We start from the raw sequence: 141,981 nt of genomic DNA on the forward strand, positions 1-141,981 counted from the left end.
AGGGATCCTTATGGAAAATTCAATGAGGAGAGTCTCAGGAGAGGTTGGAAGACAAGAAACATAGGGGCAGCTTTAAGGTGGTTGTTTGGTGGCAGAAAAGAGAGATAATGACATTGAAAAAAAAAGCAGTGAAATAAGAAAAAGGTAGAGAGAAGAAAAGCATCTTTTGAGGTTAAGACCTTTGCAGGGAAGAAGGAGCTGAGTTCAAAGATCATTGGGATTTTGGCTGGAGCAAAGATAATGGGGAGGAATAAGCAAATTAGAAGTGTGTGTTTGGGGGATATTGCCCCAGCAGTAGGGTGAGGTGTGTAACCAGTGAGACAAGAAAGAAAGAAATAAAAAGAAAGATGTGGCAAAAGGAAAGAAAAGTTTGCTGGAAACAGTGCTGAGAAAAATAGCACCCTTAAAACAGTTCTTAAAATGGTCAGCAAGGCAGAAATGAGAAGCCAAAAGGAGGAAAAGAGAAAAACACTAACAGCTATGCTGAAATGCATGCAGGGAAGAGAGGGCCCCGATTCCCCCATTTCTTCTTAGATTGCTGTTTGTGTACGTAGTGAAGAGCTCTTATTTTTCCATTCACATCTTTCTGCACCTTTACATGTAGCTTTTCTATGTTTACCTGTATATATGTGACTTACAGATGGTGTTACCCCATTTTGCGTCACCCTTGGGAGTTTTCAGAGAAGTTACAGCCTCAGCAGAACACAGTTGTCAAAAACATCTGATGCTTTGCAGTGTGAGCAATCTGATGGGAAGTAACTGATGGACATTTCCGACAGCCTGATTCTCAACAGTTGGAGGGGTTTCTTGTTTACTTCTGAATATACCTCAGCATTTGATGTTTGACTGCTACAGAGTCGATTCTTTCATTAAGAGCTGTTGAGGGTTTACAAACCATGTGCCTAGGTTTAATGTGCCATGGCTATGCAACATTCCCAGTGAAGATCTCCACTGTGCCGCATCCTACTCAGGCAAGGACTGTGAGTGGCTTCTAGGGAAAGGTTACCATTTCACCTCTTTCCCCAGGTCTTTGTCTGCAGGAATATGGAAAGATTGGATAGATGGAGGATGTGTTTATTTTGGGAAATACTGTCTCTTCTTCTGTCTCTGAGAGGGAATACAGTTGGCGATGTGTTATTGTTAAACTATATATGTGCTCTCTGGAGAGTCTTGTACACAATGTACTGTATCTGTTTGTAAAAGGAATAAACAGGTACATGCTGTTACAAAGCCAGGATTTGTAACAAGACCTCAGCTCTTCAATGACAAGGAAAGTGCAAGTCACATTTGTGCACGACTTTGCAGCAGCTTCTCACGCAATATTACACAGACAGGAAAAACAGCCCCTGAAGAAACAGATGAAGATGCGTTCCTCAGGGATTACTGTGTGATGAGACTTCAGGAGCAGTGTGCAGCATGGGTAGCCAGCATCCCGAGAGCAATAACAGTCCTCTTGCCCAAGGCACTGCTGTCACAAATGGGCAGCCTGCCTCTGTAAAACTGGGGGGAGAGAGAAAGTTAAAGGCAAACCTTGACATTTGGAAATTAGTCAGCCACCCTGTCTCACTCCTGCTTGCCTGCCTGTTTGGCAGCAGAGCAGGCTGGTGAAAATGTTTCTCTGATCACAGACGGTTTGGAAGCAAACTGACGGATCTACAACTGGAGCATGTGTCAGCATTACCTTCAATCAAAACGCTTCACTAAAGGATTCATGTTAGTAGCAAAAAAATAAAGGCTTGGCTTAACATTTTGTCCCTCTCATCCTTGTCTTGCTCCTTCCCCTGGAGGAACCTCATGCATACCCCAGTGAAGGGGAGGCAGTTTCAAACAAGCTTCTCACAAAAGAGCCAGACTCCCCTCCCAAGACTTGTACCTGCCTCCCCCCAGTTCAGTCCCATCCCACAGTTCTCCAAGGCACCCAGCTGAGGTTCGGGATAAATCAATTCCAATCCCAAAATCTGTTTTATGTCCTTATACAGTCCAAACACGAACTTGAGGCTCTTTCTTCTCTAAGTTGTTGCCCATCTCTATGTCAAATGCTGCCTTTGCAAAAATTCTCACCCCAGTTCATCACCTTTCCCTTCTCCCTCCCTGTCCCACTGTTTCCTCTCTGCTGTACCACATGTGGCTCAGGCTCTTATTGTCAGCTCAGCCTCCTTCCCCGCACAGGTCACAAGTCCTCAGGGTGGAGGAAGCTGCTGCTGAGGGATGAGGAAGAGACAAGAAGCAGTGAACCCCTTGCAGATGTGAGCTGGAGAGGGCTCTTCTCAGCTCTCTGCTTGTTCTCAGATGTGCTTCTTGTCAGTCTTGCAGCTCTTGGGAGAAAGTGGCGGAAGGGCTTTTTTTGTCTCAGTTTGGCAGGCAACCAGACAGTCAGGTAGGGGAGAGGGGTGCATAGCTACCAGTTAAGAAACAAATATGTAAAGTCACTGGAATGAAGTTGCACAAAGCCAGAGTGTGATTGTGAGAGACAGACTTCAGGCAGCTTCGCTGTACGGTAACCTTCACCATGTTGGAAAACAGTTTTTTGCCATTGTTGTAATAGAAGTGTTGGCTTTGACAAACACGTCTTTCAACTGCTTGTTTCTTCTTCCTCTGACAGAGCTCCCTTTCAATAATTCAAATAAATTCTCCTTGGGAGCTGCGTTTCTGTACTGGAATAATTAAGATCTGAGATTATTCCCCTAAACTGTCAGACAGTGTGGCATCAATCATGTCTGTCAGCAAGACTTATCTCTGCCATAGCAGCAGGAATATTGGCTCAGAAGTGGTCTGCGAACACAAGAGAAGCAACATAGGTAGGGAGACACACCACTTTTTACTAGACCGAATGATAGTCCTGAAGAAAGGCCTTTGTATCAAAAGGTGCTCATTTTCTCCAATGGGGTGTGCTGGTCTAATAAAAGGCAGGATTTCTTCTTCCTACTAGCCTTGCATTGCTTACGTTACCTGTGCTTTGATCAGGGTCTGTGGTTCACTTCAAACACTTCCCCAGGACATTTGCTTGTTTTAATCACCACTGGCTGTCTCTGTTGCTATCAAAGGAGCTCCTTTTGCTAGCTTTTGGTATGGGGAATGCATCACCCTGTAATCAAAGCGATGTTTAACTTATCCCTGAGCATCTGGAAAGAAACCTTGAAGAGCAGTTACTGGCTAAATGTAAAATACATATTTATTAACAGCTGTGCAGGCTGAGGGGGGTGTGTGTGTGTGTGTTTATATATGTATGTATATAGTTTGTCATGCTGTATTTGTGTTGCTAGAATGTGAAGGCAGCTGCTCTTTTATATTACAGATTCACGGCATACTATATTTACCTTTTAAGTAGAGATGTAAAATAAAAAACAAACAATGCACAGGAAAAATAGTTTGAATTTCTTATTATATAATACCATTCAACTGAGTGTCTTGGAACATCACAAAAACACACTTTAATACTTACAGTGATCATGTGATTATCATTGTAATTATTAGTAGTGGACTGACAAATGGCTCTGTAAAAATATTTGAAATTTTAAATATTAAAGAGGAAGAAGCAAGTGGAAGGCGAGTGCCTTTCTGTTCTCACTGGGGTCAGCTCAGCAGCCTCTTCCAGAATTCCTGCAGACCTCATTCACCCCTGATTCTCGTCCACCTTCTCTGGGTTGTGATGGAGCTACAGAAAAGCAGGCTGAAATTACTCAGAGCTGATCAACAGGTATGTCTTATGAATATATACTCACACAGAACAGGATTACATGCATGAAAAAAAAATCTTCTACTGTTTTGAGATCTCTGTTGTCTCAAATAATGACTTCACTGATGATGTCGCTACACGTGGGTAATAATACAGGCCAACCTATGTATCACCCAAGTTTTAGTTTAGAATGTTCCATCTTTTGCCTAAGCAGGGGATGTTTGTTGGTGGCAGTTGCACCTTAGATTGAAATATTGGTAATTATGGCTTCCACTGAAGAAATGGTTGAACATATTGCCCTACCCAACAAGCCACGAAGTGAGCCATCCAGGATTAGTAACAATTTCTGAGAAGACAAGGAAGACAAGGGAACGCCCTTCAGCATGCAAGAGGTAATAGAGGGGACCAGTGCCCTCAATGGGGCTGGGGCTGGACCGTCTCCGTGGGCTGGAGGAAGGCTGCACAGCCACGTGGCTGCTCCTGGATGTGTGCCTGGGACAGGCACCACGGAGAACCTACAGTCTCATTGAACCCCTGGGCAAGATGATGACAGGAGAGATGAAGGGCTCTCCAGGCAAGCATGCGTGGCCTATTTCAGTGTATTTATAGCATAGCTTTTCTTTGTTCTGCTTCGTGTCCTTGAGGGATGCGGGTCAATTAAGTCTGAGTATCAGAGTTAGCATTGCTACCCACAGCCATCATATGAACAGAAACGGCCGTCAGCAAGGCCAGAAATAACCTGACGCCCAGAAGCAGGCAGGACAGTGAGTAGAGTGGGGATCTGTTGTACAAACTGGTATTTTGCCGAAAGAATGATGCCCCCATCTCCTCCGGCATTCATGTCTGCAGTACCTCTCCAGCCCCTAGCCGGGAGTGCTGCTGTCACTTTAGCAGGCAAAGTCCCCAGAGACAGCATTTCCCTCATCCAGCTTGACCCACCTGAAGGGTGGGTGTCAGGTCTAACCTTGCCAGCTGCCTGGAGCGGCACAAGCGGGGCGGGGGGCAGCTGGTCCCCACGGCCAGAGGCGTCTGTCCCACAGCAGGATGAGCCATGCTCTCAGGGTAACATGAATCTCATCCTCCACCTCGTGCTTCTGCACAGATCACGAATGGAGACTCAGTTTTACCAAATCAGAAAAAAAAACCCAACGCAGCAGCATTCAAACTGGAGACGTTCCAATTATTAGGAGCAAATAGAAATCACTGCACTCTCCTCATGCAAAACATTTGTGGTGCTGCTAAATGAGCCGCTGCAAACTTTGTAATGCTCCACTGATTTTTTGTTACTCAGCAACTACTATGGTGGTTCAGCAGTGAATAGGCTAAACTGCATTTTCCTAGCAGAAAAATAATGAAACAAAATGAGAAGATCGGGAGATAGAAAGGGACCAATGGCACTGGTGGCACAGCAGGAAGGAAATGAGGAGCGAATGGAAGTTTGGCAGTCTGGAAAGGTCAGGTTGCAGGCAGAGCTCCTGGAAAGGGATCGGGGGTCACCAGCCTATTAGGAGATCAAGGGAAGGCAAGTTTTGAAGCCAAGTGGAATAATTTAAAAGAAGGCTACTGAGAGGGAGAGATGAGGACAGCATACTACTAGGACAGAGATCTGCCTGGTTTGGGACAAAGTAGTTTGGTGGGACTGTCATAATCTTAATATTCCCATTAGCTGAACAGTTACAGAAGATGCCAACACATACTTTGAAGATACACGATTTCTGCTGGCAGTTAAAGCTGGTTGAATCTTAGGGGCAATATCTCAAATTAAAAGAAAATAAAAAAAAAAGAATGGCTGGCCAAATCCCTTCTGCTCTGCCTCTGCAGACAGGAGAGCTCATCTCCATCGCTGCTGTCAGGTAAGGGAGCATTCATGCACAGCCGAGTGCTGCTCCCTGCAAGCACTGCTCCTGCTCGGAGGTGCCTCTCTAGAAATCCATGTGCGCTCATCCATGGAAGTAAAGCATCACGTGCGCTGGTACGGTGCCATATACAGCTGTCTACAAAACTAAGGGAATTATTTTACTTTCTCCACCTGCCTTAACCTATTTTTCCTCTTCCTCAAATTCTCCTTAGCATTTTTTTTCCCATCTGTTTTGCTGCACTTCTATTTTGTAGTCTTCCCTCAGTATCCATTACTGGCTGCTGTTAAAGTCAAGGTGGACCAGGTTCTTTGTTAGGCTGATGTGATATGGCCTATTTTTATGTTCTTCCTTGGGTAACGGCCTGCTAAAAATTAAATCATTTCATAAAAGGACAAATCAAATAATCAGATGGGGTTGCTTTTTCTTCAGGTAACATAACAGCATGTATGTTACATTTCATTTGAATTAAGGCTATAATCATATACACATTGCTGAAACTGTTACGTTTCATAAAGTGACCTTATTTTCTGCATATTTTGCTTTGCGTGTGGAGTTTTTTCTTTCTATTAAATTGCATATCCATGGAGGATTTAGGGGCACTCAGCCAGTCAATCCAATTTGGAATTGGATGGTGGCTGTAGTGGGCTAAGTCCCTTATCTGTCCCCTTCAGCTGTTTTAGTTCTCTGCTATTGACGGAAACATAAAATTAAAAGTGGAATCAACTCAGAGGCAAGAGCCCAGCAAGAGACTTAGGAGGGAAAAGTTGAGGAGGGAGATTCTGACTAATCTCTCTGCAGCTGGGGGAATGTGCGGACAGATTCGGTTTTAAATATGCGTGCAGTAGATGGGATCTTTCACAAATATTGCCATTTCCTTTCTCCTTGTGGGTATCAAAGCAAGTATAAGAAGAAAACTTAAATCAGATTGGTAATAGTTGGGGTTTTTTTGGAGAAGTGGGATTTATGGAATTCTGTTTTCCCACGTGGTGTGTACTGGGAAATGATGAAGCTCGAGGAATGAATAGGAGGCCTGAAAGTGGATTAGCCATTCCTACAGGATGATAGCAGATGCATAAAGAGGAACTAGCTAGTGTATATACTTGATTCTGTGCGTACTTCATGTTATGTACATACTATGGTGAAAAAGCACCTCAAGCTATTGAAATCAGTGGTTACAATGGTGCAAAATCGACATAAATAAGAACTGGAATTTGATGGACCAGACTGTTTGGTGTGTCTGTAGGATTCATAGTTGTCTTTGTACCTTCTGACTCTGGACCAGAGAGGGCCTTCCATTTCTTTTAGGTTAGTACTTCCTGGTAGGCTAAATGGTGAGAGCTTCCTATGTCCCTTGATGACCTAGATTGCTGGAGGTGCACAGGAGTTGGGTGGTGCTGCTTTCTTCATGCAAACTTCTCCACTGTGCTTCTGTTCGGGGACTGGCAGTAGGCAATGCACACTGATGAATAAAATCTCTTATGTGAGGGGTTCTCCCCAGGGAGGATCCTCTTCTTCTTGTATAAAAGAGATGTGAAAAACAAAACCTCATGGTCAGCATTGTACCCCATCAGCTGGCTGGACCTTCCCCTGCAGCAAGGGCAGGAAAAGGGCGATCCTTTAGTGCCTGAGGGACAGCAGGCAAATCTTCCTTCTCTTCAATGAGGGTTTCTGGCCATAGCCAGTACAGAGGAGTGACGGGATAAACCCCACCTCTTTGTGTAGGAATGATGTTCTTCAGATCACTTCCCTCTTGTCCGTGGGGGAGACAAAGGTGCTCCTGGGGCTGGGCTTGGTGTGAGGTGGGGAACAAGCAGAGCATTGGAAGGAGGAGGTCTCTGTTTGTGAGAGGAGTGGTGGGAGAAGGGCAGAAAGGCTGCAATGGGTGTCAGGAGGGGAGGATGAAGGAGCAAGGGAGTTTCTCTGGAACAAGGAGAGAGTGAAGAGCAGCGAGGCAAAGCAACACAAGGAAGGGGGAAGCAGAATCTCTGTACTTATTTAAGAATATTATAAGATAAGGTGGGTTTTTTTGTTTGTTTGGGGTTTTTTTTGTTTTGTTTTTGGTTTTTTTTATGGTTGGACTTGATGATCTTACAGGTCTTTTCCAACCTTAGTGATTCTGTGATACTCCAATAGATGAAAGGAAAATGTAGCAAAGGGAAAGAGAGGACAAAGGCAGAAATAAGTCTTTTTTCAAATCAGAAAACGTAATGCTAAACGAAACAATAAAATACATTGCTGGTGCAAGTGCGATTGGTTTGGCTGACATCTATTTTCTCCCTCCTACTGGGCAGCTCAATGAGCTGCTGAAGAGAAGGGCACATAAATCTCAGGTAGGTGAGGTGTTGTGTTGATGAAAAAAGGCATATAAACTTGGCATCTTGTGGGCTTGCCTCCCTACCTGATTGATGCTGATGTCTCAGGCGACAGACGTTGCTCTTCGGATCTGGTACAAATTCTCAGTGGCGCTGCAAGGAGCCACTCCTCCCCACTCATGTCCTTGTGTAGGCACAGGCATCTCTGAATCAAGATGCTGATGCTAAAAACTAACTGTCCTGAGCTGGATTAATTCTTGTGGCTGTGTGAAAGCTACCATGAGTGCAGGAGAGGCGATGAGAATGGGCAGCTGGGGTGGTGGCAGAAAGGACCTCCCTGTACAGCAGTGACACAGATTTATGCTAGATCACAGTGCTCATCTCATCACCAACTGGCAGGACACAAGTCCCCATGCTCATAAGAAGCCTCTTCTGTCTTGATTCTCTGGTGCGTAACGATGTAGGATTTCTTGTTTACTTAACAGAAACCAAGCTGAAAAGAGAAGGGGAAGCCCAAGGCAGCCCCCGTTTCTGCAACCTGTCAATCTGGCCTCACTCACGATGATCATCTCCTACATTTCTCCCCAGTGATCCTGTTTTCTTGGGTCCTACCCCTTGTTTCTCCATGCAGCTTCCAAGTCTCTTGATTTTCGATGCTCCTGGGCAACATTGCAAAAAAGAGAGGAAGCTTTGGTCAAACCCACTAGAACTCCATGTGAATTTTGTCCCAGTACCTACAGCCAAGGCAAGTTTCACAGGTCTCCTCGTCTTTCAAATACACATTCAGGGCACAGTTTCTGAAGACCTTGTGGGAAGTTCTGATCTCGAGCTACTTTTAGAATAGAAAAGCAAAGTCCATCTCTTAGGGTATTTGTAGATCCTTCATGGCTCAGGGAAATTTCCTCACTAGTTGTCTTTTGCTAAACAATGATAGCACTTTTTATCTTTTCTTATGTATAGTAGAGCTGTAGAAAAGCTACTTGGGCCTCCCTGCTGGATAAAAGACCTTTCTCAGTGAATCACAAATGGATCGGCATCCTAACCCGGTTCACAGAATACTGCCTGCCCTTTCAGGGACAAAAATTCTCTACCCCCTTTTTGCAAGGATTTTCTTTACATGTGGAGAGATTGCCACATGGTGGCAATTTACCTCTGCTTTACAATTGTATATACAAGTACCTAACCCAGTCTAGCTTCTTTTCCAAATGTCTGTTTTCTTTCAGCCCATCCTGTCCTCTTAGGAAATGCTGGCACTTCGATGTTAAGATTACTGGCTCGCTCTTTGTTTTTGTTGGGGGTGTTTGTCCCTCTTCTCTCTTCCCTCCACCCCCCAATGCTTAGGATGCCATTACTTTTTCCTACCTCCTTGCAGTCTTCCTACCAAAAAGAGGTTTGGATTTTATATAATCCTTGGCTAGTTTCTTAAAAAGCCAGATAAACTTCTTTTCCTTACAGGCATGAATGGGATGACCATGGGAACAGCTGGATAGAGCAGGGAACCACAGCAGGACAGGTGCAGAGGGTTGAGACAGTCTGTGCTCAGGACAGCTTCCTACGACCCTCTCCTCAAGTGGGCACGGAGAACAAATTGAGAAGCCATAATCCAATCTCTGCCATAATACCATTGAAACCAAATCAGCTCTGTGAGAAGTTTACACACTTACTTTAAAAAAAAGGGCAACAAACACGACAAGAGCTCTCTGTAATAATCGTACGGTGAAGATGCTGACCATGATCCCATGGTCAATAGTGTTCTGAAACGGGTCCAAAGCAGGGCACAATTTCGTGCACTCCTTTACACGCAGCTGCTAAGTGTCCAGCGCTCTCATCCCCTCACCTCTCAAAAAAGCAAGCACCCTTCTGAGGACACTGCCTGCAGGTTGAACTGTAGCAGTGAAGGAAAGGATCTCACTCCACTGCAGGAAGAGCAACAAAGAGAGGGCTCCTTGCACAGCAGAAAAGCCAAGACGTCCCTGGAGTAATTCCAGAGGCTTGCAGGCTGAGGTATTTTTACAACATCATAGAAACATGAGATTTTATTTTTCAAGAGTCCTGATTGTAGGTTAGTGCCTTTTGTGCTTTCTTTTCAATATAAATTTGTTAAGAAGTGTTGAAACCGACCTCTTACTGAAATTTGTCCATGCCGACCTACCACCTTTTGTTGGCATCTATGTTTAAAGCAGTATTTTCCTCTGTATCGAATTTCATTCATAGATTGCTGAAATAGATTTAGAAGTGTGAGTATTTGTCAAGCAATGTTCAGGATCAAGCATCATTTTTTGCCATTTAGCCATCATAACAAGCATGTACTCAGCAGACAGTCTGAATAAAATTCCGTTGTATAGAACTGTCCTCTGTTGTGAATTATATTTTTTATGGCAGATTTACTCCTCTGACAGAAAATTCAATACTTAGCTGCATTTCTATTACAGATACGGTCTTCTGCTAGCCAACAGATAAGCTTTTTATCACAGCCATGCTTCTGTGGCACTCTTCTGGGCTCCTGCCAAGCTCTGCCTTCATTCCTTTCATGAACAGATCAATGTGCAAACATCTGAAAACCCTAAATAACATAATAGCTATTTGAATGCATGCTCCAAAAAAAACCCAGAACCAAACTGATTTCAAAACTGCTACACCTACATAATGTACCTAATGCGAATCTACAACACAAGGGAAGAAGGGAAAGGGGTAGCACAGAGCTAACATTTCCAAAGCTGCCCTGCCCCACAGACCATATATATCAGCTTTTCTTCTAAGCCACGGTGGAAGCCTACCCTCTCAGGCCTCTTTGCCACATCACCCCTCAAACAGAACATGCAACAGCAGCATCAGCTGGAGCTGGTAATGTTGGGAAGAAGAGTCTGGGTAAAGAATGTGATGAAGAACAAGCAGAGAGGAGAGATTACAGTGTGGTGTGTTGTTTGTTATGCATAAGAGCAATGCCAAGGTGTGTGTGGGGTGTGCGTATCAAAACACACAGCCACTGGTTAGTACTCCAGTCTAAAATTCAGAGATGACCAGCAGCTGCAGCTGTGTTGTTCGCAGTGGTTGCTGAGGGCATCTTCTGCTAATAATTGAGCACCATGCATTTATAACGAGGCAGCGAGACTCTTCACCTTACACGGCCACACAACCTGCTGGCATTATCCCCAGTGTGTTTTGTCTTCTCTGCTCTTGTGAACTCTCTCTCTGTCCTGCTTTTTGCAATAGAATAAGCACCTGTGGAGAGAAGATCCTTTTTTTTCTCCATTACCCTTCAAACGAGAGGATGTGTGCTTGGAGTGATGCCTGTTAGTGGGAGCGATGCTGGAATACCAGCATCAAAAAATTCCCCATGGGGAAACAGCAGTGGTAAAAGAAGAAACCTGAAGAAGTGAAGTGACCTTGGTGGGCAGCTGTTGAAGGAAAAAATGAGGAAAGAAGTAGGGAAAACTAATTGGAAAGAGGTTAATGTGCAAGGGCAATATAAAATATAAAAAGGTACAAGAAAAGGAATGGGAAAACAACCAAAAAAAGCAAAAAGGAACAACAAACAGAAGGAGAAAGCATAAGCAATAAAACAAGAGAGGCAAAAAGATGAATCAAATCTCTCTCCTTACTGAGGGGTTGTACTGCAACCTGCCTTATCTTTTTTTAATATAAATTTATAAATAAACTTCATTAGCTTTTTTCCTGTCGGGCGGATATAAAAGATGCTAGTAAGTTCTTACAGAGGGTAAATAGTTTAAGGGGATGATACTAGTGATACTGAAGTATTAAAATAAAGATCAAAGCCAGGACTGCCAGAATAGGGTTTCTAGGTTATCCATACACCATTACAGCTCTAACAGATTAAAGACTCATTTGAACATAAAAAGAGGAAAAATCATAGGGATCATCTCCATTATAAAAATGCCTTGATTACAAAACATAGTGAAGGCCCAATTCTATCCGGCTCAGACCGAACAGTGCTTTATGAATATCTCCATTAAAATTAGTGGGATCGACTTGGTGTGACCTGTTCCTCAGCAAGAGTAAGGGTGTCCAAAGTCAGTATGCTCAAGCTCAGTGGCATTTTTCAACGCTTAGATCGGTTTCTGCTCTGGCCTCTGGAGCAGTAAGGATGACAGTGGTGTTTTGACTGTTCACCTCCATCACCAGCAGTGCACTTACAGTTACACAGATGAATATTTGTCATAAGGAGGAAAATCTGTGCTCTGCAATCTAAACCCATCAGAGCATTGAGTATTGTTACAGTAGGTACTAGTTCCACCAGCAGTCTCTGGTGCCATGGGGATCAAGGTTTCTGCCTTCAACCTCTACAATTCCTTGGAAACAAGAGCTGTTCTGGGATCAGTAGGATGGGTAAACAGGCACACTGGACCATGCAGCTCTCCCTGCTGTCAAAGCTGTAGCTCTCCTGGACATAAACATTTCAGACAAACTTCTAAAGTAGGTGAAATAAGACCCTGAATGAAGTGAAAGTCACACCACGGTACAGAGAAGATCAGTTGACTTTTTCATCTCTGTTTCAAATGTCATCTATTATGGCGATATGCTCTCAGGCCAAATCAGGTTTGTGGAGAGAAGTAAAGTTCAATTTGAAAGAGAGTAGTTGTACTTCAGAGATGGTGTCTTTCTTTCCATTTCCCGCTATAGTCAAGGGCAAACAATTCTAGGATTTTACATAAACTCTAGAGTAGCGTTCAAAATGGAAATATAAAATCCAGTGTATTAGAACTCTGGAAGTTGTAAGCCCCGTCCAAAAAGCAGCTATAAAGTGGAGCTGGTTGGGTTTGGTTTTCATACCTTTACATTTCCACCACTTCCTGTCTGATATGTCCAGTTTTGCTCAGATGTCTCAGACCTGATGCTGCCATTACACATGTTACGATCACTGGCACCTTACACACAGGACAGGTAAAGAAAGCAAGCAAAAGTTCAGGAAAAAGCTACCATGCCTTCTTAATTACCTTCAGGATAATGGCTTCCAACACAGACTTGAAATTTGTGACTTGGATTCACTTATAGGTCTGCAAGAAATCTTCAGCACACATCCACTCCCACTGCCGAAAGAGGGCAGAGTATGGAGGCTATGAAGATAACAGCATTTCACCCACAGCTTTTTCTTGTGATGTAGTAGCATAAGTTAGCTGTGAAATCAATGGTGTTTCAGAACATTTCTTGCACTGCTGAGGTTTCTGGCCGGAGGTAGCCCAAACACGCCGTCAGTCTATAAACCCTCAATCTCGGCACAGAGGTCACATAAAAGAAAAAGATGCCTAGCCAGAAGACCGGCAGGTTTATGTGGGTCAGGGCTGTTTCTTTTATGTGCCAGAGGACAAACCTGCCCCCTTCCACCTTGAACTGGGGAACTACAGAGCTTCAAATCCCTCAGGACTTTTTTCCCCCTCAGCTTGTCTTGCAAGTGTCTAGGCATGATAGAAGAAGGAAAACTGCAGAGAGGGAAGACTGAAAAAACAGCAACCTTTAATGTATTCCTACTCTCTATCCCCATTCCTCCTTTTTTATACATCAACAGTTTTAATAATCTAGGAAAAGCGAAACCTGAAACTAGAAAATCCTCTCCTACCTAGTGTCAAAAAATGCTCATCATGTACTAAGAAACATTATGATGAGAGGCAATGCATTGAATATGTTTTCTCTTTTCTTTTTTTCATTTGACACCAGTTAGTTCTGCATTTTTTAAATAGCTGCTCTGAAACAACCAGCTCGCATTTTAAAAGAAACAAAAAATTAGGATCTGCTTATGGACTGAAGTTAATACAGAAGTGACTTTTAAACTAGATGGATGACTGAAAAAAAAAAAAAGCAGTGAAGTCACTCTTCTGTATAATATCTTCACTATGAAAATAAACCACTGTTACATCCACGTTAAGCATATGTAAACAAAACAGATGGGGAATTTCCCACTGCTGGTTTCTTTCTTCTAAGGATGGTTATTTTCAGTTCATAAACTCTCAGCTGTCATCCCTGATTTATCTTCGCAGCAAATTTCTGTTGGGGTTACACGGCTATGAGCTTGGGCGACGCGGCACGTCTCCCTGCTCGCTACGCTCTTCCACCCCTGCCAGCCACAGCATTTGCAACCGGGGTTCGCGCTTCTCTTTTAACCCCTTTTTCATTCTTCCCTCTAACAGTGCCTGACATTTTGAGCATCGCGGCTGTGCTCCAGCATGGTGAGATCTGTATGAAGGAGAAGCACACTCTTGTTTTGTTGGAAAGCGTCCTCCTTCCTCCTTTCCTCGGGGAGGGGAGAAAGGGCTACCAGGGGTAACGAAACCCCGCCTGCGTTCAGTCCGCTGCCCAAACAATGGCTTTATTTAAAGATATAAAGACATCGCTATATAGAGATCCTTTAAAAAATGTTTTCGCCGTCCCCAGCCGCAGAGAGAGCGATCACTTATTTGCTGGAAAGCGCTCCTCCCGCCCCTTCCTACTCCTGCCCTCCCTCCTCCCCCCGCCTCCCCTCCCCATATATTATTACTCTATGCCACCAACGTGAAAACAGCCCCACCGCGCTCCCTGCCCGAGCCACGGCCGTGAGGGAGCCTCTCCCTCGCCCCAAGCCGGGCGGCTCCTCCGGCCCCGGCCCCGGCCCCGGCCCCGGCCCCGGCCCCGGCCCCGGCCGCGCGGAGCTGTCTATCCCCGGCGGGTGCTGAACGGCCCGGCGCGGCAGCGGGCGCCGGAGCCCTCCCGGCCTCGCCCCGCCGCCCGCAGGCGAGGTAGGCGGCGAAGGGCGCCGCGGAGGATGGGGGGAGCCGGCGGCGGCGACCCCGCGCCGCCCGCCTGAGCCCGCCCGAGCCCGCCCGCGCCCCGCACACAAAGCCGCGCCGCGGCCATGGAAGAGGAGCTGAAGTGCCCGGTGTGCGGCTCGCTCTTCCGGGAGCCCATCATCCTGCCCTGCTCGCACAATGTCTGCCTGCCCTGCGCCCGCACCATCGCCGTGCAGACCCCGGAGAGCGAGCAGCACCTGCCGCCCCTGCTCCACCCGCGGGGCCCCGCGCCGCCCGCCGCCGCGCCGGGGCCGGCAGCGGCCGCGGGCTCCGCCGCCTGCCCGGACTCGGAGTGCGCGGCGGGCGGCGGCGGCGGGGACCACGCGGACAAGCTGAGCCTGCACAGCGAGACCGACAGCGGCTACGGCTCCTACACCCCCAGCCTGAAGTCCCCCAACGGCGTGCGGGTGCTGCCGCTGGTGCCGGCGCCCCCGGGAGCGGCGGCGGCGGCTCCGCGGGGCGCCGGTCCCGCCAGCTCCTCCCTCACCTGCCCGCAGTGCCACCGGAGCGCCTCCCTGGACCAGCGCGGCCTCCGCGGCTTCCAGCGCAACCGGCTGCTGGAGGCCATCGTGCAGCGCTACCAGCAGGGCCGCGCCGCCGCCGCCGCCGCCGCCAAGTGCCAGCTCTGCGACCGCAGCCCGCCCGAGCCGGCCGCGGTGCTGTGCGAGCAGTGCGAGGTGCTGTACTGCGCCGCCTGCCAGCTCCGCTGCCACCCGGCCCGCGGGCCCTTCGCCAAGCACCGCCTGGCGCCGCCGCCCGGACACCCGGGCGCCCCCGGCGGCGGCGGCGACGGCGGCGGCGGGAAGGGGGCGGGCGGCGGCCGCAAGCTGCCGACGTGCGCCGAGCACGACCTGGAGAACTACAGCATGTACTGCGTGAGCTGCCGCAGCCCCGTCTGCTACCAGTGCCTGGAGGAGGGCAAGCACGGCAAGCACGACGTGAAGGCCCTGGGCGCCATGTGGAAGCAGCACAAGGTGAGTCCCCTCGGCCGGCCGGAGGCGCTGAGGCGGTGCTCGGCGCTGGGACTTGGTCATCCCCATGCCCTGACTTCGGGCTGGAGCTTGTGGGACATGAGGACACTTCACGTCCATCATCCTCCCAGACTTTTCTCCCCTTGGCAGAGTGCTCTCAGGTCTCCCGTCCTTCCTGACTGCCCAGCGACTCCGCAGCCTCTGCTCAGGGTTAGAAAACCCACAGGCTCCCTCCCATACTGGCCTCGCCTTATCTCAGCCAGCAAATCCCAGGCTAAACCAGGCCCCCAGAGACACCTGGGATTAGTGAGTCTGTCTCACTAACTTGTTTGCCTTTCGCAGCGTCTTTGGCCGTCCCATCCTCTAGCGGGTGGCAGCAGCTGCATGTGAGGAGCAGGAGTAGACAGGATGGTCATTCCTTCCTTTCACCGCCACCCTTTCATCTGGGGCTCCGTGGGAGCTGCCACAGCCATTTCCCGCCACGTCTTCCTCCCTGCCATTGTGTCGATGAGGGAAAGTGGCCCAGAGCCACCCAAATATTTTAAGCAGGAAAGTGTGATAGAGAGGATCACGGGACATCATGTTGTCTCTTGGGCCTCAAAGAGGCCTCCCCTCGCTCTCAGTTCCCAAAGAGGCCAGAAGGAATGGCTGGAGGGACCTTCATGACATAAAAATGAGTAAGGAAAAGTAGGATGGATGGGGCCTGGGGACAAGTAAAGCTTTTTCTAATTCACATAATGTCGTGGCCTGGTTCATGCTTCCCTGCAAGCGGTGCTCCGAAGCCCTCCCTGGAGCCCCCATGAGAAGACTTCAGAGCCAGGCGCTTTGCAGCACAGGCAGTTTGCTGAGTTCTCTTAGAGCTGTTGGGTTACTTGGCCCTGCTCTCCTTGTTAAAAATAAGACTTTGCAACCATTGTGGCCAGCAGGAGTAGGGAAGCGATCGTGCCCCTGTCCTCGGCACTGGTGAGGCCACACCTCGAATACTGTATTCAGTTTTGGGCCCCTCACTACAAGAAGGACATTGAGGTGCTGGAGCGTGTCCAGAGAAGGGCGACGAAGCTGGTGAGGGGTCTGGAGCACAAGTCTTATGAGGAGCGGCTGAGGGAACTGGGGTTGTTCAGTCTGGAGAAGAAGAAGCTGAGGGGAGACCTCATCGCTCTCTACAATTACCTGAAAGGAGGTTGCAGAGAGGTGGGTGTTGGTCTCTTCTCCCAAGTGACTAGTGACAGGACTAGAGGAAATGGCCTCAAGTTGTGGCAGGGGAGGTTTAGGCTGGATATTAGGAAAAATTTCTTTACTGAGAGAGTGGTGAAGCATTGGAACAGGCTGTCCAGGGAAGTGGTGGAGTCACCCTCACTGGAGGTGTTCAAGGAACATGTGCACATGGCATTGTGGGACATGGTTTAGTGGGTATGGTGGTGTTGGCTTTATGGTTGGACTTGGTGATTTTACAGGTCTTTTCCAACCTTAACGATTCTGTGATTCTGTTTGAATAAAGAGCAAGACATGACCCTGGAAATTGAAAAAGTGTATGAAGTTAGCTCATTCTTGCCAAGAGTGGTGGACTCTGGAAAAATGATTAGTTAAAACACGTGAATGTACAGAGGCAGCTTTAATACCCGCGTGCTGCGAGCAGTCCTTTGGAGCTTCCTGCTGTACTGGGGGGAAAGGACTTCTCCCACAGCTGTGCGAAGAGCGCTTGGCTAGCTCTGCTGGCTGCAGGATTCCCTTCTTCTCACTCTCTGCTACAGTTAGCAGTAAAGGAAGCACAGAGAGATCCTTTCAGACACTGCAGGGGAGGACAAAATCAAGACGGGTCTCATCATCCCTTAGCCATGGAGTGGTTGAGCACAAGCTAGGCTAAGACATTTGGCAAGGAAAAAAATGGACTTTCGATTTTAAGATTCAAAAAAATGCCACTTGGGGTGATCTGCATAGTTTGTCCATCTGAGAAAGACAAACTTCTTCAATACGTATTTCAGTTTGAATACTCTCTGCCAAGGGCTCAGCCATCTCCTCCCGAACGTGGTGGGTGTTTGTGCAGAGGAGATGTTCTTTTGGCTCAGAAGGAGCAGATCACAAATTCTCAGCTATTGCTACTCGTGCTAATGGCAGGATCCACTTCTGAACAGAGTTATTTTAATGAACAGGGACTGAACTCACTATGCAAGTGTGGCTGATGTTTTGGAGTGTGGGAGACCAGCTTGTGCTGTGTTGTGGTCTACCTTGCGTTAAAACTGTTTGATGCCTTTTGAACACTGTGATAAACTCCGGTGCAATTGAAGTGCACAGTCAGTCATTTTCTTTTTTTCCTACTGTCAAATATTGTCAAAAGAAAGAACAATACCTTGGTGGTTTGTATTTTTACTGCATTTTTTTCTGGGAGTAAGGTATCACAGAATGTGATTTTCTCTTGATTTACAGACTCAATGTGAAAATTCTAGTGAAAGAAAAAAATATTCAAAATTAACACATCTGTGGACTCTAAATTTGTGTTCCTGTGAATATTATTTTTCCCATTACAGTGTGATGGCAGAAAATAAAGATAATGGAACCATATAGCCAGACAGTCCAAATCATCAGATCTCATTCATTCAGATAAATTGTTTTGGAATTAGATACTTCTGCTTAGAAATAGTTCTCAGATACAGCAATCTCTGCAAGTTTACTACCTGTAGTTGCTTTGGCCAAACCATAAATTACTTACATTGAGTGGTATGCCAAACGTAATTCAAGTTTTTTGTGTTCTCTCCAGATGCTCCAGGCGTAGCTGGTAGAGGCAGGTGGAAGGGCTTGTCTGTTCTTAGCCCAGTAAATTTGACAGACTGACAGTTGCTCACCATCAGCTGATAAGCACCTGCTTATCTCCTTCTGAGGCCAGAGGCTCCTATTCTTCACCTCAGAAGGGCTGCCAGAGCCATTTCCCCACCTCCCACAGTTTCATCCCACACCAGCAAACCTGAACTCGTTTCTCTACTGGCTTCTAGAATTGCTTTTCCAGAGGCCCTGCCTGCCTTCAGCTTCAGAATGCATTCCCATTCTGCTTCTGTATCAGCCTTTCATTCAACCTATTTGACTGCTCCTTTGTCTGGGCCTTATATAGCGATTTAGTGGCAAATAGAGTATATAACCTTGTCCGTACAGTACTTCAAACCATGCGATGAAACGTGCATTTACCCTCAGCTATACTGCTGGCATGAAAGCTGTACAAGACTGGTTGGCCCCTGTTAACGGTGCGGGTTTCCCCTTTACGCTGCTGTATGTAACTTCTTCAGAGAAATTAAAAACTGTGTACAATAAAAACAGGGGCCTAATGGCATAAATCAGTGTAAATCCACTGACTTAACTGGACTTTATTATATTCACTTGCATGAACTGTGCATCTAGACGAACAGTTTAAGTAAAACTGTGTAAGACTACTGCCAAAGTTAAGTCCTTTTAGGTCTTCGTAACAAGAAGAGTAACACTGTTGTGAGACTTAAGTTGGTAGGCCTTTTGGCCTCCTAATACAAGGAATGATGGTGGACACATTTCAGCTCTGCCCATTCTGAATGGTTACATATATATACATACACCCCGCCCCCCCCCCAAAATGCTGGGAAAAAAGCACCACAGCTGGATAGGTCTGTGATGGGCAAGCAGGCAGGCGGTCGAAGGCAAATATCAGAGCCTGAACGCCTGCTTTTATTTGCCAGCCTAAAGACTTGTGTTCCCAAAAACATGAGGGCTGTTTCAGAATTCAGCACCAGGGTAAGCTTATCGAATCAATAGTTAATCTGCTGCTAAAGAGAGATGGAGGGAAAACAAATTAAATGAGCATGAACTGTTCGGTTGAAAAAGGATGTTGGCATTATCTGGTTCATTTTCTAAAATTAAAGGAAGCATCAGTCTTCCATGCCCATCTGGGGTTAATTACTCACCCTCATTATCTCTCTGTTCCTGTGTTTGTTAGAAGTGGGAACTTGGTATCCATGTCCAGCGTCTGCATTTTCTGTTGCAAGACCAGGTATTCAAGTAAAGATAACGCCAGGTAGCATGCCATTTGTCAGGAGTTATTAATCGTCGCAGCCAATGGAGCTTGTAACATTTCAGTTTGGCTTCCAGTAAATATTTCTGCAGCACGAAAGATTGCTCTGAGTGTACAGGGCATTTTTTATGGCTTGGTTGGTTTACTGAGGGCTTAGTCATGTAGCTCCATTTGATTTTAATGGGATGTGCATGACTAAATTCCACTGCTTTGTGAGGTATCTTTTACAAATGCTTGGAAAAACAAGGCTATTATCTCTAAAGCGGGTTTCACAAATGGAGATCTGGTCTTCTCCTCGGCTTCACACTGCAGTTGCATTAATGCAACCACAGGTTTTAATGAATGTGGCAATTCGCTTACGAGCCCTTTGAACAACGATGTTGTTGAGTTTCTGTTGCAGCTCTTTGCAATGGGAGCATGCCGGGAGCCGGGCATGACTGTGCTAATTGCCATCGTATATATGCTGGTTACAATTTGTCTGCAGTGATTCAGTTTTCTATGGCTGCTGTGATGCCCACATACAGCTTTTGGCTCTTCTCTGGTGAAATGCACTTTGAGATTATTTGAGAGCTAGGGCAGATGTTGGAAAAGTGGAAGTTTTGCTTTTGTCGGGACCAGCCACTGGTTCTGGTTTGAAAGAAAGGAGCCCTTGCCTCCCTGGGACAATTTGGTCGGGCCAGTCCATGGCAGAGCATACCATGCTTTTGCCACCTATTTCTTTCTCACTTCCTCCCCAGCCTCTTGGTCATATGCTGCTTCCACCTTGTCCTGCGTCAGCTTGACAAACCAAAGGCTCAGACGTGCCTTTGTGGATGGAGTGCAAAGTGCAATCAAAAAGGGTGGGCTTTAAACTCTGGCAGCCACGATCAGCCCATGGAGATCTGATCTGAAATTCTGATTGTCTGATCTGGCAGAAAATAGGGACCCTTCCAAGGACTTAGAGTTTGGTTCTGTGACCACAAGTACTGTTCATGTCAAACATCATCGCTTTAAATTTTTGTGAAGTGACAGAAGTTTGTGTAAGAGAATATTAAATATTCAAATATTGAGAAACATACACAGTAATGTGTCTTCCCATTACATTTGCTACAAATGAGTTGTGGTAAAACATTTCATTTTCAAATTTAGCACTGATGTAATACCTACAACTGGGCTAAAAGGAAGAAGTTTGTGTGAATATGAGGAAAAAAACCTAGGGTGGCTTCTTTCTCTATAATTCAGTCCTAGCTCCCAGTCAGGGTTTGCTCCCCCTTCCCGCAGAGCCGTGTGGGGTTAGGCAGTGCCTCTGCCTGAGTAAGGCTACCTGCCTCCGAGCTGGGCTGTGAAGTGCCCAGAAGGAGCTGCCAGGGTCTGCTCTTCCCTCTCCCGTGCGAATGAGCGAGCACAAGGGGAGGATGAGCAGGAGACATTCAGGGAGGCTGTAAGCTCAAAACTTTGGCAGCCTGAGGAAGTGAGCTGTGCCCTTTTCAGGGATGCAGTAATTTTCTTCCCTCCAGGAGCAAGAGGGAAGCAGAGATACTGAATTTCAGTTAGGTGTCCTCCTGGAGGCTCATAACCCTTGTGCCTTCCAGTACATACAAGGCTCTGTCTCAAGGCACACCCTAGTCCTAAGGAATCAAGAAGAGGAATTAACCTTCTGAAAGCCTGACGTTAGCAAAGGTACTTCATTTTCAATTTGCTGATGTCAGTTGTTGTATCTGTTTGGCAAGGATAATTAACTGGGCATTGGCAATCTGGTGGTTGCCAAGCCCGCCTGAGGGGTAGACCCTGCAGGACACTGACAACGGGACCTATCTGGTCACTCTGCATTATGTCTGCATGGAGAAGTAATGCTGGATCATGTCTGCACGGAGAGTTAATGCTGGATCCAGCCTTGCCATGGGCTGACAAGCAGAGCAATATGGTTTCTGTAATCCCAGCCAGGCTTCCAGGGAAACTGCGCCGGGGCTGCTCTGCTCAGACCACGGTGGTTCTGGGTCTGCTGGGGGCAGAACTGCCGTTTCCTTCCCATCCTGGAAATCCACCAAGAAGCCTCTGGTTTGGTTTAGGTGCCAGCTGAGGAAAGGGGAGGTTAGGTCTTCAGTGTGGACTTAGAAAAAACATATTCCATATGTCTCTCCAGTCAAAAGTCAGAGGAAGGTTTTTTTCCAACTGTTCCAGAAAGATTCACCCTTCTGTTGGGTTGGAGCATGGTAAACTGGAGCCCCAAAGGGACAGTACTATGAAGTCTGAAAATGCAGATTTGTCTTTGAAGTCCTAGTGTATCTCAGGTTTGGTAGGATCTACCACATTTATAAAGAATTCAGGCTTTGATGGGGAAAAAAAGTGCCATTTTGGAAAGCATGTGGGGATTTTTCAGCATGACAGATGCTACTGTGTAAGTGTAAGACTATTATCTCCTTATAGATGTGAGTAGCAGTCTTATAACAAGGTATTTTGACTTACCGAGTCACTGCAATAAAGTGGAATGTGCAGACACAATACTTGACTGCCCCCACATGCATATTTCACCTTTATTAAATCTTATTACAATTAAAATCTTAACTATTCTTTTCTAGCACAAACACTCTGTGCGTGTGAGAATACATGCGACAGCAAGTAAGCCTTTTAGCACATTATTAATCATCAAACCCAAGGATTAGTAAGAAACACATTTGCATTTTATCTCTAATTTTTTCTTTTTTTTTTTCCCCCTCCTTTTTTTCCTTGCAGGCACAGCTGTCTCAGGCTTTAAATGGTGTTTCAGATAAAGCAAAGGAAGCTAAAGAATTTTTGGTTCAGCTGAAAAATTTATTGCAGCAGATCCAGGTAACTGTAGAATATTAGCTGTTTTGATAATACAGTAGTCAATAGAACTGAGTGAATAATTTATTTGGTGACTTTGTTTCCTGTGCTGTTCTCATCTTTCCTGGAATCATCTAACCTTTCTTGAATGGATTTGCTAGGTAAAATTATTCATCAAATAGTGCCTGCAAGCCCCTCTTAGCTTCTAGATTGTTTGCTGTTTATTGCAAGAAGCTGATACTCAGTACTGGACATCTGAGCTGTGTTGATTAGTATTTGATTGAATCCATCGGTCATGCTTCTGGGATCCGTCCTGACTGCAACTGCTTCAATTGGGCATTTAGGATAAGTTCTCATCTTAACACATTCAGAATTTACTACTTGTTTTTCGTCTCACATTTTCTAAAAATGTACTTGTTTCTGGACAAAATCCAGTCCACCTGTTTATTAGAGTATTTGTACGAAGTCAAAAAAAAGAAGAAGAAATAAATGCTGCTAAATCAATGTGGTCATTTATTGAAGCAGAAGATATTTTCATGCCTATAATTTCCCAGCTTTAATAGTCAGAAGAGGGCTCATGGTGAGTGCAGTAATTGAGGACACAAAACCAAAATGAAACAAGTCTGTTTTCAACCAAATTTAGACTCGTCAGTGCTGGAGGTCAGATGATCCTCAAGGTCCTTCTCACCCTGCAGAGTGTGGCTGGAAACATGCTGCTGTAGTTTGAGCTTCATGATGCCCAGGAGGGGACACTTGTTATCCGCAGCAGTGGTGCTCTGTGGCGGTGGGTTTTCTGTGGGGTGTACATCATCTGCTCTGTGATATGCCCACTCTGCTCCTTGCTCATCTTTCATCACAAGCAAGTCCTGTGTCTGTTACTAACAGAAAGCCAAAGCAGAAGCTCGAAAATCTGTATTTAGTTTAGGATTTCATCATTAAAATATTCCACTTAACACTCCAGATGATGAATTCATACCACAAATGCTGCCCAAGCCCTCAGGTTGCTAGAGGGCAATGTAACTACCCACCCTCACAGTCTTCCACGGCCACATGGGGAAGAGAAGAAACCCAAACTGGGAAACCGGTAAAAAAAAAGCACATCTAACTGAAAGAAACCAGTGCGAAGCCCCCGACTGGCACCTATCACTGTTTTGGTCACAGTGTGAGGTTTGTCTCAGCTGACTTTACCTATCTAAAAGTTAAGTAGCTCATCTAACCTGGTCATTAGGGCTTCTTTCATTGTCCAAGGAGAAGGACAGGCACCTCTAGAGAGCAGTTCTCCCTATAGGTATGAACAGCTATTTTAGGGTGGGATAATTAATCCAAGAGAGTAGTCTATCACCAATCTCTTCTTGAGTCACCTAGCTCCATTAAAAATGTATTTTTCCCTCCTGAAACCTGAAGATGGCCTATTACGACTATTTATGACTATGCTGTAAAATCCTTTAATGTGTTTCAATAAAATCACTGCCAAATTGCTCTGCATAATGGAGCTGCTACAATTAGATCAAAAGACCAAGCCATTTCTTTGATGCTGCTCATTGCTTAAAATGCTAGAGAAGAACACAGAAGAGGAAATTGTATCCAGCAATCACCCTCTCACATTTAGGCATTTCTGGGCACAACCTGAATCTGAACCTCATGTGTTGAGCCAGTCTCCAGCATGAGTCTGAGTGAGGACATCAAATTTCAGGAAACCGAAACAGAAGGACTAATCAGCTGCATGTGTATTCATAAGTAAAACAAGGCTAGGGCATAACTATGAGTGCCAGAAGATGATCACTCATGGAGTTTAACCCTTAATGAGTTCCCTGGCCTAGTTTTGTCCTGTGACAAATCGCACTCTTCCCAGGTGATGCCTGAGCAGCATTTGATGATAGCACATACCGGGGAATACTCCTGGTAGGCAGGTTGGGTACAGCCACGCTATTTTAGGGGAAACGGTTTAGATTCGTCATGAACTGATCTGTGCCTTCTGGCATCTGGACCAAAAAAATAGTTCTTGGATTGTTATTTGAGGGGAGAATAGATGTAGCCTTTGTGCGTAGATTTATATCCAGAACCATGTATCTCAGAGCAGGTTATTTCTAATAGAGGTCTTATGATTGTTGCCCCCCCCGCCCGCCCCCCACCATACAGACATTTACCCCTCAGCAAAAAATGTCTTTAAAATGTACATTTACATAAAGGAGTGAGCAATAGGTACATTTTATTATCCTGTCTTAATGCACAGCAGACCAGACAGCCATCTGCACTCTTTATCTCCTCTCTGAGCTTGCCAGAGCTACCAGGAGCTGTGCTTTTGTCTTGCCTGGGGCAATTTGCAAATTCATAATCTACTTTTCTTTTCCCTGCTTTGCAGATCTGTTGTTTCCCCCTCTTTTTTCCTTCCCTTCTCCTTCTGAGGTCACTTTTAAATCCCTTGGTGTCTTCTTTTCAGAAACTGCCTGTTCCTCATTGCCCATGTTGCTTCCTTGCTCCTTCTTGTTGCTTTCAGTATCTGATATTCACATTTTCCCATCTGCTGTAACAATTTCATCCTTTCTCACTTGAAAGAGGCGTATCGCCAAACACCCCGTTTGATGTGTGAACAGAAAATGAGGAGAGAAATGATGCACTACAGCCATTGACTGATTCAGGCCCTGTACACAAACCAGCACTTCAAGAGTAGCCGGATGGAAATGGGTTGGGTGTGATATAAGCCGAGGAGGGAGAGATGCAAACAGGAAGAGTCTAAGACAAACCTGTGAAGAGTAACTGAGCCGTCTGGTGTCTCTCCCCTCACCCATCTTGCTGGCAAGTCTAGGACTGCGATGGGGGCCTCTCAGGGAAGAGTGACCCTGCATCCCTCAGCTGGAGAACGGGATGCATGGATCGCAGTGAGGGAAGGGAATACACATCTGAAAATTTTGTTCTCAAAAGAATGAAGATTAAGCAATGAACAGAAGAGAAAAGCATAAACAAAAGAGCTAAGAGATAGTAATGAGTTAGGGGTGTGCAATGGCTTTCCATGGAGGTGCTTCTCCTTCAGCACATGTTTACAATCTTCTCACATTTAATGCTGCCTTTTTTTTTTTTTTTGTAACTTGGGGGGTTGGGAGGAAAGCTGATAGGACAACTGAACATCTCCTGGAAAAAGGAGATTGAAAGCTTTCTCCTTCTTCTAGTCTGATGAGCAGGGGAAGCGAGGGAAACCCTCCCTTTGCATGGGTGCTACAGCATCTGTTCCATGGCCAGAGAAAGCCATCCCCAGGAGAAGGGGTAGCTCGGGACCTTGTAGTACCATTTACTCAGATTTCTACAGCTGCAGTGGGATTCTGTGGTAGCCAGATTTGTTCCCCATCGATAGGACAGTGGTTTATGTAAGGCTAAGTGATACACAAAATCTCAGGGATTTGTACCTGATTGATTTCCTTGTAATAAGCCTGTAGACCAGATTCTGGTCCATAATTCTCTTCTAATTGCCATGGTGTAGAGCCAGGGATTTCAAAGTTGCTACAGTGGGATAACTAAAACAGAATGGAGCAGAACCCTTTTATAGGTATGTATGCACTGTGTATGTTAGGTTTAGCTTTTACATTATGTTGTACTACATCTGTTGTCCAGAAAGTGCCAGTAAATCAGGGTTTTAAATAAGCCCATTTTGTGGCATAGCATCTTACTGTTTCGTTTTATAGCATGCAGCTATTACCGGTACAGCTATAATGAAATCAGAAAGGCAACAGAAATGCCAAAGTCTTGAAAGGAAATCTTTTCTGAATGGAAAACCAGGTAAGAATGAACAATAGCTTAAGGTGTAAAATACGCTTTCTCTGATGAGTATGACTCTCACCTTCTTCTAGGAGAACGGGTTGGATTATGAAGCCTGTCTTGTCGCTCAGTGTGATGCCTTGGTTGATGCATTAACGCGACAAAAGGCAAAACTGCTCACAAAGGTGACAAAAGAACGTGAGCACAAGCTGAAGGTGAGCACAACTCTCATCAGCTGAGCATGGGTGTTGATACCTGGCGTTACTGTGCATTTTGTTAAGTTCCCAGCCCTTTACACCATGAAAACTCCTAATGACCAAACCTTAAAGTCCTTCAGCAGGTTTCAGTTCAGCAGTCTAGTGGAACTGTGCTTGTACACTTAAAATGAGGCACATACATAGTTCAGCAGTTTATTGAATCAGGCCATCAGTCTTTCTTTATTTATCTGATGGTTTGGGGCTGTCTTTTGAGAGGTGCTTGTCAGTGAAGCCTCTGTGGTTTGGATTCTGGGACCTTCCAGAAGCAAGAAAGCTCTTCTGCCCAAGTAAAATTTTGAGATTTTGGTGTCTCTTCAAACCTTTGAAATTCAGGCAAGCCACCCCCAGAAATCCATGTGCTTACTCAAAAGATATTAAAGAAATGCAGTAAACGGGGGTGGGAGAAGAAAGTTATAAATGGTTGAACAAAGTGGCAGTCAAGAAATGTTTAAATAGACACATTTCTTGAAACGTTGAACTGCATATGTGATTTTGAGGTATTATAGTGCCAGTAACATTAATAGTATCTAGGACAGAAGGAAAAATTGAAGTGAAAAATCTTAACATGACAAACAATGAATAAAACCTACTTGAAATCAGCATTTTAAAAAACCCCTTGCTTAACAAGAACGAACACTTAGGATATACTGCTAACAACACAGCTAATCCTGCAGCTTATTCCTGTTAGGCTTTTGTACCTCAGGAGTTGTGCTGTTGAACACAGGGCTATCAGGCCTAGGCTACAGCCATGGGGCAGCAGAATCAAGTCCAAAATCTGGAAAAATGAGATGCATTTTTTAAATTTCTTAATCCCAGCAATGCGTTCTTAAGCAGAGCAGGATCAATAGTGAATTGTGAAGAGAAGGGTAGAGTGTAATCTGCAAGAAACCACTCCTGCAGTTATCCTCTATAATATTTGCTTTTTGTGATTGTAAATGTGAATACTGCAAATGCAGAAACATGTCCTGTGCTCTTTCTGCCCTGAGCAAGCCTGATACTTGAGCAATTAATCTGCTCTGAAAATTGAGATTCCCTGTGCACAACATTTTGCCAAGCTAATTATCAGTATTTACAATACAGAGCAAGTGAGTGTAGCTGATGGAGATACGGCAATGGCCATATGGCAGCTAAATTAAGCATAGCTTTAACACACTCTTCCATTCGTTGTCTCTTCTGAAATAATCTTATACAATTCACTGTAAGCTGAGGCAGTCATCAGAACTGTACTGATGCTTGTTTTCCAGGTTGTTTGGGACCAGATAAATCACTGTACACTGAAGCTACGCCAGTCAACGGGGCTTATGGAGTACTGCCTAGAAGTTATCAAAGAAAATGATCCCTCTGGGTTTTTACAGGTATTTTTCTTTCCCATGTTCTGGGGGAAAAAAAGAAAAATACGTTAAATCTAAAAATGGACAGCTTTGCTATTTAGCTTCTTCCACCTCCAAGGCAGGTTCACCTTAACTCCCAATAGTACTGCCTAAAAGCTCAGATAGCCTGGTGACTGCATGAATGTCCCAGGGAAGGGATGGCTTTGAACAGCCGCACTCTGACCGAGGCATGGAGTTAGCGGTCACACCACTTCCCTGACTGCTGACGTCTTTCCTCTTGCCAGCCCTTCCTTCTGGGCCAAAAGAGATATGCTATGCAGTTAACGATAACTTTCTGCAGAATATTATTTTATTCTCATCTGAGAAACCCAACACAGGGCCTCACAGAGCTCTCTGATCAATTTGGAAAGGTCTGTGACTCAGCAGAGTAGTACTCCCCTTTCTGCTTCTCCCTTTTGCATTACTCTTTGCCATGTGAAAGAGTCCTTTCAACACCTCCCCTGTGAGGAAGTCCAGCCTTAAGGGCTTGTGTGTAGCTCTGCTTCACTGGGGGTGTTGCACCTCAGAGGGCTACGAGACCTGTCTTCTAGCTGGAGGATCCAGCTACCCCCTCTTTGCAAAATACGGCCTAGCCAACAATTGCAGTAATTTGCAGGATATTGTTTCTTAGGTGCAAGCAGTGAAAGTGTCTATCGATGAGATAAAACATAACAGTTTTGTTATCCAATTAATTGTTTTGCCTAATTAATTCTATTATTTTTATTAATTATTTTATTTTGCCCTGTTAGTTTTGTTGCCTTGTTAATTGCCTAAGAAGAAAGGCACATCAAATGAAACGATCTGCACGTGGCTGTCAGCTGAACAGGGCACGCTGCACACATGAATGCATGAGTGTCAGGGGGCTATCACAGCAACCCTAAAAAACAGCATGAAAATTAGCCAACTTAAACCTATTAGCACTCCAGATTGATTGTTGCTGTCACATCTGGTCTCAAGCAAGAGTGGGGAATGTGTGGTGTGTATTAATCTCAAGACTACACAAATTTTAGCAGGGTGTCGGTTGGATACTGCAGGAAAAATGAAACCTTTAGATCTTATGTACATGCCAGCTAGATACATGCTTTGTTTTTGTTTCAGCTTACTTTTCCTGTAACCTTTGTGGCGTCACTCTTTGCAGTCACCTTTTACAAAAAAACACTTTTGTTTTTGCCTTTTCCTGGTTTATCTAATGGTGATTTCAAGGCAACCGGCAAACACTGAGACATTGCATTGCTTAGAGCAACTACTTCTGCAGCCAAGACATTGAAACACAGCCAAGGGATCCAGCATCCCAGTAAGTGACTCCAAGGTTGTAGGAAGGCTCTAAGATGCTTCTCCACTTACTTCCTGCAAAGACTGATTAGGACCTGTTGATGCAGGGGCTCAGGCAGGAATGTTTTCCAGTAACAGTAATGAGGAAAGGTATCTGAACTCCTGCAATAAAGAAAAACTCTCTGACCTATCCAGAAGAAAAATCTGCTCCCTGTGATTTACACAAAGCTCACTGGAAAGGACTCCAGATATCCAAATGGCAGCTTCACTGAACTCAAGGACAGTTGAGTTCGTTGATTTCCACAGAGCCAGGATTTAACTTCCAGACGAGCCCGTTGCAATCATCTTTTGGTCTAATTGTCTGTGGGCTGAGCTAGAGCAAAGCTTTAAAAATGAAATTCAGTTTCAATGTAATGATAGAAAATCTGTCATATTTTTTGGAAATCTATCTGACAACTTATCACCCTCACTGTGGGAAACATACACCTTCCATCCCATTTGATTTTTTAATTCCTTTCAGCTTTCATCCACTGAATCATCTCTGCTGAATGGAGAGACCCTCGAATATTTAAGCCTGTCTTTGTGCAACCGCTTTTTAAACAGGAGAGCAAAACTAGACTGTGCATATCAGAGAACAGAGTGCAGAAGTATATGTAGCATTCAGAGGCATGACACATAACATAATCTTAACCAGCTTTATAAATGCGATTTTTACTTTCCTACCCTAAGATGAGATTTGTTTTGAAAAGATGAGATGAAAGGATGCAACATAAATGGAACTTACCCCAAAACGACCAGATCCCGTCTCAGCTGTCGTGCTGTTGTATTCCCAGTTTCATTGTGCTTTATCTATTTCACAGGCATTCTGTCACTTTTAATGCGTACATCTGCCATTTCATTATAAGCCTGATTGATACTCTCTTTCAGATTTCGGATGCTTTAATCAAGCGTGTTCAGGTATCTCAGGAACAGTGGGTCAAAGGAGCCTTGGAGCCAAAAGTGTCTGCTGAGTTTGACTTGACTCTGGATAGCGAACCTTTACTGCAGTCGATTCACCAGCTGGATTTTATTCAGATGAAATGTAGGGGTGAGCTTTTATGATTTTCTTTTTTCTGTTTTTCATGCACGTATTGAAACAGTGCTGTGAAGAAGGGGAACATGGAGGGAGGAAAGAGCAATGACTTGAAATTGCTGGATAGTTTTAAAAGGTTTTCAAGCAAATTCAGATTACTGGGTGTTTCCTAGAAAGGTATACTCGCCTCACATGCAGTGACCTGAACAAGCTCAGACAGAGATACCAGGTGCAGTTAAAGATTTGAAAAGATAAAATCTTCAGAGTAGGGCTATCTATCAGCTTTGAAGATTAAAAAGATGTTAGCTGCATGAAACTTTATTCCATTTTACAGCATTCCTAGATTTAAATGGTTAATTCAAAATACCAGTTATCCCTACCTTGTCAGGAACAGCTGAAGTAGTAAATAAATATTCACACACATGCACATATGCTTGAATAAGGAAAAAACCTCACCTTTGACTTATATCTGGACTGTGTTGTGAACAGTGCCCAGCTTAAAAAAAAATGATGAGACAGAGATTCACAAGGGGAAAGTAACTACATGGCTATAAGCTTCCTTGATTCTAGGTATCTGAACGATCCCAAGGGACACACTAAAGGGAAAGGAGGTTAAAAAAAGCATTTAAAAGCAGAACCTGGTGAACAGTAGATGCCACTGGCAAAAAAAATATTAACATCATGTACTTGTAATGAGCTTGGTTTATATGGAGCAGGATGAGAACTGCATCAGAATTAGATAGATCCATAGACCCGCTAGATTTGAAGGCCATTGTGGTCCCTGTGAATGATGCCATTAACTTCCCTCAGTGGTGATTCAAGCCTTAATTATACATGTGAGTGACAGGGTAGAGGCTGCCAGAAGTCAATGAATGAGTTAAGCATAATTGTGTTGTGATGCTGGAAGTGCTTTTTTTTTACTCCAAACAAGCATCAAGATTTCTGTTCAGTTTATCTGTCCTCTCTGGGCCTAATTCTGAACCTAAGTGACCCAAGATGAAGTAATTAGGGTGGATAATTTGGCAGATAAATATGTGGAGAAACAAGGATAAACAGTTAAAGGCCAAAGTCTTCTCAACAAGAATGGTTTGCATCTTGGCATAAATGGGCTGCATTAAAGTTACTCAAAAAACACCTGTGAAATGCTCTTTTGGAATGTTAACAGCCAGAAAAGTGGAGTCAAGAGAGAAAGAGTATCACTGATAAAACTTCTCTGAATACTGTCTGCAGCTCTCTGTTTAAATCAGTTTATACTTAATGCTGGCCATACTTATTGTTAAGTATATTTAATGCTAATCTTCCACCACTCTCCTTCCCAAACATATAAAGAATTTAGTTAAACTATCCACTTAGATTGCTAATTAACCACAGGTCACTTGAGGTGAGAGCAGCTTAGGTATTTGGCTTTTGGACATTTGTCTGGCTTTAAGCTTGAAGTCTTAGAAACTTTAATTGAGCCGGATTCACTGGAGCTTTATGAAAGATAGTGCTGTCTGCTGATGCTCTCATTCATCATACGATCGCAGTGAAGCTCTGGTACTGAGCTAGACACAGCCTGAGGAGCAGAGAAGAGGACAGGACTGCTTCTGCCCAAACCTGCGCAGAGATTACGAACACCCTTGGGCTTTGCTCCCCAGGGGCATCTTAACAGTTCGACCTCAGGAAGGGCTTTTCCTGTCTTGGCCTTGACCAGGGAGTACCTGCTGTATGTCCCATCAGCTTGGTCAGCACAACTGGTGTGACGATGTACACACCATGCAAAGAATGGTGGAAATGCCATTTATCCTGGCCACCATTCCTTCATAAGGGACTTCATTATTCCTCCTCATACCTCTGTATGCCCAAGCGGTACAAGCCACCGACTGGTCCCAAGCCAATATTCATAGGTATTGAGCATTGTTTAGTATATAGAGGTGTATTTATATTTTCAGGTTATGACTGCAAATCGATTTGCATTTGAACTGCTCAGTGTAACACTTTGGCTTTTTTTTTCTGAAATTTACCTCATGACCTCAACCAGCTCTGCATTATCTTCTCATGCACAGTGGTCTTGCATCTAGAAATACAGGTACCACAGAGTAAGCAACTCAGCATTTCAGCAGCGAGCACCCAGAACTACTGGGAACATCACTTTGCTGACTGTGAGGAGAAGCGGGTATTGCAGGGCAATGTTTTGCTATTTGTCATCATCAGGACTTGTATATTTCTGAGCCTCCAATTTCACAAAGAGAAAACTATGTGTCTCTTCACATTTGCTCCTCTTTCTCCAATCCTACCTAGCCCAGTGCACCAACAAGTCATCAATCTTTGCCAAATGTTGGTGTTGAGGGGAGTGTTATTAAGTCACTCTAGTGGTTGATCTGACAAGAGTAGATGCATTAAAGACATCAGAGACAATCTGTAAAGGGAGTTTTGGGGAAACCTAGGAGAACAGGGCCAGCATGGCTTTTCCAACTGCAAGTTGTTTTCTTCCAAAAGCTTTGCAATGTAAGGTCTGTACTATTGTTATTGATGCTTAGTGCATGACTGAATTTCTTTTTTTTTTTTTTTTTTTCCCAAACTCTGGCCTCATTCAACCTCAGTGAGCTTGCAAGGGTCATTTAGAGTGAAAGCATGCTTGTAAGTAAACATTGATTCACTGTGTTAGACAAAGAAGAATGAAAATGAGAACAAATCACATTACATTTGCTTTGATGACTTGTTCATGTACCTTACTGGTGGACTCATATCTAAAGCTAATCTCAATAAATAAAGATCAGGGGATGTTTCTTCCCTTTACAGAAAGAAAAAACAATTTGGTAATAAATTAAGTGTGCAGAAATGTGATAGGTGCAGAAGTAATGCTTAAGCAGTCACGTTGACCAAAGGGTCTCACTGATAGTCCTATGCCAAAGACCTACACTCCCCAGGCTAGCTGACCTGTTGAGACACATGCACAGCTCTAGTAATTGCTGGCATTTTATGCTTTCCCAGATCCCTTTCCTCTGTCCACATTTTCTTCTCTCTATTGCTTTTTCTGAGTGCCTCAGCACAAAATTCCTGTCCTCTTTGATGTCTGGCTCAATGTATATGTCACATTTCCTCAGTTCCAGCTATGGGCACAGGCAAATATGTGTTCCAGGTTTGTTTTGATCAAACAGCTGGAACTGTCATGCAGTCTTAAAGATTGGTACAAAATAGGAGAAAATATAGCTACTCTCTACTTTTCTGTACCTCCTCTGAATACTCACTCATATACCCCTTCTCCTTGCCAGGAGTGACTCCTTCCCTCTTCTGCAAACCAGTCCATGAAGATTCCCCAGACACATCTCCTGCTGCAAATCTTCTCTGCTTCTCCAGCCATGAGCTGCACAGCCCTGATAATGAAAGTAACCATTTCATCATAGGCTTTATCCTTGGTTCTGTCTGCTCTGCGTCATGGACCCAGGTCTTTGCTTGTGGTTTTTCCTTCTGTCTCAATAGCACTGTTTGTAGGGCACTTGCTACAGCAGTGACTCAGAGTATTACAGGGCTGTACTACAGTTTTGGAGGAGGTCAAAGTTTTCATGTTTCTGAGGGTCCCGTTCTTCCACTGCATTTAGTCCTTTAAAAATGAATCTAGGAAGGTGGAGGGCATCATTGCACAACTTGCTTGTCAAGAGGACAAATAACAGACATCTTAGAGCAGCCCGACTCTACCCTGAGAGGAGATCAGCTGTGACATACACTGAGCAGTGTGTTTTTGAAACTGCTGGATTGACATGAGACATCAGTATCACATTTTTTTAGCTAAGTGTGACCTGCATGAAGCACTTTTAAAATAGCAGGACATCATTCAGACTCATTAATAGGTCTTGCTGTGCCAATGCAGTATCATGTCTCCCTCTATATTTTTAATCTTTTCCTTCAAAAACTCTCTAGAGGACTTTAAGTTGAACAAGAAGTGGGACAGGACTGTAATTTAACATCTGAGTCTTCTTTTTTTTCTGACACTTAGCCTATATATTTCTTTTCTTAGTTCTGTCCCATTGCTCTTCACTATGAAGTATATCCCAGTGTCCCGATTATTCAACTAGCTTCACCCTTTCCTATGACTTTTACAACAAGTGTTCACCTTTTCTCCTCCCAGAGTGAATCCGAGATCAAGGCAAATCTCTGCCCATCCGCATCCAGGGGAGGAGGCAGGAGGGCAGGCGCAGCGAGTGTCATCCAGCAAAGCTGCACAGCTGCTTGGTGGCAGCTTCTTTCCTCTCCTTCAGCCACTGTAGGTTGTGCAGTTCAGGACACAGGCTGGCTTAAAGGGAACAGGAGGCTGGTAAGGGTTACTCACAAAAACTTAAATGTCCAGTGACACAGTAAAGAAGCCCAGGCACTTCCCCATAATATACGTGACTCTCACACCTAGGGCCAAAATTCACACTGCCCCGGGAAGTGGGAACAACAGCACTTTACCGTATGAAAACATATTCTAATCCTAGATGGCATTCCTGTTTCCATAATTAAAAGGGACTCGTAAAACACTTACCCTCCCCAAAAATTTCTGCTCTTTTTTTTCAGTGTTGTGCATTACGTGAACAGTGCCTGAAAGCCTCCCGTCGGTGGTCCTAGGAGATTTTTGCAGGGGGCTGGAGAGGTTTAGTGGTTTGTTCAGAGGTGAGGGGGTGTTGTCTATTTTGCACTTTATAAACTTCAGGAATTAGGTTTTCATCTAGTTTTGCCAGGGGGAGACTCAGAAGTGGGGAGGACCCAGCAAATACCTCCTGAGAGGGTTAACCAGTTAGCTAAAGTGGCAGGAGTGTGGATGGCTGCTGATACAGCCTTATCTTCTCCCAGGCTCATCAATCACTGGAAATACACAGGCTAACAAACACAGACAAAACCCTAAACTTAAATTGGTTCACTTAAAAAAGCCCATTACCTCTGAACTCATCGTTTTCAGGTTTTTCACTCTTGTAATGTCACATTTCTGTTACTTCTCCAGACACAGTGTCTCCTAAAGTCTGAACTTCCCATGTGAAAAAACAACCACGTTTTTATTTATGACACCCTCCAAATCATCCTTAAATATCAAAGACTAGGAACAAGGCTTTTTTTTCTCTTTTCACAGAAAAACCTTCAAGAGCTAATTTATAAAGCTCTCTTGTTTCAGACCACAGTCATTCTTCTGGGCTGCCAACCATCTGCATTCAGTGCGGCGATGGATAATGCCAGCGGAAAGCTGCAGTAGCTTCTGCACTGTTTATCACAAGTGTGATGTTGACTTTCGTGTTACTTCCAAAGTGAGGGTGAAGCCTTAGCCCCATCACACAGTAGCGTCCATTTTCCCACAGACTGCTTGGTACACAAAACGCAAACAGTCCTCTTCTATCCGGAGAGGTAAAATAGGATGAAAGGAACAGCTCAAGGGCTTAGCACTCACACAGGCGGAGGGAGGAAAATAAACTAGAGGCTCAAAGCAGAGTAGATAAAAGAAGAGCAAACTGACATTGTTAAGAGCTAAGTCAATGAATGCTCAGAGCACGCAGCTCCTTGTAAGACACGGTCGAGCTCTGCAGAAATGATCCTGAACGGTGAAATTCAGCCTTGGGCAGAAGACCAGGCAGGGTCTATGCATCACTTACATCCCACTTAACCTACACGATTTCAACAGTGTGTAAGATACATGCTAGCTCTCTCCAGAAGACTGAATTTTCACTTTATAATTTCCAGCAAAGAGTGAACGGTGAGAGTTTAGTTGTGTTTAGCAGAGAAGGCGTGGTGGAGGCCTCTTTTCCACAGAGGCATGGCTGAAAGTTTTACTCTGTTTATTTTTATTTTTAAGATGCTGGTCTGGTCAACAGTCTCTGGGTGTTCCTCCTGAGCGAGTCACTAAAAAGGCGTGTTGGTAGATAACTTCGCACCTGTAATTTCCAAGAGGAGAGAGCCACAAGCAGTCTCCTGTGGTGCAGAAGTTCCTTTTGCTACCTGAACCAAGGGATTTAGATAAAATTTGCAAATGGAACAATTTTCTTCAACAGTTTCTTTTAAGTATGGCTGCCATAAGGGTAACATAGCCAAGGTGGTTTTGATGAAAAACTGTGTGGGGGGTGGTGGTGTGTTAGATTAGATTTTAAAATAGAAAACCCTGTTGTGAAGAATTGTTTTCCTGCTGTCGGTGGAGTTCAGGCTCTATCTCGCCACTGTGCTGGGAGGAGTGGCTGCCGGTTAATAAGCCAATTCTTCATTAACGAGCCAGGCTTCCTGGCAGCACTGCGTCTCCCATGCTGCCCCGTGGCCCAAGACACCCCCTGGCACCACCGCTCCCTCTCTCCCTTTGGGGACAGTGGGGGCAAAGTGCTCTGGTGCGAGAAAAAACTCTCCATGACCCTTGGGAAGGAAACCAGATGTGAGGTCCCCAGACTATAGTTCTTATGAGGCACCAGAAGAATGTCCAGATATGTTTCTGTTTACGTATTTCAGCCAAATGATTCGTCTAACCGAGTGACGACATTTTGTTATATCATTTTTACTGCCTTTCAAGGAAGGGAATGGACCCTCTTCCTTGCAAATATCGACTCCCCTGCGAGGGAGGGAGGTGAGCAGTCGCCATACTGCTCGCGGCACAGACTGATGGGGTAGGGCAGAGTTACACTAATCTGTACCCAGTTCCTGTTACAGTGCCACCCGTCCCATTACTGCAGCTGGAGAAGTGTTGCACCAGAAACAACAGTGTGACATTGGCCTGGAGGATGCCACCTTTGAGCCACAACCCGGTGGAGGGTTATATCTTGGAACTTGATGATGGAGATGGTGGCCAATTCCGAGTGAGAATTTCATTCAGCATTTATTTGTGTTTCTTTGTATGTGAGTTTCCTGAGGGTATGGATTTGTGTCTGTCTGAGGGTGGGGAGAGGGGCTAGGGAAGATACGGGTTGTCAAAACATCCCTGCTTCCATCGCGTGGATGTAGAAAGCAGTGAAGATGTTGCTTATTAGAAGGACCCCCAGCCTGGGTAGGAGGTTTGGTTGAACTTATTCTCGGGGCTCTGGCAAAGGGGGCTTTGAGGTCCTCCTGGAGTGTACCAGAGCAGAAAATCCCATATTAGCCTACAGGAGCTGAAAGTGGTTCATTCCACAACACGGAGAGTTCTTTGAAGCCCCTACTCTTGTCTGTCCACAGCACCCCATTTCAACAGCTGAGATTTGTGGTCCAGAAATGCAACGCAATTTTTCCTGTTTTTCTGAGTAAAAATGGGATCCTGCATAAAAATACGGGATTTCTAAATCTTTTCTCTGGGAGCGGATGAGTCCAGGCTAGTGGAAGCTTTCCACAGACACACTGTGATGGGGTTAGTAAGTATGGGAAGGCATCCCGAGTGCTGTCCTTCCAGACCCTCAGGGTGATGCCCCAACTGCTTGCTCCTGGCTGCAGATGCAGGGTACTTACAGGCTCCCATCCCTTCTCGCCACATCCTGATAAAAAAACTACAGAAATAATTCAATCAGCTTTCTGCCAGCCATGTCCTGCTGGAAGCTGTGGCCCTTCCTTCTCAGGCAAGCTTCATCCTCCTGTTGCTCCAAGACCAGGCTGGCCCAGTGCATTCCCTAGAGACTAGTGCCTTGAAAGCATCTGGAGATCATTGTGGAGTACAGCTGCTCTCTTCACAAGTGGGAAATTTTGCCAAAAACATGTAATGGCATTTCTTCAGGAGCTGCAAACTGGCTTCTCGGTGGAAACCTAAAGGTTTCTCAAGCTGAGAATGGCCTGGCACGGGTCCACATAAGGAACTGCCTCCCTGTGCCAAACCGCTTCACCCATAGCCAGCAAAGGCACCTGATTTGGACACCCCTCATTAGAAGAGACAGCAATATTGGCAGGGCATTTTGAAGAAGTCATTGCGTTTCTGGAAGGTCTCCTCAGTTCTTTGGTCCAAGTATCATTTCACATGGGTTTGAAGAGGCTGGTCTCCATTACTGAAAGTGTGAAAAGGTACCTTTGTGAACGGCTGCTGGGAGCTGCCGATATAGTTAATATTAGTAGGTAAGTGATGAATGAAGAGTTAGGAACAAGGTGTTATGAATTCCAGTGTCTTGGATAAAACTTTTCAAGTGCTATTCACATCTAAATAAATACTTGTGAATAAACAAAGGTTTCGGGCTGCTGCGTATCCAGGCCCATTTGTGTGGGGGGTTTTGTAACTGGCAAAGGTTTTATGACTGCCAGTGCTGCCATGTCGAGATTTTGGATTGAAAAAGATAGAAAACCATCTCAATCATTAAAAATCTAGGGTGACAACTTCTCAGGGGACTGCTTGGCTTGCTGTGGTAGAAACACCCTCAGTTTTACCCATTGAAAGATAAACTGCAGGCTTCTCAGCAATGCCATTTCAGTAAAAGTTTGCTGACCCTTTTCATGAAGGATTATGTATCTGAAAGCAATGACACTGACTGCGCTTTATCAGTATTCGATGGGTGGATTTAAAGAACAGTTTTTGTCTCCCATCGTAGCAGAGAGCATCAATCTGAATAAATACAAGCAGTGAACAGTGGTAAAAATATGAAATGGATTAGAAAATCTGGGAGTTGTCCTAAAAATACAACTTTTTGCACAGACAGTGCATGTTATAACATGGAGATAAATTAAGCTATTCTATTAAAACTCTTCTTTCTCTCCATGAAGGATCATCAGCTAAGTCAGGACCCAAGAGATTTTGTTATTTGTAGCAGCCACCATGGCAGCAAAGTGAACAAACACATGGCCCCCCGTAAACTTAAGTAATCCCTTTCTTATTCATCACATACTTAATTCACTTTAGGTTCGTATCAAAGAGCCTTAACCAACAGAACTACTCTTAGGCATATACTTAAGTGTCTTAACTGAACTGGGGCCTTAGTGGTCTGCTTAGTCACAGCCTTAAGCTCTTTAGGGCCTCTGCTACCATAAATCTATGGATTTCACAGAATCTGAGAAATTGGAGGTGGAAAGGAATTGTGGCTTTCAACCCACTGCCAAGACAGAATTTTCTCCTTTTCTGTCATTTTCTGTTCAGTTTTCCAACATGAGGTTTCTAGGCTTCTTTCAGTTCATCATAGACAGTATAAACTGACTGATCCTCTTCATTAGTCTGCCTAGATGTTCCTCCTCCTGAAATATTTCACATTACACAAGTGCTTGCTGTTTAATAAATCTTTGCAGACTTTTATGATGTCTCTGTTGTCTAGTTGCTGTTTCATCATGTGATGCATGTGATCCTAATCTTTAGGAGATCAGTTTCTTCTGGCTCTGTGTTTGCAGGTTTCGAAATTATATTTTAACACAGGCATGAGACAACCTTTCCAACAGAATAACTCTGTGCTTACTTGGTTTTTTTATTCTTCCACGCCCCTCTTTTTTGGTCCTACATAAATATAAAAACAGTGATGGTGGGTCAGACACTGGGACTACTATCCAAAATAGTGTTTTGGAGTAGATGTTCAGGAAAAGAGGATAAAAATTAAGATCTTTCTGTGTTGCCCTTTATTGCTGTACCCTTTCAGCTTCATCTTCACCTTAGTGACTCCACTGCTAACCATCCTTGATGTCTCCACTGCTGTGGCTGTCCGTGTTGTAACAGCAGAACTTCTACATCCTGGGAAGCAATGAGAAGCTGTTCACTTGTGGCTTATATTCAGAAGTCTTAACATGTGATCACAAGGCACAGAGAAACAGTTAAACTATGTCCCTCTTTCTCTTTCTCCTTTTTTTTTTTTGGAATGTTTAGGAAGTATATGTTGGCAAGGAGACTCTCTGCACCATCGATGGCCTTCATTTCAACAGTACCTATAATGCAAGAGTCAAAGCTTTCAACTCATCAGGAGTTGGTCCCTACAGCAAGACAGTCATTTTACAGACATCAGATGGTGAGTTGGGTTTTTGTCAGTTTCTAAGTGAAAAGCTGCAGGTCTCAGTCGCAGGACACTTGCATCCCTTTATATGCACTAGTATCTTTGGCACTTACTGGCATGGAGATTTTGGATCATCTGAGCGGAGAGGGTAGAAACTGAGCGTGCACAGGGACTGAGCTCTCCTTCTAGCACTTTTGGGGATTTTCCATTATCAGTAACACTTCAGGTTTCAAATCATGCAATTTTATTTGGCTGTAGAATTCCGGGTCTAACTAAGATTCTTATTTGCTTTAGCATGCAGAAACAGTTATGCAACACACAGGATAGCTTTGTGCCATGCTGTCTCCACTTCTCCATATGTCTTTAGAATTTGCCTTTTTCTTCACTACTGCTTCAATTTCACAGCAAGGTTTGATAATACAGAGATGGGAATTCACACTTGTTCCTCTGTAATTATACTTGACATCCATACGGGCATTACAAGAAGTTCATCTTCCTTAATGATATTGTAATGAATCGAGAAGTGCATGCTATTACCACTTCCACTTCTATGCTGTGTTGCCAAAATAGGCCAGTATAAGATATTTATACTTTAAGAGCTTTCTCTGTTTTTTTTTTTTTTCCCCTTTGATAAACTAGTGAAGTCAGTCCTAACCAGCACAGACACAGTGGAACTCCATTTCCATTAAAGGCAATCCTGAACCAGTTCACCTATGTGAGCAGTTTCCATACCATGGAGAAGCCTTTGTCTTCTCAATGACCTTCTTGCTACTGTGTGAGAACAGAAAGTCGCTGCCCTTAGCAGCTTATATTCAGAGGAACAAACACAGATAATATAAGGCACTTCTGAGCTGAAAAACAGCAGGGTACCAACTCAAAGCAATCTTGTGTAGCTGCCTACAGTACTGAGGGAAGATTGTCTTTATTACCTGAAAGTGCAGAGGGGTCTTTAGGAAGGCAGAATCTCATCTTCCTAATTGAAGTAATGCAGACGACACTTGAACACAGCCCATTCTGCCATAATCCTGCCTTTCTTTTTCCCCTTCCACAGTGGCGTGGTTCACCTTTGATGCCTCCTCAGCTCACAGAGACATAGTGCTGTCGAATGACAACCAGACTGCCACCTGCAACAGCTATGATGACCGGGTTGTTCTTGGCACAGCAGCCTTCTCCAAGGGCGTGCATTACTGGGAACTGCATGTGGACCGGTATGACAACCATCCGGATCCAGCCTTTGGTATTGCCAGGATTAACGTCGTCAAGGACATGATGCTAGGCAAGGATGACAAGGCATGGGCCATGTACGTTGACAACAACCGCAGCTGGTTCATGCATTCCAATTCTCACACCAATCGGTAAGCACCACTTGCATGCTTTTCTCATTACTGATTGTTTTTTCTGCTTTGCATCAGAGGAAGGGGTCTCAGCAAGCCATCTAGTCCATCTCCCTGCTAAACGTAGTTATTTTGTTCCTTCTTAAAAATCACTAGTGATAGTGATTGCACCTTAGCAATCTGTGTTGGTGTTTGTTATCCTCACTGTTAGCAGCTTTTTCCTGAGACCTAGCCTAAATACCCCCCGCTGTGATTTAAGCCCGTTATTGCACGTCCCACCCACGGCCTCAGCAGGCAGGAGCGCAGCGCACTGGGATGCAGGATTTCTCTCTCATTGCTGGAGGAGTGCAGGGAGAAAGGTGGTTGATTCTCTTCCTTAGGAAGAATGTCAGCTGCAGGGTTGCACAATAATTAGGCAAAGCACTGGTGATCGCCTGTCCAAAATGCAGGTGTTTATTGCCAGTCCTGAAAGCCGATTAAAGCTAATGCTGTAGGTCACGCCTAGGGTGATCTGGACACAAGGGACTGTTTGGCAGTGAGGGCTAAGTGACAGCTTCCACCCAACTGAGCCATTGTACTGAAGAGCTTTGAAAAGTGTCTCGACTAGTACAACCAACTTACTTACACAAAGGAGGATTTCAGAATGCTCCTGAGCCATCATTACTAAACCCCTCTTTCTCCCACCACTCAGAGGCTCTGTGTGCTCTATGCAACAGAGCGGTGGGGAGACATGTTCTAACTGAAGCTACCTGCAGGGATGCATCACACAGAGACAATGTGTCTCAGCATAGATCCAGTGTTGTGCAGACAGGGTTGCGTGGCTTTCATTGCTCATGATAGTTACCTCTGCCTAGTGCTGGCTGTGTTCCTTGACGCGATGCTGGACTGTTTAGGGGAGACATGGTCAACTTCGCTTGAAGCTCTCTGGGGTATCACCAGAGCAGAACTGCACTGCTCTCTCTCCGTGTCCCATGAGAGGGTCAGCCCTAGTTGAAGGTCAGCTGGGTACTAGGGGAACTGAGACCCTCGAGAAGATCTCCGCTGAAGAGTGTGATGCAGGATCCTAAGTCCCTTGCTTATTTTGGAAAATAGTGTATTTGTATACCTACTCTATCACAACAGGAGATTGATGTACGAATAAAGTAACTAACTGACCAAGGATACGTAGCCGGTCTGTGACAGAGCATGAATCAATTTTCATTTAGTTTTCTACTGACTGTCCCAGCAGGTCTTCCACACTCACTAGCTCAGGTGTTGGGTTTGTTATACCAAATGATTAAAAGAAAGGCTTGCAGTGCTTTTTAAAATGCTCAAATGCAGGTATTATCTCCTTAAAGAGATACGTTCATGCTGACATGCACTGTATCCTAAAGTTCGTGGCAATGTCTCCTGTTGAATAGTCATTTATACTCTAAAGCATACTTGTATTTTAAGTAAATATACTGCAATTGCTGAGAATTTTTGTCTGAAGCATAGTTTGATTTTGCAGTTCATTACAGACACGTGGAAGAACCTTGTAGCTGGATCAAAAGCTATCTGAAGTCAATTGGAGTATTTTTCATGGCTCCAAAGACCTTAGATCATGTCCTAAGACAATATAGAGTAAAATAACATCAGTATAATAAATGTATCAAAAGGTTCTCTGTCCCTTTAACATCTTGATTCAATTTAGGGCAGAAGTAGTGTTAAGATGTATTAATTTTAATGCTCCGTGAAACAGCTTATGTTTTCTGGAAAAAAGCTGGCAACCATTCTGTGTACTACTGTTCCAGAAACCTATTTTATGGATTTGGTCCTTGGCATGCTCCTCCCGGCAAGCAACACATGAGCTAAGCAAAAGCTTTTTTCTGGGAAGCACAAACAATGGCAACACTTGGGATTTTCAATCATCCTCTTAAAAAGGAGAACAAAGCGCTTTCCGTTGATGATAGTTTCCCAGTTTTTACTAGATAAAACACGAAGGCTTTGCAGGCACATCCAAGGCATGGATAAATGCATGGAATATCTGTTCAAGTGAAGTACACTCATAAAGGGCATGTAGTCTTATGAAATCACATGCGCTTCAGTGAAATTAGGTCTAGGCATTATATTTTTAACCGTGACTGTCAAGTAGGTCAGTTTTTTAACTCGTTAGCTGTAATAGTCTTGTGGAAACAGTTATTGCTGCCTAGTTGTTTTTCCCCACTGGAGACAAGTGCATGACAGTGTAGTATCACAGTCCAAAGGAAATTTATTGCCAGCTTTTAGCTTCTCGGATGTTATTGTGATGGAGGTTACATCTTAGTAATCATTTCATGCTTCCTAATCTTCATGAGAATAAATTAGGTCAATAAATAAATGGCTAGCTTCAAGGATAAGCTGAGGTGGAGCTTGAAAGACCTATTCAGGGAACCTGTTACGTTTAGAGTACTTTCCTGTTCCTCTCACTCACAGCATGCAAAATTGGACCTGTCTACATCCTTAAAAACTAGCATGACTTCTGTAATGCCAGAAGAATAGGCATGAACAGAAGACTCTAAAGCTATCAAAACCAGAGGGAACCTTTGGGAATAGGTTGAGCAAACTGGTTAAGAAAACACTTTAGGGCAGAGATATAGCTTTGTGAGGTTCCTTTCAGCCTCATTGTTCCTGGAAATAATCAGAGACGTCGTATACCCGTTGCTAAAAGGCACGGGCATTCATTGCAATAGATCCATTCCTTGGCAAAGTTCCCAAGAGCAGGAGTACCTGGTGCTATAGGTGATACTTGAGCCACTACATGGTTATGTAAAGAAAGAGACAGAAATCGCACTGAAACGTTTTATACTGAAAGACGGTGGGAAGTCAAAGCCTAGAGAATTTGGAGTGTAATCTTAAAGCCCCCTGAGATACACAGAGTCTCTTCACTGTCTTCAGAGATCTCAAGACCAGGTTTTCTGACTGAAAAATACTGTCCTTGACAACAGACATGGTAAAGTTGTGAAGTTACTGTGAAGCTCATGATTAAAATACTCTTAACAGAGAGTTAAACTAATTCTTCAGTTTATTAAAGTGTTCATAAATTGTTAAGCTTTGTTTTTCAGTAATAGCGAAACTTATTACTATTCTTAATTCCTCAAACCAATCCATGCAGTCCTATTCTGCACATTGTCCAAGCTGCTGCTGAAAGCATCTTAGAATAACAGCCTCCACTGCCACAGGCAATGCCATTTTTCATGGTAGCCTAATTCCCCTATCTGTACCCTGACCTTCCAGGCGTCCGCACAGCAATTCGACACTCGGGACTTAGCGTTGCACACAGAAATAAAAACGTGCAGGACTGTGAGAAAAGAGGTGTGAGACGTGGGATTTACTTGAAATAATGAAAGAGTGGTGCATATCTTCAAAACTAGATTATCATTTAATGAATGCTAAGTATATATTGAAGAAGTATTGTAACAAACAGTTGTCTTTTTCTTTTACATGGCCTGCAGATTACTAGGGGTCTATGGTATAACTGTCTTTAAGTAGTTTAAAAAATACATCGTGGTAAAGCAGCAGCTTTTTTACATGCTGCCACAGAAGTGTACCAGGAGAGAGCAACATCAGTTTGAGTCTCTTGAGATAGCTGGCTTCTTTCATTGCAACTAAGGCATTTATTAGAAAAATTATCCTGTAATACTGTCTAAATGATGTACGGAAGAGTGAGGAAATGCCTTTCATAAGTTTGCGTATGAAACTTTGACTCTCCCACCTCTCCTCCTAAAGGAAGCGAACATGACAGTAGTCCAAAAAGCACTAGAGTCCTTAAAGTACTGTTCCCAAGGAAATCATGGGATGCTCCAGAAGAGCAGCTGTTCAGCCTCAGAAAACAGTCCAGCCTCCCTGGCAGCAGCACTGCAAAGTGCCCCTGCTTGCCTTTGCCCTGGCTTCGTCCTGCCAGAGCTGGTTGCTCACTGTGGGGAGGTGGCAGCCGAGGAACGGGGCAATATACCTGCTGAAGTCCTGCAGGACTTGGGGCTGCAAGGAAGGGAGAGGGTCCCCATCCCTCTGCTCTGCCCCTGCACTCCTGTGGCTCCTGGAGGGGCCTCAGCTGGGTCCTGCACTCGCCTCCTCTGGGCTCTGCAGGCAGCATCTCTCTCCTCTTCAGCAGGGCTGTCCCTGGGGGCTGCAGAGGAGTCACTCAATGTCACTGTGCAGCACACAGCTAATTAGCCCACAAGAAGCAAATTAGCTTATCATATAGGAAAAAGCATAATAATCTCAAAAAGGCAAAGTTGCTCTTTCTGTTTCCCTAAGAGAATCAATGTCATTTAAAAGGATGCCATAAAATCTATTTTAAAACACTGGAGGATATGAAACGTGGAGCCCTACAATCAAAGCTGTTCCTAAACACAGAAAAAATAATGTCATCTATTTGTAAATAGGCCTAGATCATAGTACTCTTGCTTCCCACAATCTCATCATGAGTTTTATGATTGAGTGCTTTTAATAAAAACAGTCTAGATGCTGAGATACTGAGGACAGGTAAGCGTCTTAACTTTTGTTGGAAAATAATTGACTTTATGGTTTTGGAGAAGAGCTCAAAGAGAAACCTATTAATGCTTATAGCACCAGAAAGCAAAGAAAAGGAACCTGGGAACAGTGAAGTTTGAAATCTAACACATCTCAGACCCAATTCGTGATTGTCAGCTATACTATTATTGTTTGAAGGCTTTAAATGGAGAAGTCAGAATAGTATTCTACACTACTATGCCACAGATAAAACTCGTTCACCTTCAGAGCAAATGCCATTTGCCACATTTAGTCTAAAGGAAACCAGTTTATGACACCTAGTGGACAAGATGAAAATTTCTTACCCTGCACTATGCTCTTCCTAATCATATTTTCATAACCCCCCCCTCTTTTTTTCTGATGTTTTGCCTACCTATTGTGATAAATTTTATGTTAAAATTGCATTTATCTTGTGAATGTTGTGTGCCTGAGGGGAGTGCGTGGGAGAAAAGACAGCTGCTTCCTTTCCTACTGCAAATTATTTGAAATCTGATTTACCCTAAACAAATTGTGTCAGGCTGTAAATCCATCACAGAGCCCCCATGATATTAGCAGAGTAACAGTGCCTGTGGCCAATCTGCATATCTAGTAGATTTTTTTGCTCAGTGCTCTTTAAAGTAATGCTGGGTTTGACTAACCCCCAAATCAAAGTGCATTAATGTCAAATCGCTCAAGCGTGTAATGGCTGGCTGAGTCTGTCCTGGCAAGCTCTGATACCACGGTAGCTCTCAGCAGCTGCTCCTGACACAACCAATTATCGCTGGTATTAATAACCGTGTCTGCACATTTGAAAGAGCTGCCAGTCCCATAGCTGAGCACCTTGTCAGTCAAGGAGCTGCACTTATCCCTAACCAGCCCCACCTTTCCTTCCTCCCCAAAACCACTCTCTGTTGTACCTCTGCTGGCTCCCTAGCCTCTGGAAAGCTGGGTCCCCTTTGGGGATGACAAGGTGAGTACTCAAACTGGAAGTCCGAGTCCCGAGCTGTTAGCAGGCATAATGATTAGAAATGAACGCCTAGGAAACCAGCTTTCTGCTTTTTCATTCCTTGCTGTGATTCGCTTCACTATAGCAGGGATGCTCTGAGGAGCCGTGTCTCCAGGACTCCTGTCCCGCACGTTCAGTACTGACCTGACCTGCTCACCTCCCCACCTCTCATCAGCCAAGGAGATCTGTTAGCTCTGGACCCCATTTTCAGCTCTTAGATTGCAGTTGGAGGAGAGATGGACCTAATTTCTCTTTAGGATCCCCCCATTAAGCTCCCATGAATGTGGTACGTATGCTTCAGATAAAGGTGTGGATCAATCGTTGCCAAATGCCGCAAGAATAATCGTTTCACCGTGTTGCTCCACTCTCCATTTGCTTAGTAAGACTGCCTTGTCCTAGCAAGAGCAGCGGTGGTCTACCACTCTGCCTTTACCAAGTGTGGTCCCGTTGTACCTTAGGACTGAAGGAGGAGTTTCTAAAGGTGCCACCGTTGGTGTTCTCCTGGATCTGAAAAAGCACAACCTGACCTTTTACATAAATGGGCAGCAGCAAGGGCCTCCAGCGTTTGAAAACATCGAGGGTGTCTTCATGCCTGCGTTGAGCCTCAACCGAAACGTCCAGGTAAGTTTTCTGCAGTTCAGTTCCCACTTACCCTTCTCATTTAAAGGAGAATGTATGCTACCGGCCATTGCTGCTGGGGCTGATAACGTCACCTGCAGGTAGTCAGTATGGGTAGGGGCTCTTTCCTTCTCAGACTGACGCCTAGGCTACTAAGATTTTTTGGAAAACTGCATTTGACCTTCTGCCCTGCCTCACAGATGTGAGGAGTAATGCTGTAAGAACAAGTACCTGCACGCACTAATTCCTACACTGACTTCGCTGCAATGCTCCCCTTGGAGAGCAGTGGTGCTAAGGCTTCCTCTGCCAGTTTAACTAAAAAACCTCAGTATCCTAATTTCTCTTAGATGTTATGTTTGGAGATTATTAACATTGGCAAGAGACAGAAATGTGAGCAGCACAGTGGTAAGGAGAGCAAAGACAACGTAGGTCAGAGAATTAGTGCAACAAAGAAGTCCCAGTCAGCACATCATTCCTGCTCTTTCTGAATTTTGGAGATTGCTCTCTGTTCTCAAGAGGATCTCCTCTTGGAGGAACCCTCTTTAGATATAATGCATTTTTACCTCAAGACCACTGCGTATGGCTAGAACCAGGACATAGTATAAGGGAGAACCTATGGAAACACCCAGGAGCCTGAGGACTGAAGGAGGTCAGCTTAGGTCAGGCAGGACCAATGCAGCCAGGGTGGAACATTCATCATTTAAAACACCCAAACTGAAACCAGAAACCTCACATGGCCTTATTAGTCCATGAACATTTAGCATTCGTTACTGGTGGCATCCAAATCTTTCAAGAAGGTTTCATAGCTTTATTGTATTTGATGCACCAATGTGGAAGACACAGGCACTTCTCTGGACACCTCACTGCTATATTCAATGCAGATTTTTACTCACAACCTACCTTCAGTTTTAGCTACCTACATCCTTTAGGTACCTGGCTTACATTTCTTACCACAACTGAGTTAAGGCAGAGCGTGGCCAACAGGGGGGCAGGAGGAACTCTGAGACTAAGCTAGTCTTTGCTGTTGAATGGTGCTCTGGCATGTCTGTGTGCGAACCCTGACCTTGTAGAGATGTCAGGTTATAGAAGGAGCACTAAAATGTCCTGTGCTCTGTCCTGCCAGGACAGCAAAGATAAAAGGATTTTCTTACCTTTAGTGCATGGGCTCCACTGTGTGATCCCTGTCCTGAAGTACTCGGGGTCCCTCACACAAAGAGGCCATCCACCTTGTGTCTAGCAAGCAGCACTGCTGGAGACCTACAACTGGTGGCTGGATTTGGGAAGAGATGCGGACACCTGGCTTCTAGACCCCAAGGAGTTCAGAAGGGAAGGGGGAAAGAGGCTTGTTTGTTTCAGGGGCTCAATATCATCTCCATTCCAATATTCTTGATTACTTAAACCTGGACCTGAAGTCCTACAGCCCTTCCCCTGTCATTTACTTGCTCTTGGTCTTTGTGAACACTTTCTGCTGAGGATGTCCCAGTTTTGAATCTACATATTATTTCTTCCTTGTGCAGGTGACCCTGCACACAGGACTGGAGGTGCCACAATGTGTAAAACAGCCCAAGTTGCCCAACAACTAATGAAGCGCCTGCCCGACCCCGTACTGGATTCTGTAAGCTTTCTCAGTGTGATCTGGCACTTTTCAGTAAGTCAGTAAAAAAACATTCTCTTCCCTGACTTAAAACATTGTACAGCACATTGCTCACCGAATAATCCACTGGTTACAGCTACCCCCTTCCATTTTTAATTTAACAGCCACAGCAAGCATACGCACTGAACTGGCACTTGATTGCAGATGGGTACCTGAACATATCTACACTGCATTGCATACAGATGTACACACACGTGCACACACGCACATGTACATTTATAAAGCAAAAGGTTAAATGAGTGTATTTGCTCCCTGATGGCTGGATTTGTGCTTAAAAGATACTACGGATACCGGAAAAAATGGGTAAGACTGAGGGACAACGGCTGTTGGAGCAATTTAGCAGTAGGTGAACTGGATTCCCTTGAAACCTGAAGTCCTTAAATCAAGAAAGCGTATGTTTTGACAGCTGAAGTGGAGGCTGTGTGCTCAAGAATTCCTGGTTGTCCATTACATTCAGGGGCTCAACTGACCATTAATTATTCCTTCTGGCTCTAGACTGCAGTAAGCTATGGGACAACATTCCCCTAGAATTCAGTGGCAGAATTTATCTTGTTATCTTCAATGAGAGTAAGATTGGTTTCCAAACACTGCCGTGTAACAGTTGTGTTCATTTTAGCTAACACCATGATACACGCAGAATTCAGATATGAGAAGTAGAGAGAAAAATATCCTTGATACATTTTAGTGTTTGTTATTTAGGTGTGATTGCGGAGACTATCGCATACAGAAGATCTGATTGTGGTTATCAGCACAACTCTTGAAAAATGGTGCAGGGGAGATCCCTTTGAATTGAATTGATACGAGATTTATTTAAATATGGCACATGCAAAGTATCTCATGTAGAGAAATTCTGCTTTCCAGCCTTGATCCTGATAAGCCCTGGGCAGCTGTAGTTCCAATGTAGCTTTGAGATCAGAAGCCTTAATTTTCTATTAGATTAGCGTGAGCTAATTAATGTCTTGATCCTAATGAAGCACTTCAGCGATAGAGACTCATAGCATTAATGTGAAATCCATCCCTAAGAATTTTTCTGGATTGGGACATAAATCTTTTGCAAGACTTACCTGTGTCTGGCACCTCACTTGAAAACAAGCAGCCATTTCAGGTGCTGCCCATGACAACTGGAGTCTGACTGACAGGGAACTTTTCCCACAGCCACGGCACTGTCACCTGCATGCTGTTGTCAGAAAACACACCGATTTGTGTGTGTGCTTCTTTTCCTCTGAACCCAGTTAACGTATGCAAGTGTGTGTGTGTACAGCAGCAATGCGTAAGGACAAGATGCAGCAGACTGTGTGAGCCCATGACATCTGGGACTCTGTCACTCTAATCCTATGTAAGTGTGGTGCTATCAAACAAGAAAAGCATAAACTCTTAAATCCCATCTATGTACTATGTCCTTTTTTAAAATCCTGCTGCTTATACAAATTTTCCTCTCCAAGCATACATATACGCACACGCATACTGTTATCAGACGTGTAATTATTAAACCTGAAAACAAATATTCTAACCAAAATCCAGCTTACTGCCTTGCATTAAACCACAGCCATAGGACAAACAGCCCAGGTCTGCCTTCGGGCAGCCTGCCAGCCCCCAAGCATCCCGCTGCAGGTCCACTTCTGGTCTCTGGCTGGAGCACATCACCCAGGCAGTGCTGGGCGATGGCAAGGCTTCCCTCTGGCAGAGCAGCCAAGATCCTCCCTGGGGTCGTCCCACCTGGGGAGGCAGTCCAGAACTAAACAGTCCTGGGCTATTGGACAGACAAAAAGCAGTCTGCCATCATGCTGCCTGTAACCAACCAAGCATCCCATAGCCCACCTCTCCTGCAGAACAGCAGTGCACCTTCAGTGATATTAAGACTGAACCAGGAAATAAAACCAACAACGGGCAAAAGTAACATAAGCTTTTAAGTGGGAAAGCAACAGTACTTTCTTCAAAGTCTGGAATGGATTGTATTAGTAAACTTGTAGACATTGGAATAACTGTGCTACGCTCATCTTGGTTTCTTACAGAATAGCAGAGACCAACTGTGTTACAATTTTCGGTTTTGTTTAATACTCTATGAACTCGTGCAGGATTTTCTAATTAGCGGGTCTATTTTAACCTACCTCAGCTAGAATGCTACCGGACCCCAAATTTCCTCTTGAGTGTGCTCTTCTACAAACCTAACAAACCTAACAGTTGTAATCGTAGCATTGGCTTTGAGTATTGCCAGTCAGAGCAGTGTATGGGAATACTGTAGATAAGTAAGTTGCACATAGTTTTTTATATTGGGAAACATCCCATGATAATTTTAAATATAGAAGGCACTCCACTTTCACTTGTATTAAAAATAAAAGGGTATTGTTTGTTTTGGGACTGAACCTTTGTCTTTACTCCCAACTTCTGTGAAGGAAACTCACATGAATTTACATCTTTCCAATCTTCAACCATTGCCAGATGTTTAAAATTAATTCTGAATGGGTTTTAGAAGTGTTTGCAGTACTTGGTTTTGGTTTTCATAGTTGCTTTGTTATCGGTTCCTGGCATATTATACCTTGGGGAGAACACAGTGAATGATACAGGTTACTAATTTCTAATGGAAATATGGACAGTAGGTAGGGACATGCTTCAGAGCTGTAGAGAAACTCGTTTGTTATCTCTACACATTCTAACATTCATAAAAGTCGGGTACAGACCAGCTACCATTACAGCCTCCTTTTAACCTAGTGGAAATGCAAATAAAAGGAATACAGTTAGAAGTAGGTAACCTGCGTTAGTAAGACTAATTTAGATACCCAAGTGGACCACTTTGGATGCTCTTGCTTCCTTTTGATTCCTTGGGGTATTTGTGCCTCTGTGTGTCTCTGGGACTCCAAGCTCCCCTGGCACCTGGACCCGCACAGAGCTGCCATTCATGGGACTCTTCTGCTCCTCGAGGCCAGGCTGCTCCTTCTAGGCAGAAGAGCAGAGTCTTTTGCTCTGGGATGAATCCCATCCACCATGGTACAGAGCCCACACAAGGTAGCTGTAACTTGACTTAATGTTTAAAAAAAAACAAAACAAAAAACCCCAAAAAACCACAAACAAACCAACCCTCCTCTAATAAACATAACAAAACTTGCCTTCTGCATACACCAATTTGGAACCTCTGCACAGCTGCTAAATATATAGAGCAGGCAAACTTTCTGTCCTGCAGAGCAACAAGGGACTCTTAGTTTTCATCTACCACTGCGAACCTTCTTCCTGGCTCTTTCCTCTGCAAATTTCCCTGTTAAGCTTAGTGCGAACAAACAGAAGTGTGCCATCAGGAGCGTTGTCAGACTTCCCAAGGTGTGCAATGCTGCACAATTTCCACTGCCGCCTTTTCCCTCATGAACTCAAAAAGAGCTCACAAGAAGATCTCTTAGTAAGACTTAATGTCAACATGAGCACAGGCCTAGTTGACAATCCCTTATTACTTCTGCTGTGGAAGGGTATGCGCTATAAAATAAATGTCAGCGAGGACAGTAACATACTGTGATGTATCATGAATTTGGAAAGCAATTTGGCTTCTAAAAACATAGAAAAAATAGGCAAACAGCATTGTCACCTCCTATACTTGCCTAGTCAGTTTAGATGCATAGAGGAAAAATATATTGGACTGAACAAAATAAATACAATTAAAAAAGCATGAGCTTACATATATCAGAGTTTAAGAGGAAAAGTATTAAATGTAATTTATTATATGCATAATGTTCCATCGTGTTGTAAATAATGCCATGAGAGTGTATTGCCGTAGTTTGTTCTTGGCTGGTGATAGAGTTCTGTCGTAGTGCTGTGTAAGCTTTTTTTTTTTTTCCTTCCCAAAGTGTAGTTAGTAAAGATGGAAGAGAGCACACAACACTCTGGTTTCCGAGTTGTTCTAGAGCAAGAAGAAATGTGAGATGCAGCCTTTTTTTCTTTCTTTCTTACGTAATGATATATCTAAACAAGGTAAGAGAGAGATGAGATCAAGGCTAAGCTGCCACTACCACCGCATGAAAAACACCGTGTTTGTGACTGCCAACAAGAGGTGGTGCATTTTTGGACCACAATTCAGATTACCCGTTCCTGTGAGAAGGGATGTAATGTACCAACAATCTGGTAACAGCTTTCTGGTGCCATCTAGTACATCCTTTGCTCACAAACAAATGAGGAAAGAGAGTTGTTAGACCTAACCTCAGGCCTTACCAGCTTTGCAGCATTGTGCTGCAATAGCAAAGTCAAGAATTCAACTTTGAACCAGGCAAGATAACATGAATACCCCAAGCATCTTGGCTAGATCAACTTTGGAAGGGAGATTACAGTTTCAAGTCCTTCAACAGGTTATTGTAACAAATCAACCACATTGCAAACGTAAAGGGCATTTGCCACTGAAAATTAGCAAACAAAGATGGAGAGTCTTTTTTTAAAAAAAAAAAAATTATTATTTTTTAAAAAAAAGTGAGCTGCTTCTAGTTTTTACTGACAACATTTCTGGCGATTCCTCTGCCCAGCACTACTGAACACGGCACACACACAACCGGCTGGAGCGGCAGCCTGAAGCACAAATCCATCTTAAATAAGACGCACTTGGTCTCCTTACATGCAGAAGCCCACATGCAAGCCACAGAGACTAGATGTGCGGGGCTCCTGCATCTTTGCACAATACAGGAGATAGACATGCGTTTTACTGACAGAGGCACTCAGCAGCATTTTCCCCTTCTGTTAAGCGACTTTTTTGTTACATTTGTTATTGCAAACAGATCCAAGCAGAATTAACTACAAAGTATTTTTTATGCTAATTGGAGGATTTCTAACATTTTCTCATGAAGCAGTAGATAGAAACACTCCTGGATCCCGATGGCATTCCTTCATCCTCCACCTTCCTTAAATGTTGTCAGTAAAAACACTAACCTTTTTAGGTAGCATGGTGAGAAGACATTATGTGATGAATATTAAAAATAAATGCATGAGGTAAACCTGCTGTTATTTCTGATTGTTATATGAAGCATGAATAACACTAATTTAAATGTTGGCAACCAAAAAAGTACAAAGGAATAAGATAACGGTGTTCACTTCTGGTTAAATGAAAGACAAGAAGTTGTTTCTGTGTTTTCTTCTTAACCACAACATTTTTTTCTTTATCGTCATTTCCCATAGCTGATATGAATTTGGAGCTGGTGAAATATACATCTCTGCTGTATGTGTCTGTCACCAGATCAAGAGGAAAATACAAACTTTTTATAATTTTGTACCTGTAGCAAATGTTTGTATTTTTTGAATTGGAAACAAACTGCTTTTTGTCTTTTGGTCCGACTAAAACTTTGTCTATTATTATTATTACCCTTTTGGAAAACCTGACATATGAGTTTATGCTGTTTTACAGTTTCTAAATAAAGTCTTAAAACATTGCCAACAAATTCAGCATCAGTACTCTATTTATTATTACAAATTATTATAAAAAATATTGTCATAATGTAGATGAGGCACTTGTGCAGGATGCACGCCTAACTCTAACTGGTGATACCTGCTTTCTTACCACAGTCAAGAATAACCTGGTAGCTGGAGAAAGCCAAGAGTCTTCCCTCAGAGAAACCATCTGGGCCTCAACTTCAGACACACCCTGGATTCAGTGGCATGAAACATCTCTCTTTCTCAGCACCACTCCGTTGGCTCTGGCTCATGTTGGTCATAGAGTACCTGGGGGTGTGTTATTTAGCTCCAACCCGTCTCAGACACTTTGGGCTATTTCCCAGTCTTCAGACATTTCTGACACTGGAGTAAGCAGAGCCTGGAAATAACGGCCACACCAGTAGGATCCAATTGGAAAGGCCTTTGGGTAAGAGTAAAAGTCAGACTGGGCAGAAAGCTTGTCAGGGCAGGAAAGACAGAACTTTGTGAGATGGTTTAAAATGACGTATCATCTTGGAGACGCACACCTCTATCAAGCAGATGCCTTGTGAGGGACTGAGCAATGCTACAGAGGCAGCACACTCAGCCCCTGCAAAAAGGCACTCATCGAAGCTATGTGACCTTCACAAATGTCTGTTAATAAAGCAGAATAAAGCATGCTCACACACTAACAGCAGCGCCAGGGTAAGAAACAGAAACCAGGCCAAAACAACCAGGAGTAAGTACAGCCAAGAGTGTGGAGACACCATCCATCGTGGCCTTTTTACAACAACTTGGCATCAACTCCTTCACGGCAAAGCGTTTGACCGGGAGGAAAGATAATCACAATGGTTTTAGCATATGGGGAAACAGGAATAAAGCTAACTGTCACAGGAAAAGCCATGCAAAAGAGTGCAGGTAAGGAGAAATCCTCGCATTCTTCCTTTATCCCCCATTCCTCTATTTGACTGCAGGTAAGAGGGCAAAATAAGACGCCCCCTGCTCTCCCTTGCCCATATCAATCAGTTATTCAGTCAACACTGCTTTCATGTATCAGTACATGCTCCAAAAGCAACACAGCTTGCTGCCTGAACATACACTTACATACTCTATTAATTATTCTGTTAATTACTAACACACACCAGTCCAGAGAAACAGTAGGTGCCTAACAGGTTCTCAGCAGTTTTGTTTGCCAAATGTTGGTTGTTACCATTTTTGTTAACGCATCTAGTAACAAAATAGGACTGAAGGTACCATGTTTACCTGAGAACAGCATCCTTCAATGATGTAGCATGGCTAGCTCAAATCACCTTGGGGACTTGATGTAAAAAAGCAACCTATCACCATATAACAGAAACCTTTCATAATGCATACACACCAATGTTAAACAAGGGAGAAAATGCAAAAATTTTAATAAGCTTTTGGGTCTTTTTCCCCAAGCTTCCATGCTCCACTGTCAGCTTGGCATTTCAGTTTTCAATTTTTTATTTTAAGAACAGAATTTTTTTCAACTCTTCTTTAACAGAGCTTACAAGCTTGAGACCAGGACTGCAAAATTAGCCACTCCATTCTGACCAAGTTTCACTCCTAAATAGCTTTTGCGAACTGTGGAGGTGGAAAGTGAACCCTTTAAATTACCAAAGCTGACTGAGGACACAAACGCCCACAGCACATTATACCCAAAACCAGCTGAACAAAACTTTGTCTAGAAGTGAGCAGTGAAAAACCAAGCTCAAGGATTAACCAGGAATTTAAAAATACAGGTTATCTCACAACATCCAAAGCACACTTATTGCCTCAACAAGTCTCAATGCTCTGTACTCAGTTCTGCTTAGTGATTACACCTTCACACGCAAACATGATTTGACATTTCTTTAAGTCTTAACCAGATAGGATTGTTAACTCCAGTTTGAATCTGCAACCAATACTGAGTAAGAAGAAATTGAATGACGCAATTATGAAATACAGTAACGGCATTTAGCAACCCAACTCTGCACAGCCCTCCTCTTCCCACATGGCTCCAGAAACACTCCCTTCCACTTTTTACTCGGCTCTCATTCCCTCCAGGCCCTCTCCCTCCTCTTAGTCACAGAATCACAGAATCACTAAGGTTGGAAAAGACCTGTAAGGTCATCAAGTCCAACCATCAACTAACACCACCATGCCCATTAAACCATATCCCACAATGCCTCGTCCACACGTTCCTTGAACACCTCCAGGGATGGCGACTCCACCACTTCCCTGGGCAGCTTATTCCAGTGTCTCACCGGAGAGTCCTCTCTGTGCTGGCAGGCCACTCCTCTAGGACCTGAAAGTAAGGTGGAAGGTGTGGGGGAAGGAGTATGCCAGAAAGCATCCCTTTCTGTGGTGTGGCTCTCCCTACCCCAGGATACTTTCCTATCCTGTGAAGTGGGCAGCCTCCAATGCTGCTGTTTGGGAGGCGACTATGCTGCTGTTCTCACTGCTAGCTGCAAGCTGACGCAGACCTCACTGCTTGCTCAGGGTTAGAGATCACCTTACCCAAGCTTCCAGGTGGCAGCCAGAAGCATGCTTCGCTTCCCCAACCTGCAGGGGTACGCTGAATTTCGCCAATACACCTAGAAGAAGTTTCTCCAGCAAGGACTGTTTTCCTTCTCATATACACCTGCTTCACTGCCAGAGCTATTCAAACAAGCTCCAGATAACCTTACATATAAACAACATAGCATGAACTTCTTCCTCCATCATTTAACAGTTAACCTTATTTTTGCCTCCCCCTAAAATATTCAAGTTTCTTTAGCTTGAGGTAGAACCGACAGGACATTTTGGAAGGTTACTAACTATTGCCATTTCTAATGGAAACGCAACCTTAAAAACATTTAAGGTTATTTAGCTACAGAGGACAAAACTGTTATTTCAGAAACACCAAATTGCTGAAAACCAAATAGCACTAAAACTTCAGTTTTGACAAAGATTTCATAGAAAAGCCTTATGAGGCATGGAAACACTGATCAAAACAAACATGAGTTAACCATGAACAACCAGTAGTTATTGAGTGTCTACGCCTCATTTGGCTCAGTCTTAGATGGTTTTGTTTTTAAAAACAAACCAACCAAGCCAACAAACCACCATCTGAAACAGTGCTTATTTGGAGATCTCTGCAGAAATATACAAGTTGAGTCTCTAACTCTTGAGAAGGACAAAACTTCAGAAAATCTCATTTTCATTCCAAAGGAGGTAATTTTGAAACCTTAAGAGGTTTTGCTGGACAGGAAAACTGTTTGGCAGTTCCACTATCCACTAACAATTCATAAAGATATAAAAAACAGATGTATGCCTGATAAATGTTTGAGAGTACCTACTTCAGATTCAGAGCAAGTAAGGTATTGCTTTTTCCATATTCCTTCCAGATGAAAGTGAAGTGCTATATATTTAACCCATTAATTAATGGATTAAATGAATATTTTACTTATAGCAAATAAGCTGATTCCAGAAAGTGAAATGCTTTCTTTAGCACGTATTGAATTATAAAAATAGCCTGTGTAACATTCTTAATAAAAAGTTTTATTTTTATTTATTAAATGGTAAATTCTCATATTCTTCCCAAGGCAGAATGGAATATAGAAAATCCTGCAATAAGGTAAAAAAAATTAGGATTTGGTGGGAAGGCAAGAGGCTTCATAAGTCTGTGTTGGTAGCGACGTGAATTCTATCTCATGCGTATTGTCCATTTCACTCTGTATCGTAAGTTCATTTGATAACTTTAGATGATTTAATTTTCTTAATGTCATAGCTTTGCAGAATCAAGGTCCCATTTCTGAATTTTCCAACTTGTCCTGCAGGCCAAATGCTAGGCACTGATTTCTTCCTTTTGGCCTTCCTGAAGTAGGAAGAGATAAAAAAAGAATTAAGAGAAACAACAGAAACTGATGAAAACACTTAATATGGAGAAAAATGTCACCTATTTATGCAATCAGTGTTTGGTATTACAGAATATAAAATCATAGCAGGTAATGACCCCTAAACATTTATTACCTGCATAGCCATTCAAATATTTGCAGCACATTACAGAATGATTTGCATTTTAAAAAATTTAAAAACACAAAGACTTTTGGATAGCGAAAGAAGATAGAGTACATTTCAGTGAACCTGCTACACTATGATCAAGAATGCCACTTCACCTTTCAAGCCTCTGTATACTGTAGCTTGTGTTTTCCAAAAATTATTTCTCAGGGCAAATGACCTGAGTAAGTGACATATTCTGGGTCCGCACACAGGGATTTCCGTCCACCTCACCTCTAGCTGAAGTCTTAGTCATGTCGGGGCAGAATTGACATGTTTTCAGTTAAGCTGTGTAACTAAAGCCTCTGAAACTGCTAGACACAGAGCAATGTCACCATTTTGTGACCGAGTTCTGCAGTTGGGAAAGTTCCTTCCACTGTGATCTGCATGACCTCTGATAGAAGACCGTGCATATGCAAATATGGAAAATACACTGGGGAGGCTATACAAAAGCAAGTTAATTTTAACCGTGTTAAAAACGGCTCACCTCTCCTTCTGTTCTTTCTTCTTCTTCTTAAGAGAATCACCTTTATGTTCCTGTTTTTAAAGATACATATTTTAATGGAAAAGGAACAGAGCATCTTGGCTAAACAACTATCTGCACACAAAACACATGGTAGCCTTCGCTTCACGGAGCAGCAGGCATTTAAAGCAGGTTGGGAGACCTTCTGACAGGCCAAGTGATGCAATGTGTTACGGAGGCACTGCTAGGAGTGTCCAGAGCCCTTCCTGTCACCTTACAGAAAGTACAGCCCTCTCATGACCAACATGCTGCCTCTGCCACGTGAGGAGGCACAAATCCAGCCGCATCAGGAGAGAGGCTTGCTTCTTGGGCATGTGATAGATCCTTGGGTCAAAAGATGGACTCGCTACCGGGCAGGTGTGCCTAGTCGTCTGACTGAGCGTACCTGTCAAATAACAGGGTTCAACCGTGTCTGATCATGCACTGGATGCACTTTGAGCCACATGACAGAGGAGGAGAAGTAGGTCCCCTGGGAAAGAGGGTGGCAGGAAACAGGCAGATAGAGCAATTATCCACCCCACAGCCTGCTCCCACCTACATGAGAAGACTCCATGGGGAGGCAGGGACTAGGCTCGGAGCCAGATGGGCTGTGCTAGAGGATGGATGCAACAGAAACCTCACCCTTGCTTTAAATAATGAGCAAGATCCTAGATGGAATTGGGCTGATATAAAACCAGCTGAAGATCCGGCTCTCTGTGGTTAGACAACATGCAACAAACTTTAATTGAAGGACATTTTTTCCCCTTAAAAGGCAAGGGAAAAAACTGCAACAAACCTACACATTTTGTGTCATCAGTCTATCAGCCTCAAAGGATGAAACCCACCACAACACAAGCCTAACTCTGTGCCCTTCGTACCGCACACAACCAGCTTTTACCAATGAGATTAGTCCTGCTGGAGCCAGGAACCCACTCCATGGGGAGCAGCGGGTGTCAAGCTCAGGTGCTCCTCCTGCACCTGAGGCATTATCTGTCAGGCTCTTGGGCTAGCTCTTACATGCCATCTTTATATAGAGAGAATTTCACACAAACCTTTCCCTTATCATCATTCTTCACTGTTTTTTTCTCTTTCATTTTCTCTTGGTAAGTCTTGTAGTTCACATGCTCCTTTTTGGGGGGCTGCAATAAAGATTGGGAGGGATACCACTGATGAAATTTTCAAATAGGTTCAAAAAATATTCACACATTTGCATGGACAGTATTTTCCAGGTGGTGGTGGGGAAACATTAGAAGTGGTTTATTTCCTTTTGGGTGAGAGGGAAGGACTTAAGGGATGTAAGATAGACACATAGAAACCGTATCTTTCTTGGTGGAGACAGTAGAGAGGGATGTTTATGCTCTGTATCAGTCCTGCAAGGTTCCCACATACACACTGAGCTAGAAAGAAAATCCATACCTCTCCCCACCCCCCAAAAAAACCCTACAAAATTATTTTTTTCTTTTACACTATTGATGATAAATAAAACTGAAAAGTTTTCTTCATCTTTAACTCTCTGGGACAGTGAAGCTTTAAAAAGGAAGACCCTCCCCCCAACAATTCAGTTTTGAATGGCCTGATTAAAAATTAGTAAATGTTTTCCACCCCAATCAGTCGTATTTCATCTATACGACATCTCTGATAACACAACCATACTAATTTTCCAAATGTCTACAGAAAATAGACAAGACAGACTAGAAAATGTAAAAGTAAGGATGAAGTGGGACAGGGTCAGGACAGGGGATCTTGTGTTTTAAAAAAGTAGTGCCAAACCCTCCCAGTGTTTTTTACTGCTTCCCTGCACTGTAACAGCTGGGTGACCGCCCAGCACAAACCAAGCAACAATTACCTTGGCTCCCAGCATGATAGCACGCTCCTGTTCCCATACGCGTTGCTCCTGCTTCTTGTAGCCAGTGATTCCAAACTTGTGTACTTCCAGACGAGCCTAGAACATTACAGAAAATTGCCAGCATTTTATAATTTGTCCAACCTGTTGTAAAATAACACTTAACAGACCACAACAAAGTCATACTCCCAAAGAAACTCTGGCTAATACCTGAAATCAGGGTGCTATAAAACAAAGCTAACTGAGTTTGGAGCTATACTGCGGAACAGTTAACCACTGTCCATCTAATCTCTAGACGGTGAGGACTGCCAGGACCACAATTTTTGATTCTCCTCATTTCACAGAAAACAACACATGGAACAGATCTCCTCCATATAAAAATTAATCATACCAAGCTGCACAAAGAAAATGAAACGTGCTACCCACAGCACCCAATGTTTACAGAGCGTCTTCATTCCTTGGCTACAGAGCACTTAACCAGTGAGAAACACAGACGGACAGATGGTGAAGTGGTTTGACTACCCACATATGTATAGTTGACACTATACAGAATACCCTGGTAAAACCGGTGGCAAATTTATAAACTTTTTAAAGGCAGTGGTTAAATCCCCACTGTTCTCAGCAGTACGGAGCTCCACGCAGAATCTCCAGTGAGAGACTTCACTGGATCATGGCACATCCCTGAGCAGAGATCAGGCATATAAAACAACTTGCGCAGATCTGTAAACGAATCAGTATCTAGGAAGGCCAATGCTACTTATGCTCCTATAAGAACAGATGAGAACAAAAAGACAAATGGAAAAAAGTAATCTGCTGTTTCCAAAATAGATGCCAATCTGCTTTTTTTTCCCTCCCACATAAGATGAGAAATCCAAGATTACCACCATGGGCCTGAAAGAGCTATGCTATACATTATGGGTACTCACATAGCTTTACACAGCTAACATACAGTGACCCTCCTCAAATTCTCACCGAAAGATCAGAAAGAAAGGCCACAGAGTTGTAACACACCTCTCTTCACACAGAGCAGTTGACAACAGCCAGCATGCTCCTCCTGTGGCTTGGCATGCAGCCACAATTACCTATTAGGAAATCCTCATCTACAAGAGATAACTTTTTCTGGAAGCGTTTGCCATTGGTCCCACCGTAGCTTTTCCAAGGATATAAAACACACACCTGCACACTAAAATAGTGTGATCAAATAGGTCCTGCTGACTTACTTTTTCGAAGTTAAATTCTTGTTCGTTTTCATTTTTCTTTTCATCCACTATTTTGGTCTATAAACAGAACAAACCATTTCAAATTAATATAACAAGTAACACCTGTTTAAATGCTGATTGTGATAGCTTTTTGGCAAGGAATGAAATGTAGAATGAGTTGTAGGGAAGAGTATACAGCTTTGCAGAAGTATATTTTTCTAGCTTTATTACCTGGATTTATTAAAAGAGACAGTCTCAGTGGCATTTTTAATATGTAGATATTATAGGGTCTTACTGGAACAACCCTGCACAATTTATAGGGTACCATTATAGCACAGTGTATATAGCTTTGTCCCGCTGGATCATCTGCTAACGCTTACAAAGAGTTTCACAATTCAGAATTAATAGCTGCAATTAATTTTTATACCTTCAAATATAAATTACATTTTGTAAGAGGAAAACTGCCACTTGTGAGTTATGCATCACCCATATTTCCATTTTCAAATCCGTACCAAACTGCTAAGGCAGGGTAAGACATGAACTTTAAGTCATTTTGTTTGAGACGGAGAGCGCAGTGATAACAGTGCATGTACCGACAGCTGGTAGCAACACACAGAACAAGCTTAATTCATAACTGCATGGACATTTATTAGTGCACATATCCAGCTTAACTAATGCAGGATAAAGAACTCCAAGGGAAGCACTGTCAGCAAACGGCAGACCCCACTTAATGTTGTTTAAAGAAACTACTCCCTCAAAATGAGATCAGTGAAAACTACATCTTTTCTACTCTACGATTTACACGAAGACCTTCCAGCAGCAGTTCTCAGTTTGGAGGGGAACTCACCAGGGGGGACAGGTTTTATCCTAGGAAGAAAAAGAAGTGAAAAATCCATGGGGAGAGCTCCACACCTGCTCGCTACGGAAGTGTCCCACATGGGACACCTCAGAGCAGTAACAAATCTCCCAGGGTTATTTTAGTTTGTGTCCGACTCCTGATTTGGGGGAGGATGTGCTGAACCACCTCTCTGAGCGGATGCTCTGCCCGCTCCTAAATGTGCTTATGCAGGCAGGTGGCACTGGCAGGGAGCTGCGGTCTGTTCAAGAGCAGCATCCCCTTATCTTTCCCTGCCTACTCCCAAGGGCACTCTACCCTCTCTGAGGAAGCAGGAGTAATACATATGTATTTAAACTGAACCTGAATGCTTTTAATGCATTTCTTTTTCACATTTCCAGGATGTTAAGTCACATTGAGTCACAGGTTCAGGTCCTGGGGTTACATCAGGGCTTCCCTCTGCATCCACCAGAGCCAAACCCAAGTTTCTCTCAACGCTGCAAGAGCTTCTATATAAAAATTGCCCATTTCAAACAGGAAAAAAACCCTGGTTATTTTCAGAGCATTTTACTAACAAGCCTAACACCAGTCTTTTCAGGTAGAAAAACTTAAGTTGTAAAAAGCATGAGAAAATAAAAATCTACAGCCATTTTTAGAGTAAAACATGCCGGCAAAAGCACAAAAGTTTAGGGATTCAACCAATTGCTTGGTTGGTCTCTTGAACTTCCCAGTTCCAAGCACTCAAACCCCAAAGTCTCCCTGAATTCGAAACATCCATGTGTTGGCCCATCAGGGCTTATTTTAGAATTCAGCTTCTGATATTATGGCCATAAACACAACTCAAAGAAAACAACCAGAGAACCTAGAAGATCTGGAGACCAACCAGTGAGCAAAGGACCCTCTGCTCGGCATGGAAGGCCGCTCTGCTTCCAGCCAAGCCTAATCCAGGCCTCTCTGTTGAAGCAACTCAGCTACAGTTTTTGGTAGCACAAGGGAATTTAGCACCCACAAACCAAACCAGAGGACTGAGATCTAACGCTGTCATGCCTTCCCTTATCAACCACCCAACACTGGTCCTCCAAGATGCACGCTGCTTGTGAACAGCCAAGTGCTGCTGTGATGCCAGAGGCGAGAAGGAAGCTTTGGCACCTCACATCCACACCTATTCACAAGAATAGTGCAGCACACAAAATGCTTGGCAAAAGCCAAGAGGCTTTGCTTTCCATTTCATTCACTTCTTGCTGTATCAGCAGTCCTATCTGCAGATCATCCTATTTTATTGGGATACACCTATTTCAAATACAGGATATTTATCCAGAGATCTTCTGAAATTGGAAAAACGGGAGTTTTCAAGTCCTGCCCCAACCCCTGCTTCAGCCTGACCTTACCAGCAGCCCTGTCAGGGATCAGCAGGACTGGATGCCGTCAAGCTGAGCATACAGATCGCCAAAGGATCAGGCAACTCTCAATTTATGGTGGCAGCCTGGGGAGATAGCAAAAAAAACCCCAAACATGCAGAGGGCTGTGGTTGTGTTTAACTGTCACCAGAAAGTAGCACCGCAGTCCGGTACTTGCTCAGCGTAAAGTCGCTGGAATGGCTTTAAAAAAAAAAAAAAACCAAAAAAAATCTGTGCTTTGAAGAACTGAGCTATGTTCACCGGTATCGGTGCCGTGCCAGGGAGCGCGCCTCGTTACAAGACGGCCCCTGCTTGGGGCCAGCAGCACCACGCCTGCAGGAAAGGGCGGGTGTGGGGCAGGGGAGACCACCCGGAGCCCATCTACCCACCCACCGCCCGGCCCGGCCTTACCTGGGCGTCGGGGACCGCCGAGGGGCTGGGCTGCCCCTTCCTCTTCCTCCCGCGGAACACGACGACCTCCACGGCCGGCGGCGCGGTGGGGGGTGGCGGGACGGCGGCGGCGGCGCCCAGCTCGGCCCGCAGCTCCCCGAAGAAGTCGCGGGCTCCGCGCCGGCCGCCGGCCGCCCCGCCCGCCGCCGACTGCGGTCCCCGGCTCTCCTCCGCCGGCGCCACTGCTGCTGCGCTCGCCTCGCTCTTCTCCGCGGCGCCCCGAGCACCGGGCTCCTCACCTGCATGCCGGAACACATGCCCCGGGTCAGCTGTGCGCGGCCGCCGTCACTCCGCTTCAGAGTAAACACGCCCGGCCCCCTCCCTTCCCCGGCCCCAGGGAAGGCCGCCGGCCTCGGCGCAGCGCCCGGCCCAGCCTCACTCCGCACCGCCGGCAGCCCACGGCACGGCCCCGCTCACCCACCCAGGTCGTAGAGGGCGCCGAGCACCGCCTCCAGCCGGCGGCACGGCTCCCGCGACCCCATGGCTGCCGGGGGGCGGCGGGCGGAAAGAGGTTTGATCCCGAGCGGCTCCCGTCGCCCCCAAGATGGCGCCGCCCATCGCGCGCTACGCCCGCCCTTCCCCGCGCCCGCCGCAGCGCGCCGGGCAGCCGAGCCGGGGCGGTGCGGGGCCATGGGCCCCGCGGGAGGCGGCGGCGGGTGTGAGGCCACCGCGACGGGGTAGGGCGGGCGAGCGGGGCGCGGGGCGGCGCGGCGGCGCTCGCAAGACCATGGCGGCGGCGGCAGCAGCAGCAGCAGCAGCGGCGGCGGCAGCGGCGCCCGGGCGGGCGCGGCGAGGGGCGCCCATGTACTCGGTAGGTGGTGGCGGCGGCGGGGCGGGGGGGACAACGGGGCTCGGTGCTGCGGGGGAAGGGGACTGCGCGCCTCACTCCTGCGCCGCATTGGTGCCGTTCACTCTGAAGCGGAGTGACGGCACTTGGCGCACCCCCCTATCCCCCCAGTTTGGGGCCCGTGGGGAGCGGGGACCGCGGTCCGGCGGGAGGTTTCCGGGGCCTCTGCTGGGTGCGGGTGTGCCGCGCACAACTTCCCCGGCCCTGCACCCTTCGCGGGGCGGGGGCAGGCGCCGGCGGTGCGGACCTGGCGCGGGGGCTGCTCTCTGCGGGGCCTGGGAGGGGATGAGCCTTCTCCCGGGCCGCAGCGGGGGCAGATCGCGGCCGAGCAGGAACCGGACGTTTCCCCTCGCAAGTTCGTCTTCTCCAGCCGCTGCGGGCCCGCAGCCCGCTTCTCCTACCCGCCTGCTTCCCCAGTTGCCGGCGTGTCAGTAGCGACAGTCAAAGCTCCCCATCCCGAGCGCCACTTCTCCCCTCGGACACGCAGTGAAACGCCAGCCGGCTTAAGGACGGTCGGAAGGGGCTCGGGCTCTTCTCGAGAGAGGTTCTGTCCAACAGCCCCGCAAGCAGGCCTGGCACAGCCGAGCGTGGGGCGCTTCGCAAGGCAGCCCCGGGGCTGTCGGGTGGGACAGAAACCTGCTAGCGACGACAAATTCAGCGCTAGGAAATTGTCATGGAGGTGGAGTGGCCGAAGCAGGTTTTCCTGTGTTACATGGTGGAAGTTGCTTCACTGACCTTGTTTTTTCCCTGCAACTCCTATGCCAGCCTCAGACAAGGAGACTTGGGCATGGGCTGGTAAACCCCTCTCCCTATATGGATTTAGAGGAGGGGGCTGGGGAGAGAGGGAAACAGCTCCCGGTTTCGGCAGAGATTCCCAAACTTCTCTTCTGTGTCTCTTGGGCTGTATGCTGGTATCTCAGGTGCATCATGAGCACTCCCGTTTTATTGCTTTCAGACGTTATATGGAAGCAGAGAAGTTCCAGGCTCCCGCTCTTTCACTTTTCTACTTTACCAATGTTGCAGTAACCATGCACATAACTGAATTGGCTGATGTCAAGGTTTCCAACAGCATATTTGCTAAACGTGCTCTGTACCAGGCAGCAACTGAAGCTGGCACAACAGCTTGGCTGCAATGTATAAAAGCAGCGTTTCTCTTCTTTAGTGGTTGGTAAAGTGTGTGTGTTTTGGCTCCCTCAGCACTACTTCAGGACAGGGTGTGAAAATACCTATTGCCATGGAGAGAAATCACTTGCACTTTAAATCTGGAAACGTGAAATGAGGAGTGGTGGCAGAGAGGTGACTTTTCAATTGACCGTGGCCTTTGCAAAACTCTGCTCACCAGAGCCGTATTGGGGAATGGCTGTAGCAGCACGGTGACTGCTGATGTGGCTGATGATACCCAAGCTGAGTGCTGGGTTTCTTTGTTTGGGTTTCGTGTAGTTGCACATTGCAGGATTTAAACTTTGGTAATTGACATAAATGTTGCTTAGATTTTCTGAGCAATGACTTGTCACATACTGATCTAAGTAGGTTGTATACTTAGAGCCAACTAATATTTTCTGATGCTATTCTGAGGTATCTTTTTTGTTATTACAGAGCATAAGGGATTTTTTTTCTGTTTTATTTTTAATCAAGGGGTTTGATACAAGGTGTCAATGGCAACAGATGGCTAATGCAAACTATTTCCAGTCTTTTTAACAGTTCTTAGCTTATTTGGCTTTTGCAAAACACCAACTAGTTGAAAACTGTGGAAGAAGAAAGATTGAAAACTGTGGAAGAAGAAAGATTGAAAACTAATGCTAAAAAATACAGGAAAAAAAACCCTAAAAGTTTTAAATTAATACGGGTCTGAGTTTAATACCTTGTGTAGGATTGTTTTAAAAGTCCCTGGAGCTTTGTTCTGCAGTTACTGTGGGACAATTCTCTAAACTACAGTAGCGGAAAGAAAAGTTAGACAATCTACCAAATGCTGCTGTAATAGAAAGATGGTATCCAAATTTGACTATACTGTATACGTGAGAAGGTCAAACATTATAGTAGGATTTGTGTTCTCTGATACAATGAATTTGCTTTCAATACAGTTGAGGCTTTGAAGGATTTTTTGTGGTTCTTAAGATTTGCGCTTTTTTGTTTTGTTTTGCCAAATTATCATGTCTTGATGGATGGACAGGAACTAAATGTTTGCTCTCTACTTGCTTTAAATGTCAACTCCTTTGATGGTGTTGCTGATGTGGCTGTGGTCAGCTGGCAGTGAAACCTGAGTCCCTCCCCAAGGTTGAAAACCCAGCTGCCACTGCTGGGTATTTTGCTTATCTGTTCCTGGTGTTGTCCCGTGTATTTGCTGGCCAGGCTTTCCTGTCAACACCAGAAAAGGGCACTGTAAGAGCCCATGAAATAACATGCTTAATCCTTCATTATCAAGACTGGTTCTGCAGAGGTTGAATATAGGGAGAGGAGGCAGAATGAATGAAAGGGATGCCTGTGCTACCCATCAAGTGGTGCTGTAGAGGAAGACATAAGCATTTTTATTTTTCGCATCTTCTTCTAATAAATATGCTTGATCATAACCAATACATTTATATTTGTGTTTCACAGAGGCTTGCTCCAGTTGCCTTGCTTGTCTGGTGGCTATTGCTGCTGTTTTGAAGTTCAGAGAAATACAGTTTCAGTTTTGGAAAGATGGAGGGGTCATTCATACGAACTGTGGTGTTAGAGGAGGTAGTAGGAGACATCTGTCTCCAGCGCAGGGGATGCCTACTGACTCAAGGGGAAGAGTTTTGTCACTGAGATTTCTGCAACAGGACAGATCCACAATTAGTTCTTGATGTACCATTTGTTTTCTTGCTTAGCAGTGGTGGTGGTTACTCAGAGGCTGTGCTCTCTTTTTACCTATGTGTGCACCATATTGCATTTTGATCTTCACGTGACTGATAATGTTATTTTTGGTTTGTTCCTGCCTGGCTGTGTTTTATGTGCCTTATGTCCAGGTTTGGTGAAAGCCAGCACAAATCACCGAGGTCCCAGATGCAACTTAAAGTAGCAGGGATTATTTTTCTGTGTTGATGATTGTGTTTTTCTAATGTCATTCATGGTATTGTCTTCGTGCAGCTGCGAGAGTTGGAATCCAAGGTGTTTTAGTTAATACCTATTAATCATGGAGAGGCTGGAGGCAAGGCACTTTAGCTTTCAAAGCCCAGATGTTCTCTCAGCTTCTTCCTGTTGGGCAGAATTAAGTAATGTGGCATAGGGTGATCTGGGGATCTTTGCAGTTGGAAAGGGTTGAGTTTTCCTGTTGAGGTTTGTTTTGGTGGTTTTTTTTACTTTTTAGTTTCTTTCTCTTTGCGGCATTGTTCCAAGCAGGTAAGGTTTGTTCATGCACTCAGAATGTGGAATGCAGACACTATAGAAAGCTAAAAAAATCCCCAAACATTGCAAGAGTATTGCATGCCGTTATTTTGGTAGTGTAGCCAAGGAGACCACTGAATAGCTCGAGACAGTGTCTTATTCTTTATTTGTATGTTCCCAGCAGAAAGAGCTCACGTCAAAGAAAAGAGATGAGTTTGAAGATATCTTGGAGGAAAGACGATTGTCCAGTGACTTGAGATACGCGATGAAATGTTATACTCCTGTGATCTACAAGGGACTTTCACCTTGCAAGCCAAATGCTATTAAAAGTGCGGTTCTCCAGTCAGAGCAAGTTCAATATGTTATCAAGCAGGTGAGGCTGGGCATGGAGCTGTAAGACAAGGTAGACTGAACACAGCCAAACTTTGTGTAGCAGCAGGGAAAAAAAGATTATTGCTCACCTTGTCAAACATGATAGCTGTAGCTTGAAAGACGGTCCGATAAATCAGTAACTTGAGAGCCATATTTTTTTGGCAGGAAAAACAAATACTGATTTACCACAGAGCTGCCACTAAAGCTGTTAGATTGCTAGTTCGTGAAATAGTATTTTGATTTTGCATATGTAACATTTCACCATCTGACTTCTCCAATGTGCTTGATGACTTTTTTTTGACTCCTCTGCTGTCCTCACCACAGAACAGCATTGTGAAAGACCTAAGCACTCTCCTTCTTAGTAGACGTTTTTGTACTTTGTGTATGTCTTGTAGGAGTTTTATAGGCTAGTGATGTATATGAATCAGTCATAAATGCTACATTCCCTAAAATGAGAGTTGTATTTCACAGAGAATTCTTTGAATTAGAAACACTGTCTTAAGATGTAACCATATTTTTGTTTCAAGACGAACGGCAGCTACTACTTTGTAATGAATGAAATATTTTGTATTCAAACTGGCTCATATTTTACTTTTTATTGAAATGGCTGAAATAAGAGTGTGTGTTAGTTAGCAGAGTAACTCTTTTCAGTATTCATGAAAAGTAATTCCAGGCCAACAGAAGTATGTAAGATGTTTTGGTTAGTCCCGAGTCAGTGGCTACCATAAAATTTTTCTTTTTTCTAGTGGTCAATGTTACCTATGATATATCAGAACTTGTTATGATGCGACAAACTAAACCATGTCCTACAAAGTAGTCCTGTTGCCATCACGAATTGCTAAGTAGTATGAAATAAAGTTGAAAGATTTGATTTTTTTAAAACACTGAAAGATTTACTGAAAGAAAATATTTTACCATAGGATTTGACAGAAAGACATTTGTGTTATGTTTTCTTCTGAAGTGCTGCTTTTTTGATGGAAAATTATTTTGACTGATATTTTTCCGGCTAGTGTCAAGTGGTTGAAGGGGATCAGCAGTCCTGCCATTGCAACCTAGTTACCAGCTCTGCACTAGAGATTACTGAAAGTATCTAACTGGGACTATCTTGGGCAATATGCCCTGCAGTCTATGATTAGTGTGCCTCCTGTCTGGGAAGAGATTACTTAGCTTTACACAGGCATACTAGAATTTGTTCTTGTGACAAGTTGCTGAGGTTACTAATGTTCAGTATATGAAATTAAGTGCATTTGTTTTAACTTGCTATATGTGACTGGTCTGGTTTTTTGATTCCTGATTTTTGGGGAGTAAGTGCTTAGCTCTGTAGTGGATATGCATTTAATTCACACAGGACCAACTGTGTGGTAAGCCTTTTACTGGTGAACGAGAACAGTATCTCTTTCCCTAGTGAATAATGAGAATAATTTTTCAGCTTCCTAAGAGAGGTTGATTTTTCTCAGGCTCAAGTGGAAGCGGTTTTTGGCTTCCTGAAGTGGTTAAAATCATCACTTATATGTGGAAATATGCAGGATGAAGGATAATGCATTTATTAAAACACAATTGAGCCAGTAGATCTGATAGTAAGGTAGTAGTATATGGAGGTAGATTGGAGGAGATGGATTTTCTCATATGTCACAAAATAGAAATAATAGGTAAGCAGTGCTGGCCTCCAAACAGAGCTGTGCTGCTTTGGAGGCTTTGTCTTCTGCCATTCCTCATCTTTCCTCCTCCGTGTTCAGTAAAAGGCACGTTTCTCATTCCGTAACAGTAAAAGACTAACTTTTCAGTTAAATATTTCTAGATTCAAAGTGTCAAATAGGAAGGACAGCCATTAAGAAACTACTTTAAGAAACTTCAAAAGGCAACGTGCATAGCAACAGAGAAAAGATCATTGATATGCAAAGTTGGTGGAGACAGTGCTTTGTATGCGTTTCAGCTAGCCATTGCCAAAATAATACACTACAAAGAAATTCAAGTGTGATAGGGCTGAGGTTCTTCAGCCAAGTCTTAAAATCTAACTAATAAAATCTAATGCACTTCAAAGATTTATGTTGTGAATATTGCTGCAAACATAGGTTTCATTTTACTAGTCAAAGAAAATTGTACACAGCCTTCTTCAGACCAACAATATAGGAAATGTTCTTCAAATTTAAATCTCCTTTGAAGATGCTACAGGTTAAAATGTTCAGATGGTGTGTTTGGGGGGGAAAATTGTTGTACACCCTCCCCCCTGCCATTTGACATCTAAGCTCATTCTTGATTTTGGGTAGCTTTAACTTGGCTTTCCCTTGTTGGCTGACACCGAACAGATTCTGTATGATTAGATGCATGCCTATCACATAAAATAAAATCTTGCTGACTATCGCGGTAGTTCTGCCATAATTGTTGTGGCACATAGGATGGTGTGCATGGGCAAGGAGAAGGGAACAACATCTGACTGCTATTTTATTTGTTTTGTTTCTCCTTAGTTAGCAAAAGAGATGGGAGAATCACCTGATATTATTCAAGAAGAAGCCATGGAAATCCTGGATGAGATGGGCCACAGTATGCAATTAGGAGCTGTCAGATTTTTTGCCTTTACTCTGAGCAAAATATTTAAACGACTTTTCCAGAGAGTTTGTGTGAATGAAGAAGGAATGCAGAGAGTACGTACTGGTGGGGAAAAAAACCTTATAATATTTTCATACCAGTCACTTGGACAAAGACTCTAACCTTCGCTCCAAGTAACAAATGTGAAAAATACCCTTTGAAAAAAAAGACTGCACTTGTGTTTATTACTGCATTTCTTAATAAGGAGGGGGGGAAAGACAGATGATATATAAGTATTTTAAAGGCAAACTGTCAGCAGGACTTTTTGTACATTTTCCAAATGTTTCCTATGGTAAGGAATGCTTGAAGTCATGTGTTAGTGATTCTGTTAGATCAGCCACTGAGAGAGTTTTTCTATCTGATATTATTAATTTAATAATGCATTTAGCTGAATTGCGGGTGAAAACCTAATGTTATGTGGCTGAGTGGGTTGGCTGTTCTGCAAAAACTTCATGCAGCTAAGAGTGGTGAAATATTGTGCACCTCTGAGGCAGAAGATGCTTTAAGTTTGCCCCAGTTCCCTGGGGTGCTGTTGTTCCCCTGTTTCATTGCAGGGTGCTGCTGTTCTGGAGGGTGCATTGTATTCCCTGGAAGAGAGCAACGTCAGTCCTGACAGCCCCTATTGTATTTCCCATCCCCATCAAAAGGGATTTGAATTAGACTATCACGTAATGAGGTGGCCTTGGCTTTTGAGTCCTGTGATGCTTGTGAACCACAGGTTGCTAGTCTGGAAACTACTGCTCCAAGTTTCCTATGGTTCCATGCTGAAAAAGGTAGAGAGTACATGGACAGAGAAACCACCCTCAAACAAATCAGCTTCTGTTTGCCTTAAGCCCTGTGAAGGTCTGTATTTGCAAATTTCAACAGTCAGTCTGCAAATATTGGAACAATATTGTTTGTGCTTTTTTTTTTTTAGTTGCAACACGCCATTCAGGAGCATCCAGTTGTACTGCTGCCCAGTCACCGAAGCTACGTAGACTTTTTGATGCTGTCTTACTTGCTATATACATATGACTTGGCTTTGCCTGTCATTGCTGCAGGAATAGGCAAGTATGTTCTTTTAACAATGTTTTCAGGATTCAGAGAATCAGTAGCAAGGGGTCTGGTAGCTGCTGCTATAAGTAGTTGTGTTTAACCTCTGTTCCAAATATGCCTTGTTAAAACCTCCTTGCGTGAGATGCTTACAGCGTCTGAAAGCTTCTCATTGGTGCTGAGTCCAATCAGAGGTGAATTTTTTCACAGCAAGTTCACCCAGATGTACCCCATCTGTAGACCCAACGTGGGCTAAACATAGGTGTTGTGAAGAAGACTTCTATATTGCTTTTTTGGTCTGGGAACAGGCAAAAACTTGCCCAAGAGTGACTGTGTATGCAGAACCTTTTGTGATACTTTGTACAGTTTTAAGCGCAGTCATAGTAGCCAGATATGAAGTGCCAACCACCTCATGCTAGTTGCTGCTGCGACTGATTCCCTTGAAGCATTGGCAGAACTCAGTTATGTGAAGTGCTGAGAGCAGAGCTGGCTGGAAAATGAAATTTCACAACAGAGGTCACGATTTTGGACGTACTTAATTCTAAAGCAGCTGAAACCAGTATATTTGTGGGAAACAATTCTTGAAAACTTTAACAGTAAATATCTTCTGAGTTAGTGTGCTTTTTGAAAATCTGGACTCTGGCAGCACTCCACTGAGAAACCTCAATTAGGAAGTATTGGGTATCAACCAGGTCTCCTAAGCAGGCAAGCAACAACCTCAGGTCTGGTGCAGCGCTGTAGTGCACACAGGCAAGCTAGCAAAGATCTGGGAACCTACTACTCTCCTGTAGTCTACCTTTCCAATCAAGAGGTTAGGAAGACCAATAGAAAATCAGCAGAAGCTGGGAGAATGTGCTTGGTGGGGAAGACTAGATTAGGCTGGTCTTTAAGTTAGTGTTATCTTGCCTCTGGGTGATGCAGGTTAGATTCTGGTGAATTCAGAAGCTGATGTCTCGTAGCTGCCTTGATCAAGGTGTTGCAGCTGCTTACCTGTCACATGTTGTTCAGAATCAGCTCACATGCTGTCATAGGTATCGGTATAATCCTTTGCTGACTTTTGGATCAGAGCCTTTTTGAGTTTTGGGCCTCAAAACAGTATCTTAAGATACTATTAGTTTAGCTTAGAGGGATTTTTTTAGTGATTAACATTTTTTTAAGTGTTTTGGGCGTTCTGGGGTCAAAGTTCTTCAGAATTAGGGGCTTGCAGCTTGATTATACTGCTGCATGTGTATATTATTTTAAATTCCTCTGGAGAAAACACAGTTCTCTATGGTTGTAGTTGTATTTACTACATATTGTATTAGAGGTTTACAAGATGCGGCTTTAGAAATTCACTCTCAAAGTGGTACTTGTGCTGAGCGGAGAGACACTGTCCTGGTATAGGTGGTAAGTGCCTCTGCTTTGTTAGTTATTGCTTGGCTTCAAGTAGCATACGGATAGATCTATGGGGATTAGCTAAAGGGTAGGTAAACAGTTGCCAGTAACACCACAGTACATGCTCTGTGCATTAGTGGGAATCTAGCTGGTACTGGGATTGTGTTTCTGTTTTGGGAGCAGGAGCAAGTCCGGTTAAAGGCACAGAGTTGGTGAGGTGGTGTGGGCTTGAAGTACATAAAAGGATGCATTTGAGTCCCAGTTTGTGGGGTGGCAGTGTGTGGTGGGGAGAGGCGTCGGGCATGCAGCCGGCATCCTGGTTAGGGGGTTGAGTAACAGCAGGAGGGTGGAAATAAGGGAGGGGATAGAGTCTGTGTTGTGCTGAGAGAGGGAGGGTCATAGGAGAGTGAGGGAAAAAGATGGACCGCATCATACCTTTGCACATGAGAACCTCTGACAGCTGCTATTGCTGCCCAGTGTCCTGTAGCCAATTTCCTTTTATCTGTTTTATGTATATCTCACATATACATCTATGTGTGTGTGACACATCCTATGACATCTTCAAGGCAGTCGTTCTCAGTGTTGCAGCTAGAAATGTAAATTTATTTTACTGAGTGAATATCTGTTCTTAAGTGTTCCACGGACTGAGGTGGCAAGGAGGTTGAAGCGGCACATGGCCACTTACTGGGTAGACTTGTTTTAAATGCTTCCCCAATAAATTTGTTAACGTTAAGTCTTTCCTGGTTTTGACAAGTTAAGCATTGACCTGATTGCTTAAATCTAGATAACTGTAAAAAATTTTAGCTGGTTTGGTGTACCCTTCCCAAAGTGATGAGTCAGGATCATAAATGGTATAATATAGTGTAATTGGTCAGTTAATTTCTGTGTCTTCTAGGATACATTCAGTTGTAACTGATCTTTCTGAAGATGAGTGAGACAATGTACTTCAAAAACTTCATCTTTATTATGGTTGAAATCTGGCCATCTAAATTATGAGAATAAATTGCTCTAAGGGAATACTGCTTACAAAAAACATCGAAAGCTTATTATAATTTGCCATTCATGTCTACATAAGTCTTGCTAGGCAATCTGAAAGCAATAAAGGTTTTTGCAACAACAGAATCCTTGAAAGAGATCTTTATTCTGCTAATTGAATCACTGTATTAGAGAATGTGGTTGATTCTGCTGGCTGATATTAATCAATAAGTTTTGTGTGTGTGGTTTTGTTTTTTGTTTGATTGTTTTTCAGATTTCCTAGGAATGAAAATAGTTGGTGAGCTGCTACGAAGGGCAGGTGCCTTTTTTATGCGACGTTCCTTTGGTGGGAACAGACTCTACTGGGCAGTGTTTGCTGAATATGTAAAAACGATGTTAAGGGTAAATAAATTATTGAACTCGCAAAATGTATGCTTAAGAAATACACTCTTGCAATGATTCATGTGAAATATGCACAATGTAATAGCTATGTGAGTGAAAGTATTCACTGTGATCTGATTAAATGCGTTTTATGTCAGAATTGCTGTAGGTGAAGAGCATGCACGCACTCTGTTTTTATTACAGTTCAGCTGTAGGTGGTAAACAGATTGCTGCTCATCAATTGCTTTGGATCCTGTGCCCATATCTCATGACAGACACAATATTTTTGTTAATTTAACTATATGGTGTGGCATATACAACGGATTAATATAGGCTTAGAGGTGACTGAAGTTAGACATGCATGGCTTCCATTAAAAAAAAACTTACTTACATTTTAAGTACTTAAAATTATTTGTAGGCAGTAAAGAAGAAATGTTTTTATTTTTCTGACCAGCTTTTTTTTTTATTTTACTTTTGAAGAGTGGCTATGCCCCAATTGAATTTTTTCTTGAAGGGACTAGAAGCCGGACCGCCAAGACTCTGACTCCAAAGTTTGGTGGGTTTGTTGAAAACTTGGAACCTTTTATGATTATTAGTGTTTTCATTAGTGGCTATGTGCTTTGTAAGTTCTTCAGACAGGAAGGGGTGTTAAAGTGGTGGGAAGTTGGTGAGGTCTGTCAGAGTAGTGGAAAATACTATTGTTAGAGTTCCAAGGCCATACAAAGAACAGCAATACATGTCTCTTGCGCTGTACTGCTTTCTCTCCCTTTGCTCCATTGTGTACTTAATTGCATAACTCTTCCCCGTTTTCTTTCTAGAAAATAGGCATCCCCTGACCAGCAGGGAAATATTGTAAGCTAACCGTAAAAGTAATGGGGAATCTTTAGAAGGAAGATGCTGTGAGAGCACAGAGCAGTGCTGCTGAAAAGAGCTCAAATAGTTGTCCAAACGCATTGCTTATGTTTACCTTCTGTTTTAAAGCCTGGGCAATGTCTTGTGCTTCTGCTTGTTTGAACAGAGAACAAGCGCAGTGCACACCTACTAGCAGTTTCTAAAATTTAAATATATCTTTTTCAAAGTTAAATTGCAGTTGCTTTTCCCTCCTTGAAAAAGACAAATGATTCACTTTTTTTCTTTTTTTTTTTTTTTTTTCAATTTGCAGGTCTTCTCAGCATTGTGATGGAACCATTTTTGAAACGTGAAGTCTTTGACACGTACCTCGTTCCCATCAGCATCAGCTATGAGAGGATATTAGAAGAATCTCTCTATGCGTATGAACTCCTAGGAGTCCCAAAGCCCAAAGAATCTACATCTGTATGTAAATTCCTTAAGAACAGAACGTAGGTGGATTTATACACACCCTGTAGCACCAAAATTTGAGTTTTGCTCTTCCCGTTTTCTTAGGGGTTGTTAAAAGCCAGAAGAATCCTCAGTGACAATTTTGGTACCATACATATCTACGTTGGCCAGCCGGTATCACTTAGAACCTTGGCATCTGGGAGGATCAGTCGGTGCCCATACAATTTGGTTCCCAGGTACCACACCTTTCCATGGTGTATGCACAGGAAAAGCATTTGTTTAGTCCTCACCTATGTAAAATAATTAAGATGTTCTCTTGTACTTCGTTTTCAGCTTCTCTCACCTCCCCTCCATCTGACTATTTAGACCTCTGAACCTGTTTTCTCTGAGCAGGCGCTTATCATGCTTGTGATTGGCTGTTTCTGAAACAGGTTGTTACTTGCGTAGCTTTGTACTGTATAGAGAAGATGCCATTTTAAAAGTTGATGATGCGTGAGCCAGGCAAAGATCTGTTTCCTGAGAATTCGGTGGTTTTGCCACTTAAATTCCGCCTTTCTCTCCCTTCTTGCTTTATTACTGCAAGCTGTTTTGTGATCATGTGCCAGGGAGCTGTAGCTATGACTGGGTTGGGTGGCTTTTGCAATTTGATATGTAAAACATAATGCTTTTGAATATTTTTTTTAAGATAGCAAGTGTACAGCATCAATACAGAGATCTGTGTTTCAAGTAGTGTCATGAAGCTACTGATGTTTTGCTCTGTACTTCTGTTCTATATAGCACATAGATAGAATCACCCTCCAGATGTTAGGTGCTATAAAGTAGTTAGGGATCTGGGAGCAATACAGAAGAAATCCGGAAGGGTGTGATATGCATTCTGTTTTTTGGAGCTCTTTACCTTGAACTGTATTGTTCTTTTCAGGCATCTTCCCCAAAAGCCATCTGAGGATCTGCAAGAATTTGTCAGTGATGTAGCTTATAAAATGGAGCTTCTGCAAATAGAAAACATGGTTTTGAGCCCGTGGGTGCTAGTTGTTACTGTCCTTCTCCAGAATTTGCCAGCCATGGATTTTGAACTTCTAATAGAAAAGACCCTGTGGCTTAAAGGCTTAACACAGACTTTTGGAGGATTCATTGAATGGCCTGGTATGCAGAGAAAGTGTTGTTATTTTTATTCCTTTTGTTGCTTATGAAGGATAAATTGTATTTCTGTGGAAGCAGTGTATGGTGACAACTTTACAGAATGTTTTCCTCAGAGTTGTAAATGGATTTTAGGATATGCTAAAAACAATGCTAAAACCTGACAGGTTTTGGCTTATCCTGGAGAAGATAATACTTTGAAAAACAGTTAGGTGGAAGCAGAGCAGGTATTTTACTGTTGTATCCTGAAGTGTGGAATGAAGGGGAAATTATAAGGTGCTTCTATTAGAGTACTGAGATTTGCCTAGCGTCTATCTTTCTGAACCCTGTGTAAGTCACAGGCAATTACCTGATCTGCAGCAGTTAACTTGGTGTAATGCTATGTTTGTTGCTTGATGTTGACTATAGTGTAAGTTGTTACTGTGGCAAAGAACCAGTGGAAACAAATGGGTGAGAGAAAATCAAAACTGTAAATTGTCTATTTATTTTTAAATTTCACTTTATCCCCAGAAACAGTGATGACTTCTGGGGAGGAGGCTTCTTTGGTGGTTTTATTTATAAATACACAGACTTTTTATATAATGTATATGTATATATTGGCTGCTGAAAGGTTGATTCTCTTTCCAAACTTTCTGAACAATTGTTTTAAACTTCTCTCCGTGAGCCAAGGTGACACAGGTAATTAATTTTAGAGCCTCAGGACACAAGTGGTAAAGCCAGCAAAGAAAAATAATGTGTAATGCAAGTACATTTACCTTTTCACTCTAGGTAGACTTAAACCATGGTTCTTTGCTTTTGTAGTCATGTGTAGAATCAAGTGTCCCTCTCAGTACTGCAGTAAAGAAATAGGACCAGGCTACAGTTACAACAGAACTCTGTCATTTCTGGAAGAAAACCACTTCTCATCATTTAGAATCTTACTGCACGGTAAACTGAAAAGCATATCACATTTAGGTTTGCTTATTTATTTTGTTTATTTTCTTAGCAACAATGAATAAGCTTTGCTTTAGTAGAGTTGTGGTGTAGTCAGGGAATAGCAAATAGGCATGGTAATAGAGGAAGGACAACAACTGAGCAGGTTTTGTTGAAGTGTGCTGGCTCCGCTCTAGGCATTGGTTGCATAGAAACAGGGTTTGTTGTTTTGTTTTGGATTGTCAATGATTTGAAAGAATAAATATATTTTAAAGGCTAATTTGGAGACATCACCAAGTCAACAACTATATGTACCCTGTCCATTCTTCTGTCTCTAAACAGCTAGTTGTTTCTGCCTTTGTCCTGCTGGTTGGTTGTTACAGGCAGAACGTTTGCTTGGCTGTTAGAAATTTTGTATTAAAAACAGGAACTGCAAAATTACTTGCTCAGACTTCTGCTTCTGCATTGAGAAACTTGGGAGCTTTAGCAAAGCTGGAACAAAGTAGGCTGAAGGAGAAAATAAGATGTAAGGAGATTCTATGTGAGATCTATCCTAAGGGGAAAGAATATGAAATTTATTTTTTTTCTGTCAGAGGTTGTATTGATTTGATATGCTTGTGGTGCTGTGAACATGTGAAAGTGTATTTTAGTGTTCAGCAAGAAGTTTTTATTGCTTCTTTCTTTGCTTGCCAAAGGGTTCACATTTGACGCAGGGAACATTTTGGTAGTGTTTAAAGTGTAAGGTATTCTAAAAAGATCAGTGTATTTTCAAGACTTGAGATGCTGCTCTTTATCTGAATAAAGTTTGTGGTGTGTCACACTGACAAAAAAGCTTGCCCAAAGCCCACAGGTTTGTGAAACTCATGCCTGCCTTCGAAGAACTTTGTTGTTTAAATAAAAAACAACAAACCCACACACTTCCTTGCTTTAGGCATTGTAAAAGGATTGTCTTACGAAACAAGAAGAGATTTGTGTTTAAGTACAGTCTGGTTTCTCTTTGAGTAGGTATATTATGTACCAATACTTAAGGTTAGGATTTCTTTAAACTTTATTTGGGATGAGGCCTTCCTTGTTTATGAGAGTTGAGGAAAAACATTATAAAGACTTGTGCATCTAATTCAAAACTTGTAGTGTCAGAAATGCCTAAGCAAAAGTATGGTCTCCGTTTCCTTACTGATTAATGTATCCATCAAACAGATCTATCCTTTTATTTGGAGGCTCAGAATACTCGTTCCAGAGACAAAGGAAGTATTTGTCATTGTTAGCAAGTGGAAGAATTTAAAGTGCTTTAATTACAGAAATGTCTGAATTTTGTTGTCTCCATCTCATACTATGCCTAGGCTGCCAATTGCTGGTATGGATTCTTTGAGAACATCTCTCTAACTGAATGTTTGGTGTAATAATTGGTCTTCGGTGATAAAACTTAATTAAATACTGGTGCATTTTAGGCTGTTTCAGTGGAGTTGTGTTCCCTTTTGCATCTTCCTGAGTGTTGTGTTTTCCTGCTAGATAACCTGTGTGCCAAAAAAGCAGTCGTGTCTGGCCTCACCCTGCATTCCAACATTGCTCACCTTGTCGATGGCCACGTGGTCCTAAATGACAAAGGAGTGGAAGATGGAGCTGTGGGGGAGATTGTCTTTAAGCGCGCCCTGGCCATCCTCATGTGTGCCACCTACAGAAACCAGCTGCTGAACGTGTTTGTGCGTCCATCTCTGGTGGCGGTCGCCTTGCAGATGACACCCAGCTTTAGAAAAGGTATGTTTGGGTAGCTCTGAGAGCCCGCTGGCTTTGCTCCTTATGCGGTCAGCTGTGAGAGGAGCACGAGGTTCCTGTGACTGCTAGTGGGAGCTAGCTGAGACCGTTATACTCTCGATCAGGTCCCATGGCATAAGGTGGATGTGTTGGGAGGGGACGGGGTATTTTGCTTGCCTTTTTTGTTTGTTTACCCTTTGATACTTTTGAAAGTAGGTGTATTCTGCTGAGAGGGCAGGGTTAACATTAGCTGATCCCAGTCCCTTAGTGTCTTATTTTGTTGGCGTTTAGCAGACCAGCTTTTTAGGTTATAAATTACACACAGCTCACACTTGCATACAGCACAGCCAGTTCTCAGTCTTCTCTTCCCACTGCTGTTTCTGAAGTAGTTCAGTGTTTTCCTATACTTGGCTCTTAAAGAAGCTTTTCAGAATACATACCTTAATTTTGTGCAGCATCTGATTATGTGGTATTTAATGCATGTTCTGAGAAGCTACAGCCCCCTGCTCTTTCCTTTTGGTAACGATTGAATCAAGTGCTTTGAGTACTTGCTGTTTTGTTGTGGTGGTTTCTGCTGTATATGTATGTATGCTTTTAATGTCAAGTCAAACTTCAATTTTATTTGAAGCTGGTACTCTCTTTAAAATAAGGAGTAAATGGCTTTTTGCTTGTATATTTTAAATTATGTTTTTAAACAACGGTACTTTACAATATTTTTTTCAGAGGAAGTCTATAGCTGCTTCAGCTTCTTGAGAGATGTTTTTTCTGATGAGTTTATCTTTTTTCCTGGCATTTCATTGAAGGTAAAAACATCCTTTATACAAAAAGTCTGATAGTCAGTAATGCAGCCAACTAAAATAGCATCTGATTTCAGGGCTCTGCCGTACAAGTGCTTTGTGATAAATACCTACAGTGATACCAACTTGATCTGTAAGTGGGAGGGAGAACTTAAAAGGGGGTCAGAGTAGAGGTAGTTATTTGATTAGTTGCAAAACATTGTCTGAATCCACGAGGTTGCATATGCAATCTTTTTTTTTTCCTCCTCCAGTAAAAAACTAAAAATCCTGAAATTGGCCAATTCTGAACTATTGAAATGAACTGTAGTAGAATTTTGGCTTTTTTGCATAAAGCTACCAGTCTTCCAACACAGATACAAAAATATGTGTAAAGCAGTCTTTTAAATGAAGTGTAAATACTGTTCCTTTCCTCTGCAGTTATGAAAGAGACCTTAGGCTGTGAAGAAAAAAGGGATAATGTAGATTTAATTGAATTCTGTCACAGAGTGGGTATGTTCTGTCAGCACAGAAACAAACAGGAATTCTCATTGAGGGTACACCAGGATAATTTTTCCTAAAAGCTCTTGCAGACTGTGTAGTAGAGGGGCACTGCTGCTCTTTCAGAAAGTTGAAGTATAGGTACTGTACTAATTAATGATCAACCATTGTATGCCCTTGTTATCTTTGACAAATAGAGTATACAATTCTAAATTTAGGTACCTGTTGTCCTCTGTTTGATTATATACCTCCTAGTGCAGCTATGATCAGTTGGTTTGTGTAGCTCTATGTAGCTCTAGGACTGTGCCAACACCTGGTGCCTCATCTGTTAAAGTGTGCCTCTGTACCCACCTCTCCTTGACTGCACGGCATGGCGGTATGTACTCTGTAGTGTTTATGCAACAGCTAATGTTCCTTTTACACCTTGAACTCTGAAGGTTTTGATGTTCCTGTGCATAAGCAAACATTTTTTTTTTTTTAATATTTTGATGGTTCATGGTTGAGCCCTTTTAGCTTTTTGTCTCGTGTAGATTCAGATAGTACATTGCGAGCACTAGGAGGGAAGTGCTTACAGTAAAGCCTGATTTAAGCTTCTGCAGCCAAAATCTTCTACAGAGTTGAGGCGATGCAGCCTGTTAAGGTTTTTGAAGTGAGAACTTTCCTAATGGCATAACAGTGTCCCTCGTAGAGTCTTATGGAAGCTTTAGTTGCATTCTGTTTGCTTGAAAAGTTTCCCCTCGTTTCACGACACCCCCCCGCCCCCCCCCCGGGCTCCATACAACCATTACTCAGACAAAGCCAGTATTGTTCGTGCATACTCCCTTGTTACAGGGCTCAGTATGTCTGCCTGCTCTCCTGACACAGCTGGACACAGGCAAGCTGTGAAAGCTGCAGGCAGCACTTTGCTCTCTGCAGGACTTGCTGTGTCAGTTTGTGCACATCCTGCTGGGTCGGAGCTGACTCTAGTCCAGCCAGCCTGAAATGCAGTGGGCACAAGTTTATTAGTAAAAAACATTGGTTCAATGTCATAGCCAGCGTAAACTGGTAAGTCCACCTGTAGTTTTTATTTGGATTTAAAACTGATTAAATGTAATTTTTATCACTGCTAAGGCCAAATATCTGATGGTGATGTTTGTGATCTTTCCTGCATTAAAAAAAAAAAAAGAGATAAGTATAATCTTCATAAGAATATTCAAGACTTACAACTATATTAAAATCACAGAGATTTTTAGATGGAGGGGAATTGGGCCTTTTTTAAGGCTGGCTGGCACCACTGCTGATCTGAAGTTATGTTTAGTTTTCATTGTTGGCAATTGTTGCCTCTTGCATCTTTTTTTAGGTACCAAAACCAAGCAGGGAACAGGAAAGGTGACTGGCTATGACTGACTTTACTGGAGTCAAATGAAAGACTTGCTATAATGCTAAGGGTTCTCTTAGCAGCCCACCCCTCTAGTTGTCCACATGTCTGTCATGTCTGCGTCCTGTCCCCTTGTGTCCTCCCTCTGTGTGTGTCCTGTGTTCCACCCCTCGCACCGATATTTGGTTTTGTAAACCACTGTAAAATGGTTTTGTCATTGACATACCCATAATTAGTAACTTTTGGCTACTGTGTTGTCTCTTTTGTAGAGGGCAGGTCAGTGAACTATGTTATCATTTATTGCAAACAGTGGACGTGAGATAAAAGCAAACCCTGACTTAAAGTAAATGAATGACATCCAGAGAAAAAAACCCTAAACCAGACAACCTGACCATATTCTGACAAAATCCTGAGGGAGCTCAGGCTGGCTGTTATGATAGCAGCCACAGCCACTTTCTTTGCTCCTAGGCCTCTTGTGCATCTAGATACTGCTATGTTTACACATTCCCACCGCCTTTTTATAAGGGTATTTCTGGTATATAGGAAAATTATGGTTCAAGTCTCTTGAGAACTGAGTTCAGAAATGGAAGTGGTGTTCTGTTGTATGGCTTTTGTTGTTGATTTTGTGGGGAAAGGTAGCTGCACTTACTGTAGATGTTAAAATTTCAGTTATGCTTCTCTTTCCCAGGATTTTGAGGAAGGTTGTTTTCTACTCGCAAAATGTGACGCCATTCAGACAAGTCAACAGGAAATCTACCCTACTGACAAAGGAAGTGTTATAGTATCGTTCTTGTCAGCTATGTTCAGACCTTTTGTGGAAGGTTATCAGGTATGTCATTCTTTGGAAAATTATCTTTTTTCTCCTGTGTTTTACAGGGAAACTGGGAGAGCTGTGATACTTCTGCAGTGTAAATAGTGACTGTTTTCATGGCTGGGGAGTGCAAGAGTTGAGAAATAGCAGTTACAAATATCTTAAACATCACCCTCCGCCCAGGATCCTGATTTCGGCTTTTGGCTCAGATTTTTCCAATTGACGAGAGCAGTACCTACCTTGTAATGTGATGGCCCATTGTGGGTTTATAAGCTTCATGGGGAGTGTGCTGCTATCAGGTTCATTGCTCTTTCTTACGAGGAGCTCTTGCTTAATTCATTTTATGTGGGCTGTCCTGCTAGGTGCGGAAATGAGTTTGCATCTCCTATCTGATAGCTTTTTTTTTTTGAGACATGAATTCCATCTGTATCTCTTTAAATTATTTGATTTTCCAAGGTTTTAATAGGACCAAACGCTTATGCTCCTGTAATAAGCAATGTATACAAAAATAGGAGACTAAAATCTCTCGTATATCGGCATAACATTGGTGGGAATGTAGACATTTGAACCTAGTGGAATCTGTTAATGATCTGGTGTATGACTTGGGCTGAACTGTACTGATTTGTTCAGTTTTTCCCATCTGTAAAACAGGTATTGCTTTAAAAGAGTTACAGTGTTTTTGTTTGTGAGAGCAGGAATATTAAATTGATGTCTAAGGTAACTATTACAGTAATACTGAATCTTACTTTAATATTAAGGGTTCTCATGCCTGTTGAACAGTAGTAAAAATTTCAGATGCTCTACATAATGATACCTTTTGAGTTCCTCTCCTACACTTTTCAAAGCGCAACAATGTTGCTTCCTTAGGCGGGCATGTTTGTTTGTAATTAATAACAAATTGACGATCAAAAGGAAAGAAGTGCTAATTTTTTTGTACATGTTAGTTAATTTTCAGATACCTCTCAAAGGAAACAAAAGAAGCCTTTACTGAGAAGCAGTTTATACCTGGAGTCCGCAACTTTGTTTTTCAACTTCTTGAGAAGGGTGTGTACAGCCGTTATGCAATATGATTTTACAAGCATAGCGTGTTAATGCACAGTGATAAAACTTCTAATTATATTTCTGCTTTCTCTGTAGGGAATACACAGTGTTATGAAGCGCTGTCTTCTGACATGCAGAAAAATGCCTTAGCAGCTCTTGTGCAACTAGGTGCAGTGAAGAAGAAGAAAATGTAAGTAACATTGGCTTTTTGGTGTATAGAAGTCAGTGTGTGGTCTTACTGGTAATTCTTAATGACTGAGCTATTAGTATGAAGCAGAACAGTAGAACCCCAACTGCCTGAGCACCCGTGAACTGAAGGTTGATTGGATTCACTTGAGTTGTGGTGAAGACACAGGTAGTTCCTTTCTGTACACATTGTAGAAGCAGCGTGGCACCCCCTCACAGTGAAAACACTCCTGTGGGACACACCAACAAAATTCATTAACTCACTAGTAGGCTGCTTCTGACTCCCTTTACCTTTTGGTTTTCAAAGGTTCTCCCAAGGCTTTGATAAGCAAAGAGAACAGTCCTGCTTATTTTTAATAGAAAAGTTGCTCAGTGTGTTACAGTAAGCCTCATCAGGCAATGTAAGCAATAATCAGGAGGGTGTTTTGGGGGGTTTCAGCACTGACACCTCAAAGCAATTTAACTGAAAGCTTAGTCATTAAAGTCTTTTAACACAGTGCATAGTTTATAGCTGGGTTTTAATCTTAGGCCTATTGTTATACAAAACTACAAGACATGCATTTCCTGTTATCAGATTAATTTGTGTTGTGGTGCTCCTTACTGTATTTAAAAGTATAACCATGGTAGTCCCTGATACAAGTCCCCACATTGTCTTGAGTGCTTCACAGAACGTGTTTTGCAGCTGATGACCCTGAGTTTTTCCTTATGCGTCTGTTCAGGAAATGAATTGGTTAAGGTTTGTAGTGCTCTTGGAAAGCGCACAAAGTACTGTTGTTGTTATGTCCCCTGACATGTCTATAGCTAAATTCCCTTTTCAAGTAAAAGGAATAAATCGAGTGCAACAGAATTTGACATCAGCTGAAGATTTGGTTCAGTTTCAGAGAGATGGTCTTGAAAATTATATGACTGAAAACAAACAAACGTTTTCTTCCTGCAGTTGTCCCTAATAAAAATCAAGGGAAGAGAGAGACAGGGACTGTGAACAAGAAGAAGAATAAAGAAACCATAACTATCCTTGAGTACAATCTGCTTAGAAGTCTGCCATGTGCTTAAAATTAATATGTATGCTGGTAGGATGAAAAATGTGATGTAATTATGAAATATTTAATTCAGATTATTTGTATAGAAATGACTGGACTAAGAAATACTCATTGAAGGAACAAGTTTTTCTCTTTTTAACTGTAGGCCCAATGGATTCACTTACAATGTAAATCAAGAGGCTGTTAATAAAATCCTGGACATGTTTGGTAAGTGTTCTCTAATTCATTCAAAGAGAGTTTCTCAAGCTACAAATTACTTTGGACAATGCACATATGTTAGATGTAGTGGTTTTTCCCTGATAGTTCCTTAGATTTATCTGTATACAAATCCTAATGATATTTTTTACAGTACTTTTTCTGATGTTGTTGAACTGCAGCTTTGAATCTCCCTTCTCTATTTGAAATACTGTGCAACCCAATGACCAAGGAACATAAAGCAAGAAGCTGTTTAATGGAGTGGTATTTAGAGCATTTTGATGATAACTGTTTACTTTTTTTTTTTTTCATTAGATGCTAGGATACCCGTACAGAAACCCGTGGTTGCACGACTCTAAGTGGTTCCTGATGCTGTGACTGGATATAAGCGCCCGCTGAGAACACCGACCGCCGACCGGAGCGGGGACCGGAGCAGGCCAGGTTCCCCTCCTGCCCGCCGGCTTGCGAGGGCGGGAGGAGGAGAGGTGTTCTTCAGCGGGGCAGCTCTCCATTACCCCTTACAAACTGTTGCTGCCGAGGGTTAGAGTTGTGTTTGTATCCTCGCTGTGTTTTGTTTTTTAAACCAGATTAAACGTTGTCTTTTTTTTGGTTTTTGGATTAATATTTAAAGAGACGTGCACAGTAATGGCTAAATACGTTTTTCAAGACTTGTAACAGGGAATGTGATTGGTTTCAAATATTTAATGGATGTGAAAATGTAACAGGGAATTAAAGCCTTGCTATTAAAATTAATATTTAGAAAAATACCTTGCTGGCTGGCTAACTGTAAGATAAGGCCCTTATGGATGCAGAGCACAAATCAAATCTTGGGCAATAACCAGAAATGATAATTGTGCTGGGTTTTCTTTTAGGGTTTTGTTTTGGCATTATTTTAATTACTTCATGAATGTTACATTTAAAATTTGGATTAATGAAGCGTCATTAATGTGTGTGTTATCTCCCCCCCCCTCCCCCGCGCTGACTGCGGTGTCCGTTCAGGCGGCAGAGCTCAGGCCCCGCCTTCCAGGGAGCGCCTTCCGCCCTTCCCGCCTCCGCTGCCGTAGCGAGACAAAGCCGAGACAAGGGCGGGGAAACGGGAAACCGCGCGGGGCGCGCCTCCGCCGTTGGGGCGGGGCGGGGCGGGGCGGGCGTTGCGGGCGGGCGCTTCCGGCGCGAGGCCAGGCCCACCGCCCTCCCGGCGGCAGCATGGCGGCCGGCGTGGAGCTGGGCTTCGCGGCGGCGGCGGGGCCGGGCGGCGCCTGGCGGCTGCGCAGCGCCTACTTCCCCAGCAAGGTCGGGGGGCGGCCGGCGTGGCTGGGCGAGGCCGGGCTGCCGGGCCCCGCCGCCCTGCGCTGCGGCCGCTGCCAGCAGCCCTGCGCCTTCCTGCTCCAGCTGTACGCGCCGCTGCCCGGCCGGCCCGACGCCTTCCACCGCACCCTCTTCGTCTTCGCCTGCCGCGGCGCCGCCTGCTACCGCCTGCCGGGCCCGCGGGGGCCCCTCTGCGGTGAGGCGGGGGGCGGTGAGCGAGGAGGGGGCGAGGGCCGCTGGCCGCCGCCCCGCTGACAGCCGCCTCTCGCCCGCAGTGTTCCGGAACCAGCTGCCGCGGCGGAACGACACCTACCCCGAGGAGCCGCCCCCCGAGGAGCCGCCGCCGGGCCCCGCCGCCGCGCCCCCCCGCCGCCTCCGCGGCGGCGCCGCCCTCTGCCGCGTCTGCGGCTGCCTGGGGCCCCGCGCCTGCGGGCGCTGCCGCCGCGCCGCCTACTGCGGCCCCGAGCACCAGGCGCTGGACTGGCGACGGGGGCACCGGCGGTCCTGCGGGCAGCACGCCGCCGGAGGTGGGTCGCGGGCGGGGAGCGCTGCAAGTTCGCCGTTGGCTCCGTCGCGTCGGAGCTGCGGTGGCGCACGGTCTGGTCGCACGGTGCTCGCCGAGAAACGTTGCCGTTGCAAAGGCGGCAGGACTTAAGCGTGCCGAGCTTGCTTGTCAGCGGGGTAAAGGCCTGCAGAGGAGAGAAAAAAGCAGCTCATGTCTTCTGCGTTGTTCAGTGATTTGTAAGGAAACCATCAGTAGCTCTTCCAGGGGCTTTTTTTCCCTTGTTAGGTATTTACTTAAGTGACATAAGAATGTGGGATCTCTCTTGTTCCTGGAAGGCTGATGAGCTTAAGGCGTACCTTTGGTCTCTTTCAAAGACCTCCTTCTGTCTGCCTTATGTCATAAAAAGCTGAAAGGATGTAGACCATTTTTGTCCCTTTGCAGGCTGCTTTTAAGATGGCTTATTCATAAATTGTAAAGGAACATAGGAGGCTGATGCCTTCACAGGATACTGTGAAGGTCAGTAGGTGAACAGAGTGTTTTCCACGAGTGTGCTATTTTAGAGACCCTTTTCTTAAGCCGTCCCCTCTCCTGCTGTCTTGTCTCATTCACATGCTTGTTTGCTGGTTGTTGAAGCGACAAATACAGACTATTTATAGTATTTTTTTAGTCTTCAGCAGTATCACATTAATAATGGGGCAATGAAACTTGGTGTGTGTGATGTATCTCCCATCCTACATTGTGGGATGCTAGTCCCAAAAACTTTGATTGTAGGAAGTGAAAATAAGCAGAATGTTAAAAGTTGATTTGTGCAAATCAAGTTATGGGTCAGACTTTTGAAAAACTGAAACAGCGGAAACCTGAAACATACTAGCACATAGTTAATACCGTCATTACAGAAGGTGTACTTGATGCGTTTGTGGAAACTTTGCCTACTCACAATATGCAAAGGAAAAGTAAGAAAAAATGGTATGGCCTAAGGGTACCTGATGCACGCTTGACTTGTGTGCATATGCTAGTTGGAATGATATATGCACAGAGCTGTCAAACTGCAAGTTTTGGTTTTTAAAATGCAGCTGCTAACACTGTTTAGTCTGTCTTCCATGTCTCTTGGATGTACAGAGATTCAAAGCAACGTGTTACCTACCACTGAATCACAGAATGATAGGGGTTGGAAGGGACCTCTGGAGATCGTCTAGTCCAACCCCCCCGCCAGAGCAGGTTCACTTAGAGCAGATTGCACAGGAATGCGTCCAGGCGAGTTTTGAGTATCTCCAGAGAAGGAGACTCCACAACCTCTCTGGGCAGCCTGTTCCAGTGCTCTGCCACCCTCAAAGAAGTTCCTCCTCATGTTTAGATGGAACTTCCTATGATCGAGTTTTTATTGCAGTTTTCTACTGTCCTTAGTATAAAATCTTTCTTCTTTAAATCATGCCTAGCAGTGATGTAACTCTTGCTCGTGCATCATTTGTGCTGTATTTTTGCTATGTAGCTTGCTGTGTAGCTTTTGGGGAGAAGGATGCGTAATATGAGACAACGTTGTCAAGTGGTATCTGTTTTCTGTTTTGTAGATGACTCAGCGGGTGCAATTCCAGAGCATAACGAATTCCTTTTTCCAGAATATGAAATTTTGATAGAACCTGAGGAACCAGAATTTCCTGCTGACAGTAGTGTGGATCCCGATGATGAACAAGGAGCTATAGATACATCAAAGGACCTGAAAGAACAAGAGCAACTTGGAGCTACAGGCAGTGCAGGTAAGAAATAAGATGCTGTCTGTAGTTCTTCCTAATGAAGCCGGCAGTACATCTTTAAAACATAAAATACTGTGATTTTTAAGTGTTCATTGTAAACTACTGGTGACAAAAGACTAAATCTACGGTCGTTTGTGATGCAAGGTTTTTTTAGACATCCCATAATATAAGTTGCTTTTAGGGGAGAGACTTACTAAGCCCCAACCCCAGGAGCTGTTGAAGTGGCAGTGAAGCTGCAGGTAGCTGGGAGTTACACTGTGTCCCTGAGTGCTTCCTGCAGGTAAGGAACAACTCCAGTGAGAAAAACAGGGTCCTGAGCACCTGCTGCTGGAATCGGGAGGTTGAGTTAGGTGGTCTTGGCTTGACTTTGTTCAATTTGTCTTAATTTACGGAAAATACTTAACTAATCTCCTTGTCTGTGCTAGAAGAAAACTGTTCTGAGGCTATTTTAATTGACCTTGAATTAAGCAGTTGAAGTGCAGGTACCTCCCCCCAGCCCCAAACGCACGGTGCGTTTGCTGCTCACCATACGGGCTTTGCACACGCCCGGGGTGGAGAGCTTGTGGTGTTACAGGGGAAGGCTGCTGGGTTCCCAGCTCTCCGTTACTGTGATCCAAAGCTGTCTGCAGGCTGCTCGGTGCCCCACATTGATGTGAACGTGGGAGTGTAACAGATACACTCTTCACTGCTAAAAAATGAAGTCTGGCACATGCACGGCATGGGTGGCCTTTTCCAGATGTCACGTTCTGAAGGTTCAGCAGCCTCAGCGATCCCTGCTGGGAGCCATAAACTTTGGTAGATTAACTCCTTCCCTTTCCAGCGTTCCACTACTGACATCTATTTTTAAAATGCAACTAAAACTAGTAAATGGATCTGTGTGTGACTGAATCTTAGTGTGTCACAAAAAGAAAAAAAAAAGTTAGTAACTTACACTGGCAAATGATTCTTGAGAGCAAAATGCACTTACAGGTGCAATGTTGTTTTTAATTTTTGGCTGTCTTGCACTAGCCTGTAACCTTTGGGGGTTTTTTTCTTGCTTAGGTGAAGCATTTCAGTCCTTAGATGAAGAGACATTGGAAGCAATGGCAAAACATGAAACCAAAGATGACAAGATCTTCCAAATGTTCAAAGAGCGAGTAGCTGCCGAACCAGAGCAGGTCAGAAGATGGGGCAGCCTTAGAACTTACAGGTTCTGGCACAGCATCCTGCTGCACCTGCAAAACGTTTCACTGCCTTTCATACCTACTGTTAGAAATGGTGATGGGGATGCCTCGCATCCTCCACACACCTTAACCAACATACCTTAATCTTCCTTATGTGCAGAACTTGATTCATGCTGAAGTAAGAATTTAGCACCTCCTTATCTAACTCAAACAAATTGGTCAGGATGAGAAGGCACAGGGGCACTGAAGCCAAGGAGGACGTGCTGTCCTGGGAAGTGGTTCTCACCAAAGGAGGTGATGAACCATCACTCTCTTCCCCAGCCTTTGGCCCTGTTGGCTTTCATCAGCAGAACCGAAACTGCAGTGAGGAGCTCTGTCCCTGTCACCAGCTGCAAGGGGGGGGTTGGTTTGGCTTTTTCTAACGTTGAAGAAATTAGTGACAACTTTAAAATTTCAACTATTTAAAACAGAAATCTCCCCCTCCCTATTTCTTGCTAACACAAGAGGATGGAAAAAGCTGCGTTGTCAAACAGAAACAAGGTTTGTCTTTCCCTTCAAGGGAAACAGGACTAAATCTATGAAAGTGATGGGGAAGAATAAATTCTCTCCATGTTTTACCTGGTAGCTGGGGGGGTGAGCGTGCACATCCAGAAAGTAGGAGACACTGAGTCTGTTTCCTCCTCTGCTTGGGGTCGGTGTATCATCACCTCCCTCTCTGACCATCCTCATACTGACTGATCTGCGTAAGTGTCCTCTTGTTGATAATGTCCAGTTTGCTCTATAAATATTTAGATAGTAACAGGACAACAAAGGATATGAATGTCTGAAAATGCCTCCTTCTTGGACATGAGGACAGTCCCCTTGCATTTAGGTTCAGAACTGCAAACAGAGCTGGGTTGCATTCCTGACTTTTCTGTACACTTCTATCTGCTGATCTGTCAGTCTGCTCTTCTGCCATCTCAAGGCTGTAAACATGCCTGACCTAGCATTTCTGGATCCCTTAATCAGAGAAATACAAATCATTGCAATTTATCCCTGGATCATTGAAAAAATGCTGTATGAATACTTGCATGATTCAAATAGTTAAGAAAACTTTTCTATAAAGAACCTGTCTTATTTAAATACCGCATTTGCAACTGATAGACTTTGCCGTGGGTATTACTTAAAGGAACTGACCTTTTTTCTGCACCATCTTACCGCTTTGTCTGTGTCAGTGAATACTGATTGTATACTGAGATGAAAAGACAGTCTTGACAACTTAAGCTTCTGCTCTATTGCAGATTATTAGATACTGCAGAGGAGGAGAAGGCCCAATCTGGGTATCAGGTGAAAATATTCCTGAAGAAAAAGATATCCCAAATTGTTTATGTGGTGCCAAAAGGATTTTTGAATTCCAGGTATGTAAATTCATTTAAAGATAATATAGGTAATGCAGTTCAGACTTAACAGGTTCTAACTGTACAGGTGTTGACTTGTAATTAGAGCAAGGTAGTTGAAGTTGCTACAAACTAACTATGCTAAATTGTAGAGCACCTTTCTTTACTATTATAACTGCTTTTTCCTATAAGACTTTCACATATAGAAGGTAGGTTCCCATCTGATAATTTGCACCACCCGTAAAATGGTGCACTCGTGAATATGGAACCATCTCTTAAGTAACAGGAGTCTGGTATTGTATATTTGAAAAAAGAGGCCTTCACGGTGTGAATTGGAAATGTGTCTGGCTGGAAGTATTCAGCTCTAGAATTTTGAATGCTAGAAGTATGTGTATGGTGAATACACTTAACGTCATGCAAAGACAAAACATAGTTACGAAGATAGTTTCAAATGGAAGGAGGCTTACAAATCAGGCAATGCTTAGTCAAATAAAACTTCTGTAGATTGAATAAGTAGGGCCATGCCTTTCATTCCTTGTGCATCTACTACACTGTTTTGGGAATTGCAAATGTGTTTTATTTGAGCTGCCGTGTTACTTAGCAGTTTTGATTGGGATTTTGGTGTAAGAACAAAAATGAAGACAGGACCCTTCTTGGGGAAGAGACGCAGGGAGAGGGTAGACAGCTCTAAACCCTTGTTTTTCGTTCAAGATTATGCCGCAGCTCCTGAACCACCTTCAGGTTGACAGCCTTGGAGAGAGCGTTGACTGGGGAACGCTGGTGGTGTACACTTGTGCTGACAACTGCGGTGAGGGAAATGAATACCTGGAAGAATTCATATGGAAACAAGACTTCTCTGCAGGTTCTATTTAACGTCCATCAAGTTACTAAGTTGACTCATCTAAATAGAGTACTTGCCTTGTTTCAGTGCATCTCTGCACTTGGCAAACATGTAATTGAACTAAAGTCACCAATATCTGTGTATCTTGTAACAATGACAGAACTACTAAAAGCAGACCTTGACAGCCTCTCTCTTGTGCTCCACAGGAGCTTTTACTTCAGCCTGGTAATGAAGCCAGTTGCATTTGTTCATTGAATTTCATTCACTTCAAATCTCAATTGTGAATGTTTAAATAAAGATTAAATATTTTTGGATTGGTGAAAGTATCATTTGTTGGCGACTGAACTTCAAGAACGTAAATTGTTGTCTGACAGGATTTTCTTTGTGCTACTCACATTACCATTAATTCACAGAGAAAAGCAGACTGCTGCAAAATCATTTGAGTGCTTATGCTCAGGTGGCATACAGATGTCATAGCTGAGACAAAGCTGCGTAGCCTTTCACTGTGGAATTTAAATCCACTTTTCTTTCTCAAAAGGTACACTGGATCTAACTTTACAGTTGTTACATGTTCTGATTGAGTCGTTATTCAAGATAAAATGCACAAAAATTAAGTGTTTTATCTGGCTTAAAACTATTAACTGAGTTAAACTGTTTCTGCAGGGGACTGTCTGGTGCAGAAGCAGTTTAAACAAAGCTAGCCCCACCAGAACATGTTTGTCTTGTTACTTACTGCCTGTAGCAGTAGATTTTCAAGCTGAATTGTACTGTAAGTCTGCCCTCTTTGGCGAAGTTTAAAATCGAGTGCCCTCTGCAGGGATTCTTCTGCCATATAGCTGAGGCAAAAGAAAAATGAAATTGTAATGCTGAATTTGCTGTGGTAGTTGATTAACTACTCCTGTGGATATAGCTACATTTGCAGAAAATATAAGGCTTTTTTGTGTGTGTCTCAGTATAGAATTTATTTCAGTTATGTATTATTACCTTACCCTGCTCAAACCATTCATGTCTGCTTACCCGTGATTCTGAAGGTGATTTTATGAAAGCCCTAGGCCTACTGTTGGGTTTTTTTAGTATTAATTTAGATGTTAGAAATACTCAAATGAGCAGTCAGGGAATGCTTTTAAGTATAAGCTGTTTGGTCATCACAGAACTTAATTTCTAAAAGGGTAGTTTTAAGCCTTGGTACATGTCATTGAACAGCAAACAGTATATTAAGTCACTGTAGTACAGCTTGACTGATTTTATTGCAAACCATCCCACAGTTACTTAAGGCACCAAGTTTTCCTGCAGAGTTAAAGAGTTTTGCAGGTAAGTTGGTAATAGTTCAGCATCCTGCAAAAGCATGGGCAGTCATACAGTTATGTTCAAAAGCACCCAGGAATGTTCACTGGCTCACAGCACAGAGTGCTATGGCACTGAAGGCCGTGACTTACCCTGGCCAAGCCACATTATTAAACAGCAGCTTTCTGATAAGCTCAATGAAACCAATTATTAAAAAGCCTGGAGAAACACTGGTGTACACCACTATGGGGGGCGTAGAGAAGACTAAGTATTAAGGTCACTTGGGATTCGCAAACGGAGCAGTAGCAAAGCCAGCCAAAACTTCATTTCATCTGGAATGAAACATCAACTTAGTAAATAAAGAGACCCTAGTTGCATTGGGGTTAGTTTTAGACAAAAGCTGTTTGAAAGAACATAGAAAGGAAGTTACTATTACTGGAAATTTACTGGAGGAAAAAAAGTTTATTTTTAGTTCTCAGCCCGTTAAGCTTCAAGCACAGTTCAGAGGGAAGATTATGTACATACTGACTCTCGTCAGAAGGGCTTTGACATTTTACAGGAACACTAATGTAGTGAGACTGTCATAGTTGGTAAAATACAAAAGTAGTAATTTAAAGAAATTCTAGAAGCTAAGCAGGGATCTTTTGTTCCAATTCAGTCACGTGTAGCTATTTACGACTTGCATAAATCCCATCTGTTGATGAAGCAACACAAACTTCTTTAACCAGTCATCTCTTTTGCTTTAACATACTAGAAATATTCAAGCTAGACGTCGCCAAGAATATGACTGCTGATAAGCAAGCCAGAGAGCACTGTTAAGATTCTCTCAAAAGGACAAGTCACTTACAGTAGTGCAAGTGCTATCGAAAAAAAACAGATTAAATTTAAAAAAATTTCAATATATTTCACTCTACCAGCTGGGTAATTTTAAATTTAAAATTCATTAAGACAGTTCCCATAATTGTATAAACAGGGTTTATTGTACATGTGGAGCCGAAGGAGGAAAGAGAAGGATGGTATATATTATATATATATATGTACAGTGAGGCATTTTCATTAATAAATTTATTCTGTCTTGCTTAATACTGGAAAGAGGGAATGTGTCTGGCACCAAAGAAATTTAAAATTGAAAAAATTTAAAAGCCAAAGTTCTGAAAATTATAAAAACCATGGTCTTATGGAAGGAAGTTAAAACATATATACATAGCAATTTAAGTGGTTTATACACTGAGAGACACAGTTGCATTTGTTGTTTAAACCAACTTACAGATTTTCTATTAATAGAACTGGCATTAAAACTATTTAAAAGCTAGAATATAAATAAAACTTGGAGGGACTGCTCCAGGAACAGCCCAGTAAAGCAACTCACAGTAACTCAGTAGACATAATCAATAATACAGTTCCCCTTGAGCATCAGGGAAGTAGGCACTAACTGGGAAATAGTCCAAGTCCTGGTGTTGCAGTTTCACTAGAAGTCCATCTCTTGTTACTGCTGTGCCATACACAATACCTTGTAAAATATACCCCTGATTTCTCTGAAAGATGTAGAAACTGTTACGTTGTCTTTCTGAATCCTTTTAAAATAGGATAGATGTTTTCAAATGCTTCATAGATTTCTGCTCGTACTTTAGCACCTAGAAAGACAGAGGGAATTGAGTTAGTTTGTACCTTTTGCCAAATACTTAATTTTAGCTTTTAGAATGTTTATTTGAATGTGACTCTATACAAAACCTATGCATAGCCATAAATACCTATTCTTATGATTTTGTTTTTAATACACGTTTCATATAGCGCATACATTACCAGCCTTCTCACTGTTTATTCTGATAACTGGTAAAACTTTTCATTAGCATCTTCATACTTACGTTATATTTGCAAATGGGTCTTTTCTATACATAATTTCTGCAGGAGACCCAACTACAAAGCACAGCCCTACAGGATGTTTCTACAGAAAGGCCGAACTGGTGGAGCTTTTTTTGAGAGTGTGAACATCTCAGGGAGCAAGGTCTGGCAAAGGAGACCGCTGCAGAAGCCCACTACTTGCCATACTACAGGGACATGCTCCTTCTTTTGCCTGCGAGTCTTGTGGGGTTTTTTTCTCTCCACAGCAAGACTTGGCACGACAGGAAAAGGAAGGGTGTAGGTGGAGTGCCTGAAGTTGAGGGGTATCTCCCCTTCTTTGGCTGCTGTATCAAAGGAGAATGGCAGCAGCCTCCAGCCAAGCCATCAAAGAACAGTTAGCTCAGTCGCACATACCCAGCACACAGAAACAGGCTTTCAGATTTTGCCAGAAATATTACCTGCGTTCTTACAGCTTTTTGGGCACCTGCATACTTGATTAGGATTCATGATCACCGGTTATATGGATTTAGCCAAACGTGGTTTGCTTTGTGCTTTCTCATGCACAGAATACAGCACTTCTGTTCCTTCTCAGTACTGTCATCTCTGAAGGGAAGTATCTAGCATTTTACATACCACTGGTACCATTGTGTGTTCTCTGTAACAGTGTCTAAACCTAACCTGTTGGAGTAAGATACTGTCTTCACTTACCAGTTAAAACCACTTTTCCAGAAACAAAAATAAGCAGAACAATTCTTGGCTTGATCATTCTGTAGATTAAGCCAGGAAACAATTCTGGCTCATAGCTGTAAGAGAAGAGAGCAACAGTGTTTAAACATGCTTACAGACACATGTTCCAGTCTTTCATCTGCAGGACTGCAACAATGGGCAGAGCAGATGTAGACTTCACTGAAACTTGGAGAGAGTAGCAGGGAAGATCATTTTGATGGGTTTGTATTGGGCAACCTCAGTTACACCCCAGACAGAGCAGTGACGGGAACAAAGATGCAGTTTTTCCCTCTGGTGCAAGGGAATAATCTAAACAGATGTCACTTTCTAAGCTAGTCCATATGCAGCAAGAATGAAACATAAGCAAGTCTTTTTTTACCTGCTGAACTGCTGGTGTGTGAGTACCAAACCTTCTAATCTGATGGGAAATTTCACATCACAGCTGCCCACCATGTTCTGAATTTTAAAATCCAAAAATTTTGCAGGAAAACCCAGTTTCTGAACAACTCTTGCATACTTCCTTGCTGCCAGTCTGGATTGCTCCTCACTGAAGTGAGAAAAGGATATCCGTATTATTTTCTCAGTTAAGTATTACTTGAAGCAAATAGCATTAAACAACAAACAAGTACCTGGGAAAAAAAAAGTCTGTGTTGAAGGGGAGGGGAAGGTCACATAGAAAGTTTTTACATCCAAAATTAACAACTAGCACTGGTTTGCATGCTAATTTTGGTACTAGGATCCTGAACACCATTAATGTTGTACTTGCTGTTTATGAGGCAGAAAAGAGTATATTACAAATCCACATATTTCACACTATTAAAATATTGACCCAAGTCCCTCTAATGCGACGTGAAAACTGTTACTTAATTTTTCAGTGTAAAACAACTTTGAACTACTACTGCTAGAAAATGCCTATTTCTATAAATACTTGTAAACTGCCAAAATCCTCTCTCTGATTCAGCCCAGGCATTCAAAGCTGGATTTAACACAACTGCACAGCCTTACATGCTGTTGCAGAAATCAGTTTGCTTCAGTTTTGTAAACAGCTGAGGATCTGGTTGTTCCTAACGCAGAGAAAGACAACTTGAACTTCAAGTGTCACCAGGCAGAGAGCGTTTCCTATACAGCTCCATTCATCTCTGCTCATTAGCTTATTCCTTCTGGATTCCTAACAGACTTCTTCAAAGCAGAATTTCTCTCCTGCCCACTGGAATTAGGCCTATGTTTAGTTTTCAATTCTTATGCTTCAATGATCATGTTAAGAACAGATCAGACTACAGGGACCCGAGACTTGGAGCTCTTAGCCTGTGATGAATGAAACTATTCAAATACAAAATCACTCTTCCTCTGCTGCTGCCCCTACAGTTTACGCAGCTCCAGTACATAGTCACCGAAATGTTTAAATTATTAGGAAAAAAAAAAAGATAACTGCAAAGCCAAAAAAGTGACTATAATAACCTCCGCAAACCAGTTTATCAGACTGTATGAAAGAGCTTCAGAAACAGAACTACCGTTTCCCCTTTCGTAGGGAAGTCCTTTCAGTCATGAAAAGACATTTTGTGTAGAAATGTGTATTAATCTATTTGAACTAAGGGGGAAGCAAGCTTAGCTGTACCTGTACCACTTCGTTGTCTATATATAAATAATAGTATTTCTAGAGCATCATGGTACAAGAGAAAAGACAGCCTGAATTAGTTTGCTGTAATGCCTAAACATACCTTTTTGCTCCTGTGCACACCATTTTTCCAGAGCTGAATATAAGTGCAGTAGTACGTGGTTCTCTTATTCTCATAATAACAGCAGCAAAACGCTGAAATGTGAGCGTGGAGACTATTAGTGCTATATTGCTGCAATCACTACATTAAAACCAAATTTGCATAATCTAAGTAGCAAGTTACACTGTATTGCAAAGAAATACTAAGTTGAAACATACTTAAGGATCACTCAAAATTTACTTGAAATGCTTAAATCATAAGTAGCTTCAAACACACACACTGAGAGGTAGAGTCTGACAGGAAGGATATTTACCATTGCATTCCTATTTTACTAAGCTCATCTCTCATCACTGTATATGCACCGTATAAGTAATGCCAACATTTGCAACACAGCAATAGAGACAATCTTAAAAATAAATAAATAGAATTTCCTCCACATGTCTTGAAATTCGATCTGTTATAAGCAGGATGGAAGACTATCTATCTGCAAATATTTTATGATCTGTTTTGTTTCTGTGTCTTAAAATACTGGACAGTGTTAGAATACCAGCAAGCAGAACAGCTGGAGATCAAAGTTCTGTGTAAACAGAAGTCACCTCAACTACCACAGTAGAACACAGCAGCCCGGTTAGCTCTAGCTTTTTATTCTAAGTACTGCAACATCTCCACCTGCATTTCAAAATATTCTTGAACTCTCTGAAGCAAGAGATACTGGAAACTGATGTGGGCATACACAAAGACACAAACCCCTGTTTGCCTGTTACACTTAACTTGGACCAGCTCACCGTGCAGTCCCATAAACTGTTCTGCTGACACAACCAAGGCAGTAGCATGGGTTAACTAACAGCACATTTGTCAAACTATGGCTTAAATAATACAGCCAAGCAACATCTTTCTTTGATAGATGAATGTACTGACTAGAAGTCAGGAGTGTGTTACATAACCCTTCTTTCTCTCCGCTGTGGAAAACAGCATTTCGTATTGATTTTTCTAGCCTACAAGTTTTACACAGCCACCTACACCCACCAGAAGAGTTACCATGGCACGCTCAAACCTCTGCTGCACTAGCATCTTACTCACATGCAATTATGTAACAGCACCACTGATACAAACTTACAGTGACAGCTACTTATCACTTATGCCTGCATGCGTGCCTTAATCTTTGAGCGCAGAGTTCAGGTAAACCGTAGCAAAATCCCAAATCTTAAAATAACAAACCCCACACCCCAAGAAAACTGAAGCCTTCCCAAGGCAAGTCAATTCAACTACACAACATCTAAACTTTTATTAGAAATAGTGTCCAACTACTGCGGTGGCAAAGATAACATTTCCAAGAGGGGCCACCCAAATGAAAAATGAGTAATTCTCTTGATTCACTGCTCCAGGTCCTCTGCTGTTGTTCAAAGTTTCCTGAGCTAAAAAAAAATTCCCATGGTTTAACAAACTGCTATTTAGAGAAGGCGGGCAACTTAGAAGTCAACACCAAAAAAAAAAAAAAAAAAAAAAAATCAATTTCATTTTGCTGTTCCACCAAGCCTAGCCGTCAGGAGCAAGAACATGGTGACAGTACTGGGGGACAACATGTAGGAACAGAGCTCAGAGGGGAAGCAAGACTGTAAAAACACAGTGACTGCGCTGAGACCACAAGAATTCCAGGGGAGCAGCCAGGTGGAGGAAGCCATGGTGTATACAGAACAACCATGGCTCTGGCAGGAGCCCAGGGGTTGAATTCTTTCTTCCTTTCTCCTTGTTGGGAGACACGGAACAAGACTTCGTCATCAGACATTTCACAGTGATATGAAAAAAGGAACTTTGTGAGCACTATGAACAAACATGCCCATATGAATAGTAGCAGAGGCCAGCTCTACAACAAAAAACTTTGCCAGTGTATTACACTATTGGTTACGTTCTTCCCAAATATGCTGTGTTCTTTCTAAATCTACCAAAGTACAACCTGGTGTAAAACACAGCTACATCAGTATAAAAGTCCTTTTTACTAGTTTGACAGAATGGTCTAAGTTTATTAAAGATTTCTTTTTTAACCACAGTATAAAACTGCATCTATAGTAGGAAGGTTTTTCAATCTATTTCAGCAAACTATACCCACAACCTATGCCTTTGACATATATGTTACAGGATGAATTCTAATACATTTCTCTTACCTTGGGATTATATTCAGCATTTCGGGCACGAAGCGCAATAGTTTTTAGGTCAAGTTTGCAACCAAGATTCACTGTGGACACAATATTCCTGAAGATAGTTCAGAGAAAAACATTAAAAAGACAATAAAGAATTCATGCATCTTCCTCATTTTTAACCATGCTTGATTAATTTTATTTGTTTTTTGTATTTTTCTTTTAAATTTGTTTCTCCAAGTGAGTTTGAATGACATGTTTTCTACTGACAGAAGCACTGAGCAGTGTTTTGGCTCAGGAACCTCCTTTTGTAGGGCAGTAGCTCCTAAGGCATGATTGCTGATTCCTCTTTATCTGCCAGATATTATGAAAAGTGTCTCATGAGAAGAACCTCTATTTCAGTTTGGCAGGAAAAATTCTTGATGCTGAGAGCCCCCACCACGAACAGGGAAGCTGCTAGAAACAGGAGAAAATAAGGTAGCAGTAGTACCATCTGAAATTTTCCTTGGTATGCCCTTCAAGGAGGAAGCAGAGGTGCAGGACTAAGTGGGAATGACCCAGGAGGTAAACCCATTGCCAGGCAATAAGAAAGCAGGTCTCTAGGAAAATTTGCTTGGAAACTTGTTTTCTGGGAAAACCCTGAAACCTGAACATCCTCAATGGGGGAAAAAAACAAGACATAGGAGGAACTACTCCTTCAGTGCAAAATTCACATTATCAACCATTTCTCTTTGGGTCTTCTGTAAATTGCTGTAAAAGTCTCTTTAAAACTAAAGTTTGGTGCAAATACTTTCATACCTAAGCCTAGAACTAGTTCTAGGGTTTTTTCCCTTATCACAAACTCAGCTGTAGCCATGAACTAAAAAAGGAAACATGGAATATTAAGTACAACTCAGCTCTAGCTCCTAGACTAGCAACTAGTTTCTTCCCTTCTACCCTTCTAATTCCCTTTCAGCTGTGATAGTTCCTGTATTCTGCTTTAATACCTCACTAACAAAATTGTACACACAGTGAAGTGGAGCTGTTTGCAAAGTAGAGCTATTTGCTTTTCTGTGAATAGGTCACAAGTGTCCAGTAAATTACAAATGAGAGTATGTTTCAAGGTATACATATTTTGAAATACCAGATTATCAACCCAGACTACTTCATAGCTAAAGCATGATGAACTCCTAAAAGAGCATAGAGTTAAAAGTTACAATGGTGCTAAATGAAGACATATATAACATCCTCCACTGGTATGCTTAAAAGAGGTATGGTTGACAAATCACTAAGAAACTGCTCATATTACTAAGTGGTTTTACTAATAAAGCTAAGCTAAAAATAAAAGCAAAAATTACTCCTATCACTAGAGGAGACCCATGAATTCTCAGCACATCCCTTTCCACCAAAATGCAGTACCCAATTCCTGATGTGGCTTTGGTCCTAAGTCTTTAAAGGGCTATCTGAGAAAGGACATGCTGCCCTAACACATGGGACACTCACTGTAGCTGTGGCACTATCCCAGAGCTCTCGGACGCCGGTGTTGCAGGAGTTATTGGAGTCATCGGAGTCATTGGAGAGGGGTACAGAGGTGTGGTTCCCGGTAAAGGGGCTGTGGTAAGAGTCTGTGAGTGGAAGAGCTGGGGAGTTTGACCAGATGTTCCCTGTGTCGCTTGCTGTGATGTAGATTGCTGAGCTGCTTGTTGCTGCTGCTGCTGCCGCTGCTGTTCCTCTAGGATGGACAGACTGTTGGTGCTCTGGACAGGCTGTGGTGTCAGTCCTGTGCCATATGGCATCATCGGGCTAAAAATTGGAATTCCTGGAGTCATTGCACCCTACAGAAGAAAGCATGAAACAGAAACCACAGATCCTGTTGACTCCATTTTGGTTTTTACAAGAAAAAGTTTTCATGAGGAGTCTAAAAATAAATCAACGTAAGTTGATCATATCAAACCTGAGGCATATAGTAGTCACTTGCTAAAAACAGAAAGCCCTTGGAAATGCAGTTCTTCTATGGAATAAAATATTATCTCTAGGGATCTGTCAGTTCTAGCATGGTTCATCTCCAGCCAGTGATGCTGATATGCTTCTCACACTACCTTGCAAGTATGTCTCAACTTTGACCCACAATTTATCTTGCAACTGTTTGAACAAAGACTGTGCCTATCGTACCAAATGCATTCACAGCACAGCTACACTCCATTATGTATAAACCAGGTTAAAGGGCAACCACCAAAATTAAATTAATATTTCCAAATTCTCAGTCATGTTTCAACTTAAAGGAACTCCATATAGCTGCATGTTTCTTATACCTCTGGATATACAAACTGATGGTTTTAAAATTCTGCTTTATACTAGTATTATTCTATACCTAGCAGCATCTTTCAGATCTGCAAACAAAAAAACCTGAAGTTACATGCAAGAAATGGAAAACACTTTCACAAAGAAATTCAGATCACAGCTGCATATTATAATTTGGTTTTACCTGAGGGGAGGCTAAGCCTTGAGCGTAGGGTGGCAAGCTGTTGTTCTGATCCATGATTCCAGTTATTTCTTTGGTGAGGCCAGAAGTATTTCCTTCAATTAATTTAAATTAACTCCAAATCCTAGAGGGTTTTTAACCCTTTAAAACATTCCAGCAAAGTAGCTTTTTAAGCCAAGCTGAAAGCGTTAGGAAAACATCAGCTCCAGAGAAATGTGTGTTATGAGTCTAAAATACTAATAAAACCTGAAAAGAGAAAAAGTAATACCTTGAGAATAATATCTAAACACAAAATCAAAAGCAAACCTGTTAGCTGCTGAGTTATATAAGAGACACCCATGTACAAATATATAACAACATTCACACACGGGGGAGAGGGGGGACACACGCACAATCCATAAAATAACCTTTTTCAGGCACACTCTATAGAACCTTTGCAGTGTGCCTCTGTTGAAATCCCTGGCAGGTAACCTGACTCACATGAGCAGGCGTGGGTCTAATCAAACCCTCCTGCACAAACAACTCAAGCTGTTAATGCTCATTCTACTGCAAGCTTTGCTTTAGCTGGAAAACCATGGATTTTTTTTTTTTAGAATTTAATTCCACTAACTACTAACCAACAACCTTACTGATGCATTGCTTGTAAGTCTCTTCCTGGCCATGTTAAGGCTTGTGCTTCCAAAAATATTTTTTCTTCTATGGGAAACATATCGCTGGTCAAATCAGAACTAGGTAACCCTCTTCCATCCACTACCATAAAATAAAGCACTAACACATTTCAAACAACAATGACATGCGCTTCATGAGAAAAAAAAAAATACGTGAAAGCCAACTTCAGGTATACAAGTGAAATGTATGCATGATTTTCTATTATTTTTTAACTATATCTTTGTTGCTGTGTTTTGGAAATAAACAACCCAAGTGGAGAATTTAAGCATTACACCTTGATACCAAATATTTTTCCATTAAATTATAGCTTTCTTAACTAGATACCTATTGCCCAGAAATACTCCAGGTCATTTTTAGGCCAGAAGTAGACCACCTCAATATCTGAAGAAAGCCTAATCAGCGTTTTGGGGGTTTTTTAAGGTATGAGAACTCAGAATTACATTAATATTTATACTGCAGCTGAAAAGGCATGCTTTTTTTTCCCAGTGACCATAAGATAACATTATCTTTACCCTCACCGAAGGTATCAAACAGAGCATCCAGGCTTTATAACCTGGCGACAGGGGTAAATTGAAAGTCTAAACATTACCCCAGAAGAAACAAAGTCAACTCCTCGACAGCCCAGCTGCTTAGTAAGAAGTCTAGATACCAGGCATGCCAGAACCAGCAGTTAGGACACCACCTACACAGAGGTTCATCTTGTAACCATCTAACCGTGGCTTGCTCGCATCTCCACTACAAACGCTGGGGAACGCTTTTGTCGAGGCAACAGACTCCAGAGGCAAGAGACACCCCGCAGAAGGCCCCGACACTCCCCCCCCACCCCAGCCCCCTATCAGGATCTCTCCCCTAACACCCAGCAGCGCTCGCAAAGAACCAGTTTCGGCATGAGGCGACCCCTCCTGCTTCTCCGCGCCGTCCAGGACCCCCCACCCGCCTGAAGACCGGCCCCAGCAGCGTGCAGCCGCCCCCGCCGCTCCCCCTTCCCGCCCGCCCTCACACGGGGAAGGCGGTGACCACCGCAGTCACGCCGCTGCCCACGGCCATCCCGCCCCCGGCACCAACAGCCGCCGCTTGCCCCCCGAGACGCGCCGGAGCCATGCGGGGGGGGGGGGGGGGGGGGGGGCGGGAGAGTGGCCGCCACCTCCTCGCCGCGGGAGGCCCTCTCCGCTTCCCCCGCCGCCCTCCGCGGCTCAGGCCGGCCCGGAGGGCCTCGGCACTGCGCGACGCCGGCGGGGAGGTGCGGAGCGAGCCCGGCCCCGCGCACCGCCCCCGCCCTCCAGGCCCGGCCCGGCCCGGCCCGCGCCATCGCGGCCCCGCTGGCACCCGTCCTCCCCTCCCTGGGCAGCGGGGCGTGCGGCAGCCCTAGGGAGGAGCGGGGGCGCAACTCAGACGGTACCTGCCGCTCCCGGCGCCACCTCGCCGCCGCCGCCGCCGCACAGCACCCGCGGGAGCCAAGCTGCGCCCCGCGCCCGCGCCGTCGGCGCGTTCCGAGTACGTCACTTCCGCCTCGCGCCTGCCACCGCCTTCCCTGCCGCCATCTTCAGTGAGGGCGTGGGGAGGTCGGCGCTGGGGCCCAGCCGCCGGCCCTCCAGCCCAAGTTGGGGGGCCGGCCGGCGCCTTGCCTAGGCGGGCAACGGCCGTTGTTCCCCAGCAGTGCTCACCGTTGGCACGCGTGGCTCCTGCGCCAAACCTGGCCGCAGGCTCGTATGCTGGAAGGTTGTTCCCCATTTTCTAGCTGTACAAATCACCGCCCCTTGCTCGCTGCTGCAGTCACACACGCTGCAGTGCCACCGCCTCGCGGTTCTCACTGCCGTCTGGGCACAGCTCCCACGGAGACTTCAGCAACAGCAGCTCTTCTTCCCAAGCAGAGGCACACACTTCTGCTCTAGAGAGCCACACGTGTCCCCTGCAACTCCCTGCTCCCCCGTCCTGCTCCCCCGGCACCTCTTCACGCCTCTACCCCAGCCCTTCCCACTTCTTCCCTACTCGTGCCGTGGTGCCTCGTACTGCACCCCGTGACCCACCTCAGGGACCTTCTGTGCTTCCTGACCCTTACTCTTCACAGCGTTTCTCAAGGTGCTCCCCCCTTTTCCAGAGCAGAAGCCACCCTGCTCCCCGTCTGCTCTAACGCAAGGGGGTCTTTGATCATCTCACCACAGCTGCTATCAACCTGCTCGCTTCCATGATCAGGCACTCGGAAGACAGGGGCTGACAGCGCTTGGACCGGCCGAGAAATGGGGCCGCTGCTGCGCGCTGTGCCCGGCGGCCCCGCCAAGCCCAGGCTGGGAGAGGCCCTGCAGGGCCAGGCAGGGACCGGCGCACGCAGAGCCCACAGCCCGCCCGTTGGCGGGAGCGGTGGAGGGGCAGAGGGCCGGTGAAAGCAGGGCACCCCCCAGCGCCGCTCCCAACGGCCGCGAGCACGCGAGCAGCCCCACGGCAGCGCCCTCCACCGCCCGGGGCTTGACGTCCTCCAGAGCAGACGAGAGGAGGCCCCCGCTGCCTTCCTAGAGCGGTGGCGCGCTACTTCCGGCTCCTGTGCCGCCATTTTGCCGTGAGACAGCACCGAGCTGGGCTGCTGGGATGTTGTCCACTGCTAGTTACGCGGACTCCAGGCCCGAGATGGGCTACGAGCTCGGCGCGCCCGTGCAGTACCGCTTCTCGCCCTACACCTTTAACGGAGGGTGAGGAGTCGCAGGCAGGGGGTGGGGCGGGCTGAGGCACCTTCTTCCCGGGGGAGGGGGCTCAGAGGAGAGTGGCGGTAGGGCTGGGCCTTCCTCGTCTACTCTTGCCTCCCCCAGGCACTCCGTGAGGGTTTGTCTCCCCTTGAGAGCGCCTCTTTGTAGAGAAAGGGGGGCAGCACGGGGAGAACTGTGCTTGGCTTTGCCCTGGGCTCGGCCTTGTCCTGGGCTGAGTGTCCCGCGGGTCCTTGGAGCTCTTTGGGGTGTTCTTGCATGTCTGTGTGGCTTCTGGCACCCTCGGGCATCTTGAACTTTTACGGGTCAGAATAGCACCTTCCATTCTCCGCAGGGTTGTTTCTTTTTAGTGACTCAGGAAACCCATGTAATGGTTGTATTACCAGCTTTTAAACCTGTAGCTGGGTTGAAAGCTACCTTGTCATAATTGTTAAAGGTAAGTGATGTTTTACAGACGCTTGCTCTGAGTTGGTGACAGGATCTGGCCAGGATACTGTTACTTAAATCTTTTTTTTTTTTTTATAATGCCTAACTGCTTTTTAAAGGACATCTGATTGTTACTCAATGGTAGCATATATGTGGCAATCATAAAACTAGCTATTTGGAAGTAAATAACATGGGATAACATCAGATTTTTAAAGTGATGATAATTCATGTATAATGATACTGATGCTTAGTACTTGGCTGGAGTGTTTTTGCTTGGAGAGCCAAACTGTTTTAGAAGGGTGAATCTTTCATTAGCAGGCATCTAGAGTTGCCAGTCCATTGAGTCTGGTTCTTGCATTGTATAGAAACTGTTTTACTAAGTTTCCATACAGTTTTTAGTCAAAGTATAGAATCATATACATATATGTTTTTCAGTGTGTCTAGTATCTTCTTCCTCCAATCTTGAGTCACATGTAGGGATGTGCATAGTGGGAAACATAGCAAGGAATATAAGTTGCTTGACAAAATGGGAGTCTGGATGTAGAACTACTATCTAGTTCATTCCTCTGTTGCCTAAGAAAATATTTGTGCTAAAAGTCACGATTATATGAATATCCTTCTTTAAGGACTGTGTTGGCAATTGCTGGAGAAGACTTTTCTATTGTTGCCTCTGACACACGACTGAGTGAAGGTTATGCAATTCACTGCCGGGACAGTCCAAAATGCTACAAACTGTAAGTCCAGATCTTGTAACAATTGATACAGATGAAAGATCTTTTATACTGATGAGCATGTTACCTTCCTGGAATGTTCTATCACTTCCTTTAAGCAGAATTCTCAGGAGAAAAGGATAGTAGCAAAACTGATTTTGGAATCATGGTGGCTCGTGCTGTAATGCAAAGTGTGATGTGATGTTGTAAATACAGCCAGATTTCTTGTTGCATGCTCTTGAAGTTAGCTGATAACAGAATGTTTTTAGCATGATACAAGGCTTAATGTAAGCTAGGTGTTTTTTTGGCTGGATAATCGGAAGAACTTTTGTCTTAACTGTAGCAAAACTTAATCCTGTGGTAACTCATTCTGCTTCGTCAGGACACCTGGTGTTGGCATGCAAGGGCACTCACTGCTGCCAGTTGTTCTATGTCTCTCTAGTCAACCATCTGGCACTTCAAAGAGGTGTTTGTTTTAGGAGAGGTAAACCTGTCAGTAGTTCCATTATTGAACTTTTTATGCTCATTGTATGCTTATCTTGACTCACCTAGATAGCGTTCCCTTGGTTTAAAAATACATATTGTTTACATTCTTTTGACTATAGCAGATGCTTACCTAGTAGGCTGCCATCAGCTACGTAAACAATTTTTTTGTTTGTTTTTTATTGATGACACAAGATCATACAAACTGTTTTTCCTGGCTAACTCCTTACTATATCTTTGACTCCCTGATACTGTCCAAATGGAAATTACTGTGGTACAGTCTGCACATGGCACACGATGGCTTTGTGTAATTTCAGTGGCAAGTTGAGAGAAGATTTCAATTTAAGTTGTTTTCTGAATGAGTGCTTTGTGTTAGTCTGTAAGTATGTGTGAATGGTTGTAGAATCTCACTAATTTACTAGAATTTAAATTTCAAACACGTGTTCCTGTAGTTAGTATTAATGAAACATTTTGAAGCTGACCAAAGACTGAACCTTCTACAATGCAGCCAGATAACTTCTGTTGTGCTGACACAGAAAACCACCTACAGTGTAAATGTTACACAACTGTTGTACAATCTTAATGCAGTCCTCTGCCTAGATGGAGTAAAACTGGGCTGAGTGATATGGTCTAACAGGCTTCCCATCTCAAAACAGACCCTCTAGCAGGACTGAATGGTAATAGCTAGAGTTAGGGGTGCATGAAGAGATTAAGAATTTCTTTTTGTCAGTTTTGCTGTGGAAGTCAGTGGATTGAAGACAGACATCTGCGTGATCCTGCACTTAGTGAGTCATCTTCAAGATGTAGGAAAAAATAGTGGTTTAGTTCATACTAAATCTAAAATCACAATAAAATTTTACATTTTGCAGAACAGAACAAACAGTCATTGGATGCAGTGGTTTCCATGGTGACTGCCTTACCCTTACTAAAATTATTGAAGCAAGATTAAAGGTAGCTATCTTACTCTATTTAGAAACTTATATTCTTAGTATCATGTTTGAGATCAATAATATGATATGTTTTAAATACTATTTTTGCTGTTTTTCTTCAAGTGTTTGTATCATAACTGTATTGCTAGTGAAAGATGAGGCAGGGGAGATTGATGCTGTGTTCTTACTAAGTGTAACATCACAAATTTAGAAAATGGAAGAGCTGGAGAGGATAATGTTTATGAGGCAACATCTATTCTTCGGAAAACTTTGGAGAAATATTAATTTTGGGCTTCTAAAAAGGCTTTACTTTTAGACCAGTGTGTTTTCGGTGATCATGCTAATTAATAATCTTGCTTAGTGTCAGATTCTTCTGTAGTGGGGTTAGGTTACAGAAAATGTAATTCTGATTGAGTGTAAAATTTAGTGTTTGACTTTCTTCTTGGACATGCGGTACCATTTGCAGATGTACAAGCATTCCAATAACAAGACCATGACTACTGGGGCTATTGCAGCAATGCTGTCTACAATTCTGTATTCTCGACGTTTCTTTCCTTACTACGTTTACAACATAATTGGTGGACTTGATGAAGAAGGTAAGACTTTAAACAAAAAAGAAAAGAGGGGCTAAATTTCTGTGGATGAATAGTTATTCTTTTACATCTCAGGTGTACTGATGGAATAACGAAGTTTGTGTTCCTATTCCTAACACCTACCTTTAGGCATTACAGTACTTACACAGATCAAATGCATATTGTGCATCTGACTTGTTTCCTAGTTTCTTCTACTAACTTGATCTTCCATTTCTGAAGGCCTGAAAGTCTAAAAACTATGTTACAATTATTTGATTACAAGTGAAATCTGCTAACGTTGCTTACCTCTTATACTTTACTCTAGACTGCAACACTTTATAACAGCTTTGCTGGAATTCTTAATTGTGCCTTTAAAGGAGATGTTAACAGTAAAATTGCATATATTTTACTCCGACCTGTCAGCATGGTAGAGGTTACTAAATATGAAGGTTTACTCCAGAGACAGGTTTCTACAAAGAGATTTTTAATTGTTAACTAATCTCTAATGAAAATAATGACTTCTGTGGGGAAGCTGTAGTTTAATGTATAGCGCTTCCAGGACTTACTGGGCTCTTGACCAATGATTTGGTTGGGTTGCTAAAACACTGTGTTCTCTGGCTTTGAGCAGCAGCTCAGAGATGGTCTTGTTTGGATAATTTCAACCATTCCCCACAGTTTGTTGTTACCATTAAGTTATACTGCTTTCCCGGTCTTGCTAAGACACGCCTATGATATGTGGAGTCTGGAAAGGGATTAGTCTGCCCTGCGTAATGGTAAATCTTAGATTATGAGGGTGTTGTAGAAATTCATGAGTTAGAGTGCAGGTTTGCACGCATGGGCTTAATTTGGGTGCAGCAAGATTGATTCGTTCTGATTTAGTGTTACTTTCTGGATTTCTGCTAGCTTTCTCAGGGCTGCTCAGCTGCATGTGCTGTGCTGCCAAGTGCACTGGCCAGTTTATTAACTCAGGTGCAGCCTGTCTGAACAGGAAGGATGAGCTTGGCCAAGTGCTGTGTTTTGACTAGTACGTCCTCATCAAATCGTGATGCTTCAGAGCTACAGTGTGTCTGCATCTCTGATGCCAGCGCAAGCTAATAAGATTTGCACAACCTGGCCTGACGCCAATGGGAAGTGTGTAAGAGACCAGAGCATCATCCCTGGTTCCGGGAATGCGATGCAGAGGCATCCAAGCACCCTCTCTGGAGGTAGTTCAAGAACGATGGCTAAACTGCCTCTTTGTGCTAGGTTTAGAACCAGCAGAGCTCTTTGTGCAGCACTGCGCTCTAGCACTTTGATTATTCTGCATCAGCACTTTTTCTGCGGTAAGTACTGTAGAAAGCATCTGTTAGAGCATGCTTGTAGCTTAAATATTGAAAATAACCTTGCATATAGTACCAGGTCACAACCATAGTGAGCCTGCTGTACAAAGCATTGTCTGAGCATACCGCAGTATTATTTGGTAAAGGTTTGCTAGGTTCTCTGGAACTGCAGAGACTGCTTATGGAGAGAGCTAGTTTTTGATGTAAATGCTTATCTGTATTGCTTTCTGGATTGTGATTACGTACTTCTTTTTTCAGGGAAGGGAGCAGTGTATAGCTTTGATCCAGTGGGCTCATACCAGAGAGATTCTTTCAAAGCAGGTGGATCAGCAAGTGCCATGCTGCAACCCTTGCTTGACAACCAGGTAAAATAGTTCTCTCTTATTTCTTATTTTTTTTTTATGATCTCAGTAAACATTTGTGACATTCAAATTAATGTAGCTTGACTTTTGGGGAATATTACTTTTCAGAGAAGTTTTAAATGTATTACAGGTAGGACTGTTAATTACACATTTACAAATTGTGTGGCTCTGTGTTCTCAGGAGAAATAAAAAGTTTTGCTTTAGAGTCTGTTTGGGTTTTTAGTATGCTACAAACAGTGGACTGCCTGTTTAGAATACAGGTAAATGTTTTATTTGGGGAATTGTGTTTCCCATAGAAGCTGTTTGGCTTTTTATTTTCTGGTTTTTTTCCCTAGCTGATAACATAAATATGCCTGTTACTTAGCATGAAATAATACTAAATTAAGCAGATAGAAAATGGTGTCCGAGTTGTATAAAACTTAAGACTTTTAAACAAGTGTATGTTAAGTGATAAAATGTATTACATACACCTACCAATTCTAAGAATGTTCTTATATAAAACTGCTGGAAACTTATTCAATTAAATCTGTCTACAAATACTTGAAGAATACTTTCATATTTAATTGAAGCTGTTAATTGTTGAATGAGAGAAATACCAAGGCATGTTTTACTCATTTAATTCTCCAATATTGGTATTGTTTAGTCAGTTGAGCCTGATGTCAACACAACTTTTGTGCTTAAAAAAAGCCATAAGCACTCAGTTCTTATCAGCTGAGAAAGGAATAGAATCTTTCCTTTTTTTTTTTTTAAACAACTCCAGGTTCTCAGCTTTGACTTAGTTTTGAACTCTATTAACTGAAGAAAATAAAATAAAATAAGTGACTCTTCCCCTCCTTTTCCAGTTCTGATGCTTAAGTGGTCACTTAAGTTTATCAGCTAAAATACACTATTTAATAGGACCAGTTATGCTCCAATATAGACTGTTATTTTTGAATTCTAGGTACATTTAGAAATACTTACTTTTAAGAAATGTTACTAACTACAAAATGACTAGAGAGAAGGCTTGTGTGCAGTTCTGATACTGCTAACCCAATGAGAATTTTTTGAAGAATTGGATCAGTTCAGATCTGAGTGTTTATTGCAATCTTGTATGTGCTGAATGGGTGGGAGGAACTGTGCTGGCTGTATACTGGATCTGCTTCTAGTTACTTTTGTAAGAGGATCAGCATTGGCAAAGTTCCGATTATTTGTCTGTAAACTGTGCAGAGGAGTACTTTTGCCAGCTTTGGGTTTCTAAGCCAGACCAACCATTTCTCCTTTTTGAGTTGTCTAAATCTGCTCATTCTAGTGCAGGGACTGAAACACCTTTTGTGCTAGATGGATCATACTTCCTTTAAAATGCATTTTCATCTTCTCTTAGATTGGCTTCAAGAACATGCAAAACGTGGAACATGTACCTCTGACTCTGGAGAAGGCTTTGCAGCTGGTTAAAGATGTCTTTATTTCTGCTGCTGAGAGAGATGTGTACACTGGGGATGCACTTAAGATTTGCATTGTCACAAAAGATGGAATTAAAGAGGAAACTGTCCAATTACGAAAAGACTAATTAAGTTCACTTATAAACATGTAATCTATGATGTACAATTTATCTGTATTATGAAGACATTTGTCTTATTAAATTTTTTCAAGAAGTTCGACTACTGTAATGCTGAATATTTTCTGTCTTTGTTGGAAGTGATAGTGTTTCTTTAGAAAACTGTCTTTACCAGAGCAGTTCATGGTAAGAATGAAGCTAAGTGTTAAGAGACAGTTTGGTTTGTCTCATCTTAATCTATTGATCAATCCAATTCCAATGTCAATTTAATCGTCTTTTTGCAATCCCTTATGCAACAACATGGAGGAGCATAAACTTACTGAATTAGGTTCATAACTCTTCTGATAATACTTTCAGTTCAGCCTTGGTTTAGTGAGAAAAGCATTTGTTGCATTCATGCTGCCTTCTCTGCACTTCACAGCTTGCTTTTCCTATCTTTTCCTTTATCTTTCTTACATGCTGTCTTGGCATTTGACCTCTCTGTACTTATTTACAGAGACTATATAAATATGAGTTACCTGAAACCAATTTCTCTGGGTAAGAGGGAAGAACGTTAAATGGCATCTTCCAGAGTTTAGCCCTGGACTCTGCATCTGGTCTTACCTCTGTGTGTTTCTATTCGGTTAAGGTCCAAAATCTGAAGGATTATCTTTGTCTGGCTATTGATGGAAAATAACTTAATACGGAGATTCCTGGATGCTTGTTTATGTTAGGAGGGTTTGTTAGCCCTACTACTGCTTTTGATTCTTGAGAAATTGCATCAACTGTAGACTGTTTGTCTGATGTGCCGTATCGCACTCCTAGAAATTAGCTTGAGTGTTAGGACCTTCAGAAAGCAGAAAGAAATTTTTTCTTATATCCAATCTAAACCTCCCCTGGTGCAACTTGAGGCCATTTTCTCTTGTCCTGTCACTTGTTACTTGGGAGAAGAGACCAACACCCACCTTACTACAACCTCCTTTTAGGTAGCTTTAGAGAGCGATAAGGTCTCTCCTGACCCTCCTTTTCTCCAGGCTAAACAACCCCACTTCCCTCAGCTGCTTCCCATAAGACTTGTGCTCCAGACCCTTCACCAGCTTCGTTGCCCTTCTTTGGACACGCTCCAGCACCTCAATTATATAGAAGATATAAAATATCTTGTTGCTTGAGGTGGCATACTTTGTTTTTGTAAGAACAATTTTGCTTATGTGTTTGACCCTACAGTAACCTTGTCTTCTGGGGGGGGGGGGTGACTGACTGCCTTCTATGCAGAGTTTCAGGTGCCATGCATTTTTCGTGGCTCTGTCTAGTCTTCACCAGTGATGGTAGTTTCAGTCTTTTTAGACAGTTTAAATAGTGGGTAACTTTTTGAACCTCAATAGTCAAAACAGCTAGTGCATTTAAAGTGACTCTAGCTGTGTTTAGGCAACCCAGCGAGGGGGAACTTGGACAGCAGCTGATTCCCAAGGTGTTCGTGAAAACAGTTGACCGCTGGGTGCCACTGTTGGGCAGAGTAAGGAGGGAACACCTCCTCCCTGGGTAGTTAGGCAATAGGGAAGGAGCACAGCCTCCCAGTCTGAATAACACTGGGGCTGAAGTCACTTGATCACACAAGTTGGAACTTCGAGGCATGTTAGGTAAATTAACGGGATGTTTAACGTTATTTGCAAAAGTCGTCTTAAATGGATAAGATTAGTTGTATGAATGACTGTGTAGCTATACGTTACTCTGTACTGAGCAAACTGAAGACGGTGCAATAATTCCAAGAACAGAAAGCTTGTGTATATTTAAAGTACAGATCAGCAATACCAAATTAAATACGTGCTCTGTTACTTCTATAAAATTCAATTAACGCACTTCAAGCTTGGCTATCTTTCATATCAGATTTATGTTGAATTTCTCAAGTGTTTCATAATAGATTGTTAGAACTTTATGCAAAGTTGGTGAACTCTAGTGAAACTGAATATTATTTAAGTTGCAATGAAAAGTAGCTGAGGGTTAACAAGTTGACATTCCTGCCTTTGGGACAGATCTGTTTGCAATATGCAAAATCTAAACAGTGAAGGGAAGGGGAACTATCTAATTTGTACCTGAATGAATTTAATGCTGCTAGAAGATGCCAAATGTGTAGGAGAGCTGGGCTGATTCAATCTTTTTTAAATTTTGATGTGAAGTTTGGATGCTTTTATATTTAAGGGTAAAGTTTACATCCAAAAGAAATGCATGTCCAACAGATTTTAGGAATTACTTCTTTTAGTTTGAGGTGTCTAGACCTGTCTCTGTAAGTTCTTTCAGGAGAAATACAAAGTGATTAGAGTGTTCAGGTCTCGCTTGCAATCTCAGAAGAGGTACAGTAGCAGGTACCGGGCATACACGCACACTGCCACTGTGCGTCAGTGCTATCCTGTTGAGATGAGATGGCCATTTTATATCCTTTTCAGTTTTCCATTTCCCTGCAGGGTACAGCTGGCTGAAGAACCAGCAGGGGATGGAAGCTTTTTCACAGGCCCATTGGGCTGAAAGTACCAGATTTCTTTTACAGAAGAAGGTAGCACTACATGCACCCCCTCTGTGGATAGGTTTGGAACTAGTGACGTGGGAAGGTTTGTTCCACTTTGTTTTTAACTTCCTGGTTATGCCCTGCCCTGATGTCATCACCACTCGTGCTCAGAGTCAGGAGTTGCAGGAGTGACAGGAGATGTGTGAGTAGAAAAATGTTCACAGGCTGCTCAGCTAGAAGTTACTTGCTTGCTCAGTAGTATTAAAACACATACAGAAATTACAGATGTCAGATATGTCTTACAGATAAAAGGCACCAAGAGGTTTTTTTTAATCCACCAAGTTACTTAGCTTTGTTTGTGAAGCTCATCATCACCTAGGGGTGGAAGGCAGGAATGCCCTGATTGTCTGCAACTCTCCTTAGTTTTGTGGCTGTACTTCCTATGTATAAATCAGGTCAGTAGTCATCTCGCACCGTGTCCACAATGTAAATTAATAGTTTATGAAGCGCTTTGAGCACTATCTGGTTACAGAACTGTCTTGACAGGTAGGCTATAGAGGTACATCTAGGCAAAACAAATGCAATAATACCACTTAAGGTTGCCAGAAGCTGAGGTCTGGGTTTGGCAGATCTACTTGACCAGGGATTAGATATCTTTAATACAATTTTATGTAAGAGAAAGGGGGGAGAGGGAAAATGTTTGTCTTGCAATACTTTTTCATAATATTAAAGTTACATGTGTATTTCAAAAGAGAGCTGTACTGCAGGATTTGACTAATCTTGGAGCGAGCACTTCTAACGACCTTGTTCAAGAACTTGCAAGTGACAGGGCATATAACAAGAGCAGCGCACAGTAGCAGCAACAGCTAGCTCGACTTCATCTGCAGCAATACTAAGGGCCACCTTAAGATGGCAATAGTTAGTTGCTATCACAGGCTTCACCACAATTACACACGGTGTGGGTAAAAATAGTCATACATCCTTTACCAGTTTCCCACTATAATGTGCTTTGCAGTACTGTTTATTGAGGAGATGTGAGGCTTTATTTTGATCTCAGCCAAATGGCAGCATATTGTTGCTTATATAAGGGACTGTACAAGGTCAGAGTCGGCCTTAAAAACTAGGTTTCTAATAAAGTAGACCTTGCTTTATTTTTGGACATGTTTTCAGCAATATTGTTTATGTGTCAAATCCATTTTGTGTAAAGAGGAGGGGGCTTGTTACTATGAAAAGTGAAAGTGCTTGACAGGACATATATATATATTGCATATATGTTTCTAAAAGTTTAGTTCACTGTATCATTCACTATATCAGTCATGGATAAGTCTAATTTTTCTTTAACTAAACCTAAGACACTTTTGGTTTTATAAAACAAATACTTAGCTTTCTCACTCTAGGATGATATTTTTCCTTTTACAGTGAGATATGCCTGTAACACTGCATATGCCTCAGTGTGATGGGAGTCAGGAGCAGGCTGCTTCTATTTTATTGCCATTTCCTAAAGAAAACCACTTAAATGGAAATTATAAAACACTATTTGAAGTATAGCAGTTTGAAGTGTTCCTACTACAACTTACTCCTTTATGTTATTTATTTATTTAGGGGACAAAGGTGTAATTTCCCACACTTGAAAAAAACTTTTTTTTTATACCCCAGAATCATCTATCCTGGAAAGCAAGAGAAAGCTGCCTTGGCGAGTGATCTCAATTTAGTGATTCAGGATTTTACAAAGCTAAGCTTGGGGAGAAGTAGCAGGAGCAAGTGGGGAATGATTAAAGCAGCATTCATGTGAATCTGAGCAAAATAAAGTAGTCCTGTTTCTCCCCAGTCTAGTAGAAGATACTTTATGCTCCTCAAACTAATTGCTGTCTTGTTCAGGGTTTCTGATCTGGAGTCAGGAACCAACTTTTGGGTAGAAGGGATTTGGAAATGACAGCTTTCCAATTCCTCCTTCTCTTTCTTTCAGCCATTGCTTTTGTTTAGCGTGAATGTCCTTTGCTTTTAGGCCATTTGGGGCAGTCATAAACCAGACAATATGGCACATGGGCCTGAAGTTAACTAAGATTTGTTTCCAGATCTGCCTTCTCAAGCCAAATTCCTTTTGAGAAGGGTTTTTGTCTGTGTGAGTGCAACACAGTGAGACCAGCCTTATATTCTTTCAACTCTAATATGTAGTTAGTTTAATTGTATGGACCATTTTATGTGCACTTCCTTTTCTAAGCAATTTCAACAAAGTATTCATAATTACAAAAACATGGTTTAGCAGAAAAACAAACAAAAAATCCTCAGTATCTTTCCTGTTAGGCTGTTCTTGGCCCTTTTCCTAACAGTTGCTGGCAAAGTTCAACTTCACTGTTCATTTCAGAGGCTCAAGTGGGGGTAGGGATGGACTTCACTGTAGCCTACAATAATTAATATTCTTTGGCACAAGACACACATTAAAGGGGTACTGGCAAGAAAGTAGTCATGGTACCAAAAATTCAACCAGTCCTCTGCACTTTAGAACAAAAAAACATAAGGTTAAAAAACAGGATTCCCATTTTTTCTGAGGAAGAGGAACAAGATGTGGAAGATTGCAAGTTGTAGTGCAGTGTTATAGATACTTCAGAGTTGGGTAAAATGCTTTTGGCTTACCTGAGACCTGACTTGTCTGAAATTTAGATATTTCTGTTGCTTGGCTTTCTCCAGCCAAACAAGTTTGGTGATCTCCTTGGTGGTTCTACAAGAAGTCACTGATGTGCTGATTTACCTAGGTGCCCACCCAGGTGTGGGTATGTGACATCTGCAGTGCTTGGTTCACTAAGGTGGCTTAGCTGAACGGGATTACAACCCCACTGGACCAACGCTCTGTTTAACCAGGCTTTGTGAAAACCGGCTGTAATCAGCTTGGCAGTTGAGTCTGGTGGATGATCAAGCTGTTTATTGGTCTCAACACTATGCTGTCATACTGGAGACCTTGGGTGTCTCTGCTGAGTGCCTCTTCTCTTCTTCTCCACAACCAACTTGGGCTGCTGATGGAGCCGTACCCAGCTGGGGGTACCTGGGAGGTGAGAGATGCTGTAGAGTGCCTCAGGAGTCTGTCCCTACCAGGAGCCCATCCTCAAACATACCAGTAGAAAACGTATTTCTGTTTGTAACTTGCTTATGCAGCCTTTGCAAAGAACCTCACGCACTGAGACAGCAGAAAGGTAAGAGGCCTGATGGGGGGGAAAAAAAAAAAAGAAAAAAAGAGAAGGGGGAGGCTTTTTCTCAGGTTTTATGTAAGTGACCGTTTTGGAAAAAGCTGCATTCCAGTGTCACTGCCTTATGCTTGATCTGAACTTTTCTTGACATGTACCCTTGAATGCAGAACAGTTAACACAATCTCCATTAAGTCCCATGGCAAACAAACATTTTGGTGCGGCTGGTATTTGTTTGCTAGTTGCAGACAAGTCGATCTCATTAGAACTGCATTTACAACTTTTGCCAAGCGTTTTGAAACTGGTTGACACGTGCAACAGCTGCCTGAGCTGGAATGGCATTCCATTCCCCGCCTCCATCTTATTAGCACAGGGGATGGCTTGATTAATGACAATTAGATGAGATTTTTAAAAATGAAAGATAATTTGTCTTCGGAGCTGTGCAGTGTGTTTTCATTCTCTGATTTAAAATAAGCCACAAAGTCTGGGGTTTTATGGCTTTTCACAAAAGCCAAGAGAAGTGCTCACCCTGAGCTAACCCACAAAATTTGAAGTAAAAACTAAATTTTAAAGGGTGATGCAAAGTGTTTTCAGCTGGTACTTAGTGAGGCTTTAACATTAAACTGCTTCTTTAAAAGTATAACCAAACAAGAAGATTTCAGTGGTGACACTTAGATTTTTCTCATACAACTCCAACATGGGGATCACCATGCGAGGTAGGCAAAGGAAAATTTTGCTGTCCACACCCTGTTGCACATTAAGTGATGCTGGACAGAATTCACACAAGCTCATGTGAAGACCAGCGTGATACGTGGCTCAGTCTGGGCTACTCATTTGTTAGACTGATGCATAACAAAGTTTATCCACACTCCTTAACTCTCTAAAGATGCCACCTGGGCGGCCAGAGACTCTTGGCCAGCTGTCCTGTTTCAGCCAGAGCATGCGCTTGGTCACAGCCAAAAGCATTTCCACAGGAACACGATTTCCCCTCATTTCTCCAGGCCCTCAGTGCAGAGCTGTTGAGCTTACAGCCTTGAACAGGCAGGTTCTTGATTCAGTGCAGGCTATTATATCTAAACTGTCAAATGTATTTTGTTTGGCTCTACAGCCTTTAAAGCCAGTGGCTGCAGTGCCCTTCACCTCTGTTAAGATGCTTCTCTATCAAAGAGACACTGCATCAAACTCAGTGAAGCACCAAACAGCCAAGATGCTCTTCTCCGAGCATCTGGGGAGTCACAGTGGCCAAAGCAGCATCTATATGCAGGCGTTCACATGCCTAATTTAACCCGTGAAACTCCCACACAAACATTTAAGAGTGGTTTCTGGCGGTTTAGTTTAAACCCCATGTTTAGTTTAAGCCCAGTGTTGGCAGGAAAGCTGCCATCATTTTCACTCTGTGCCCGGACCTGGAGCTCTGAGCTCCAATTCGTGCTCCCAGTTAAGTTCAACTGTGGTGCCAGAAGAAGTCATCACTGCAGTTAAAATAAAAAACAGCACAGTGAATGAGGCTCCTGAAATTTTGCCAGATTTAAAAAAAAACAAAAAGGACTTCTCATAAGAGAGTGCAGTGGTAGTGGTTTAATTAATATTTTGACCTGCACAGGTAGAGAGTTTTTTCATAAACTCTTCCATTCAAAGCCAAAATGCATTTTAGAGCTAGTCCAAGAATTTAGTTTCTGTTAGAGACTACGCAAATCTGCCCTTTTCTTGCACCATTTGCTCCGCACACTCTTGATAACAAAAAGAAACATTCAAGGCCAAGCTATCCAGCAGAGACTAGTGGATGGTCCTTGAGCGTCCAGTCTGCGATCGCAGAAGTAGTCTTGACTCTGAACTGGAGACTAAAAGCCATCTGTTTTTTGATTTTAACTGAATTGCTCCAGTTAGTCTCATTGCAGAGAAGGTAAAGTTGGAGGTAGTCTGATACATTCAAGCTTCATCTTAGAAGCTGTGGGATGAGTTCACAGAGACGCAGGTTCCCATTGACTTCTGCATCTGCATCCCAAACCATGTGGAGGCGCTTGGTCAGCCAGTGTGGCTCTAGCTACAGTGTTGGACTACAGGACTGCTGCCTTGTAAGCACTGATTGTAAGTTTTAATGAGACAACCCAATTAGATGGCTTGACAGACCATCACAACAGTGACGCAACTGCGCTCAAACCCCATTACAGGAGCAGCAGAATTTCAAAGAACTGCTTTAAAAGAAAAGTCACAGAATAGCTTGCACATAGCCCTGCAAACAACAACATCACCCACAGGCTGTGCAGTGCAAGGGGAAGGGCTGTGAGAGTAAAGGCAGAAACAAGACAAGTCAAAGGAATTAATCCAAATAATACTGATTTTCCCTTTCTAACACTCAGCATGGGTGCAGCTTGGGTTTCAGGTACCACCTATGGAGTACAACTGCTTTACATAACTTTCATGGTATTGGTCTAATGGTGCCTACAGAGAATTATAACATGGCCTTTGCAAAAATACGTGTGTACAAAATCACTCATGCCAAGCAGTGCATTACGTTGTCCCACAGGTACTGACTGATGCACAGGGCTGTATTCACTGATCCTCCCACACCCACAAGGCATTTCCTACCCGAAAGCCAGAGGAAGTTTTTATCATCCCCCACCCCTTGACTGCAGAGAATCAATAGATCTGGATTTTGGAATTTTCTCTTCTCTTCATCCTCCAGTCAGGAACTGTTCATACCTCACCCACTGTCCTTCCTGGCTTGAACTGGGAGGCTGGCTGTACCCAGAACCTGCAACAGGCAAGCTCTGTGAATGCTTAGCCCCAAACCACTTGGTTTTAGCAGGTTGAGACCAACATCTTAAACGTCACTGAGCCACAAGCCAGCTAAGAGTGTTTGGGTGACACTCCCAGGACAAAATTCCCTTTGCAGAATGTGCATTGAGCGATTCTCAGCAGTTACAGTCCTCTCCTGTTGACCAAAAGAGAGGCCAAGTACAAGGTCCAGCAGGCTCGGCAAGGCCCCACCTGTCAATCCAGAGACCGTTTTACAAAGCTCTTCTCCTTTCCAAATGAAGCCCTTTTGCTCATTTTTACATACGTGTCAAGGAGAATCCAAGACCAACAAAGAGGGTAATGAAAGTTGCTAGGTCCCCATACCGCTGTGCCTTGCCAATGTTATTTTCCCTAAATTAAAGACCCATACACACATGGCGCTTGAACTGCATGACACACACATCAGAGAAGGAAATATCAAGACCTGAGGTGATGCTGAGAGGAGCAGTTGTTCATCTTACCCACAAGAGTGGAGGAGACCCTTACAGTGCTGCCGTAGTACACTGAGAGAGATGCAGAAAGCAGATGCGTGGAACATCTGCTCTGCCCTACAGATGCTGTCCAAGTCTCTCCTCCCAGCCTACTGCTAGATGCTATTCAAAGAAGTATTACACAGAGACATCTCCTTTGCCATCAGCCCTGACTGAGCCCCGTCCCAGTAAGCTGTCGGTGGGAAGCACCCACTGAGGACTGGGAGGCACCGTACTGTGGTTTCAGTCTCAGACCCGGTAATGGTAATGCAGCTGGAGCTGCAATGCAGGTCACCACAGCCTACAAACTCAGTTTCCCTCCCTGCCTGCTTTTCATGTTAGTATAAATCACTTTTAACACCATGTGAAGTATCACTGCCAGCTCTGACAGCCTCTTGGGAAGATCCAACAAACTATGACATGTCAGTGGGAGTTTTGCCTTAACAAGTCACAACCGAGCTACCCCAATCCTTGCAAGCAAAGAGCAACACTTCAGGAGGAGAACAGATGAACTCCATAGCACTGCAAATGTGTCCGTATTTGTTTCTGCGGGGTAAAATATCCTGTCAAGCAACAGGTCATTAACACATAGCTAGCTAGTTTTCAATAAACTGGTGCCCAACTACTGTAGTATTAAATGACAACCCAGTGCCTAACGGCATCAGTGAAATCAAAGGACTTCCCTCTCCTAGCCACCGTGCACTCATAGCTCTGGAGGCTCTGACATGCATGGCGATACATGATATGCTTTAGGGAGAGGGGAGATAAGGCAGGGCAACGTGGTACAGAGCAGAAAAGCTGGTCTGCAGACAGTGAGCTCGCTGTAGGTGCAAAGCGTGTAACAGGTTGGCAGGGTGGGCAGTACGCACGCCGGCACTGCCCTTATAGCTCTTATCCCAGCCCCAGAGAAAGGGATGCACCCTGAGAGTGTGTCAGCTCCGCGTGTGCATTAGAGATGCCGGTGAAGAGCCGCCATCACAGGGATGCGGTGGGCAGCACAAGCAATGACTGCTTTCTAGGAGCATGGGCTGATGGAGGGGAGACAGCGGAGTGCAGCAAAAGAACCTCCTCATTTTCCACACTCCATCCAGAGCACTAGAGCCAGTGGCAGGTCAGACCTCTGCAGACATATGTCAGGGGACAAATAAAAGCCAAAGTGCTGTCAACAGCAAAGTGAGCCTACAACTGTATGCCGAAACGTGGATGCAGGTCTGCAGCGTGCCTCCCTCGCAGAACACCCTGACACACCTTTCTGCTGACAGAGTCCTTGTGCCACTACCCAAGAGGCAGAAAATTAAGCCAAAACAACAAAAGCAAGGTGGAAGAAAAGCATTACAAGTGGCTTACAAGGCCGTTAATTGCAAGACGAAAGTCTCGGGTGCAGTGGCTGCGTGGATAGGCCAGCCAGTGAAACTCAGAGGCAGCGGGCAGCAATGCCATGGAGGAGGAGCAGGGCAGTAGCAAGCACTGTGGCTTTCCCTGGTGACAGCTTTGATCCCTACGTCCATCAGTCAAGTGACCGAAATATGAACTTGAGATAACACACAGGCACAGCGCAAGGCTCCGGGGCCTTTCTGCCCGCAACCTCTTCCTTCCTGTTTACTCGGGCACCTGCATGATGGCGTGTCACGACACGTCAAAATGCAGCATCACGGCTAGGTGCTTGACGCGCTTCTCCCCTCTGCGCCCCAAAACCTGCCTGAATTTGTCACAACGGCTCAAGAGGGAGCAAGGCCAGCTTTCCTCCTGCGGCCCCCTCACAATAGAGGATCGCCCTATTTGTGTGCAAAGGAGAAGGGCTGCCGCCCGGGCTGCAGCCCTCGCATCTGTAAGGGCTGGAGACAAGCCGCACAGATAGGCAGAAATCAATAAGCTGGCGGATCAGAGGGCCCGGCGGAGGAGCCGCTCCATGCACACGCACAGGGGCCGAACATCTGTCAGGCAAACAAAAAGCAACCCAAGCGGAACAAAAGAGAGGATTATTTTCACTCAAGTTCTTCTTCAGTCTCAGCAGGCAACATTCAAGCCGTCCTCGTATTCAGACACCGAGGCCTTATGGAGTACGGGCTGTCCGGGAAATGCCAAACACTGTTACCAGAAGACAAAAGAGGGGGGGAAAGAAAAAAAAAAGTAGATACAGAAAATTCAGACTGTCTTGTTGAGTGCGATCGAGCGGGGGGAAGGTGGAGGGGGGCACCGATAAGGGGGTGGAGGGCAGGGAGGGGAGCGGAGGAGGACAGCGTGATGACGCGCCAAAGAAGTTGATGACAAATCTCCACAGCCGTACTTGAAAATAAAAGCTGGTCACATCAGACGTGACACAGAAGCATGAAATAGTGGCGCACAGTTTTGGATTCGCAAGCACTGAGGCTGTGTTCCCCACTCCCTCCCTCGCGTGGAAGGGCAGTCGCTGCAGACCTTTCGCTCCCGCAGGCAAACACCGGGGAGTCGGCAGAGCTGGCCCCGCTCCCCGACACCCTCCTCACCTGGAGGGAGCCCAGGCTTCGCCCGCGAGCCCCGGGCACTGCTGGGGGAGTGAAGGATTTAGGATAAGCTCAGAAACAAGCTGCCCTGCCTCTCCCTTGTGTTCAGTGTTAGACAGTGGACACGGTTACTTTGCAGCTTGGTTTCTCCAGCACAGCTGTCTCTTCTAATCAGCATGCCATGTACATGCTAGAAATAGGTGCAAAAAAGTGAATTCATGATGAAGCAGATTAAGTAAGATCAGATTTGGGCTTAAAATGTCATAAACCTTTATCCTTTCTGAAAGAGAAGACTTTTGTCCTCTGAATCATTTCACAGTTGAGAACTCCCTGTATTGCATTCATGTGCTGCTGCTCTATGCCCTTATGCCGCTGCTGACTTGGTGCATTTTCAAACTTAAGTTTTATTAGGGGAAAAAACCCTCTACGTTTCGGGTTTTCTTCAATAGTTTCACAGTATGTAAGCTGCCTTCACTGATGAAAGCAGGAGCTGTTCTGGATAAAGGTGAATTTGCTTAGTTGAAGATTTGCACTCTGACCTTGCAGCTCTGTGCCCGTGGATGTATGCACCCATCAAATACTAGCCCACAGCATCCTGCAAAATAGATACATGTCTCAGCCTTGAAAGCTACTTGCCATAGAAGACATGGGGTCTTAATGGCATTTTAGGGAGTATTACACAGGTATTTTGAGCCAGCTTCATTTTATTACATTGTTTTTGGGGTGGGGGAGGGATGTGGACTAGAAGAGGTTTTGACTTAGGGAAAACAGGCACCCATGTTAAAAAATCCCAAAGTAATGACTGACAAAAACAAACCAAAACACATACTTAGCTGCTGCCTTATCTTAGAAGCTCCCAACTTTTCTTTGCCTAATTTACAATGCCAGTCACAACTGGGTTGGCTGCCTCAGTGAGAGCTCCAGAATGACCCTTAGAAAGAGAAGGCCTGGTTTTTGTTTTGCTTGAGAGAGTGAAGGAGAGGGAAGGACTGCCTTCCCCATCCCTGGGAAGGGTCTGGGCTCTCAGTCCCTGCTAGCCACAGGCAGCTTCCTGGACCTCTTGGACTCAGCCTCTACATGTCAGGGAGGAGTAACTAAGGCTTCGAGGAACTTACGCCTCCTGTGTGTTTTGCTCACACATACCACCCACCTGAGAGGAACCAGAAGCAGCAGACAAGGGGCTCTGTCAGCAGCCGGGGACAGGCACAGCAGCATGGTGCCAGCAGTGTGTTCCTCTGTCACAGACAAATGAGGGCATCTGCCATAGACGCAACACCTCTTTTTTCCGACGAGCTTTGCTCAGGTGTATGTGAGCATTTCATAGCTTGTAGGCAGGACAGTAATCTCCACCAGCCACTGCAGATGCTGCAGACCCCGGTACCTTCACCACACATACCCCTGGAGACTCCTCAGCGTTCATGGGGAAGAAAAACAGAGGTTCAAGCAGAAACAGACATAGCCTGCATGCCACACTGCAGGGCTGTGCATGGAGAGCATATCCAGGCCCCTGCACATGTCCTACACAGATCAAGCACACATACCCAGACTGTCTCTGTGAATACTGAAAGGGGCCACAAGGCCAGAAAGATCAAACTCTCCTCCTAAAACGAAATAACTCATATGCCAGCCTTTGGCGCTTCCTTATCCAAGCTTCACCAGTTCTGAGTTGTCACCTCTTCTGCAGGGCTACATGAGTCTAGCCCAGCTTCCACCTGGGAAGAGATCCAAACCCAGGAGCAGAGTCCGCTTCCCACTGCTGCTCTTGACCTGCCTGGGTTGTTGTTGACTTTCCTTGGTCAGCAGTTAGTCAACTCACCTGCAGCCTTTCCTGGATGCCTCTGCTCTGCCTGGGCTGCAGTGTTTTGTAAGAAGTATTTCTAACCAACTGCTTGATCATGTCTCAGGAATTTCAGGGGTCCCCTATTTACCTTTTGCAAGCAATTCTCATATAGACCATCAACAGTAAATCAATACCTTCTTATCTCACGGTTAGGATATTACTAGCATTTGTTCATAGTCAATGTTTTTCCTTCAAGCCAAAGCATTTGAGTTTCTTTTGCGGTTTTTGGTTATTTTCTGCAAGCCTTGAACCGCATTGCAAGTACTATCCTAAGCCATACAAGCAAATACTTCTATAAAGCCGGGCTTTAGGGGGAAGGTGTTAAAACAAGGGGTTTGATGATATGTGGATAAATAATAAAAAAATAATACAGAGCTGATCACTTACAGGAGAGAAAACTGTTTCATATGAGGAACAGTATCCTCGTAAAAAGTTTTATGGTAAGGGAACAGTATAGTACATTGTGCAATAAAACAGGGAAGATTTTGTCCTTTACTTCCTACCACAGAAATCTGCTCTTGATTCTCCCTCCACAATGGCTCCTCCAGAAGCTGGATAAGGACCAAAGGAGAAGACAAGAAAGGAAGGTAGTAAAAGTAATGCATATATGTATATCTTTTGTGTGACATTTTGCAGTTTTGCCTTTGGCAAAGTATATTTGATGTGTTTAATTTTGTCCTTGTCTACCAGCAATGAAAGAGAAGCCATCTCATCAGTAGGATCTTTTTTTGAGGGGACTGGTTTTGAGTCAATCTGGCTGTGAGAGGCTCTTGGATTAGGAGTCTTTGAAGGAGTCTTTTTTGTGCACAAAGTCTGACATGGCTGGTTCCTTAGAAAAAAGGTTTTGGGGTTGCTTTGCTGCCTGTGAGATTGGCAGGCAAAGGACAGATCTCAAGACACAAGCCAGGGACAGGGAGCCTGGCCAGCAGAAGGCACTGGTCACCTGGGAGTGGAGACTGGCAGAGATGTGCTCTGAGAGCAAACCTGACATGTCACTTTGATGGTCCCCATTTTCTCCCGAGCCACAGAGCACCCTGGTGTTTCCTGCAGCCTGTCACACTCCTTCTCAAAGCACTTGTAACTGAAACATCAGAAAGACAATGCCAACGTGCAATGTTAGTATGGCTTTGCAGACTCCTTGACATGGTCCATTAGACTGCAGCTTGGGAACTCCTGCTCCAAGCGCCTAAAAGAGAGATGGGACTAACCAGTGACTCTCAGACAAGCAGCTGTGACACGTGCCATCACAGTAAATTAATGGTGGCCACAGTTTTGACAGTTTAAGTCAAAACAGAACTGAACAATCAGAGCAAGTTTTTGTCTGGTGGCTGCAATGAATTCCCTGGTGGCTGCATGCGGCCACTATTATTGTCTTTGAGAGTCACTGCACTAAGAGATGATTTCTTTAACAAGTGAACAAATAACTCAATTAGAAATTAAAACAGTACATTCCTGAGAGGAGCTCAGCAGCCTCTTCTCCCATGAGCAACAGTGGGAGTTGCCATGCTCTGTACCTCACCGAGCGATAGCTATTCTTCCTCCCTTCAGCAGATGACTTTGCTGTCACCGATTGCTTCACAATGTCATTCCAGTTTGCCTCTTTCAGGTACCATTTGCTGATATGTGGGAATGCACTGATTTTTGATCAAGTTTCAGCCTAGAAAAAAAATCCAATTACAGAAAACAAAATTGAAGGGGCAGGGGAGAGGAGACCAGATTTATGAATTGATGAGTGAACTTTTTGTCGAAAAGTAAGTATTGAGTACTCACTTTGTGGATGAGTTTGCTCTACCAAGGAAAGAGGAAGATCCGTTGTCCCAAGATCGAAAAACAGTGTCAAGAAATCAAACTCAGGCAATTTGAGGATGACAGACTGGCCAATCTGAATTATGTGAAGAGTACAGCTATAATAACTTTCTTGCAACGTAGGAAAGAGAGAGAAAAGTATTTTTTATTAAATGTATTCAATGGGCATGGGAAGCCTCTTGCAAGGAAGAAAATGTCCTTTGAGTGTATGTCGTGGTAGTGTGGTACCTCTGAAAAACAGAAGGGGTGAAGGAATTGTGAACAGCTGGTGAGTGGCAGCCCTATGCCAAAAGAATGAAGTGTGGAGGAGGGGAGAAAGCAATTAAAAAAAACCCCAACAACAAAAAAGAGCTAAAATGGAAACTCCTAACTTCAACAGTAAAATAAAAACTCAAACAGAAAAACAAAACAGAAGTGTTGGGAATGTCCTGTCAAACACCAGCTTCCCATGGACTGTAAGAGCAATAGAAGCCATTGTCCTCTGTTGGGGATGGGAACCATAAAAAAATAACAAGCTGGGCTGGGAACATAACTGCTGTGTGCTCTCACTCGCATTTCTCAACTAAACCCAGCACAACTCTCTCTCTCTATTGAATACAAGGGATGCTCCACAGAGGATGAGTGCACCCCTGCCTAGCTGAAGAGACAATCCATGAGCACTCACCTTCCTTAAAAAAATCCCAACAGTCAGAACGTAGTCCGTTCATTAAGGCTCTCGGGTGAAGAATAAATAATGGCCCCATAGCAGGGTGGTGGGCATGTGGGACAGGGACCCGCAGCCAAAACACACAATGCAGACTGCTGGCTGCGGCCAGCTCCAGCGGAGAGGTTTGGGCTGAGGCAGTTGCAGGCAGCAGCACGCCCTGCTCCTGGGCACACAACTGGCACAGGGCTCTGCACCGGGGCTCCTGTCCTCTCACAGCTGTGCTCCTGCCAAGAGGGAGAGAGAGGTTTATGCTCAGCCCGAGGCAAGGCACGCTGACTTTCCTGGCAAGCTGACCCCACGGCACACCATTATACAAAGTTTGTCCTTGCCTGCCTTCCCCTGGCATGGGCAGTATTTCAGAGGTTTGGGCACTTCTGCAGTAGGGGCTGGGAGGAGCTACCTGCTCCCCTCCAGATGCCGGGGACCTGCCTGCGGCCCCGGCCGAGGTGAGCTCAGCATGTGCTGGAGGACGATGGCGCAGCGCAGTGCTTGCTCCATGCTTGCTCCCCTGGCCGCGCTGGAAGTCAGGTAAAATACTGCGCAAAGATGCTTAAAAGCAGGAGATGATTTTTGAGGAAGGAGAGATTAAGCAGACGAAGACTCTAATTGAGCAACAACGGTGATATGTAACATTGCGACAGATGTGGAGAGGCAGCAAGGGAACACTTATTCGCCATTTCTCACAATACAAATATTAACGGGCTTCACCTGAAATGATGTGACGGTAAGGTCAAAACGAACAGAGGAAGCACCTCTTCCTATAAAGTATCAATTGTGAAACTTTGGATTGATTAACAACAACAACAAAAAAGACAAATCTAGATAAGAATAGTCCATAAATGCAATTCAGCACAAAGACATGGAGACAACCTCAACTCAGAAGTCCTTAAATCACAGACTGCCGGATACCAGGAGGATACACAAAAAGAATTGTCTCTCTTTGCTAATATCTTTCTTACACAGCGCTACTGACCACTGTTGGAGGCTGCAAAGATCTTTACTGAACCCAAGAGTATAGTCTTGTTTTCTTCTATTTTTCATTTGTCCTTTGAAACTTGGCACACTCAGTGATTAAAAATGAACCTGTCTTTGAAACAGATACATCCAAATCACAGGTATCCAAAGCGCTGTGTTAACCTGACTGCCACATGTTTTGATATTCAGAATATTTAAAACTTTTAAAAAGGATTCCACTCATGGATGGGCTCGTCTTTTTCAGGGCATGATTGACAGGGGTCTATTTCAAAATACCTCCTGTTAAGGAAAAAAAAAAAAAAACCACAAAAAAAAGAAAAGAAAACTACCTTAATGGTGAAGCGGGGAATGACAGCAGCAGACAAAAGGTCGTTGCTTCTTTGTTCTTCAAATCTGAAGAAAATACACAGAACTCCATTGTATGACTTTTTCATGCACAACATTGTCTCCCTTGACCCCATGCACATCTGCAGCCTGAAGTCCTCTGTTATCTCTGGATAACAGCTGTTCCATCACTGATTATTCATCAGCTCCACTTTAGTCTGCCTAAGGTGGTGTGAAAAGCCCCCAGGTTGCTGCGTTTGCTAACGTGAATTCAAGATAAAGCTTAAAATTGCTGAAAAAAGTAGGATAAATAATGGATAACTCTTACTGAACATTTTGTTTGGTTATCTGTAGCACATAGGCCTCTACTTTAACATACTGGAATTGCAGGATCTTTTAAAAATCTCATAGAATCCCTTGGTTCTCTCTAACTCATTTATACGTTTTATTTGGTTTTGGACAGCCAAATGCAAAGGCAGGGAGCACATGCAGTCAGCACCGGAGAAACAAGCAAGCCCTTCAGACATACGATGTGCAGGAGCAGAATTTGCAGAACAATTAATTAGTGAGGATTTCCAGTTAAAAGAAAGTGACTGAAGAGATGAGATATGTGCAAAACCCAACCCCTTTGAATGCAAATACTCCTTGATCTTTATTTGGGGCAGAGGAAGTAATTTCTCTTCTGTCTTCTCACACTTGCTATGGAGACCACAATTCAGTATGCACCTCCTCCCCAGGTAATTCATCTTCTGGGCTCTTCCACCACCCCCACCCCCAATCCCAATCATTTTCCATCCCTACCACTCCCCAATTACCAATGCTCATACTCCCACATAGGTGCTAAATCCCATCAGTCTCTCTGTCAGAAGGATAAGGATGGAAGAGGATTTCTTTGATCTCCAAGACTCTTTCATGGGTCGTTTGAGAGGTGAGGATGGAAGAAGGTGAAGATTTCCAGTTTATCAGCAAGGTGTTGATGCCCACCAGACTGCTGGGAACATAATAGAGGACATTCCTGAAAAAAAAAAAAAAAAAAGGTGCTTTGCAGCCCAGCACTAAGTTGTTAATGAGCTCCTGGTGTAAATTCGTAGGGTGCAGGGGCTGTACCTAAGCAGGTGGTTCTGCAGTGACAAGCAGCCCCCAGTTATCTACTTACAAGTAAGTCATACAGCTCCTGTCCCTGAAATATCTGCATGCTCAGTATGTGACTTTAGATTAGTGTTCCAGAGTCCACAATGTGCTAGGCATATTTCCAGAACCATGAGCCCACCTTACAGACTGTAAACCAGAAAAAACAGTTTCTGTAGGAGCCCCAGAGGAGCCACAAGCTATTCTGCAGAGTGGCCCTGAGTCCTGGGACCGGTGGCTCATTTGCCTTGTGGCCATCTGTAAAACGGGCTGCTCAGAAGTCACTGCTCTTTGATCTCTCTGAATGTGAAAGTGCTACACATGCACAGATGTTGCGGGCAGGTGCAGTTTGCCTGTCCTAGATATAAATATTATAGCTCAGGTACAGGATGCCAACGCGTAAGTCTACTGAAATGATACAGAGGGACAGAGTTAAAGGTACACATTCAACCTTTGTTCTAAATTTCCCAATTTGATTGCAAAACTGACTTTTTTTCATGCTTCCAACTTGCCTTTTGTCTCTTCCAGTCCATCTACATCACATCCCTTGCAATTATATCCCACTCCCTTTGTCCGCAGGCCAAGAATTTGTCGAGGACTTGCAAAATCCTCATTCCCGATTGTTTACCTGTTTTGTACAGCATTTCTGCCTTTCTTCAGAAGGCGATTCTGCTGTAGCCTCCTTCTGTTAGACAAAATTATGCAAATTGCATAGATTAAATTGCTGTATAATGGTTGATCAGCTTTTCCTTATTGTTTGCCATTTGTTACACAGGATTTGCGTGCATTTAAGAGTTTTATGTGTTTAATTGTTATTTAAGAGGCTTAGCATAGCTAATACCTTCAAGCAGTTCTGTCCCTACAGACTACAGAGAAGTAAAGGCTACCTCTGTCATCAGTGGTTTTGACTCTAGGAGTTTTAAAAATTGTTTTAAAAGCCTGAGTGGCAAAGGAGCTGGGGAGAAGACGCAGTGACCACTGACGTTGTTTGGAGAGTGTGATGCTGTTTACCAAAATGAACCCTGTCCCTCTTCTGATAAAAGGAGCTACAAAGCAGACCCAGCTCCCACTGGTGGAATGGGCCTGGCAGGATGCGGGTCTCCAAATTCCATCTTGTTCTATTACAGCGTGTTTCCACTCACGTACACGCAAAAGCTTGGATTCACTTTGGCGCGAGCGTAGGCTCCTATTCCGGCTCGAGGCTGGTTGCAAGCGAACACATAGGCATTTCCTTTCAGTTGCCAGATCCTGTTCTCATTAACATGTTGCCAAAGCATTAATCATATCTCAAATCCCACGTGCAGACTTTCCCTCCCAGCTGCCTCATGCCCATGCCTTGATAGACAGACTTTCATCTCTCTCCCACTCCTTATACATCCTTGATCTTTCCCAAGAGCTGCAGCCCCGCCAGAGCAAGCAGGCTGGGAACAATGAGCGGTTTGCTGCCATCGGGCTGGCTTTTCTGCTTCCTCGCTGGTCGCGTAGTGGAGGCCACTCCAGTGCACTCAGCAAAGCACACAGAATCCATGCAGTACCTACAGCTTTTCTATAAGCAATTAACTGAAGAAGTCAGGTTTGGTTTTCTTAAACAAATTAGCCTTTTAGTATTGAGTTATGCACACCGCTGAGAAAACAGAGAGTAAAGTAAATACGTTCTTGAAAAGCAACCCTTCTCCCATGCAACCCCAGAGAGTAGTACTCACACATTTGCCCACTGCAAACAGATGGGCCATTTTCTTGTGTCTCTATTAGGTAATAGGCTCAAGCTGTGAACAAATAAAGCAGAAAACACCCAATATGCCAATGTGTTAATTTTGTCTTCCTGTAGGTGTCCCTGTCGATTGCAAAAACAAGTCAGACACAACTTTTTCGTTTCTTATTTTTTGCTAACAGAGAAAAAGACAAACTATAACCTTTTTCCTGTGCAAAATAAACTCTGACCATTTTTCACAGTAACACATATATAAAAGCTGTTGATTAAGCCTTCTGTGAGAAACAAAACAAAACTAGCCCCAACGGCTTGATAAGCTGTTTGTATATGTATTATCTTTTCAGATAGCTGGATTCTCCTTTAAAACATTCATTTCTATACATGTTCCTTAACAACCCGAAGTTTTAATGATATGCCCGGAACTAGTCTCCCTAACACACAGTATATATAATTAATTGTCATTTGCATGGCCTTTCTTGCATGTGGTGCTTGATGTGCTTCACTGGGGTATAGCTCAGGACAGAATCTGGCTCAGGCTGCACAGACCTTATAAACTAGTAACATGTGTGAATGGGTCATCATCGCTTTTATACACAAGACTGTTTCCATGCTTGCATTGGAACTGCCAGGAGGTTTCCACAGGGAACAGAATGGAAGATAACAACCACTAAAGAGGTCTAGATATTGACTAAAACCAACGAAGATGCAATATATTTTTCCAAGGTACTCGGTCCAAATCTGCAGTTTTACTTCTTTTGCGTAGATAGTTTTGTCCTTGCAGGGCTGAATCATTCAGCCCAAGGAGAAGCAAGTGCTGAGTGCCACAGGGATTTATTTGTGTACTTCCCAACACAAATCCAATGGTTCTTAATGCACTCAAGCCTATACCTGAGGGGTATAAAGGTGCTTCTCTTTCTTTAAAGTCTAACCTGATTAGAGTCACTCCTGTGAGTCTTAATTTACCACTATCAAACTACCTCTCCTATTGTTATAACCTTTCTTTCTTTCATGAAGGCTCTTTGGAAGCTTTTCACATACTTGTTAAATGCTTTTGGTCACAAAGCCTGCTCAAAGTTCCCTTGATCATGTCATTGCTATGGTGTAAAATTGAATTACTTTTACAATGCCTGCTGTACCCTGGCAAAGTGAAGCCTTTTCCCACAGTTAACAGAGGTGGAAGCCATCAAAAATAAATGAATAAAGGAGTACAAAAAAAGTGAATTTTCATTAAAAGGAGAAAAAACCCTTTTTCTTGAAATGTGGGAAGGCAAGCTCAAGTATGTCAGCCAGTAACACTATCTCACTTTTTCAAGAGAGAAATAGATTGACTTGCTGGGGAGGGGTTAATAATATCAAAAAATAGAGCATTTGCAGTTTGCTTAGATTTTTTTGGTGGTGCTTATAGACAAAGTCTTGTTTCCCACAAAGAATCAAGAACATGAACAGCTTCTTCATTGCTGAAGATGGCTGTGGGATGTTATAGGCTTGCAGATCACAAAGTTAGTTCTCATGCTTATTTGTGTCCTTTTTATAGGATTGGACATCAGATGAGTGAGGTTATCCAAACTAGAAATAAGTATTAAAACCAGACAAGCATACTCAGAGCATACTCCCCCTACCCCCAAAGGAAACCCTCCCACATATCCCTTCCTGGAAAATAAGCCAGGCTTCATTATTCCTATTGTATCACCTAAATAAAGGACTTTGATTAGCCCTGCTTTTCCCAGGTTCTCATTGCACATTTGTAACATAGTACTGTAACAAGCCTGCACTGGCAATCCACTGCTTCATGCTGGAGATTGCCCCCTGGAAGCCCAAGCCTCTCCTCAGGAGAGGTGTGAAACTCATGCAGCAAAGCACATGGACATGCTTAACGTCTTGCTTGAATTCAGCATGGTTCTCCAGTGACCCTGTTGACCAACTATTTTACCTGGTGTCAAAAACTCAGGCTAATTTTCCTTTCCCTGCCGTTTCTGGTGCATGACCTGTTCATTGATGTCATACTTGTCTGAGAAGCTTCTGCTCCTTCCTGTCACAGCTACAGTGGCTTCCTTCAGCTTCAGGTCTTCATGTACTTGGCAGCACATTCAGTCCTCCAGCCAGTGGGCTGGGACCAGCAGAACCTCATGGCCAGAGGGGTGCAGCAGTCATCCCCAAGGTCCTAGCTGGAGAGGGTCTAGATGCACCCATTCTTGTCTTTGGTAAATCAGACCCAGTCTCAAGTGCCCACAAAGTCCTAGTTCAGTTCAAGACTGTCCTGAGTGGTTTCAGTCCTGCCTTTTCTGTAAAAGGGGCCATGCTGCCACGTCACAGAGTGATCACCTTCCACTGGTAGTTGTGCTTGCAGGTATGTATTCTGCTAAAACCATGCTTTCATGGTGAGAACTTGTCCCCTGCCTAGCGGGGTGATTTCATTGTATTGTTACCATGAAAGCTGTTTGTGGGGAGCTGCTTCCACACTGGCAACGCTGCCCTGCCCTAGGATGCAGGCAGAGCACATGTGGGGAGATGTGACCTCTCTGTTGCTCAAAGGGATTGCCAGTTAACCAAGCAGCAAGAAGAACAATGGGAGCAGCATCCTTTTGACTTGCATGGTTTTCATCTTTCTTTTGCTTCCTTCGGATTTTCTAAGGCAGGCTGTGAATACTGAAGTGTCACCATTTGCACTTAAAGACTTTGCAGGTGATAGTGCGATGCTTGTTCACACCAATATGAGAGGAACCCCACAGCAGGAAGTCAGCCCTTTCAGACCTCTTTAGAAATGTGTGATAATCTTGTAGTGCATCAACACTTTCTCCCTCCCCTTTCTCCAAGACTCTAATTTCTCTTAAACAAGGCTATGTTAGTCTCTACGTTTTGATGCTGCTGCTGACATAGCTCTCCTTTCTCTAAATTTGCTCTGTTTCGCACCTCACTATCCCATATCATTGCACTATTCGGTGCTTTGGGAACAGGTTTATGTATTCAGTCTACACCTTGCCTGCTGTGTTGCACTCTTCATGATGCTTTTTTCCACATGTTTTGGAAAAGGCACATTTGGTGATAGATATGCAGGCCTTTTTATATTCTCTTTCTTCTTTCTTCTCTTCTCCCACCTTGTGCCTTGCCTTCTTCATAAGAATAGGTCCGTATTTAAATTTTACACTTTTGCATCACGTTCCTCCTGTTCTTACTATGTGCAGAGCCAGTCAGATTTTTTTTTTTAACCACAGACAGCTTTTTTTAACCAAACACCCCAATTCTGAACAGTTTTCCAGGAAAGGAAAGCCCTGCATTCAAGTTCGTCTATGAAATGAGTTAATGACAATTTGAATGTGAATCCACATCCCATAGGAGCACGCTTACCACCAAAATGATGTCTGTTATATGTATGTATTTCTTTCAATTACCAATCCACCAAACAACCTTTGAAAGATTGTTTTATCTTGATGTGCAATCAAGTTGAAGGATCTGAGAAGAGTTTCCTGCCCAGCTCTATTTATATCACTGTAGTAGATGAGTGTCTCTCAGAGGTTGATTAATTTGCTCATGCAGTCCTGCAAACAAGGCAGTAACATATCAACTTGGGTTTCGAGTTGGGCAATAAAGACAGAGAGGACAGGTTAAGCAATTTTCCCAAGGTCATACTCAAAATAGGAATGTGCTCCCCCACAAGACTCCCTCTCATGCCAAACTAATACTTTATCCCCAAGCTCATAATTTTTAATTCAGTACCTAGCAATATTTGTGCCACCACCTGATACCTGAGCACTGAGTCTTACCGAACCTTTCATTAAAGCCGTATACAAACACTAAATTATCACTGTGTCCATCTGGAGTAGCGGTCACTATATTGTCTCATCTGCAGGTTGTCACACTAGAGGACATATGGGGAAGATGACATGACCAAAACTGTGCTGAGAATCAGCAGGGAAAGTCCTGTCATAGTCCCCGTCCCCCCACATGCACACAACTGAGTTCCCTGTGGAGGACACCAGGTTCCCAGGCTTCTTTTCATTTGGTTTAAACATTGGATGCTAATACATTTGTGTACTTTATTAATCCTGGTAAAGATCAGCATTTCCTTCTCTAGTGCAACTGAGGTGTGTTAAAACCCACCAGGATTCACAAACCACATGTGGGCCTCTCTTAAGAAGCTCAGCTGTAAAAATAGTTCTCATCACACATTACAAAGTTGACTGGGGTGTTAAACACAGCAGACATTTGGTGAAGTGTACTCCTGGACAGGACCACGTAGTTGTTAAGCATGCTAAGAAACTGTTCTCTCATTCAAACAGAGGCCACCAAAATGGTTTTTGAATAAGAACTCACTGGGTTTTCTTCACCCTTTCATCTTGTCAGGAAATCTCTGTGAACTTCCCTCCTTTCCATTTGCTTTTCTTCCCCTTTCTCTGCTGTCATTTCCCAGCCGGGCTATTTTCTTCAAAGTACCCTCTAAATGTCACAACCACCAACCTACCACAGCAAATAATGGAAATGCCCTAGTAACCCTTCCCAAAGCACTTATATAACAACTCTGAATAATTTGACCTGCTCTCATTCTTGGGAGCATATTTCACGGTAGTGGCAGAGGGAAGGGAACAGTTTTAAGATTTTTGTTCCCTTTTCTCTTGGTTCTCTTTTGATGTAAGACAGCTCTACAAATATGAACTAGAAAAACCCTACAGCCCAAACCAGAAGCCCCTCGGAAGGAGTGTGCCAGCTAATACGGAATGAGGAACATTCCCATTTTGAGTGCTGTTGCACATGCTTCACTGTGCGCCCCTGATTATAAGAAAATTACTTAAACATCCTCAGGGACCTATAAAACAAATAATCCGTAACAATGAAGGGTTTGGGTATAGCAAAGGTGTGCACATGGTTATCTTTGAACACAGGTTTTCACCTGGGAGACACATTCTGTAATACAGGATTTCAGGCAGAAATCCAACTCTTACTTCAGTTTTAAAAAAAGAGAAGTTTTTCAAAGAGCCGTGAGAACTGTTCTTTTGCTGATTTTTTCCAATGTATCAAAAGACACTTGCTCTAAAAGCCCGCACTAATAGGCATTTAACCATGTTAAAATATGTTAAGATACCCTACTTGACTAATCTTGGGATTTCTGATAATTTCTTTCAGTGTTGGTTAAAGTTCTCATCTGCCAAACAGCTTATTTCTATCTGTCTCTTTGATCACTGACAAATATGAATTTCATGGTATTTTGTATTCAAGATGTGCCTGAAGCAATATCCTCAAAACAGCTCCTACCCAAGATCAGAAAACAAATATTTAAGTCAGCTTTGAAGATGATCTTATTGCAGTCCCAACAAGACCTCTGGATCTAATCTAGATCAGGGCTTTGGTCACTGCCCCCTTTCTCTTTTACAGGGTCAGAACAATACTGAATGTATTGTCTTTCTCACAATAGTCTCCCCTCCTTCCCTTCAGGCCTTTCACTGTACCTAATTTGCCTTACCCTAAACAAGCAACACTGACCTTATCTACTGTCACCAGAGAGACACTTCAAACCTAACTGAGTTACTCACTCTGGCTTACAGGTCAGGAGTGAACCCAAGTGTTCAGGTAAGCTCGCAGAGGTGTGGGTTTAGAGAGACACATTTTTGTTCACACATAAGCTCCTTCTGAACTGCTTTGCATCTACGGAAAACAACCAGCGGCCCTGACAGCGCACCCAAACCAAAGTCTAGGTGCTTCCCTGGACATGGCTGGAGTACACAAGTGAAGGAAATTAAAAAGAAAGAAACAAGGAAGATGCCCTCCACAAATTAAGCTACCTATGCAATTAGGTAATGAAGAGAAAAATTGTTTCTGGATCCCAGCTGTGAAACTTGAGGACTGACATAACCCTCCTGCCTGCAGACCTGTATCCAGGTCTGCACTGGAAACTCCTCTCAGACCAGCTACAGCAGCCGGGAGTTGGAGAATATTCCTTCCCTTAGCACCATCATTTTCCCAGGAAAAGCCCTTGTTTAGCTACAACTAAACCAGCAGAAACGTTCATCGCTAATTCTGCTCAGAAAACGAGCAGGATTGATATTGGATAGAGGACGTGATGGCTGGTGGCTGGAGGGTTTGCCAACATGGTTCAGGGAATAACTACACTGACTTCCCCTCTGAAGCACAGGCAAAGCCTTTTTCTCCTCAGCGTGCAGTCGCAGGAGTTATCATCTGCTTCCCTGACACCGCGTGGCAGCAAGTTCCTCTGGTTAATTAGAAGCAGCATAAGCAGGAGATGTTTGTACACCCAGTCAGCCCCCTCTGTGTCTTACACAACTACTAAGGAGACAAGCTGGTCTTGTGGTTGATGGCACTGGCCTGTCTTGCCAGAAATGTCTTGCTGCAATACCCACGCTACTCGTATGCTGTAGCCCTTTGTTTCTTGTCTGTCAAGTTTGTGGCAAGGATGATCTGGGCATGTGTGGTGCCCGGTACGACATGGCTCCCCTATCAGCTGTGGTTTCTGAACCCTTACACAAGCAGTTGCTAATGATAAGAGATCCTTTGTCCTCAGTGTATAAAAATAAGCAAACAGTTTAAAGTTCTAAATGCTCAGCTCTGGCTTTTGCTGAAACAATGGCAAAATGGTCAGTGGAGTTCGAAGGAAGGAGGCCCAAGCCCTTCAGCTGTGCCCTCACCCATCTACCAACCCTGTCTCCTTTTTCATTGCTGGCTCTTTGGCTGCACGGAGCTCTTCACTCAACCGTTAATATACTGAAGGTCATAATTTCCTAAGCTGCCCAGTTGGCTTTGCGGTGGGATTTACAAGCTCGGTCCTTCTGGTGATCTGATTTCCATGTGTATGAGATGAGGTGAGAGCATGGCCATTTCAAAGCCTCGGATATGGACCTCCAGCACTGGGATGCTGAAGGAGGGCAGAGGAATCAGCATGAGAATGTTATCCTAACACCTTGGTAAGAACGGGAGCCCTCAGACAAATGTTTATTCAGAGGCAGAGGGATGGCCTAGCTGGGCAGCATTTTATTTTTCGCACCCAGGAGTGTGAAAGGAGGACGCGTAAAGAAATTTACAGCTTCTAATTCCCCTCCTGAGACCTAAAAGATGCCACAAAGTTGTGGAAGAACAAAAGGCTTTTAAGATGAGGGAGGGAATTTGCTGCCCGCAGTGAGCTTAAACCTGCAGCTCGTTCTTCTGTGTTCAGACAAAATTCAGACAAAAAGTTGATGTCAGTAGGAGATGTATCAGAAAAGAGCAATGGGATTTTACCCGGGCCATGGCTTTCAAAAGCAAACAGGATCCTTCTTGTTTGTGGCTGACAACGCTCAGCAGCCTGACACAGTATGGCCACAGAGCTGTGCAAGGGGTGAGATATCTAACAGGAGATCAGCAAATCTGGTCAAGTAATGAAAGTTACCATCTGCCTAGCAAAAGCTGTGAGTACTTATCTGGTGCTCTTGAAAGAGCACATGGCATATTAATTAGCCTCAGACACTAATGAAAGGCTAGCCCAGTGATTACTGCTGAACCAAAGCTGTGGCTGCTCCTGCTGCTGCTCAGCCCGTGGTGCACGAGAATGCAGAGAAGGGTCTTGTGTTCAGGTTCAGGCTGACCTAGTCTCAGCCGTAACCCAGGGAGCTGCCTTCAGCTTCCAAGAGTGCTCTCTCTCTTGTCTTTCCTCCGTGACCAGAGCAGGGCACATGGCTTTTCACATTAATATATCACACCTTTCTCCTGGTTGAGTACACATATGGGATATTTCTAAACATTTTGTCCAGCTTTAGGAGATTTTTGCAAAAAACCAAGTCTCTTCTGCACCCACAACATCCTGTAAGTATATTTGGCGTATGTAGAATGACAGCCAAATATAATTGGAACAAACTGTATCTAGACAGGCGTATTTCAAACCCAGAAAGCCCATTAGATTTTTCTGACCTGAACACTTGTGTGTCCTAAGCGATCTCAGCCGTGGAAGTTCAGCCCATTCCTCTGTACTGAGCAGGGCTTTCACTTTAGAAAGATGATAAATTGCTATGCTCTGGTGGAGATTAAAAGCAGGTAAACAGACAGCATGGCCTTGACCTATTTCTTATACATTTCACACAGGTGAGTTCACCTGGTTTCTAAAGTTTACTTATCTGTCAACGATAAGCAGTTTACATTAGTTTTCTGTTTTAACGACCAGCCTCTGGCTACCTTGTGTTACAGGTCACACTTCTCTACTCCAGATCAGTGAGTCCATCCCACAGGCGCGCTTCTGACAAAGCCGGACCAGCTGAGGAGGAACGGAAGTAACACGCCTCGCACAGCAGCTTGATCTTATTGCACAACCTTTTAGGACAACTGAATGAGATGAACACATTCATCTGTATGTCAGAAGATGGTACCACATACTTCTAATGTGTTAATGTGACTAGGACTAACATGAGCAAGGCCACATTTATGGAGCAATGTGTTGGCAAGTGACAATTTATTATTATACTTAGTTTTCAAAATAAAAGCAGCCCACTTTGTTAAGTCTACAGGCATGAGCATCCGTGTTCAGATGTCACAGCAGACTATTTTCTAATGAATATAGCATATATCTTCACTTCATGAAGAAAACCAGCTTGGTAAGTCAAAAGCTTTTGGTAAGGCCTTTATGTCCCATAGAGGGTAACACTTACAGACTTCCTTATTTGGAAGAGCA

The 141,981-nt window shown here is 43.6% G+C and overlaps 6 protein-coding genes across 8 annotated transcripts; 4 read left to right on the forward strand and 2 right to left on the reverse strand.

The window, feature by feature from the left end:
• The first annotated feature begins 14,691 nt into the window (after positions 1-14,691).
• Positions 14,692-49,003, forward strand: TRIM67 (tripartite motif containing 67). 2 transcript variants are annotated; one of them, XM_009811817.2, is made up of 10 exons: positions 14,692-15,600; positions 22,337-22,432; positions 26,251-26,373; positions 27,660-27,770; positions 29,985-30,144; positions 36,766-36,911; positions 39,848-39,986; positions 41,023-41,326; positions 47,261-47,423; positions 48,938-49,003. In XM_009811817.2, exons 1-10 carry the CDS (start codon positions 14,692-14,694, stop codon positions 49,001-49,003), a joined length of 2,217 nt encoding a protein of 738 aa, XP_009810119.2. The 2 variants fall into 2 exon arrangements, with proteins under 2 accessions (XP_009810119.2, XP_059689360.1); XM_059833377.1 differs by having other exon boundaries at positions 29,985-30,138.
• Positions 49,004-57,969: 8,966 nt separating this feature from the next.
• On the reverse strand, positions 57,970-65,196 carry C2H1orf131 (chromosome 2 C1orf131 homolog). The gene is made up of 7 exons (XM_059828508.1): positions 65,136-65,196; positions 64,676-64,953; positions 62,054-62,110; positions 60,837-60,932; positions 60,043-60,129; positions 58,976-59,025; positions 57,970-58,306 (listed from the first exon to the last, which is right to left on the reverse strand). The coding sequence occupies exons 1-7, from the start codon at positions 65,194-65,196 to the stop codon at positions 58,177-58,179; spliced, it is 759 nt and encodes a 252-aa protein (XP_059684491.1). The 3' UTR covers positions 57,970-58,176.
• Positions 65,197-65,258: 62 nt separating this feature from the next.
• On the forward strand, positions 65,259-87,397 carry GNPAT (glyceronephosphate O-acyltransferase). Of its 2 annotated transcripts, none has more exons than XM_059828488.1 (16): positions 65,259-65,525; positions 69,088-69,279; positions 71,744-71,920; positions 72,781-72,910; positions 75,520-75,647; positions 76,107-76,182; positions 76,789-76,940; positions 77,031-77,161; positions 77,845-78,068; positions 80,484-80,729; positions 81,450-81,529; positions 84,046-84,186; positions 85,113-85,212; positions 85,306-85,399; positions 86,581-86,642; positions 86,946-87,397. In XM_059828488.1, exons 1-16 carry the CDS (start codon positions 65,259-65,261, stop codon positions 86,987-86,989), a joined length of 2,244 nt encoding a protein of 747 aa, XP_059684471.1. In that variant the 3' UTR covers positions 86,990-87,397. The 2 variants fall into 2 exon arrangements, with proteins under 2 accessions (XP_059684471.1, XP_059684478.1); XM_059828495.1 differs by having other exon boundaries at positions 65,492-65,525; positions 69,091-69,279.
• A 439-nt stretch (positions 87,398-87,836) lies between these two features.
• Positions 87,837-93,900, forward strand: PDCD2 (programmed cell death 2). Its single transcript, XM_059835526.1, has 6 exons — positions 87,837-88,134; positions 88,214-88,465; positions 90,012-90,197; positions 91,236-91,351; positions 92,638-92,754; positions 93,445-93,900. Exons 1-6 carry the CDS (start codon positions 87,837-87,839, stop codon positions 93,604-93,606), a joined length of 1,131 nt encoding a protein of 376 aa, XP_059691509.1. The 3' UTR covers positions 93,607-93,900.
• Positions 93,901-95,816: 1,916 nt separating this feature from the next.
• Positions 95,817-106,095, reverse strand: TBP (TATA-box binding protein). The gene is made up of 8 exons (XM_059832735.1): positions 106,071-106,095; positions 103,741-103,983; positions 102,759-103,090; positions 101,304-101,391; positions 99,145-99,236; positions 97,806-97,973; positions 97,409-97,503; positions 95,817-96,492 (listed from the first exon to the last, which is right to left on the reverse strand). Exons 2-8 carry the CDS (start codon positions 103,792-103,794, stop codon positions 96,413-96,415), a joined length of 909 nt encoding a protein of 302 aa, XP_059688718.1. The 5' UTR covers positions 103,795-103,983; positions 106,071-106,095; the 3' UTR covers positions 95,817-96,412.
• Positions 106,096-106,954: 859 nt separating this feature from the next.
• On the forward strand, positions 106,955-113,540 carry PSMB1 (proteasome 20S subunit beta 1). The gene is made up of 6 exons (XM_059828944.1): positions 106,955-107,090; positions 108,155-108,262; positions 109,591-109,672; positions 110,117-110,246; positions 111,800-111,906; positions 113,264-113,540. Exons 1-6 carry the CDS (start codon positions 106,990-106,992, stop codon positions 113,447-113,449), a joined length of 714 nt encoding a protein of 237 aa, XP_059684927.1. The 5' UTR covers positions 106,955-106,989; the 3' UTR covers positions 113,450-113,540.
• The last annotated feature ends 28,441 nt before the right edge of the window (positions 113,541-141,981 follow it).

This window comes from Gavia stellata, chromosome 2, assembly GCF_030936135.1.
Source record: "Gavia stellata isolate bGavSte3 chromosome 2, bGavSte3.hap2, whole genome shotgun sequence".
NCBI classification, from domain to species: Eukaryota; Metazoa; Chordata; class Aves; order Gaviiformes; family Gaviidae; genus Gavia; species Gavia stellata.

Coding starts and splice junctions, on each gene's coding strand:
- TRIM67 (XM_009811817.2), top strand. CDS start 14,692: ATGGAAGAGGAGCTGAAGTGCCCGGTGTGCGGCTCGCTCTTCCGGGAG. Junction 36,912..39,847: donor GAGATGGTGGCCAATTCCGA/GTGAGAATTTCA, acceptor TGGAATGTTTAG/GAAGTATATGTTGGCAAGGA. Junction 39,987..41,022: donor CATTTTACAGACATCAGATG/GTGAGTTGGGTT, acceptor CCCCTTCCACAG/TGGCGTGGTTCACCTTTGAT.
- C2H1orf131 (XM_059828508.1), bottom strand. CDS start 65,196: ATGGGGTCGCGGGAGCCGTGCCGCCGGCTGGAGGCGGTGCTCGGCGCC. Junction 59,026..60,042: donor AGAATGATGATAAGGGAAAG/GTTTGTGTGAAA, acceptor CTTTAAAAACAG/GAACATAAAGGTGATTCTCT. Junction 58,307..58,975: donor AAGAAAGAACAGAAGGAGAG/GTGAGCCGTTTT, acceptor TTCCTACTTCAG/GAAGGCCAAAAGGAAGAAAT.
- GNPAT (XM_059828488.1), top strand. CDS start 65,259: ATGGCGCCGCCCATCGCGCGCTACGCCCGCCCTTCCCCGCGCCCGCCG. Junction 84,187..85,112: donor CTTTTGTGGAAGGTTATCAG/GTATGTCATTCT, acceptor TGTACATGTTAG/TTAATTTTCAGATACCTCTC. Junction 85,400..86,580: donor GCAGTGAAGAAGAAGAAAAT/GTAAGTAACATT, acceptor TTTTAACTGTAG/GCCCAATGGATTCACTTACA.
- PDCD2 (XM_059835526.1), top strand. CDS start 87,837: ATGGCGGCCGGCGTGGAGCTGGGCTTCGCGGCGGCGGCGGGGCCGGGC. Junction 88,135..88,213: donor CCCGCGGGGGCCCCTCTGCG/GTGAGGCGGGGG, acceptor TCTCGCCCGCAG/TGTTCCGGAACCAGCTGCCG. Junction 90,198..91,235: donor TGGAGCTACAGGCAGTGCAG/GTAAGAAATAAG, acceptor TTTCTTGCTTAG/GTGAAGCATTTCAGTCCTTA.
- TBP (XM_059832735.1), bottom strand. CDS start 103,794: ATGGATCAGAACAACAGCTTGCCACCCTACGCTCAAGGCTTAGCCTCC. Junction 101,392..102,758: donor GGGATAGTGCCACAGCTACA/GTGAGTGTCCCA, acceptor AACTATCTTCAG/GAATATTGTGTCCACAGTGA. Junction 99,237..101,303: donor ATGCTGAATATAATCCCAAG/GTAAGAGAAATG, acceptor CTCACATTTCAG/CGTTTTGCTGCTGTTATTAT.
- PSMB1 (XM_059828944.1), top strand. CDS start 106,990: ATGTTGTCCACTGCTAGTTACGCGGACTCCAGGCCCGAGATGGGCTAC. Junction 108,263..109,590: donor AGTCCAAAATGCTACAAACT/GTAAGTCCAGAT, acceptor TACATTTTGCAG/AACAGAACAAACAGTCATTG. Junction 111,907..113,263: donor AACCCTTGCTTGACAACCAG/GTAAAATAGTTC, acceptor ATCTTCTCTTAG/ATTGGCTTCAAGAACATGCA.